This window comes from Macaca nemestrina, chromosome 3 (genome assembly GCF_043159975.1).
Source record: "Macaca nemestrina isolate mMacNem1 chromosome 3, mMacNem.hap1, whole genome shotgun sequence".
NCBI lineage: Eukaryota > Metazoa > Chordata > Mammalia > Primates > Cercopithecidae > Macaca > Macaca nemestrina.
This window is the reverse complement of record NC_092127.1, coordinates 34,833,200-34,964,648: the sequence shown is the minus strand read 5'-3', so window position 1 is coordinate 34,964,648 and position 131,449 is coordinate 34,833,200. Positions and strand designations below refer to the sequence as shown.

Here is a 131,449-nt window from a genome sequence, read left to right as displayed (position 1 = left end):
GCTTTTTTTCTTAAGCAAAACACTTAATTATGCCTCATAAATGTTAGGCGTTTTCGAAGGGCTAAAGAAACATGTCTTTTATGTAGTGTGCTGAGAGAAGATTCCTCCAAAAAGGGATTGTCTAACTTTGACAAACTAAGCTGCTCTCTGTAACTTCAATGTTAGAACAACCACACTCCATAGGACCATCTTTTTATTTTTTTGTATATGTTTTTAATTGTCTTCCATTCATAGATCTACCAAGTGGCTCACTCACACATCACTTGGAAGATCTGGCCCATGCAAGAAGCAGGACAAAGGCAACTCTGCACCAATATGTGTGCTTTTGCTTACCAAAAACACTTTTGCCCATCTCTAAACTTGATTGCAGTCATTTAGTGTTTTCATTTGTATCCAAACAATTAAATAAAATCTGTGTTTACTGTATTCAATAATATTAATTAGTCCATTGCTTCAAAGCCATTTTCTTACCAACAAAACAAACAAGAAATGTATGCTTCAGATAAGCTGGGACTCTGAATATAATTATTCATTTTGGCAAAAAAGAAATATATTAAACATATGTGAGATCAGAAAATCTACTCCTATTTCATAGTATTAATTTATTCATTCTATTGGTCTTTTATTAACAGCTCCCTTTTTCTTTTCTCTAAGTGCTCTCTAAATAGTACAGTATTTGTTCATTATCACCATATTTCTATTTTTTATTCACATATGTTTTCCTTATTTATATATACTTAAAAACTATCTTTCCCTCTTAAAATTTCTTCTTTCTTTTTCTTTCTGGAAATTGTCAGGTCCTTCCCTTATGACTTCTTCCTCCTTTTTAACTTCACTTATCTCGTTACTGAAATCCCGAGAATAATGAGGCTATCTTCTAGTAAATGCCTTTAGGTGGACTGTAAAAGCCATTTTCCTTATGTAAAATTGATATGTAAAAATCAGAGTGGACCTAAATTTCTATTGTCTAGTGAGTTTGTAATCTGAAAAGAATGAAAGTACAAATTCTTATTAAAGGTGCCCATAATTGTATTTTTATAAACAGTGGCTCCATGTACACTTTGTCTACACCTGGAAAGATATCTGGATTGCGGCCAAAGCCAGTTTGTGGACTTCAGCTTCACCAGTAGCTGCTGCCAAGTTATTTGAGGTGAGGTAACTAAAAGAATGGATTACTCAGCCATTTATTGCTGATGATAAAAGAGAAGAATTTGCATTTTCTAAAAACTTAAGATATGTATTTCTGTTATTTTTCACTCAAAAATATTTAGCCTTTACTGTTCCCTAGAACATTGCTTTGAGTGCAGTTATATCAGTGAGCATGATAGTCAAGTTTCTTGACCTCATAAAACTTGAAGTCTATTGAAATTAATATCCTAACACTATTCATTTGATTTTCTGTTAATTTTTAATCCTCTCTTTGCAAGTTGCACCTATACAGCATATGCTTAGTTTCAAAAATTAAAAGAATGAGTATGAATGTTATTAGAGTTTCATAATACCCCTTGAGATACTTAGAGTTGCCAGAAAAAAATATAGAACTCCCTGTTAAATTTGAATTTCAGATAAACAATAAGTAACTTTTTATACATAAGTATGTCTTGTACAATATTTAGGTATATCCTAAATTGGATATACCTAAATCTGGAAAGTCTAAATTAGAGAATCTCCGGATGTCATCAAAGCAAGAAGAGTGACATTCACTATCAACAGATTCACTGTAATGGCAACAGCCTGTCCAGTCTACATCCCACAACCCCCACCATTCTCATCCCCAACCCTAGCCACCCGATAAACAGTATCATCTCAGAATCAGATTGATACTGTACTTCAAACTAGCTAGTCATCTCAATCCATCTTCAGCATATGTGCTTATTACTGTGATGTTTTGTATACAGCACACCAACATGGCACATGGGCACATGTATACATATGTAACAAACCTGCACGTTGTGCACATGTACCCTAGAACTTCAAGTATAATAATAAAAAAAAAAGATATCATACACAGCATCCTCTCTACTATCCATACTTAAAAAATATATCTAACTGATCAGGTCATAGAAGATTACTTCCAAAATATTGTGCATAAAGAGCAACCTGAAGGAAAATCAATAATAAGGCATGGCTCAATTTAAGTGGCTAAATTATCACATTTATATTTTGGGTTTATAAATAGTCCTGAGTATTGATTTTGAATTAGGAGATCAAATGTTTTTATTCCAGTTCTAGGACTTTTACCTTTTGTCCACATTTTGGAGGATACAGGAAAACAGAAGACATGATCATTATCCTCCAAAATGAACTGGTGGTCTTGCTTAATTGACATTCTTTGTACACTTGTGAAATTGACAGGGTTTGCAGCATCTAGAAGTCAATAGGAGACCCTTTGGGGATAAATGCTCAATTGGATGTTTCAAATATTAAACCTAGTAGGTGGGAGAGACATGGGTTGGGAAAAACTTGGTAGAAATGGTAGGACTTGACAGGAAGAAACATGATCTACCATGTGATTAAAATACAAAGTGTGACATATTTTAAAGAAATACAAGTATAGAAAAACTAAGTTTATATTATAGGACTGAGTGTAGTAATATTGCATATGATGTTATATCACCTCTTTAGACATTGCCTCAGTGTCAGAAATCTTATTATCATTGTATCATATGCTGGAAAAATTATATTAATGAAATTGGAGTCTATTTCAGTTGCTCACAAAACAGTCTGATTTTCTTAAAATTAAAGAGTTTTAAAAAAGTATAAGAAATATATTCAAGGCCAGGCATGGTGGCTCACGCCTGTAATCCCAGCACTTTGGGCGGCTGAGGCAGTTGGATCACCAGAGGTCAGGAGTTCAAGACCAGCCTGGCCAATATGGTGAAACCCCGTCTCCACTAAAAATATAAAAATTAGCCGGGCATCATGGTGGGTGCCTGTAAGCCCAGCTACTCGGGAGGCTGAGGCAGGAGAATTGCTTGAACCCAGGAGGCAGAGGGGCAGAGGTTGTAGTGAGCTGAGATCCCACCACTGCACTCCAGCCTGGGCAACAGAGCAACACTCTGTCTCAAAAAAAAAAAAAAGAAAAAGAAAAAAAGAAAAGAAATATAGGCCAGGCGCAGTGGCTCACGCCTGTAATCCCAGAACTTTGGGAGGCCAAGGCGGGCAGATTATGAGGTCGGAAGATGGAGACCATCCTGGCTAACACAGCGAAACCCCGTCTCTACTAAAAATACAAAAAAATTAGCCGGGCATGGTGGTGGACACCTATAGTCCCAACTACTCGGGAGGCTGAGGCAGGAGAATGGTAAGAACCTGGGAGGCGGAGCTTGCAGTGAGCCAAGATCACGCCACTGCACTTCAGTCTGGGCGACAGAGTGAGACTCTGTCTCACAAAAAAAAAAAAAAAAAAAAAGGAATATATTCAAAATATGGGATATTATGTGCATGTAAAATTCTAAATTATGTATCTGTTGTTTGACATGAATATGTTATGTTTTTGTTAAAAATTAACATTTTCAATAAGTTACATAATTTTTCTTTTAATCAGTTTATTATTTTGTAATTATTTAGCTTCATTTTCTGATAGCTGACTTTAGAAATTCATATATCTTAACAGTTTGAGAACAGAAGATCAAAATAATTAAATGAATTTATTTACACTTCAAAATCAACAATTAGAACATTCAAACCTAAAGGTAGTATGGTAGATGCTACTATTTCTTTATAAATAATCTTTTCTGAATGAAGTCTTTGATTTTGGAATATGATCCTACTTAAGCACACTGCAAGTTTTCTTTTCTTTTTTTTTTTCTTTTTAGCTCATTAGCGTTTTGTACTTAACTAAAAGCAACAATTAAGCTATACTTTATTCTTGGCATTTCTTCACCTAAAATAAAGCCATGGAAAGCCCCATCTTCACATTAATGTAGGTCTTATGAAATGCCTTGGTTACTTTAGACATTTGGAAATGTCAGATCAATAGTTACGGGGGCTGGAATGTGCTACTTCACTTTAACAAACAAAAATTAGAAGGCAGGGCATTGCATTAAGAAGATCTATCCGTGAATTTTGGGAACATAGGCAGAGACCAAAACCAGAGAGATCACCATCAGTATTTTGAGTGAGAAAAGTGTTTGAAATGGACTGAGATAGCAACTGAAGAACCACTGGCAAGCTTAATTGAGGGCCATAATTCAGTACACTAGGGTCAAAATAGGGCAAAGCTATGGAGGATGAAGCCCATTGGCTTAGCTATATAGGACGAGGTCAGGGAAGGCCAATGTCATCATCGGACAAGTTAGCAAGGCATACTGAGACTTTCTTAATGAGCATAAGAAAACCAGATAAGCAGAAGCTGAGGTCTAGCTCTGAGATAATACTATCAGTCCCCATGAGTTATTTTGATAATAGGCTATCTTAAACCTTTTCTCTGCATGGGCTGGTAAAACTGTTCCATCGGCAGCTCTGTTACTATGTCAGTATTTCTAGGACTGTATTTGTTGAGGCAGGTCAGCAGCTGCATTTTCTCTGCATGGGCAGGTAGAAGTCTCCCACTGACATCTCTGTTACTATGTCAGTATTTCTAGGACTGTGTTTGTTGAGGCAGGTCAGCAGCAGCATTTTCAAACTCCCAAAACCTGACCCATGTTTGTGTTGGGTGCTAGTGCTCTGAGCTGAGACCTTAGCAGGGAATCTCCCCGAGGCTAAGTTCTCCAGTTGCCTTTTGGCCTCCTTCATGGTACTTTTACTCTGGTCCTGCCTCTACCCCGCAACATCCTGGGCTCAGGGCCAGACTTAGCATCAGGGTTCAGATGTACATTGCCTATAAAAATGTCTGAATTGGCAATAATTACTCTGTGTAACTGTATTTAGCTCTAAAATGCTATGTGTGCTTAGGGATTGTTCTTACTGGAAATAGGCCTAGAGAGATAGATTGGGAATGACATAAATATTCTCAATGAATGGAAAAGCACGTCTAGAAATATTTATTTTACTCTTTCCTTATCAAAGCTTTTAAAATGACTAAACTCTGATCTTGGGTTCTGAAGTGTCTCTGGGGAAGGTCATTTGAATCTGCTGTATTGTTAGGCTGTCTAACATCTGCAAGGTGATTCTCAACCTGGACTCTTGGAAATTAGTGTCAGTGTTTTTTGGTTATCACAATGACAAGGAAGTAATACCAGCAATTAGTGCTGATACGGTTTGGATCTTTATCACTTCTAAAACTCGTGTTGAAATGTAATCCCCAGTGTTGGAGATAGGACCTGGTGGGAGATATTTCGGTCATGTGGGTGGATCCTCCATGAATATGTTAGTACTCTCCTCCTGATAATGAGTGAATTCTTGTTCTGAGTTTATATGAGATCCTGGTTGTTAAAAAATGTAGCGCCTCTCCCACCTTGCTCTTGCCCTTACTACCTGATGCACCTGCCCCCTCTTAACCTTCTGCATGATTGTAAGCTCCCTGAGTCCTTCCCCAGAAGCTAAGCAGATGGCAGCACCATGCTTCCTGTACAGTCTGCAGAACTGTGATTCAATTAAACCTCTTTTCTTTATAAATTACCCAGTCTGAGGTATTACTTTATAGTAATACAAAATGGACTAACACAAGTGGAGAAGAGCCAGTGATGCTAAGCTTTCTATAAATGCGCAAGACAAAAATCCTGCACAACCAAGAATTCCCCTAGCACTACCATGATTGGCAATACCTGTAGTGACTTCTAGTTGACTCCCAGGGGCATTGGCACTGGCATTTGTATGAAACTATTTCTGCTCTTCCTAAATACACTGGGGATTATCTGCTGTTACAATTTCATATTTTTGTTTTCTCAGACACTTCATATCAGTCAACAAAAACTTGAATTCCCTCCCTCTTCCCTTTACTATTCTTCATCTGTGTTCACCCTGTTCTCTTTCCTCCACTCTTACAGAAGGAAATCGTTCATCTTCTTTCCAAAGATAACAACAGCTCCATTCAAAGCTTTGGTAACATCCCACTGCATCTCATCCCCAACTCTGTCTCTTACATCTTTAATGCCCTGCCTGTCCCTTCTTCTCCTTAGACAAGTGCTTAAGTATTCCTATGCCAAATACCAAGTAAAAGCAAAAACCAAAACTCTTAAACCTGCCACTTAACTCCTTAAATTAATGTTCCTTATCATTTCTTCAGCAGAAGCCTCAGAGTCTATAAACTGCTCTGTGCAATCACTGCCTCTAGTTCCTCACCATCCATTGGCTTTTAAATCTCTTGTAATCTGATTTCTACCCCTCTAATTCTGCTCTCTTGAGCAATGCCCAGTTGCCAGAACCACTCTCTCTCTCACTCTTCAAATTCCTTGGATTTATCTGCAAAATTGGATCTGTGATAAATCCCTTGTTAAAGAGCATTTATTCTTACTTTGCTTTAGTTTACCCCCTGATGCTCCTAGGAAGACTGAGACCATACCAAATGAGCCCCTTCATTTTCTTGAATTCCACTTTAATATTGCACTGTCTGCATAAATCCAAGATTCTCACTGTTCCATCTTTGGGGCTCCTATTCCTCATCCTCTTCCCATGCACTGGATACTGGGCTTGGGTCCCCTCTGCTGACTGCCTTTAGCCTTCTTCTCATCTAAGTGAGTGTTCTGAAAAATACAAACATGGCTAGCCATAACCCCTCTCTTGCACTCCAGGCCAAGCTGCCAGCTTCCTGACAGATAACTCCACTTGGATGCCCACTGCCACTCCTGAAATTCAACAGAATGACATCCAAAATATTTTGGCATATTTCTTTTATAGTATTTTGTGTTTAGTGATCATTTTTATACATGACTGTTCAACTACCAGCCTGAGAACTCCTTAAAGACAAGGATGGTTTCTTATTTTATTTCTTTTTGCCCCTAGCATCTAGCATAGTGCTTTAAAAAATGTTAATTGGATGATAAAGAAGAGTGAAGACTTGAAGTTCCTTTAGAAAATGGATTGTGTCATATCCATGGCCCAGTGCCCAGCACAGGTATAGCACAGTGCTTAGCACAACTGTACTAAACAAATATTTTTTGAGCGAATCTGTTATCTCTTCTTCCAGAGCCACCTCTGTTTTCTTTCCTATCAATGTCAATGATACCATCATTTTCCTAGTAATCAATGTTACAAACCTCAGTCTTCTCTGATTCTTCCCTGGTCCCTAAATCCAGAGTCAAGTCTGATAAGTCTTCCTCAAAAATGTTAAATATTTCTCTTTTATTTTGTTTCCACTGTTACCATCCTAGTGTGTGCTTTCACTTAGACCAGTATTTCCAATCTGCTCTCTTGCAGTCTATCGAAGGTTCATAGAGGCATACAAAGAAAATGAAAAGAGTTCTTCAGGAGCAAATATGTTTTGGAGGTAGACACTGGGTCAGATGAAAGTAACTAGGTTTTATTGCTGAGTATCCTCTCTGAATCTTTGATTTAAAAAATATAAATATCTTTTAAAGGCAATATAATATATAGGGGTTTACAAATTTATTTTACAATGGAAGCATTTTTCTGATGCTACATCAATTAACATCTCTTGAGTGTTCTACAGAACACGAGTCTAGAAAATCTAGAACTAGACTACTAAAACAGCATCCTAATTGCTCCCCCTGACTTGAGCGACTATTTTTTCCTAATCTATAATTTAAAATAGTGTTTAAACTAGACTTCCTGAAATCCAGCTCTGATTGATAGATTATTATTTTCTTGTTTATCCACACACCCAAAAAGGAAATTTGTAATGACTCTCAATGACTTAACTAATAAACTTTCCAAATGTCTAGTTATTTTCAGTTTTCTGCCTTTTACAAACACTTCTGTGCCCAAGGAAATTAATTTGTATCATAATAGAAGCATTTTGTCAAAAGAAAGCATTGGGGCTTAGGAGGCTTCACCCCAAAATGTGACTGTAGGTGACCAGAATATGCTTCTTTGGCATGTTTTGAGTGGTTATTCTGGGAAATTGCAGACACAGGAGTAGCTCTGAAAAGCTGCCCATTTTAAAAGAAACTTACACATATGAAGGAAGTCTACATTAGTAAAAGTATCTGTACCGGGAAGAGAGCTGCTGTGAGACAACTTTTATTACCTAAGAGACTTTTTATCTGCATAATAAGACAATCTTTATTAATCATACATTTGCTCCCCTCACCCTCCTGCAACCTCTCTCTACCATCCACTAGAAGCCCCATGCCCCTATTCCTTTACTGTAGCTCAAGATGCAATAGAAGCTTCAATCGTCGGTACTTCTTCAAGTCTCATATTTTGTGGGACTCCTGTGTGCACATAAGAAATTAAATATGGTTTTTCTCCTGTTAATCTATCTTCTGTCAATTTAATTTGTACCCCAGCAGAAGAACCTAGGAAGGTAGAGGAACGCTATTTTTTCCCTCCCCAACAAAAGCGAACCTTATACATTTTATTGCTCTTTAGTTTCCATTTCAGTAAGTATTCAGTATTTGAACAAAGTATATTTTCCCTAAGAATATAATAGTTCCTTAAGTATTTGGCATTGAATGATGCTTCTTCTTGTGTAAGCAGGACTCAGAGTTAGAGATTGGTGCCCACTTTTAGGTTTCTGAAGGAGATGGTTGTACAGTTCAGTAAAACATATAGTGGCCTAAAGCCTGTGTCATCTAAACCTGCCCACTTTCTAACTTGAGTATTTAAGCAGATGTGATATATTTATTTATCTCTAAGGATATTGATACATTTCCACCAGTTAGTTCTACTTTCTCACCCTGTCCCATTTGTTATTTGTAAAATGCATTTTTTGAATGTCCTGAGATTAGAGCCATTTGTACAAGGTACTGAAAAACTAATTACCCTGTGTGATTCCACTTTGTACTCATTAACAACTTTCTCTAATCAGCTGGATAACTGGCACCAACATCGTGGGATGCTGAACTGAATCATTACTCCAGAATACAATAATTTAAAAATAGAATGGCCGTTTTCAGTATCTGGATAATCTTGGAATCTCTACTTGAAAAGCCAAATCCTGGGAAATATCTAGACCTAGAAATACACTCTCTGATTTTGTCAACCAGAGAAGCATGTGGCCACCACATGGCTTACCTTCTGGTCAGCAATATCACCACCATCCACCCACCTCACCCCTCACACACACATTGCTGAAATTCTCCAGAGAACAAAGAGCATGGTTTGTTATTCTTCTTAATAAACTCACCGTAGAAAGAGTAATTCGCTCTTGATGTTTTCTATAAGTACCAGGGAACTACACACAAAGCATCTTTCTGAGTATCTTTGAATGACTCATTTCCTGGGTGTGCTCAATCATGATGCAATCAGGAAAGCTACAATACATTTAAATTTAAGATTTTTATTTTCTGGATAAGTTAAATTGGAGAAAAATCATATTCTTTTCGGAGGGGGAGCATCTGGTAACTTCACTAAGAAGGAAGGAGTAAATGTGTTTCTAGTTGCTTTGAGCAAGCCATATGGTGCCAATCAATACCAACATTGGCCAGTGAAAGAGGTGAATTTCACTTGTGTGTTTCAAGACTTAGTCTGATCCTGTATCGTTTCCATTCCTGGATTCTACAGAGATCTATTTTCTTTCTTGTATTCTCATTTAATACTTTCAAAAGATTATCTGTTATCGGTTGATATTTTCTATTTTTCTGTACATTTCATCAATAATTTAGCCAAAACTAATAAGAAATTCTCCTGAAAGTCTGATCTCTAATGAATACTGAAACCAAATTCAACACATTAAAGGAAGTAATTAAGAAGGCACCCTATTGGGTTTAGGTATGCTAGGTCAGCCAAAACAGAGGATTTTTTTTTTATCTTTATGAGATTTTGTCAAATTTAAAGTATGTCTACATTTTAAAACAAAAATTTAATGAAATTTGTTTGTAGCTATGCTACTCTATAAATATTTATTTTTAAAATTATTCTTCATGTAACTTAAAGATGATTTTTTTTTAAATAATGGCCTAGACATGCCAATAAAAGTACCTATTCAATTTGCAAAAAAAGTATTAAATACCACAGGTATTTTCTACATAATTATATATATATACACAGTGGTAAGTGTGTGTGCGTGCATGTGTGTGTGTATATACATGCTGTGTAGCATACTAGCTGTGTAAGAACTGTTAACTATGAAAGTTTGTAAGAGGTCAGTCATTTGTTTCATCATCTTACTTCAGAAAGGGCTGTTCCTGTATTAACCATGGGGCATGGCTAACTAATGTGGTTTCTTACCACTTACTCTTCCACCCCTTTTTTTCATTGAAGTCACAGTCATAACTAGCCCATATACGGTGCTTACTGTTTGCCAAGCGTGGTTGCACTTTACACATACTGACGCACTTAACTCACAGCATCTCATCAGATAGGTTTTCCATTACTCTTCACATATTACCTTTAAATTCCCTTTCTTTCCCTGGCTTCTCATTTAACCCAATTCTGACTTTAAATAAGCTCACCTCTTTTTATTCTTCTATTCTCATGTTCATACTTCTTATTTTAATTTTTTTCTGACCCATTTTCCCTACTTGTATCACACTTTATATTCCTGACATTTTGTTTTATCTCCCTCTTTCTATAACAGGTTTCAGTACTTTTGCTTCTCCTGGAAGTTTTAGCTGACAGCCATTGCTGAGCAGTGAGCTCTCAAGGTGCTCAAGACTCCTGAGACTGAGCCGCTCACTTGTTCCCATATCATTGGAGCAGGTAAGGCTGACAGGCAGGCTGGGTGCCTGGGAAGTCCAGAGGGGTCAGGCAAGCAACACTTCTAAAGAATAGAGCACTCGCTGTGTTAGATTGGGTTCAGAGATAATCACTCACTCAGTCAGATTGCTATTCAGATTAGCAATCTTGTGAAAAGAAAGGCCCAACCTTCCCTGATGAGTATTTCAAGTGCACCCTCCCCAGCAAAGATTCTTTAGCGCACTGCTTAAGAACCTTGCACTTATTAGAGTCACCTGGAGAGCTTGTTAACACAGACCTGTAGGTCTGGGGTGGGGATCACAAGTTTGCAATTCTAACTAGCTCCCAGGCTACACAGATGCTGTCTGCCCACAGACCACTGGTGGAGTAGCAGTGCTTTACAGTTTATATATTTTTCTAATTTTTGGTATAAACAATTCTGGATATAGTTTAAAGCCAATCACCTGGACCCTCCTTCCAGTGGAAATGATCTGCCAGACAACTCCTGTTGAGGGACATCCACTCATTAGATTCCGTTTTGTGGCTAAACAATACCAGTTTCTTTAGCTTTTTATAAAATCTGTTTTGTAAACCTTGCAGCACTCTTATATCTCTCTTTCATGCCTTCTACCAGTTGTCTACATCTTCCTCCAGTGTAGATATGCAAACTGAACTGAATCTCTATATATTTTAAATTGGAAAGAGGTTTGTTTGATTCAGACTTGGTTTTGCAGAATAAATTTTCTCCTATATATTTATTAAACAAAATATGTATATATTTAGCACTTACATATACAATGTAAGGGAATTGATCCTACCCACAGTTCCGTCTCTATAGCTAGAATACCGTCTCTTGCATTATTTCTTTGTGCAGAGTTGGACATTTAGCACTTACATATAAAATGGAAGTGCTAAATACCTATAATGTACTGCACAAAGTGAACTGGAGATTTTAAAAAAAAAGGAACTTAGACACAGATTCAGAACTCCAGTTGCTTTGAAATTCAGTAGGAAAATAAAACAAAACAAGACAATCACAAAACAAATCACAGAGAAACAGAATTTTGGGCTAGAGTGGACCAATTAAATACCAAGCATTGACTAATAATATAAAACCGGAACAGCAATTCCAGGAAAAATAATTGAGTCAGTCGTGTTTAACTGAAAAAAAAAATAAAGACATAGATAACAATTTTTCATTTGTATATCAGTACACATATAAATATACTTTCTATCTATGCCATGCAGTTATCGCTGGATACATAGCCCCTTTTTCGTTCTTATTTATTATGTCCTATCTCCTCCGCTACAATTTAAGGCCCTTCAAGGCAGAGACGATGTCTCACACTTCATATTATCAGCACTTAATATAGCATAAGTATATATTCCCCACTTACTATTGATTAAATATGTGAAAGTGAGTACACAGGACATAGGCTTATTGGGAACTAAAATGGTCACTCTATCATATTTTTTAAAGCTTATCAAGTAATTTTACCTCAACCATATTAAAGATCTTCATAGGAAGTAGCGTCTAAATCCAAGCACAGGACTGTACATGTAGAAAGACCTTGTTAGCATATATTGAGCTAATCATTTCATTCAGCAGGTATTATCTATTGAAAGTCTATCTGACCCAGTCATAGCTTTTCAGCACTTACCAATTCACTTATTCCTCCTGGCAACATACTTAGGACACTGGGTAGGAAGTACAGCACACAGCGATGAGATAATCTGCCTAAGGTCACAGTGGTTGGCTGGGATTCAAACCCAGGCAATGCAGCTCCCAAGTCTATGCTCTTGAGCACTGCACTGCATCACCATGCTTCTGGGAAGGAATGCCTGTTACAGTCTCTCTCCCTGCAACCAGCTGACATCCTACCTTCCATTACTTCTTTGTGCAGAGTTGGACATTGATGCTTCCCAGGTATAAGTGAGGTGGTACATGTGGGTTTTGGGCTTTGCCCTCACCTAGCACTAAGTTGAAAGTGATTCAAATTTGAATAGTGTGGATCTATTGAGCTTAGTTTGATGCTAGTTTGAATAGAATACTGGAACTTATGTACAAAGTCTCTGTTAAAATATGTTTATAGTTTCTAAATATTGGATTGGATTTCCATACTTCATTACTTGAAATTTGGTTCTGTTTTTGTAAGGGAATTGATCCTACCCACAGTTCCCTCTCTATAGCCAGAATACTGTCTCTTGCATTATTTCTTTGCGCAGAGTTGGACACTGAGGCCTCCAAGGGATAAATGGGATATGGGGTACATGTGGGTTTGGGGCTTTGCTGTGATCTAGCACTAATATGATTAAAGCAATTCAACTTTATACATATGAATCAGTCTTGGCCACATTTTATCCTTCTTTGAACTCCTAAAGGACTTTATATTATTCCTGTCACACACTGACTTGGATTGTTAGGGAAGGCTGGTATACATCCAGCACAGCAGGACTGAAATATTTGTCCAGTAAATAAGGAAATTAATGAAAAAATCTGGTAGACTTCTGTGTCACCTGAAATTCATAAGCAGACTTTTCTTTTTAAATATAATTGCAGTAATTATCAAAGTTGATTAATAACAGTTCTTATACAATTTTCAGTCTCCTCATTAAGCCCACATTCCTCTTGGTTATATGTGTGAGGAAAAAGATAGTTCAAATTTATATTAACAGCCATCAACTTACAAAGAAAATAGTAAACCTAGAAACTTACAAAGAAAATAAAAAACCTAGGTCAGGTTTTCTTATTTAAAATTAATCTCTGCTTGAAATAACATATTTAGAAATTGCTCTTAAATATAGCTTGTATTCATTTGAACAATAATGAATGTATTTAGTACTATGTAGCAAAAATTGCACAGTAAAAAGGAAAATATATAAAGTCTAGCTGTCTCAGTTCCTTGAAGGTAAAAAGGTTGACAGGAAAAAAAAATCCTTCCTGATACCAGTCTTATGATACAATATATGCTCTGTGAAAATGTGAAAAAAAGATGAAAAATGTAAAAATTTTAAAAATGTGAAAACAGTATTTGAAGAAAACGGTTTCAAAGACAGATGATGGGCCAGGCGCTGTGACTCACACCTGTAATCCCAGCACTTTAGGAGGCTGAGGCGAGTGAATCACAAGGTCAGGAGTTCGAGACCAGCCTGGCCAATATGGTGAAACTCTGTCTCTACCAAAAATACAAAAATTCACTGGGCTTGGTGGCATGTGCCTGTAATCCCAGCTACTCAGGAGGCTGACGCAGGAGAATCGCTTGAACCCAGGAGGCAGAGGTTGCAGTAAGCCAAGATCATGCCACTGCACTCCAGCCTGGTGACAGAGGGAGACTCCATCTGAAAAAAAAAAAAAAAAAAAAATACCGATGATGAAGCTGTCTTCTGCCAATCTTAATGCTAGAATAAATGTTGAATGTGTAATGTGTAAATTCTTGTTGGTGCCTGTGCAATTAATCAGGATATTTATTCTAAATCCATTTTTTGTTTCTATACATCCTTTGTATATTTTCAATTATACTCATTTACATATTCAAGAAATAACAAGAACAATGTTTAAAATATCACAAGTAAAGGAAACCATTAGGTTGGTGCAAAAGCAATTGCTTTTTTTACCATTAAATTCAATTTAATTAAATTTTACCATTAAATTCAATTTAATTAAATTAACGAATTAAATTTCATTTAATTTCCCATTTCTACCTCTCCTCCTTTCACAGTTACACATATTAATCACAATGCCCTGTTTCACACTTCCTTGGTCAGCACTGATATTCTCTGAACTATTTTTCCTGCACAAGCACATATACCCATAAACATAAATACACACGCATATTAACCAATCCATCACATGATGGATACCATGGCAGCCTGGTGACACTGTGGGGACGTGGCTGCACATGGGCTCTGACCCAGCTGGCCTTTTCTTGGTGTTGGAGGTCGCCTCTTCCGAAGTTGCAGCGCAGGCGGCTGGAGGTGGCAGAGTGTGTCGGATGGGCGGTGGTGTGCATATCCAGCCCGGGCACAGTTTCCCCAACTGACCAGATCTCAGGTGATCTAGGCTGAGGTCCTCAGTGCAACTATACGGTTCTGGATTCTCTGGTGCTTTTGTCATGACTCAGATGCTGTGCTGGGTCACTTTCTATATCCAGAGGCTTCCCAGTGGACAGAGGAAGAATTAGGTATCCTTTTTAATGATGAAGGCTGAAAGTGTAGACTCAGCTCTTTACAAGAGCCAGGTGAGAATTTCAAGAGATCACAGACTAGAAATTGAAGTTGTATGGTCAAGAATAATAATAAAGCTGGGTGTAGTGGCCCAGCACTTTGGGAGGCCAAGGCAGGAGAATTGCTTGAGCCCAGGAGTTTGAGACCAGTCTGGCAACATAGGGAGACCCTGTCCTTACAAAAATCAGCCAGGCACAGTGGCACACACCTGTGTTCCCAGCTACTCAGGAGGCTGAGTTGGGAGGATCTCTTGAGTCCGGGAGGTTGAGGCTGCCGTGAGCCATGATCATACCAACCTGGAGACAGAGTGAGACCCTGTCTCAAAAAATACAATAAATAAATAAAAATAAAACAATCCATTAGGACATACTATTAATGTGTGTGTGTGTGTATGCGTGTAAATACGCATATTTTTTTCTCACGGTGTAAGTGCAGTGAGCACTGAACAGAAGGTCTAAAATAGCTTTGTCCTGTACTCATTAGTAAATCTTCCTGTGAATACTTTCATGAACCTCTATTGAGATATGTTGACTTCTGTGCATACTTTGTGATATCCAGGCTAGTCTCTGATCAAAGGATAATACAGATTGAAGGTAAAAAATTTTGGAGGAAATAATATCCACTCTGATACCACTCTCGTGATTAATATGCTATGTGCAGACTTCTTGTTTTCTACCACCAACTTTGTGTCCTGGCAAACAACTTTGAATTCCAAGGCTGACAGCAGAATGCTAGCGATAGTGCTGCAACTGTAGCAAAGAAAAAAAAAAGATGTTTCTGTGTGTTAAAATGCAAGTTTTACCATGACTTAAAACTTCTTCAAACTGATTGTCAGTGAAACAGTGAGCAAAAATCAATTTAAGGTTGGTGGAAGCCCATTGCTGATATGAAGGGGACTAGTACCGTTGCTGACATTTGGAAGGACTGATCTCTAACTTTTAGGAAGGTGGCTGGAAGAAACTATTGCTAGACAGTAAGCAAGGCTTTATAAAGAGGAATTACCAATAGACAGTACTGGATACACATGGCCATAAGGACCATACTAATACCTGGAAAATTCTCTTCAGTCTTTTAAAATGCTCTTCAGTTAAAGCTGCCATTGTTGGGGACATGGTTTTTTGCCTACCATTCATGATGTGTATGTATACTTAAAATGCCTTTCAACTCTAGAAGGACCCCTGTGGGGTCAGATTACAGGTATTAGGATAAATTCATAGTTTATGCTAATAAACCATGACTTTCCATGAGATAGACATGGAAATAGATATAAATGTATGCATACATGTGTGCATGTATGCATGTGTGTGTCTGTATGTCATAAAGCTATTTTCTACTTCGGTTTGCTAAGATAATCTAGAAGCAATGGCACCCCACTACCAATTACACACAAAGTGTCCAGATTTGTATTTCTAAATGCCATTCTATACACTAAAAGGAACAAGGGCTACATAAAAAAATACACATTGATTGTAGAATTGGGGTTGGGAAAGAACAAGATGAACCTGGAACATTTTATGGTGGCAACAAGTAAAGAAGTGATCAAAGAATGGTAGGGGCTGGGTGCAACAGCTCATGCCTGTAATTCCAGCACTTTGGGAGGCCAGTGAGAGGATTTCTTGAAGCCAGGAGTTTGAGACCAGCCTGGGCAACAAAGCAAGACCCCCATCTCTAGAAAAATAAAAAATTAGGCAGTTGTAGCTACTTGGGAGGCAGAGGCAGGAAGATCACTTGACCCCAGGAGTTCAAGGCTGCAGTGAGCTGTGATCAGTCCACTACACTTTGGCCTTCCAGCCTGAGTGACAGAGACCCTGTCTCTAAAACAAACAAACAAGCAAACAAAGAATGGTAGGGACAAGTCAGAAGAACATACAGGCCAGCCTGAAGGAACTTTCACAGGACAAATTGGAACAACCTGATCATCAGAATAAATAAAAATATTAATGGATCTAATCCACTGAATAACATAATACAATGAAGTCCACAGCAATATTAATAGGCAGGAGATAATAGAAACCTTTTTCTTATGATGGAAATGTAACTCCTTACTATAGAAAGAATGACTAGAATAATTACCATTTGGCAATCATCATCATAATAACTGATTCAGACAAGAATTATCAATGATGCTAAAACTAATGGTAAAAACTTTGAGGGGTACCAGGATATGTACATAGTCTCAAAGTATTGCCCCAGAAGAAAGATATTAATTACAAAAGGAACATAGTAACTTTACATTGAATAAACCTGGCAGACATACTTTAACCAACTGATCAATATTATGATCACTAGTGTCAATGCCTTGTGGCCTAAGACCAACAGGAACACACCTGCAGTTGAACAAGATGAGTTATTAATTATTGTAGTGACAGAGAATGCACCTCATGAGAAATCACGGGAACATCTCAGTAAGAAGGTGTTAGACAGGAATTATAGGATTTGGGCTTGTGTTGGATAATTTGTGGAGGACTTAAAGAATTTCTGGATTGGATGTTCTTGGGAAGCAGGGGTAATTCTATGGTTGGATAACTTATTAAATCTAATATAGGAGGAAGGAAGACCAGACTGAAGCTTGAGCTGTAATTGGTTAAGAAGCCACAGGCATACATATTAGCCAGGATCGAGGGGTGATTAGTCATCTGTATGATGATGACAATGTTTATGGTTTTGTCTATGCTCAGACTTGATAATGAATGGTCTTGACACAAGATCACAGAGTGACTGTGACTGATTGCTCTGGTTCAATAAAACGGACCTTGACTGGTGTTCTGGTTAATAGTTTATGTTCAACAAAAGAACTTCAAGTCTCAGCTGTGAGTGCCAGTATATCTCCTAGCAACACCAAGGTTACTGTGGTATTCTCAGATCCCAGATGTCAGGGACAAATCAACATCACTTGCCTACTGATACGATGCATTGAAAATGAAACACCATCGCTCCTGTGAAATTCCTGTCCAAAATTCATAACCTGGATCTAATCATGAGGAAATATGACACAAATACAAATTGCTGGATATTCTACAAAATAGCATGCCTGTATTTCTCCAAATGTCAATGTCATTAAAGAAAGACAGATTAATTAATCATTCCACATCAAAGGAGACTAGCAAGACATAACAACTGACAGCAATGCATAATTTAGAATTTACTTTTGCTTAAAAGGACATTACTGGGATAGTTGGCAAATTCTGAAGAAGCCTGTAGATTGGGTAATTGTGTTCATGTTAAATGTTCTGATTTTGATAATTATACTATGATATGTAAGATAATATTTTTACTTTTAGGAAATGTATATTGAAAAATTCAAGGGTAAAGGGGCATTATATCTGACCCTTTCTCAAATAGTTCAGAAAAAACATGTATTTGTATATGTATATACACGTGTGCACATACACACAAAGGGAAGAATAAAACGAGATTTCAAAAATCTGGATAAAGAATATATGAGAATTCCTCACAAAATTGTTCCAAATGCTATGGATCATCTGTAATGATGTCAAAATTTAAAGGAAAAAGGAAAAAAAGTCTTCCTCTTCTGGTGAATTCAACCTTGCTGTATGACTCATTGCATTCTTAGGTAAAATGTCTATTTATACACATATTTACATCTAAACCTCCTAGCTTAATCTGTATGGCCATCATAAGGCTGACGACTGTGGGGTTTATTCAGATGTATATACTTCCTTTAGCAGTCCTTGTATTTGGTAAAATGTGTTGTAATTCATCTTTTCTTCTGTAGATATGAATTGCTGGCAATATATGCACTAAACTTTGTTTTGAAAAATCCCCTTGATGCCAATGCACTGCATCACTGAGAAGTGATCCACAGGTGAGCATCTAAGCACTGAACATTTTCTATTCTGTGCTTTTTTCTTTCGTGTGTTGTTGATATCAGGCTATTATCAACACATTCTATAAAACAGGACCCTAAGTATATGCATTATAACACACAACTCATTATAGCAGAGAGTAGAGAATTAGGGATAAAATAGGAGTGAAATCATTTTTGATAGCTTCTTAGTGAAACATAATTGTCTTTATTTTAATGATTGTTGTTTTAGAGGATTTGAAGATCATAGAGCACAAGAGAAAACATAGTGCCTTTACATTTAAGCTCGTGTGTGTGTGTGCGTGTGTGGTCATTAATGACGTAATCTTAAAGCTAAAGATTATTTAGTATTCTATAGATTAAGACAAGTCATTATTTGAGGCAAAGAAAGTTACTATCTTATTATTATGTGGTCCAGAATCAGCTAAAGTCAGGTACTATGGAAGTGGGTTGACATGTGCCTGGGTCATCCTAAGAAGGAAATAAAATCAGGACTTTAGCTCAGTCCATTGTATCATTGAGCCTTCACATCTGCAAATGATTTTGAAACCTTGCTATATTTAGCTCTTCTTAATCATAATTAACAATCGGCGGTGACTATATAATTTTTAATAAATGCATAGGAACAATATCTTATTTAGTAGGAGTATCTCTTAGGTTGTCATGAATATGTCAGGGGGACTGCCTTACCTTCAGGACTATACCATCGATCTCACTGGGCCCCATTACCTTGTGGCAATGACCTGAGGTTTGACAAAATTGTAAGAACCAGCCTCAGTAACAGTGTTTCTGCAAGTGTGAGGACTGCCTACCTCAGAATCAACTGGGGTGCTGATTAGAATGAAGATTCCTGGCTCCACCCCAGACCTACTCCATTGAAAACTGATTGTGACACCCAGGAATCTGCTTTTTAAATAAGCTCCCTAAAGTGATTCTTAGATGCCTAATGTATGAAAAACATTCGCAGAACTTACCTTAAATTAAATTTTAAAAAAAGAATGCACTTTATACTCCATCTCTCTCATATTTCTTTCCACATCACATACTTTATCAATACCTCAAATTAAACACATAAGAAACCACAGAAATAATTTTGTTCATTCAAGATCTTAAAGTCCAGAACTACCTAAGATATCCTCAGTTCAGCTCTTCTGTAGCTCTTCTCTCAATCTATTATTTGAATATATATAAAATCTGGGTAAAGAATATATGAGAATTCCTCACACAATTGTTCCAAACGCTATGGATCATCTGCAATGATGTCAAAATTTAAAGGAAAAAGGGAAAAAAGTCTTCCTCTTCTGGTGAATTCAACCTTGCTGTATGACTCATTGCATTCTTAGGTAAAATGTCTATTTATACACATATTTACATCTAAACCTCCTAGCTTAATTTGTATGGCCATCATAAGGCTGACGAATATATTCGAATATATATATTTGAATATATATATTTGAATGTGTGTGTGTGTGTATATATATATATCCTGTAGGCATCTGATGAAGATGTTCTTTTTTCTGTAGAGCATATACTTAAAAACTCTGATAAACTGTGATTTGTTTAATATATTCACGTTTAGAGTATCTTTCTTTTTTTTTTTTTTTTTTTTTTTTTTGAGACGGAGTCTCGCTGTGTCTCCCAGGCTGGAGTGCAGTGGCGTGATCTCGGCTCACTGCAAGCTCCGCCTCCCGGGTTCACGCCATTCTCCTGCCTCAGCCTCCCAAGTAGCTGAGACTACAGGCGCCCGCCACCACGCCCGGCTAGTTTTTTGTATTTTTAGTAGAGACGGGGTTTCACCATGTTAGCCAGGATAGTCTCGATCTCCTGACCTCGTGATCCACCCACCTCGGCCTCCCAAAGTGCTGGGATTACAGGCTTGAGCCACCACGCCCGGCCTAGAGTATCTTTCTCTGATGCTGAAATCCAAGCTGAACTATTCTTGTCCTCATTTAAGAGTATCTTACTCTTCTTTTTAAATGTATAGATATCTTGTTTACTACAAGCAATTTGCATGTATAAGCTTATATTATACATTAAGTTCACGTTCAAAGAAGCAATCTAACAATTACTTACACAATTTTAATGCTTTAATAAGATTCTTGTACTAAATTTGGAGAAATGAGGAAATCTGAATATTTTATCTTTCTCAGAGTTAAAAAAAATGAATGGTACAGTGACCTAATATTTGAGCTCAAATTAAATTCAAGGTGTGCTATAAAACTTTTTGCGTTTTGGCCCAGAGGACATTGAACCACTTTTAATTAACTACACATATTTTCTGTTCTGTAGTACGTACTATAATAATGATATTACAATTATTTTATGCAATAACAATGTGATTACAAATTTTAATAAATTACTCTGAGCCTAATTTTTCCTAGCATCTATCATTAATATGATTCACCAGCATCCTGCCACATACCTAGTTTGATACTGAAGATTGACCTACTACTGTCACGCTGTCAATTCATTACACACCAATAACTTCCATAAATTTCCTGGTTACATCAAGCTTAGAGGCATCTACGTGGGCTGGTAGATGACCTCACCAACTGGTTGGGTTTAGGATTTTACTTCTTCAGAATCTATTTTACAAACTAAAGTGGGTGGGAACAAACCCTTTTTGACTTCACTTTCACATGTTTCTGGAGCTACACTTCTTAATCTCCTTCCTCCTTTCCTGTCTCAGAGGAACAGAAGTCCTTCCTCCTCACCAGTTCTAACTTCCGTCGGTAGTTTTGAGCCCATGGCTTCCCACCTCCTCTGTACTGATTTCCATCAGTTATTTATGTATTTATTTATTTAGCTGTGTTTTTCCTCTCCATTAGTTCTCCTTTTATGTACAAATATCCTTCTGTGTTCTCCATTTAAAACAAACTTAAAAATTAAAAGCAGGCCAGGTGCAGTGGCTCACACCTGTAACACCTCCAGGCACTTTGGGAGGCCAAAGGCCAGAGAATTACTTGAGCTTAGGCATTTCTAACCAGCTGGGGCAACATAGTAAGATCCTGTCTCTACAAAAGAAAAAAAAACAAAATACCTGGTTATGCATGCCTGTAGTCCCAGCCACTTGGAAGACTGAAGTGGGAGGATCACCTGAGCCTGGGAAGTCGAGGCTACAGTGAGCCCAGATTGTGCCACTGCACTCCAGCCTGGGTAACAGAGAGAGCCCCCATCTCAAAAAAATAGTAATTAAAAAAACAAAAAATATAAAAAGTGAAAATTGAAAAAATGAATAACAATAAAAAACTTTCCATTTGATCCTCTATTTCTCATTTTCTTTATTGCAAAGCCTTTTGAAAAGCTTCTCTATTCTTTGCCTAGCCCTTCCCTTTGCCTAACTCACTCCCTCAACCCTCAGCAGTCAGGCACTTATGAAACTATTTTCACACTAGTGCCTTCCTTATTGCCTAATCAAATGGTCTCTCGACGCTCTTGCTAACTCCTCTGTGTTTGACATGACCGAACATACCTCTCCTAAGACTTCGTTTGGCCTGGCCATCTCCTACCTCTCATTCCTTCCCCAGCATCTTGGCTGACTCCTTAGTGCTGCCTTCCTTTTATGCAGGGCTCCATTCTGGCTGCCTTCTCACCACGTTCTATGTGTTATTCCTGGGCAGTTTTATCTACTCCAAAGTAGTAGCACCCACACACTTCTGACTCCCAAATCTGTATCTTATGGCCATACTTCTCTCCAGAGATCTGTTTAATCTACGTATCCACCTACTTAATATCCCAACTTGAAAAGCCATAGATTCCTGAAACTCAACATGTCCAAGAGTGAACTCATTTGTTCCTCCTGTAAAACCTGCTTTTCCTCCTACCTTCCTCATCCCTATGAAGGGTTTCACTCTTTGCCCAGAGTCATCCCTGGTTCCGTTTTATTCTTCTTCCCACTTCTGCCACCACCACTACATCCAGTTGGTCACCAAAAAAATCTAACCTTTTTCCATGCTCCTCCATCTCATTTTCCATTACCTTAATCTGGCCCTTTTCATCTTTTCCCTGGACTGCTAAGTGTCCTTCTAATTGGTCTGGGCTCCACAGTTGCCTTGGATCACATTATTCCCCTTCTTGAATGTCTCTCATGGCTATCAACTACCTGCAGAATAAAGTCTGAGCTCCCCACATGGCACAGGAGGCCCTTCACAACCTGGGCCCCACAAGCTCCCCAGTGTGGATCTGACCCCTACCCTTAGAGAGGTATAAACCTTACATTCTAGTTGAGCTGGACTACTTAAATCTCATCTTTGTTCATGCTGCTTCCTTTGCCTGGCTTCTTGGTACCCACCTGCCTACCCCTATAGATCTAACAAAGTCTGACTCCTCATGGTACTGCTTAGGAGCTACTTATTCTCTCACATTCCCTACCCCAAGTAGATGAATTGCTCACCTTTGGTGCATGATGCTTTTCCAATACATCATACAGAATTATGAAAGTTTATTCAGGTCTGTTTCCTCCTTACCAGGCTCTGTGTTCTATTAGGGAGGGGACTGCATCTAATTCACTGTTGTATTTTAGAATGTCCACATGGAACTTGAGACTAAATGTTCCATAAATACCTGTTGAAGTGGATTCAAGACTAGAATTCTCCCATCCCCATTTACAGAATTTCCTACTGCCCTATGGCTCTTTGCCACCTTTTGCAAATTTACATGAGAGTTATAGGCAATGAAAAGATTGCTCTATGTATTCCAGAAGAAAAATATTATATAGCCATCATTTCTTGCATTCTTACTAGGTGCTGCTTTTAAGTAATATATGCATATGAATTCATTTAATCCTTACAACAACCTTATGAAGTAGGCTTCATCTTTATCATCATCCTCACCTTAGAGAGGAGGTAACTGAGACAGAGTAGTGAAGTAACTTGCCCAAGGTCACAAAGCTAGGAAGTAGAAGAGCCAGGATTTGAACCCAGGCAAGTTGGCTACAGAGCAGACCTTCTTAACCATCACCCCACACTGTTTCCATTTGTAGTGTACTGTCCCAGCCTACCATTTTGTCTTCCTTATTTGGTAGCAATGACACATGTGATTTCAGGAACAGATAAATATTATGTCAGTATATTTAAATCTATTTGGCTATGTAAGTATGGGAATGTTTTATTGATATAATTTTTGTACATAATTTGTAATTTTAAAAGTTAAATAAAATATGTATTGCTTTTGACTTTCTCAAAGAAGTGTAGAATTTTTGAGTCAAAAGGGACTTTGAAGGTCACTTGGAGAGATGACTCCTTACCCAAGGTAATAAACATAAATTTTAAATAGGAATAATTTTGGAATATAAGCCAATACAGTTAAAATTCTTAACTAATCCAAATAAGTGTAACTTACAATATACCTGTTAGATAAATCGTAAGCAAAACTTTATTGAATGCCCACTGTGAACTCAGAACTCATGAATATGTTGCCTTCCTGCAGGAAGATCCATTTCTAGATAATATTGCTAAAATTAGTTATATGAAGTCACATTTTTGGTAAAGCACATTATTAAAATAGTTTCTTGACAATTAATCTTTATTTTTTAATATCAGTAATTACTCTTTATTTATTCTTCTTGAATTTGGTTTTCTGAAAAAAGAATAAACCTCTGCTAGACATTTTACATTGGAGGATTCATAAACAAGTAGAGAGAAATCTTCAAAATTTCTATCATTTCACCTATAAAGCAAAATACTTGGTTAAATTATAATTAAGCACCATGTACTTTAAAAAAAAAAAAAAAGATGAAAAATAAAAAAACTGTTATTTGGAAACCAAATGGTGCAGCCCTAAAAAACATACAAGAAAATCCAGTCCCTTTCAAAAGAAATAAAAACAAATGTAAGAGGAGACATAATTTAAGGAAACAGAAAGAGAGTTTGGACTTTGTCATCTTATATTGGACTTGGCAGTGAGATGTGAGAATGATCATCTATAACTATCACTGGATTAAATTCCAGGAAGGTTCAGAAGCTGAAGAGATGATGAGAGTCACCAGCAGGGAAGTAATGGATAGTATCTATTGCCTTTTCTGTGATGAGTGGACCAGGGTGCAAAGAGTTCAACTGATTTACTTAGAATCATGAATTAGGTTGTGCCAATATTCTGGGTGACACAGGACTAAAAGGAGGAACTCTAATAACAATCTAGAGGATGTCTCAGTCTGGCTAAACCTTTGGGCCTGGCTCCAGGGCCACCCTCTACAGATCCCTCTATTGGCAAGGACCTGTTGAGTGTGGCCTGGCACCCTGAGGTTCACAGCATTATTGGTTCAGTTACTTGCTCTTCTGTGGGAGGCAGGTCACAGTTGGATAAAACTCATGATCTAAGAGACTCCAGGTCACTCTCTCCGCTGATTGTGAGCCTGATTTCCTAGGTTCTAATGCATTTAGGGCTGATTTTTGAGATGCCATTTGGCCTCTGAGGATTAGAACCAGTCGTAATAATATCTGATATGGTTTGGCTGTGTTCCCACCCAAATCTCATCTTGAATTCCCATGTGTTGTGGGAGTGACCCAGTGGGAGATAATTGAATCATGAGGACAAGTCTTTCCCATGGTGTTCTCATGATAGTGAATAAGTCTCACAAGATCTGATGGTTTTAAAAAGAGGAGTTCCCCTGCACAAGTTCTCTCTCTTTGCCTGCTGCCATCCATGTATGACCTGACTTGCCGCTGCTTGCCTTCCACTATGATTGTGAGGCTGCCCCAGATATGTGGAACTGTAAGTCTAATTAAACCTCTTTCTTTTGTAAATTGTCCAGTCTTGGGTATATCTTTATCAAACAGTGTGAAAATGGACTAATACAATGTCCTTAGAGGATATCACAGAAAAAAACTAGAGCCCTCCCTTCCAGATTCCAACACCCTAGAAGTAAAAGAGATAAAAGAATGATAGATGAAAAGAACAAGTGTAATGTATGTTACAACATGAAATAATTATGACCAAAGGGCAAATATTCTAGATTATTCTTTGAAAGTTAAACTAACATTTAAAAGCCCTGTGATTTCTGATTTTAATTGCTATGTAGCAATTAAAACTTTTATAAAAGTTATTAAAACTTTATAGATTTTTAATTTATCTTTAAAGAAAAACATTGGGTTGGGCACAGTGGCTCACGCCTGTAATCCCAGCACTTTGGGAGGCCAAGGCAGGCAGATCACAAGGACAAGAGATTGAGGCCATCCTGGCCAACCCCGTCTCTACTAAAAATACAAAAATTAGCTGGGCATGGTGGCGTGCACCTGCAGTCCCAGCTACTCAGGAAGCTGAGGCAGGAGAATTGCTTGAACCCAGAAGACGGAGGTTGCAGTGAGCCAAGATCATGCCACTGTACTCTAGCCTGATGACAGAGTGAGACTCCGTCTCAAAAAAAAAAAAAAAAAAAAAGGAAAGGAAAAGTTACTGAACTTTTTAAAATTAATCCTATGTGATCCAATTTCAGTTCCACTCACATTCTTTATAGGTAAAGTCTGGATGTTAATAAAATGAAAGTAATTTTATGTAATCTGACTTAAAGGCAAGTCATTGTAGAGGGCAACCAGAATAAATATAAGTGTACTTAGGTCAAGCGTGCGGTTTGTGCCTACAGAGGCAAACACAGGCAGCTTGGTTCTTAAGAGAGAGCCGCCCACTTGGAGTTCTCCCAATTAAGAAGCTGGGGACAAAAATCCATTTTTTTCTATAGTTGCATTAGACTTTTAGGTATGAATCAGCTTCATTTGAACTACATTGAATTTTTAGCATGGTGTAAGATAAGAGTATATTTATAACACTATAGGATGACTATAGTTAATAATATTATGTAGTTTCAAATAGCTAGAAGGAGGATGTTGAGTGTTCTCAACACAAATGATAAATGTTTGAGATGATGGATATGCTAATTACCCTGATCTGATCACTATGCGTGATATGTATCAAAACATCACTATGTACCCCATGATACTGTACAATTGTTATTTTCAACTAAAAAAGTTTAAAACATTTGAAAAAGTAAATGTAGCTACAAAAGATCAGAATGACATGCTAACCTCCTTTCAAATTAACTTTAGATATTAGACATTATATTTTCAAAAAACATATCAATAATAAGTATTGTGACAAATCATTGATGAGATACTGTACCTATGTCACTTAAAATTTCTCTGCAATTGAAGATATGTTATCAAAGGAGCCATTGATTTTCAACACCAATTGCTGCCAAACGCTTGCTCAATCAATCTCTTCTTGTTTTCCTATGGAATTACTCCTTTACTGCAGTATGAATGACTCATTTTTTTCCTTTTAAAACAGTTATTATGGATCCTATTAGGTTTTCTAAGTACTAGACAGTGATTAATCTTCTTTTTTCTCATAATTACTCCCCTGAAAATTGACTAGCAGTTAAGACACTCTGAAGAGCCTGAGTAATTTGATTTTTGTAGGCTGGTGCTCCATGAACCCTTGGAGGAGTTTAGACAGCATCTCATTCCAGTCTAGCGCAGGCAGGACACTATACACATGAGGCCTCTGAGGCCTCAAGAGAGTCAGCAATCTCACAGAGCATCAGATGGGAGTATTTAAAGCAAAGCATGATATTGAAAGTTATTTGTCTTTTTGTCTCTAGAATGTCTACTTAGGATTTTTGAAATATAATAACAGCATTCATTGCTCCTCTGGTACTTGATAGTACTGATGCTTCTCAAGCCGTTCTGTTTGATGATAGCAATACCCAATTTCTCAGTACATTTCCTACATGAATACAGTGGCACTGCGGCTGTCTTCTGCATTTCTGAATATGTAGCCAAAGGCTATAGTCATATTTCCTTTTGTTAACAATCCTGGGTCATCCAATATTCATATCTATTATTGTCTCATAATAATAAATTAGGATCAAAAGGAAACAAGATTAACTTATAAAGTAGTTGCTATATTTCTTCCAAGTGACGAAGAAGTAACATGGCTTATTTATTGTTTATATGTGAAAGTGGAATATGCTTTATGTTTTCTGGGCATATCAAATGTTTTACTCATTTCTTGATATCATTTTATCATTTCCGAAATAGACATTTGGGGTATTTTCTGCTTTGTGAGAGGCATTTTTGAACAAATGACAGGTTTTAGTCTTTGTTTTTATGATTATAAACCACTTCATTGGTGAAGAGCCAGAGGAACAGCTCTGAGAAAGCTCCCAAATCTGTGTGCTGTGTGCTGGCTGCCTAGTGACTGTCTGTGTCCATTTTATTCAACTGCAAAACACTTTCCTGCTTCTTGCTCACCCCTGTGCCCTGTGCCAGTACTCAGAAGGGGTCTGTGAGTAAAGGCTTGTCCTTTGTCTACACTGCGTGCTTGGATGACTGTGCTGTCAAAGAAGAAATGGAAAAGCCCCTCTGCCTTACTTTGTTTCTCTGAATAATACAAATTATTACATAATGTGATCATCTGCATCACATTATGAATTTTCATAGAATGCTGCAATGTATTTGATTCTGTTTAATTCTCAAAATAGCCCTCTAGAATATTATTTCCATTTTAGAAAGATGGAATTGAGGCTCAGAGGTGGCAAGTGACTTATCTGAGTTTATTTCATTGTAAATGGCACTTCCAGGCCCTTAACTCAGAATTTCTGCCTTTCTGCTGCCTTCCTCTGATCACAGCTGCCTCAGCTTGTTGTTAATTTTATATTTAGCTGTATTAATTGGGGCTAGGAGTCTTCATAATGCTAAATGTAAATTCTTTGTTTTGTTCAATGTTCTTATTTTATGGTTGGCAAACAAAAACAACAAAACAACACTGACAACAACAGAAACAACCAACTGAAGCTGCAGCTTTTAATCTTTCTAAAGACAATAGGCTAAAGTGAGGTCCTCATAATAAGGTGCTAGTCACCAGGAAGGAAGCCAGGGAAAATCTCCTCCCAGGGGGTAATTGATCCCTATTGGCCTAACACTGCATGTAGCACTGAGTTAGGAGGCTCCATGGAGAAATGTCTGCTTATTTTCCTCTGCTGTCAGAACAAAGTTCACAAACACCTTTGTTTTCCCCACACCCTTGGTGTTAGCTAGTTAGGGCCCCTATTTATGTCCAGGGGACAGGACCTGGACATTCGTAAAAGGACTGAATATAGATGGATAGCTAAGAAAAAACCAAATGTTAAGATTACCATTATTTATAGCCCAACGATTTAGTATTCCAAAAAAAGAAATCCAAGAACAACAAAATAATCCCTAAGAAGGACAAGAATTTTAAAACATGCAGTTTAGAAAACCAAATTAATCAGGCCTAGGGCTCAAGTAAAAGAAAATCTGAGATATGAAGTCTGGAACACTGGGTCTACATTCTGCTCCTGACTCTGTGCCCTTGGGGAAGACACTGAACTTCCCCACCCCAGATTCATGTGTCTAAGGAGGGTGTAGGATTTCGTAGCCTTCCTAGTGATGGCATACTATTAATCAGAACCTTAACCAGCTCTATTCTCACTATCCCAGTAAAATGATGTTAAAAATTAGACCTCGTGACATGAGAGAAGAGGGGAAATTAATTACAGATTACAAAGAAAGTGTGGGATCTAAGTTTAGGGTGAGGTGTTTTATTGAACCTTTAGGGTTGGTCTTAACACCTGCCATATAGCAGGTATTCAATAAATGTGGTTAGACTGATGGAAAGGCAGGCTTTCCCAGTGATGGTAAAGGACCTGGGGCAAAAGAGACCTGTGGTTGAGTCCTGATCCCCACACATTAACACAGTGACTAGACAAAGTTATAAGCCTCCATTTCTTCCTATGGAAAATGGAGATAATACCTCATAGGGTTATGAGGATTAAATAAGAAAATGCTTAGCTCAGTGCCTAGTACATAGGAAGCACACTGTGAATATTAGTTATTATTATTACTAATACTGTGATCATATCTTCCATCCAAAGACTTCTCTGAGGAGCAGGGAGGATCCAAAGAAGCCTGTAGGTGGGAAATCTGTTATCCTTCTAGGACTTTAGACTTCTGCGGAACTGCACCTTCTCCCTCTCCTAGTTCTTAAGAACAGAAACTCTCCAGGGGCCTGCGGTGGGAAGATGAGGTGCAGAAGTAAGGTGGGCCCTGCGAGCCTCAATTTCAGCCTCTTCTGCGCTGAGACCCAGGCGGATCTTGCTTGGCCTGTATGCGTTACTGGGGGAAATGGACGTGGGCCTGAGTGCCGCAGGTGCGAGGGCGCTGCCCCCAGGCCGACGACCCAGCGGGGACCCTGTAGCTGTCATTACTCCTTCTACAGGCAGGTAGGAGAAGCGGTGGCCAAAGTGGGAGTCGACCGCTCAGCGCAATCTGAGTGTTGGCCGGGAAAGTCTAGGCTCTTTCTAAATCTCGCCGCCAGACCTGGAGACCCATTCGCATGTATTTAAGGCGTTTGCTCACAGAACGTTATCACAGAATGCAGCCACCTTTCTTACGATTCGGGAAACCAGAGGTCTCTCCAGCAACTCAGGGTGGAGGAATTTCTCCTATCTCCATGTGACATCTTCTGATTTAGAAGAACTAATGTTAGATTTCTCTTGGGCCTTTCCACCTACAGCGATAGTCTTCCCTTTGTTTAGCTAAAATTGAGGCAGGCAGGAAAATATGATTGGGGGCATGAGCCTATTAGCGTGTAAACGTATTTATATGAAGTGTGCCTCTAGGGAGCCATTCAGAACCGTCCTCTCAACCACAGAAATAGATGAGATTTTGAGAACATTGAGAAGCTGCCTTTTGCAAAGTAAATTTACCATGGTCCTTGACGAAAGGGGGTCGGGGGCGGGGAGAAGTCCAGCCGAGAGAGGAGCTCATTCCATGCTATATTTTTGCAGTTGAAAAGCTGCCTAATCATCGCTAACCGCTTCCCGCATAAGAGTTCTGGGAGACTCCAGAAAAAAGGCAAATGAAGCCTTTCAACTGCCTCCTTCGGGCTGCTGCTTCCGGAAGCCAAGCCCCAGCACGCAGAGCAGCAGGAGAGGGCTGCTTTCAGGCAGTTCCACTGAGCAAAACAAATTCATTTAATGGCATAACATTCTGGCTTAAAATTTGGAATTTATCAGAGGCAAAAATATCGTTCAAGAAACTATGGACACTCCGCGCCCTCATTCATTTCCATGGCAGCAGGGTATCTGCATCTTGAGCAACCTATAGAGATTCATGCCTCGTATCGCTCTCACCTCCTTTCTTTTTAAAGTAAAGCCCTTTCCAAAGAAGGCGGCCAGAAAATGGACCCCACCGGGGGAAAAAGAAAAATGAAACGCAAACGAACTTGGCACTGCTTGCGTCTTCCAAAACGCGGTGGGGACAAAGCTATTGAGTCTATAGGTAATTCTTTTATATATATAAAATGTATATATGTGTATATATTTTTATACATAAAATTATATATATATAGTTGTATGGAGCCGTGAAGCAATTATCCATGCTTTTGTCGCCTTCAAGTTCCCCAGGTGGAGGCAGTCATAATCATTATAAGCCGCCTTAGTGACCACCAGGGACGGAAACCGTTAATTACCACGTCTCCTTTGATCTCCACACAAGAGGCTTTGGTATTGGCGCTTTCCAAGAACTGGACCAGAGGAGCCAGTTCAGAGTCTGACGTCGGTTCTGCATTTAAAGTACACACCGAGGTCTGGATCAGACTCCCCCGATTTTAGCGAAGTGTGTTAACTGCTGTGCTGCTAGAGGCTAGCAAGCTCCCTGTGCGCGCTGATTAGTTTCACCAACTCGCCACCTGGGCGCTTTTCTTTAAATTTGGGGAGTAAACTGCGAAAACAAACAAAAAAATCTCCACGTCCACTGGCTCTCTCCCCTTCCCCAACTTCCTCTCTCGACTCGTTTGTGGGAGTTTTCTCCTCTTTGCTGGAACTATAATGCGATGCGCAATCGTTTGTGAATGAACAAAAGTCACCGGCAAGCAGGGCGACGGGGACAGATCGCTGACGGCAGATTAAGGGTGGGAGCAAAGGCCCGGCCTCCAAGGATAATGGGGAGCCGTCTTCCCCCACGCCTGGTCTCTATGGCCTCCTTCGTCTTCCAGGTAAGATGAATGTTCCTTCATCCATCATCCGCAGAGTACCCTCCCTCAGGCGTGTGTAGAATCTGCTGATGAAACCTATTAGCCCCTACTGGGCAGCTTTGTGGAGCCAACCGACGCTCTTCATTGTGGTCTTTGTCTGCAGAATTTAAGCATTTACATAATGCATTAGCACGGAACTCAGCACCGGGTGGGGACACCGCGTGCCGAGCCTGGCGGGGCTAACGCTTCAGCGGCTCCCTCACCCGGCAGCGCCCTAGGACCACCCTCGAGGATTCACTGGAGTTGGCTGCAGGCGCGCGGGCAAAGAACTTAGCATCTCATCCAAGTACTTCGCCTTCCTTGGCCATCTCCGGGATGTTATGCTTAAAAACATAAAAATAAAAATAAAAATAAAGGGAGGGGGGCAAAGTTTCGGTGGGTGAACTAAAGCTGGGTCCATGTGACCCTGAAGCCGGAGAAATAAACTTAACAGGAATCTTGCTTTCCTGGCGGACGTTGGACCTCGCCGTTTTTCATGCGGACGGTTGGAAGCTTCGTGCTCAACGGCCACAGGTGCCTAGGAGCGCAGAGAGGCCTCGGGTTCGAATCGCCGGCGGGCAGGGCCTGGACTCGCGGGTAGCGACCCCCGCCCCCCTCCCCCACGCGCACCGGCTGAGAGCATGGGGGATTTACGGCATTTGAAAAAAGGGGCTGGGCGCGATGGCTCACGCCTGTAATCCCAGCATTTTGGGAGGCCAAGACAGGTGGATCACTTGAAGTCAGGAGTTTGAGACCAGCCTGGCCAACATGGTGAAACCCCGTGTCTACTAAAAATACAAAAATTAGCCGGGCGTGGTGCCTGTAATCTCAGCTACTTGGGAGACTCAGGCACGAGAATCGCTTGAACCTGGGAGGCTGAGGTTGCAGTGAGCCCAGATCGCGCCACCGCACTCCTGCTCTGGGTGATAGGGCAAGGCACCGTCTCAAAACAAAACAAAATAAAACAAAACAAAATAAAACAAAAGATTCGGTCGGGAAAGAATCCGCAGGCATTCGAGGCGCTCACACTTTGCAAAGTAAATTCAATCTCTTTATTAAGCCGAAGTCCCGGATATCCATCCTTTCAGAGGGAGGTGGTCCAACTCAGAAATCTCGCCCAAGAGGATTTTCCACCGAATACGACCCCGAAGTGCCAGGAACTCGCCCCAGTAGCGACAGGTGCAGGACCTTTCGTCCCGCCACACCTTGGGACTCTACCTCTCTAAATAGAGCGCTTAGAAGCCGGTAGCGCAGCCGGGATCCGGCGTCGGGAAAGAATCACCCAGCAGAACCCTGGAGCTAGAAGGCGACCCGCCCCCCTTCCAAAGAAACCGGGATCCCGCGCCCTCCCCGCCGCGAGCGCCGCGCGCAGGCGGCGTCCAATCAGTGAGCTTTCCGGGTCTGTGACGGCCTTCGGCTCCGCCCCCTCGACGGCCATAAAAAGTCACAGCAAAGCCTGCACCTCCGAGCACCGCGCGCGGTCCTGCCCCCGGCACGGCCCACAGGAGCGCTTCTTCTCCGGCTGCTTGTAGCACCGGTCTCACTGTCCCCGCCGTCAGCCACCAGTTCCTTATCAGTCTCATTCCCCATTGTGGCTTTACTGAGCCCGTCGCCAGGCCTCGCTGTCTTCTTTGCCTTCCTCTCTCCTCCTCAGCGGCCGTACTTTGAGCCGTACCTCACCTGGCCTGCAGGTGAGCAGTAGCGCAGCGCCCCTGTCCGGCGAGCTTACCTTGCCCAGCCCGGCCCTTGCCGGAGTGGCACCGGCACCTCTCCAAGACTCCCTCTTCCCAGCAGGATGAAGAACCCCATGCTGGAGGTGGTGTCTCTACTACTGGAGAAGCTGCTCCTTATCTCCAACTTCACGCTCTTCAGTTCGGGCGCCACGGGCGAAGACAAAGGGAGGAACAGTTTTTATGAAACCAGCTCCTTCCACCGAGGCGACGTGCTGGAGGTGCCCCGGACCCACCTGACCCACTATGGCATCTACCTAGGGGACAACCGTGTTGCCCACATGATGCCTGACATCCTGTTGGCTCTGACGGACGACATGGGGCGTACGCAGAAGGTGGTCTCCAATAAGCGTCTCATCCTGGGCGTCATTGTCAGAGTGGCCAGCATTCGCGTGGACACAGTGGAGGACTTCGCCTACGGAGCTAACATCCTGGTCAATCACCTGGACGAGTCCCTCCAGAAGAAGGCACTGCTCAACGAAGAGGTGGCGCGGAGGGCTGAGAAGCTGCTGGGCTTTACCCCCTACAGCCTGCTGTGGAACAACTGCGAGCACTTCGTGACCTACTGCAGATATGGCACCCCGATCAGTCCCCAGTCCGATAAGGTATGACGTGTGACTCCCAGGGAAGTGGGCTCCGCGGGATGACCCCTCCCATCCCTGACCTTTTCTCTTTCCCGCGAGTAGGGATCTAATTCCTGGACACCTCCACCACCACTTCCATACCATTCTTCTTTCTTTTTTTTTGAGACGTAGTCTCGCTCTGTCGCCCAGGCTGGAGTGCAGTGGCGCGATCTCAGCTCACTGCAAGCTCCGCCTCCCGGGTTTACGCCATTCTCCTGCCTCAGTCTCCCGACTAGCTGAGACTACAGGCGCCCGCCACCACGCCCGGCTAATTTTTGTATTTGTAGTAGAGACGGGGTTTCACCGTGTTAGCCCAGGATGGTCTAGATCTCCTGACCTCGTGATTCGCCCGTCTCGGCCCCTCAAAGTACTGTGATTACAGGCGTAAGCCACCGCGCCCGGTCTTCCATACCATTCTTAAAGTTCTAGATTAAGTAAGGAAAGTTCTAGTGTTCCTAAGGTAGGCTAAGTAAATAAACAAATGGCAACATGCCTTGCAGGATATCTCGAAATGCACAGAGAAAGGGTGTGGCAATGCAGGACCGCTTCCAGAGATTCCAGAGCTGCCCAGTATTGCTGCAGAAGTCATCAGGTGTCCACCCACCATGTAGTTCAAATGACAAAGGGCAAGTGACTGGGGGCGGGGTATACAAGAAATCAGTCACCGCTGCTTGCAACTTTAACCAAGAATTTCACTTGAAAGGAAGAGGTCCAGAGTTTATATTTAATCCATAACACTATAAAAACAAAGTGTGTGACTTTAAAATAAGGAACCACGCAGTTTTCTCCCTTTGAAAGCTGCATAGAGGGATTTTTCATTGTTTGCTATAAGCTATCAAAATTCCCAGTAATATGGGCTCCCTGGTAGGTCCCTTATTCTTGTGTTGGTGCTTCAGAGTTGCATTTTCCTTGGTATGCTGAATTCTTTCTGGGTTGGCTTTAATCCCCATCTAGACTTCCTCATTGTTAAGCATCCTTTACCCATTAGCCCTAAAGGTAGATTAGAGTGTTTATGGATTCCCCAGAGATCAATACAATTAGTTTTCAAGAAGAAATGTTAAACATTGGAAGGTAATTTTTATGAGTATTTTGAAAAACAGTATTTTTTTTTCAAAAAAAAACCCCAGAATTTAAGATTATTAAATTAGCCACAAATCCAAAGGGAAAAATGGATTTTTATTTCCTTTTAAAACCTCTTAATTTTTAAAAATAGTTAAGATTTTAAGCCTGAAACTTTATTTACAATTGGAAACTTTCTCAGCCTTCATTGTACTTGTTAAAGAAGTCATTGTTAATGTTCAGTCTTTATAATGGAAACCTGGGCAGTAACATAATGAGCTTTAGTGTTACTCTTCATGTTTAGATATTTTTGGGACCAGAAAAATCTGAGTCAGTTTTTTTCATGTAACCAGTTCTTAATTGCTCCACATCTTGGTTAATTTTTTTGACCCATTTGGGAACATCTTTCTCTGTCCTCTGTGGGAGAACATGGAAGTATTTTGCTTTTATAGATCAGTGTATGAAACTCCTTGTAGATTTTATAGAGCCACAAAAGACTCAATCTAGGAATTCTTTTCCAAGTAAAATAAAAATACAGTTAGAGCACTGTGCAGCGATTCAAGAATCACAGCTCTAGTCCAGGCCTGTTTAGAAATGAACTCCACCACATTTACAAACACTGGCTCCCAAAGTGTACAAAAGGAAACATGTCAGATTTACTTAGGAACCAAGCAAATCATTTCTCTAAGGAAAAACAGTATTTCTATCAGGTAATTAGGAGTTACCCATTCATGGAACACATATAGTGCTGCATTATATATTTCTACAGAAAAACAGTAACTAAGGCTTTTGTAAGGTAGTAAAATATTTAATCTGCATAAATAACTAGTTGGAGTAGTTTTTCAAATTTGGAAACTTTGTCAGGGTCTACAGAAGTAGAGAAGTGTTTTAATTGCTGTTGCTGCATAGCACCTCTTGTGAAACTGAGTTTTGTCTTCACTTTGAATGGTCTAACAAACAATTTGGCCACAGAGTAGATTTCCCGGGAGAAAAAAAAGTTTTCATCCCAAATTTCCTAATTCTACAAACTGTTTTTGAACATGCGCTGAGAGAAGTAGGTCATTAATACTGAAGGAAGGACTGGTTTCTACCTTTTGGAAACATAGGAAATTATTTGATTCTGGGTCTGATTGTTGAGTTCTCCATATATGCAACTAATATTAACATGAGAGTTACAAAGTTGCCTCTTTCTTAAATTTGAGTTAATAAAAACTCTCAAGAACACACTACCCCTAAGGAAAACACTGCAATTAGTTTGCAAATGAATGAACTGGAAAAGAACATTTACTCCTTTGTGGTAATACTCTTTTTTTTTACAAGTTTATAAGTCATAAAATTATGGGATTTTTATAACGCTGTTGACAATCAGTATTTTGTAAACTAGAAATTCCTTTGGTTAATAACTATTACTATTCCTTATGCTTTTACTACTATGATTTTTTCACTTTGTTAATACTGCTCTTTCATTGCCAAAAATGATGGCAAATGCCCCTTTTAATTTGTGTGGATTGAGTGCTCACAAAAGTGTTCCTACAGACTTATTGACCCCTTCTAGAAATTTCCTACTGTTGAGCACCACTAAAGATGCCTGCTGGTCTGCTGACCAAGTGAACAGGGCATTAGACATGCAATGCTTCTTGAGAAAAATCTGTGTTTGTGGGAAATACAGTCCAAAATGATTCCGATTGACTTAATTATAAATTATCAAGGAAAAAAATAAGGATAACTGTATGTACAACTTAGTCATTTACCAAAATATATGTCTTCCATCAACCTCCTTTTCTCTCTGTCCTGAAAAACTTCAATTTGATCTTCAACACCTTAAAATAGTATACTTCTCAATACCTTGCTAGTTTATTAAAAAGAGACAAATAGAATGATAGAAAAATAGGCCAACATCTAGATAAGAGTTTCACACTTGTTTAGGTATTGTGTAAAAGTATGGATGGAGATAACCATACTGTCAGGATGGTGTATTAAAACTTATTGAACTTGTTCATTTTATCCCTTAAGAATTTGGAAACCTAGCTGCCCAGTCCCATGTAAGCCACTGTAGAAAACCTTAAAAGCACGTACAATGCCATGTCTAGAAAAAGAGCTTAAAGTTAGTATGAATAGCAAAACCCATATAGAAATGACAATCACTGCATTCTGGCATCGATGGCAATATGGTAGAGATAATTGTCAACAAAGACAGTAGTAATAATAATCATTGTAATACCTTACATTTATACAGCACGTAGAAGAATACAGAGTACTTGTGCATGAAACATCTCAGTTAACCCTCAGAACAATTTGAGTGTTCCCATGGAGGAGCAGAAGAGAGTAGCCTGGACAGGTTAAATGACTACTTGAGGTGACACAGCCAATAAGAGCTGGAGCCAGGACTCAGACATAGGCCATCACTTTCGAGTAACATTATTTTTCTAAGGAAAACATTACACATATTAGAAGGATGCATTCCTCAGGGGTAGGGACAATATTTGTCTTTTTTTCCAGCAGCCGGTTATGTGTCATATAATCGGTCCTGAATTTAGCATATTTAGTCAGGAAATGGAATTTGACAATAAAATTAGACTTTCTATACCTGTAGATTTTGAGATTTATAAAAAAGTTATTATTGGTATCATTAGATTTTAGAATGGCAAAGTGGAGGAATTGAATCTACCTTTAATTGGCCAAATTGTATTATTTTTACTCAAGATTAGAGATACCTCTTTGCTCATCTAATTTTAAAATATGCTATTGTTATTGATAAGCACTTTGTTGTTTTAAACCTTTAGTCTTGAACAACTATGTGGTTATACTTTCTATAGTTTCCTATAAATGCTGTATTTACATAGGCAACTGCCATTATTAACTTAATTGCCTAAGGGATCATTTCTACTACTATAGGGTATAGAATCAGAACTGGACTCTTAACATTGTAAAATTTTTTGTAAGTCATAAGAGAATTTCTAATTCTTCTGGTAGACAGAAAATAGCTTCAAAAACTGATTTACTGTTTGATATATTCTTGGATTTAGCCACCTTTTCTAATTTTCCAAAATTTTATTTTCCAGTTTTGTGAGACTGTGAAGATAATTATTCGTGATCAGAGAAGTGTTCTTGCTTCAGCAGTCTTGGGATTGGCGTCTATAGTCTGTACGGGCTTGGTGTCATACACTACCCTTCCTGCAATTTTTATTCCATTCTTCCTATGGATGGCTGGCTAACTTCATACCCCCATGTCAGTGTGTGTATTCTGTATGTAAATATTTTTATATTTATAGAGCATCAATCAGTATAAGCATTATTGAGAAAAATGTGACCTGTAACACTGTGTTCTGGATAAAAATGTGATTAGGAATCACGCAGAGTGCTTACTGTGTAAGCCCAAGAACAAAGGCTTTCTGAATCTTCTCAGGCAGTTCAGATTTAAAGCACCATCCAAACCTTGGAAATATGACAGGTTGTGGTAGAATTCAGCAATATGAGAAAACCAGCCCCTAAGATCATAGCCACAGGCAATTAATTGTGGTTTCTTTCTCTTGTAATCCTTGTATTGTTAAGCAGAATTTGGAGATTGGAAGACTTATATTGAGACCAGTAACTTTACTGTAAATTTACTTTGTTTCATTGAAAAAACAAATTGGTAAACTTATATTAAACTGGAAGAACTTTCCTTATTCAAATGAAAACATGTTTGATGACTGGTCAAAAAATAAGCTCATAATCTATTTTTTTCATGTAGTATATAGGTCAAGAATGTTTTATTGTCATTACATGAAACCAATATTGACAAATAGTACTTTAATGATATTGGCAAATAGTACTTTATGATAAAGTAAATGACCAGAATGATAAAGTAAATGACCAGAAAGTATAGAAATCTGTGTTTTCCTGTAAAAACAGCACCATAGTATCACTTGAATAATTGGATTTGGCTTTACTTACTAGGAAGCCTGGAATTCATCATTTTTTTCCTTTTATGTGCCACTGTGGTTACTTTAAATCACTCTCAGAGGTAAATGGATATAGGATTGAAGTTATGTGGGTATTTGGCATGTGTGTGTGAAATAAATATGTAGATAGTCACATATACACAGACTGAGAGACAAATTATTCTTGATTGCTTTATTATCATAATACTAGTGTGGTATAGAGTATCTATAGAAGTGAATGTAAAAGTAAGTCCAATCTATTTTCTTATGTCCTTGAATTTGTAGTGTTAACTTGTATATATTGGATGGGCTGTCTTTTAAAGCATTTACTAATGTACTGTGAAATTTTAAAAAGCCTTCAGATTTGTTTTCTAGTCACTTTTCTCCATATCATTTTGAATTATAGTTTATATCCTTAAAAGAAGGATGCCATAGCAGTATGTAAAATCCAAACAAGTAGAACCCAAACAAATAAAATTGTTTAAAATAATTTTAAAGTGGCTTAGTACTGCCAGTCATGTAAATTGATTTTGCTGAGGGTCTTATAAGAATTGAGATATAGCAATGGTAAAACAAGTATTCAAGCACTTTTACAAAATGACCAAATTCTTAAAATGAAGCCACAGCTAGACTTGCATTTCTTAACTGTCTAGAATCACAAAATAACAATTCAATCATATTATGAGTGAATATGGGGAGGGCGGGGCCAGTCAATGATAATCTGAACAAATTTTAAGAACAGGATTTTAGATTAAATAATGTTTTATCATCACTAATTTGCCCACAACAAACTTAGTGTTTAATTTTTCAAATTAAATATTAACTTATTTAAGTCTTATAAATAATTAAAACATTAAATGGCAACACCACAGAATATAGGTGTTCTCTGGACCTATTCCAACCACTTAAAATTATCTTAAGTATGCATATATAAAAGCAACAACTATGAGAACTACTGTCTTAGTGGTTTTTCACTTACTATGTATTACCCTTGTAGGAATAGTTTAAGTAAATTCATTTCTTAAAAAGATAGTGTCCTCAAGTAATTAATTTTTTTGCAAACTTTAGTTATTACAGGCAGCAAAAACCACTGTCTGATATTAAATCTGTGTTCAAAGACCCCTCATTAAAAGCTAAGGACGTTCTTAAGATTGGAATTGAAATAATTAGTCTTGACTTACTTCATTAAAGCAAGATTCAATTCCTTGTTCATTTGAGTGTTCATTATATGCCAGGCATTGACCAGTTGCAATTTTATGATCCAGAATTAATATTATTATTTGTAAACTAGCTATAATAGAGTATGTACAGTGCTGTGGGAACAGAGGGGAAGAAGCAATTAAATCTGCCAGAAGGGTAAGAGAAATCTATATGCAGGAGGCAATGCTAGAATTAAGCCAAGAAATAGTGTGAGGTGATCTTATCACACTGATGTGTTCAACTGTTTATGGGAAAAGGAAACTAGGATGGTTTTATTTGTGAAATGTTCTACAACACTAGAACTGTTGAACTTCTTGGGAGAAAAGGAGAGTCTTTGTTTTGTTGTGCTGAGTTTGATTAGTTGCTTAACAAAGTAGAAAGAAAAGCACATCTTCCTGATCACAGTTATAAAAGAAACCCTGAGGCCAGGCGCGGTGGCTTACACCTGTAATCACAGCACTTTGGGAGGCTGAGGTGGGCGGATCATGAGGTCAGGAGATCGAGACCATCCTGGCTAACACGGTGAATCCCCATCTGTACTAAAAATACAAAAAATTAGCCGGGTGTGGTGGCAGGTGCCTGTAGTCCCAGCTACTCTGAAGGCTGAGGCAGGCGAATGGCGTGAACCCAGGAGGCGGAGCTTGCAGTGAGTGGAGATCACACCACTGCATTCCAGCCTGGGGGACAGGGCGAGACTCCATCTCAAAAAAAAAAAAAACAAAAAAAACCCCTGAGCCATTAATGTGTCTCCTAACTTGAGGAAGTTCACGAATTTCTCTGGGCTTCATCAGTTAAGATTCATCCTTATGCTTCTGCAAGTCTCTTGTATTTATGTATTTCTATCCTGATTTCTGAATTGATAACCTAGTAGTGTCGGATGAAGTTTTTTGTGCTTATTTTATTCTTTGTCATAGATTAAGGCAGAATAGGACTAACTGGGGCTAAGATGAATTAATGTAAGTGTCAGATACTAGGCAGGTGTTAGGGATGAAATGATGAATGAGGCATGGACCTGTTCCTCAGAGTTTATGGCCTAGTAGACATAATTGTATTAAGACTTTCTGCAGTTGACATTTGCATAAAGCTGACTGACTGAAGGAACAGGAAGTGCGACGGTTGATTTTAACAGATATGACCAAATTTATACAAACCATGTACCAACACTTGAAAGATGGGTGGATATTTTCCAGGAAACAGATTTCGGGCAGGACATTCCATGCATTGGAAATAGAATGAGCAAATGCATGAACATTGCCTACAACATGCCTGGACATAGCTTTGAGGTACCCTATGAGTTGTTGACTTGAAAACATGGAACTGCACAGGGCATTCAGGCAAGTGCAAGTGGTTCAGGGGCCAGAGCAGAGCAAGAGTGATGAGTAAAGATGTCAGAAAAGGAAAGCAATGGTCTGGTACAAGTCTTGTGTAGAACAAGAAGTTTAGACTTTTGAACTGGCAATCGAGATTTGGGGTTCAGAAAGATAAATCCCAAAAGTATGGAGGACAAAGGGACTCATTTTAAAGGACTAGCTAAGATGCTGAATCTCTTAAAAAAAAAAATAAAAGGGTCTGTAATTGTGAGGGTAGAGAGAAAACTGAAGGAACAGTCAACAGACTTTAGCAAAATCCTTTTATTTGATTCATGCATAACTCTTGATGGAGTGTCAAGGAAGAGTCATTCACTTTTCTTTCCTGCCAGAAAGTTGGTTCTTACAAAATAGATGAAATTGATGACTATGTGTATATTGGATACTCCTAATTTTAGCTCTGTTAGATATGTTTCTTTCTAAGGACAAGCAAGTATGTATAGATTTGTTGTTTAATTTTTTTTCAGTATATATATGTTTCTTGTTTTTCCATTTTTCTACTTCATACTGTTAATGTCAAATATCAAAAGTGTTTTCCAGCAATATCAAGTTATGGCAATGGCAAAAGTCCTTGTTGTAGATGAGAAGCATATAAGAAATGGTTGCTAATCTTACTTTCGTATGATCTACTTAGAGTTTTAACCAACCTAGATCTGTCAGCTAAGCTAATTTTATATTTGGTATACATGTATGTCAAATAAAGTCAATTTTACATACTATCCTCTCTTGTCTTTGAATTTTAAATACATAAATGTAGATCACAAACTTTGTTTTTCAGCATGGTAGCCTGAAGAATTTTGCCTCTCCAAGCTTTCTTTACAGATTACCAAACATAGTTTTATGCATTTGAATTTAAAACTTTATGTGGATCAGTCTTCAGACTGATAAGATCTATGTTATCCATATCTTGAAGCCTACCTTGATTGTGTAGGAATAGGTTCTGTGTAATGTTAAATAACATATCACCTTTCCATTGCACAAAATTAAGTAACAATGACAACAAATAATTAGTCATAACATGAACTCTATACAGCTGACCCTTGGGCAAAACAAGTTTTGTTTGTTTGTTTGTTTTCGTTTTTGAGACAGGGTCTCTCTTTGTCTTACAGGCTGCAGTGCAGGGACACAATCCTAGCTCACTGTAACCTCAAACTCCTGATCTCAAGCGATCCTCCTGCCTTGGCCTCCGAAGTAGCTGGGACAACAGGTGCATGCCACAATGCCCAGCTAATTTTAAATTTTTTCACAGAGAGGGGGTCTTGCTATGTTGCCTGGGCTTGTCTTGAACTCCTGGCTTTAATTGACCCTCCCACCTAAGCCTCCAAAAGCAGTGGGATTATAGGTGTGAGCCACCAGGCCCAGCAACAACATGGGTTTTAACTGGGTGGGTCCACTTACACGCAAATTTTTTCAACCAAATGTGGACAGAAAATAAAGTACTCCTAGGATCTGAAACCTGCTTATATAGGGAGGACCAACTTCTGTATATGTGGGTTCCAGTTCCTGCAGGGCTGACTGCCAGACTTGACTATGTGTGGATTTGGGTGTACGTGGGGGTCCTGGGCCAATCCTCTGAAGATATCGAGGGAACACTGTAACCAGATTTATGGGTGAGGAGGGGATGGGATGTGAGTAGAAGCAAATTCCAGGGCCAGTCTTGAAATGCATTCATAGCAGTGCCAAGGACCACAGAGGTTACTGAGCTTAATGCTTAGCCATCCACTGACAGTTAAAGATGTGGAAAATCAGGCACTTAGGGGTTGAGGTACTTCAGAACAAGACCCAGAACTTTGCGCCAGATTTCATTCCATTATACCATATGGCTCCCTGAGGTCTCCCAGGGATTAGACAAACTTTTCTCCAATGAATGTATTTATTTCTTGCACACCTTCTATGTACTTTAAGCAGGATCATACAAGAATAAACTGGTTAGAATCTTAGTCCTGGAATTGCTCAGACTAATGTAAAAGAATGGCAAGATTTTAAAATAATGGTAAGCTTGTACAAGTGTCAGAAGAGCAGATATGAAACCCTTACCTGTCTGATGGGGACCAATGAAGGACAGGGGTGTCACGTCACAGAAATCTTCATTGATGCCTTAACTGACCTGTAAAGAATATGAACACTTAAGGTGAAAAAGACCTCCTTTTTCCAGGTCTTTCAGGCACAGGGAGGAGCAACTATTACACAAAGGGATGGAGTCAGGAGAACCCATATTGCAGTTGGGTTTCAACAGGGTGTTAAGAACAATCACTTGAGATTATATTGTTGCTTTGAGAGAAAGGTGCCAGTCCTGCCACAAAGAACTCACCATTCCTTTGGAGAAGAACAAATCTGACTCAGATGATGCTGGAGACAAGAGGCAAGTTCACAGAGGACTTTGCATTGTGAAAGTTTGGAGTGGAAAGAAAGCATTTCCCAAACTTTTCAACTGGGTCCGGTGAGTATTAGGAGCATGTGATTTTCTGAAACACAGAAAGAAGAGGTGTGTAGTTAGTTTGTGAGGAAAAGAAACACTTTTTTTTTTTTTTTTTGATGGGGTTTCATTTAAGGTTACATGGAGAAGTGGAAAGTAAAGAAATCACTTCCGCACTCAGCAGATGAACGGTCACTGATCCCTGCTCAGCTCACAACTGTTCCTGTGTCCTCAAACAACTCTAGTGATATCTTCTTGAGTCTAGATTCTGGTGCTGCTGTTTGTTCCCATTTAGCTTATGATGGCTACTCGCATGGCGGCCCACCTACTGCCACTAACTCACACTGCACCACTGTTTCTGCTGCCTTGTGGTTTTCATTACACTTCTACCCTGTTACTTTTAGCTTCTGCTCCATTCTACCTAGTCGCTGTCTTTCATTTAAGATTGCAAAGGGATCTAACCAAGCTGACCAGTCACTATGCAATATTTGTGGTCACAGTAAACAGTTTCTAGCCTGGCTACTGCATGGACCATTGATTCCCCTGATGGCCTTTAGGGCTGGTACCTTCAGATCAGGTGACATCCTTGAGCTTATCACTTGTTGCCAAATTGCGTGACCATGTGTTCCCAGGCATGGAGATCTACTCTTATTCTTAAGGAGCTACTCATAACTGATGTCACTTGGAGGATAGCTGTCTGCTTTAATTTAAATGGGAGAGCTTTATCTCATGATCACTTTAGAGAGCTTATTCTGTAGCAATATACAGAATGGATTGGACAAGGAGATGTAAATTAAAGAATATGAAGTCTATTACCAAGATGCAGAAGGGAAATGATGAAGACTAGATGGAAGTCAGTGTCAGTGGAGATGGAGGGGAGAGAATAGATTGATTTGAGGGGTGTGAAAGATGGAGAGTGTTTCATATAGGGTCCAACCAAGGAAACAAATACCATTCTAGGTACTGTCTGGTGGTGTGTGTGCATAAGAGATACCCTGGCTTCTCTTTTCCTTTCCTCTTACCCTCCAATCTCCTGTGAGGACTTCACATTGGGTAGCTAACGCAGAAACCAGCTAACAGGAGAGCCTGGAAAACAGCCTGCTGAGCAGGGCAAAAAACGTATCTGAGGGACAATAGGCTGAGGCAGGCACCAGATTAGTGTGACTGATTGTACTGTGGCATCATGGCTAATTTAGGGGAATTTTTAAAAAATGAGGCTTGGGAGAAGTGTGCATCTGGATTTGGATCTATGATGTCTGAGTAGCCCAGGGTCTCACAGTTCTCACAGGTAGACAATAGGAAATTGGAGTCTCGTAAGACAGAGTTCAGGGATAGGAATGTATTTAGGAGTTATTATAACAGTGGTGGTTCAGGCCAAGGATGTGAGTGAGCTAGACCATCCTGGGGAAGTTTAGGAAGAACTTTTTTTTTTTTTTTTTTTTTTTTTAAGATAAGGATGGAAGACTAGGGTTACAAATAAGGGGAAGGAAGAATGATCCAGAATAGTTCCAGGAGAAGACTGCAAAATAATGGCACAAAAAGTTAGAGCAGACCTCATACAGGAGAGATTGTATGAGGAAGCCAAGGAGGAGTGAGCTTTTGAAGGTATGGGTGTGAACAGCATCAAGATACAGAAATGAGATAAGAACTGATTAGTGCCCACATTGGATTTGGCAATAGGGAGACTGTGAGTGACCTTGATTAACGGCATTCCACTAACTTCAAGTATGGGGCTGTTAGGGATGTTGCGGTTGCGGGGAGAAGGCAGACTGTAGGTTGATATGTAAACAGAAAACAACTATGAACTTCTCTTTGTAGCAGTTTGGTGGGAGAAGGAAGAAACAGATAAAGCCCAAAGACTCAGAAAGCAGTATAACATGTGATATCTCTTACTTCAGCATGCTTTAGAACAAAATGTACTGTGACCTGTCACAAGTTAATTTTCGTAATTATTTTCTGAGGGACAAACACTCTTTTTTGTGACATTATCACAATTGTACTTTTTTCCAAGACTGATTACTATCAGAGGTTCAGTCTAATCAATGAGCATTCCCATTTCTACTGGCTTCTTTGAAAAGAACACATATTCAGATTCAGAGTCTAACAGGCTCAGAGGATCGGGAAAGGGTAGAGATTAAAACCGCACTGCATGGGACTCTCAATTCTTGGGCTCTCATTCAAACAACCTGTTGAGGAAAGTTCATTACCATTCCTTCCCTTTTACGGAATGATAGAATAGAGAGATCAAGACACAGTGCAAGACTCAAACTCTTTTGGAAACTTTTTGACCAGCATGACCTCAAAAATACTTCAGATTCTTTATTATTAAATTATTCATTGAAAAATATAATTGAAGGTTAAATAAATCCAGGTGGCTAACAGAGCCAATGACAATCGGATAAAGTAATGGTTTCTTATCCCCCCTTTGTCCTATACTAGCCCAATTCGCGGAGCATTTTGAGACCACTTTATCTGGCAATTGACTGAATCACCATCCTTTGAATAAGAATATGTTAGTATTCCTGAGAAAAACTTCTTGTTTATCATAAGCCAAACAATGATTCCAAAATGAAAAATTTATCAGATAAACAACACTTGTCTGCTAAGCCTGGCTCAGCAGCAGCTGCCCCCAAGAATCTGTTCAGGCAGAAGAATCAGAGCTTTTTAAGCTTTATCTTGGTGCAGACACCTGATCTGACCAGGTGTCTCACTGCTGGGTAGAAACCTAAAAGGCAGCAATTGCTACTTGCTTGATGAATGTCAAGATTTATTTCTTCTTCAATCCCCCCTGCCCCCAATTCTGTTCTTCACACATCACATCTCCACACACATCTTTCTCTACTTCACCTCTGACAAATCACAGAAAAATGACTGCCAGGGAATTTAACCATGGTAAATTATTTGCACACTACATGCAATTTTTCTGGATGGGAAGTTGAGGTGACAATAAACTTTACATTTAAAAATATAAAGGCATTTAAAGAATTTAAAGAATTTAAAAATATAAAGGCATTTTCAAAATGGGAGAAAATCTGAAAACGAGATTGAAGGCAGTGGATTTGCACCACCTCACTATGTTTAAGGGGCAACTCCTCTGTGAAGTGAAGCAGCAGGCAACCATCAGGGTTCCTTTCACTGCTGCAGCAGCAGCTGGTGCATCGCCATAGCTCAGCCAGATTTCTCCACTTTGCTAGTGCTCCTCCTGACCACTCTGCAAGCCAGTGCAATGGGGATCCTCCCACATCAGAGATTTCTGAGACAATGTTCTTTTTGCATTTATTCTCGATACACCTCAGCTGTAGGATTTCTGGACTTCTGAGGTGGAAAAACAGAGACTTCCTTTTAGAGCAGTGATTCTCAAAATATGGTTCTTTACTTGGTTTTCAAACCAAACTTATCCCCGCAAAAGGAAGTCCATTCTTCAGTTTATACTAGAAAGTGGGAATGAATGGCGTGGATTAGTTGCAGTCTTTTTCTTCTTCTAATAGGGCAGAAATACAAGTTTCAGTCACTATTTTGGGGTACTGTGGTTTGAATGGGCATCACTGAAAGAACTGTCATCATGGCTTCACCTGAGAGTTTGGACGTTTACCCTCGTACAGTGTAATTAATTACATAAAATTTGTCACCTTGCCGGTTTCCCCTTTATGTTTTATTATTATTTTATTTTTATTTTCTTACTTAGAGAAAGATGAATCAACCTTTATTCTCAGAACTTGGTCTTTATTTTTTCCAATGTAAAAGAAAACTTTGTGCTCATGTTCCCATCGCATCTAGGCTCAGGTGCCTTAGCTCTCAAGGACTTCACCTACTCTTCTGGGCTTTTCCATGCAAGGTGAACAGATGCAACATGCAGAATGAGCACTCTGCAAGAGACCAGAGTGTGAAAGCTTTATTAATATACTGAAACCATGGAATGTCACCACAACCTTGCCAAGCTGATTTATGATCAAAGTGCAGTGAAATGCAATGCTATCTTGTAGTTACGTGACCAATGCTGAGTATCATTCATAATAGCACAGAATGGGATCACAAGTTTCTTGAGGAGCCATGGATGCCCAAGTGTGGGGGAGAATCTTTAGATCATGAACACTCCTGAACTCCAGTAATTATCAGTCAGAAGTAGACAGCCATGGCAACCGTTGGTATGATCATCTATTGAAACAGAGATGACAACAGATTTAGAGCTCCCGGATGATAGGTCTAGAGAGGCTTAGGCCAGAGCCAATCTAATCCCTTCTCTTCATATGCAAGTTAGAGACCTATAATAACATAGGAAACTCCAGGAAATTTCGTAATAGAACCAGAGCAAAAATCTGATTTTCCTGACACTTACTCCCCATTCTGCTCTGGAGATTCTATATTGATGTATTGGTTGCAAGCTCGCCAGCTGGTAAGATTCTTATTCCACACTGGTAACATTAGTAGCTTATTTGGAGAAAAAAAAATTTGATTCCAAAGTTATTGTCCCACCTAGACAGCAGGGCAGACTCTTAGAAAAGCAGAAAAGGTCAATTTTTATCTCTTCTGCCCCTTTTTTTGGATTGCTTGATTCTCTTCCTTGCCAGGCTCAAATAACTTGTACAAATTTTGCCTGGTATGGAAGAGACCTGGTAGAATCACGGAGTTCTTCCAAGAACCCAGAGGATCTGTAGGGTTCCACATATGTAGCCTTAAAGCATTAATTTTTTCCTGGCAGGCAAGGCAGCCAGCTTATTCCCATGACAGAGAATTCACTTCCTTCACTCCTTTCATTCAGTTCAGATGTATTCACTGCCCACAATATGCTAGGCATTGAACTTGGCAGTGGGGTTACAGAGGTAAAGGACAAAAGTTTCCATTCTCATGGAAAAGGTATGTTGTGACCACAGTGTTATAATTATCTGAGTTGAAAACAGCTTCAGAAAATATATAGCATTTTAGGATTTATTATTTCATAACATACTTTCACATAAGTTTGCTCATTTAATAACTGTCACCCCATAAAGCAAAGAAGAAACTAAGCCTATAAATATCAAGTGACTTAGCTTTTCATATAGCCATTTTAACCAACAAGGTAACTGTGATTCTCATTTTACAAACAAGAAGACTGAGGCTAAACACACTAAATGTTTTATTCAAGATCCTATAGTCAGTGATGTTATATTAAGACTCATAACTCAGTATTTTCACTCAAAATTTTGTAATATATCACACTGCCCTATTTGCAGGGAAACCAAGTAAATATAGTCATTACTTTCTTTCCAAGATCACACTGTTACATTTAGCCAGTGGCCACTTGACATGATGAGAAGGCAACACATTTATTTCCAATAAATATGGAAAGATATGGCAGTGTCTGCCCCTGGAGCCTGAAATTTCAGCTGACACAATTAATGCTGGTTTTAGGTTTGTTAATGTATCTGTTACGGGCTAAATATCTGTGCATCCCCTGAATTCATATACTGAAATCCTAACACCCAATGTGATGGTATTTGGTGGTGGGACCTTTGGGAGGTGATTAGAGTTAGATGATACCATAGGGTGGTATCCCATGATGGTATTAGTGTCCTTAGAAGAAGAAAGACCAGAAATCTCTCTCTCTCCCTGCCATGTGAGGACAGTGAGAAGGTAGCCATCTGCAAGCCAGGAAGAGGGCCTCCACCAGGAATGGAATCTGCCAACACCTTCGTCTTGGACTTCTCAGAGTCCAAACAATGATAAATAAATATCTGTTAAGTCACAGAGTCTATGGTATTTTCTTATAGCAGCTTGAGCTAAAACAGTAGCCATGCAAGTTGCACCCAGTTACACCACACACTTTTCATGTTCAGCAGTCCCCAATGAGGACAGTATGGGGTTTATGAGCTGATACCATTATGAACAGTCTATATTCCACAGTGAACTGTTTGCAAAGCAACTTCCTTTTGTGAAGCAATGTTACAAAAGGTATTAAGATAAAACAAAAGCCTGTAATAGTAAGAGATGTGTCTCTGTATCTTGTTTGTTGGTATACATACAGATGTACACATAGGTTCCTAAACCGGGCATCTTGGTAACTGGGATTTACTCTCTAGGTTTATGAGGAAAAGTTATTTCTGGGCAACAAAGTTTGCATTCCAAATTAAAATACTGAAACTCACCTGGTCCAATGCTGAGAAGCTGGGATGCAGTGGTGGCAAATGGACCACCCTGGCTCTCCACCAGTGGGGAATGGTGCAATCCTTCTCAAGGCCTCCAGGCCTATTGCAATGACAGGCCTGGTTACAAATCAAAGGATATCATTTACATGTGTGATGTATGTAATGTTGATTCAGCAGAAATCTGTCTTGGCCATTTTCTAAGAGTAGACAGGCCTTAATCCTCCTATAGTTTTCCCTCAGAATCTTTAGCACTCATAAACCAAGCCCTGGAATCTTTGCTGATGTTGTTGAGAAGCCAAGAGCGAGGCTTCTGTCAGGTCAGAAGGGTGAGGTCCTGAAGAAGAAATTAGCCTAGGAGATGGGAAAGTGGGAGACAGGCAGGGTAAGTGGTTCATGACAGTGCCTGTTGGAAGGCCATGTGGTCCAGTCTATTCTTATAAAGACAGTCCTCCCAGCTTCACGTGGCCCCTCTAGGCACCTGCTAAGTGCCAACCTGAACATTTGCAGCAGTGTGGAAAAACAGACCACACCAAGTGCCTTTTGCAGATGAGGGATCAATTGGTGGATGCAGGCCCAGTACCCTTCTTCTATCAGGGATTCTAAAATGGGGGATGGGAGGTTGAGCACAAAGGCTGGTTCCTGTAATCTTAGCTACTTGGGAGGCTGAGGCAGGAGGATAACTTGAGGCCAGGAGTTTGAGACCAGCCTGGGCAACATACCAAGACATGTTCTCTAAAAAAATTAAAGTTAGCCAGGTGTGGTGGTATAGCCCTGTAATCCCAGTTGCAGGAAGCTGAGGTGGGAGGATCACTTCAGCCTGGGAAGTCAAGGCTGTAGTAAGCTATGATTGTGTCGCTGCCCTCCAGCCTGGATGACACAATGAGACCCCATCTAATAGATGATAGATAAAATGGGCAGTGGAGGGAGGCAGAGCTCAAGAGGCTAAGCCATTCCAAAACACCTCTGTGCTAAAAGTTTGAAGTTGATGAGTTTGCCTTGTTTACAGTTTGTCTTACTCCTCAACAAAATTATACACTTTTCAACGGAGTTTCTTAGTGTCTAGTAGTCACGGTGTATATAGCACTCATAAATTATAAAGTGTGAATACAATTTCATGGTCCCCCAGAGTTATTTTATTTTTTAGAAAGTTCTATAGACAGGCAATCAAGGTAAGAAACATCTTTCATTTCTAGCCACTCAGGAGACTTACGTTCAAACATCTAACCAACCATTCTTTTTCTTTTTTCTACCTTCCTCCCTGCAACAAGTTTATACTGCGTACCTGAGCACAAAGCAGGTGCTGTGCCTGTTTCTGCTCTGGTTTGGAAGAAGAAACACCAAGTCTTCCTCACAATCAGAATGCAGAGGGTAGGTCTGTGTGGTCTCAATCTTATGCCTGACAGTATTAGTGGTGATATTATTCAGGCTGTGGCTTACATGTGTGCATAAACCTTGCACTTATTTCCACGCACTGTAAATTTCCTATTTAACCATTTGCTTATCTCTACAATCTTATCCCAGAGTTTGCAATCTCTATTCTTAAGACTGGCGCTGGGTTTAAGGTACAAAGGATTTTTCCTTTCTGTCTTCTTAAATTTCTTCTGTTGCCCAGATGACTATCATATAAAAAACCATTTTTGCATGTACCAATATGAAGTGGATTTGACTGGCTCTGAGAGCACCACAGTTTGCCGGGATGTTTGCCCCCCCACTGCCTGCTTGTGGGAACCCCATCAATTCAGCATGTGAGCTTTTAGGTTGGCTACATTACCCGTTTCCATCATTATTCTCATCATTAAAAAAATAAATATATAAATAAAAAAATTTTTAAAAACCACTGTTCCTTTCTTGGATGTTCTTCTGTTTGTCTACCATCTAACTTAATGGGAGACTGTCAGAAAAATTTTCTTATTTCTAGATTTAATGGGAATATAACTAGTTAAACTGGAAGTTTTGTTATTCAATTCTCTAATTTTTCTGTGTTGTTTCACAAACATGATCACATTTATGTGCAGTTCCTCACCATAATTTCATTATTCTCTGATGAGTCTATTCAGTCTTCACGGGGAAGTCTCTGTGATAAAACACAAAGGTCTGACTTTTTTGTCTTGCTCCATTAAAATGATCCCCATCGAAAGTTATTACATCCACTGAAAATTATGTGTTTTAATTTTCTCTGGTATAAATGGGGGTATTACTACTTACCTCTCAGGATTACTGTGAAGGTTAAAGTATGTTGACCCCTTCAGTGGGCTTGGTTAACGTTAATAATGTTAATAAATGTTAACCAAGAGGCTATAGGTAGTATCACCCCCTTCATATTCTGAACAGTATTTCTTTTTTTTTTTTTTTTTTTTTGAGATGCAGTCTCGCTCTGTCGCCCAGGCTGGAGTGCAGTGGCGGAATCTCGGCTCACTGCAAGCTCCACCTCCCAGGTTCACGCCATTCTCCTGCCTCAGCCTCCTGAGTAGCTGGGACTACAAGCACCTGCCACCACGCCCAGAGACGGGATTTCACAGTGTCAGCCAGGATGGTCTCGATCTCTTGACCTCGTGATCCGCCCGCCTCGGCCTCCCAAAGTGCTGGGATTACAGGCGTGAGCCACCACGCCCGACCCTGAACAGTATTTCTAGGCTTACAGTTCCTCCTATTACCTACATATCAATTCTTTCTGCTAATGTTTATTAAAGAGATCCTTGTATCTTCTAGCTTCTGCACCACAATTGAGCTGTCAGAATCAAAGCAGCTGCTTGGCCCTCCTGCTGCCAAACTTTGGGAAGCATGTCCAGGCCCTGTGGTTTCCGGGTGGCACCATGAGTCCTAGGGTGGTTGTTAATCCCTCTAGCCACTCCATTCGACAGATCTGACCCAGCTGCTGAACTTTTGGAACTTTTGGAAATTCCAGTAGTGGCCAGACTGGCTTAGCTTGCAACTAGATGTGATGGCTCTTTTAAAGCAATGAGTTTATGAAGAGAAAGGATATGGACTGTAAGGTGTTTTTTCTTTTTTCTTTTTTTTGGCAAAGCTGCAGAACAAGAAAGTTTGTTTGTCAGGGAAAGGAGGAGGGAGGGAAAAGGGAAGTGTGGCCTTAAAAATAGAAGCCAGGAATACAAACGAAAGCATGTTTTATAAACGAACACCTCTTTTTCTGAAAACAGAACTTAGAAATGTAAAATAACTGTTCAGTTATAATTAGCAATCATACTGATAATTCTGAGGTTTTACATCGTTCAAGATTCTACCTGAAAGATTCATTTGTCTTTCCACCTGAAAGATTGCACAGATCAATCTGTGTGTGTGTACATGTGTGTGCTCAGTGTTTCTTCTAAATATTTGGAAATAATAACACACATATAATAAGGTAATACTTAATTAAAATTTTTAATTAACACTGATACCTAATTTTCCAATATTTTTTATAAAGGAGAGTATTTTCCTTGGCACTTGCCTCCATCACATAGACTTTAAAAAACCACCATAACATCAGCCAATTTCCCCCTTATTCTGATTTCCTATGGTACTGTGACTTAATGTGCATTCCATGAGCCACTTGCAACAGAATTTCTCAGGAAACTTGTTAAAATTTCAGGTTCCTGGGGCAACGTTCTACATCTACTGGAGCTTACGAGTTAGCTACCCTAACATCATAGTCCCTTTCCTCTTTAGTAAGATGAAATTGACTTAAGTGGAATTAGCCATACACTTGGCCTTCTTTTCCATGTGACAAAGTTTTGACCAATCAAATAAAAGGAGATATGCTGTGTAGGAATTCCAGGAAGCCTCCTTCAAAGGGAAAGAATATGGAGTTTTCTTCTCCCGTTTCTCTTGCTGCTAGCCTGGAAGTAGACACCACGGCCAGAGACAAGAAGCCATTCCAGATCATGAGGTGCCTCTGTGGACGGAAGCCAGGCACATGTGGTAGTAAAACAGAAAGAACCTGGGGTCCCTGTGGTGCCAGTAGGTCAGGTTTGGACTGTCTTCCTCCAGAGGAAATAAGCTGCTAACTTATTCAAACAGTTGAAGTTATTTTAGATTGTTCTCTTATATGCAGCTGACCTAATGCCACTTGCTAATTCTCCTGATTTAAAATATATGAGGGTTGTGAAATCTGCATTTTTGATAATCACCTAGGACAATTCTTGGACACAATCAAATTTGAAAAAACTGCCATGAGATACAGTATCGATATATAATTTTATAATTATATCTTAGAGACAGATCAGAGACAGGGATTGTATACATTATACCTTTACTTGTATTCTGCAGGATTTGGTACCATAACAAATAGTGGAAGATGGTCCATCAAAGTTTGCAGAATAAATAGATTGTTAAGAGAAGTCTTCTTTTCCACCCCTAATTTTTTTCTGTAAGCTACCGAGAAAGTGTTTCTTAATTGTTTACAGCCTTGAGGAACACTTGGCAGATCATTTTTCTATTACTTTGAAAGGTCTAGGTATATGACTCAACCACAAAACAATGAGCAGCAGCTTTGCAGTGACAATACGGTTTCTCAAATATGGTGGCTATTTTGCCTCTGGTGTCTCCTCCAGAGCTTGCTACCAGGACAGCGTGAGTCCAGTCGGTGTACCAAGTCCTTCAATACTACTAGTCTCATGGGGAGGAAAACAAAAACCAGTCCTACACACCAAGCAATTAAGTGCTCACTGTATTGTTTCTATGGTATCTTATTTTTTTATATATATATATATATATAAACACACACGTATATACCTATGGACAAACATATATGTATGTATGTGTATACCTGCACACACAAGACATCACTTTACAAATAAACTTCCAACTTCTCAGATATGTTTTCCAACATTATGGCAATTCATGACTGTGATAATTATGCTAATGAAATACCAGTTACTTGAAAGAGAAGTTGTTTGTGGTGCTCAGAAGTAAAGGATGATACCTGTTGGTGATCTATGGGATTCTCACTATAAATTTTGGAAACAGTCACCTGAATCCTTCAGCACATTCATTATCCAACATTTCTAAAATAGGGTTAGTCAATTTGGCTGTTTGCCTGAGTTTCCAGATTCCTTATAGAGTCTGTCAGCTTACCCAAGTTGACAGACTCTGTAAGTCAATAAACTGATTGCAGAACCAAAACAAAACAAAGAAACCTAAACTCTCTAAGCTTTAGTTTTCTTTTAGGTAAAATGGAGATAATAATAGCACTTTTCATAGAATTGCAGTGAAGAATAAATGAGATAAGATATTCAAAGTTCTGGTACAGTGTCTAACAAAGTAAGTGCTCAATAAATGATAGTTATGATTTGTATTTTCTCCTTTTTGCTTTTTTAAGATGGAGTTTCACTCTTGTTTCCCAGGCTGGAGTACAATGGTGTGATCTTGGCTCACTGCAACCTCCACCTCCCAGGTTCAGGTGATTCTCCTGCCTCAGCCTCCCAAGCAGCTGGGATTACAGGCATGCACTACCACGCTTGGCTCATATTGTATTTTTTTTTTTTTTTTTTTAGTAGAGATGGGGTTTCACCATGTTGGTCAGTCTTGAACTCCTGACCTCAGGTGATCCACCTACCTTGGCCTCCCAAAGTGCTAGGATTACAGGTGTGAGCCACCCTGCCTGGCCTGTATTTTCTCCTTTTATTAAATGTTTCATCTTCCTTGTGTGTTTCTGTCCGGAAGATAAAACATCTGTTAAACTTCATAAAATACATTATTTTAAACCTAATCTTTTAGGATTTTAATAAATGGGAAAAATAGGATCACTTTTCTGAAAATAAGCCATTTTTAATTACTTCTTCAAACATCATCAAAATTAATAACAGAATGAAAACCCAGTGCTGCCATGTTTGTCCAGTGTTTACCAGGTCAGTTTGTTGGGGCCAGGGTTATAAAACCAAATCCATAATCAGCCTTTCATCCCCCTGGACCCATCCCATCATGCCCACTTTCCAGTATTCCAGGTCACCCTAATTACATCATGGGAAAAGAGAAAGAAAGAATAGCAGAAGATGGTTATAGAGCCAAGTTCCATTTATAGGCTACTTGTACTTCTTCCATTAAACTTCCTCTAAGGAGATGGAGTGATAAAAAATGGGAAGCCTTGGAGTCTGTCCCTACAGATTGGTATGTACCATTAGCAAGAAATGACAAAATAAGTTTATCAACTGAGTACTTCTGAGGGATAATCTTCACTTACATTATGAATTGTTTATTTGTATTATATCAAAAAAGTTATCTTCCCACTTCTGTATTTATTTAACGACTGAGTTCAGGGTTTCTGGTTCCTCATTAGATGGCTACTTTGCATTGGCAGCAAGCAGTTTCCCAGGACCAAACCCTGGAGATGTCATAATTTCAAGACAGACCTCAAAGGATCTAAAAACCTATTGTTAAAAATGTGAGAAACCCTGAGAATACTAAAAATGTTTTGGCATAAAACAGCAGTCAAGATGTAGCAGGGTGGACATGATCGTGGGATAAATTTTGGGAAGAGCTTGTGTGATATAATTTCATTCCCTCAAATTCCACTGGGTGGAATACAACTTTGACACTGAGAAGCAGGAAAATGTCAGCACTAGCTATAGCACCTAGTGGGAGAGTTACATCAGGGTTGTGCTGGCTGTGGTGAAGAGTAGAAAATAGAGGCAGGTCCTGGAGTTGTCCCTTCTTCTCTATTCATTCCACGAGCACTGGGTACTATGACTAAAACACAGGCAGACCCTACTGGCTTATGGCCAGCTGCTTACTCCTTAAATAACCAAGAAGGGTACACTGTCCTTTATCACCAATTCACATTACTAATGAAGACTGCAGATGTGACTATAAACTCACAAAGAATATTAGATAACTAAATAGGGCAACACCTACACAATAAACAAACTATAGTAGATTAAGTTAATATCTTCCAAATGAAAATAAGCTAACATATATTCTCCAAGATATAAAGGAGACTAACAGTAACACGAAGCAAGACCTAGTAGTTATTTCAGGAAAAAAAAACAAAAAACAGGTGGAAACAGTTGTGTATTAAAAATATGATTTAAAATAAAAACTCAACAGGAAAGATAAATAGTAGAATAGATACAATCAATAAGTTAATTAGGAGCTGAAAGTTACAAAGTCAAAGAACTTTACCAATAGCAGCAGGGATAAATAAAAGGCCACATGGCGTAGTGGTTAAAAGTGTGAACCCTGGATCCCAAAGCCTGGGTTCAAATCTCAACTCTGCCAAATATTAGCTGAAACACTCTGAGCAATTCACTTAACTAATATGTGATGACTTATTTTTCATCTATAAAATGGGTAGATACCAATAGTACCTACACTATATGATTGTAATGAGGATTAAATGAGTTAATATATGCACAGTACATGTAAGAGTTTCTGGCAAATAGCTAATTCTGCATAAATATAAGCTATTATTATTTTAAGGAGTAGGAAATACAAAAGAGCTATTTGTGGGAGATGTAGGAGAGAAGCAAACATGTCATGTAACTCAGAGCAATCCTTGATAAGAAAAACAATTAGGTAGAAAGAAGGAAATATTCAAAGACTGACAATATTCTAGAATCAAAGAAAGATAAAATCTCTGATCCTTCAGATTTCAATCTTCAAATGGATTATCATAGAGAACTAAACAAAATAGATGAAAAAATCCCTATACCTTGACACATTGTGATAAAATTTAAGATTGGCCGGGCGCGGTGGCTCAAGCCTGTAATCCCAGCACTTTGGGAGGCCGAGACGGGCAGATCACGAGGTCAGGAGATCGAGACCATCCTGGCTAACACAATGAAACCCCGTCTCTACTAAAAAAAATACAAAAAACTAGCCGGGCGAAGTGGCGGGCGCCTGTAGTCCCAGCTACTCGGGAGGCTGAGGCAGGAAAATGGCGTGAACCCGGGAGGCGGAGCTTGCAGTGAGCTGAGATCCGGCCACTGCACTCCAGCCTGGGCAAGAGAGCCAGACTCCGCCTCAAAAAATAAAATAAAATAAAATAAAATAAAATAAAATAAAATAAAATTTAAGATCAACAAGAGAGAAATAATAAATGATTACAGAAAGGAAGAATATAAAATCTTCAAAAGAAAAAGATTAGGTTGACCTCAGACTTGTCCATAATAATACCGGAGGCAAAATGATAATGAAGTACTACTTCAAGGTACCGATGTAAAAAGAATTTATACCCAGAAAAACTAATATCTAAAAATGATGGAGCAAGAAATATGATGTCAGACATTCAAGGCTCAGAAAGTTTGTATTCAAAGCCCAATTTTGAAAAGATGATTGGAAAAAATATACTAAGAGAAATAAATCTAGGCAGTCATATGGGATTAAGTGTTGAATAAATAACTAATTTAAATAATTTGTAAGAAAAAAATGTGGGTATGTGTGTGTGTGTGTGTGTGTGTGTGACACGATCCGAAACTAAAATTCCACATAACAGCAACAAAGCAGGCGTGTGTAGTTTGACTGGGGAAGAGTGGAAGAAAAGAGGGAACTGACAGAGTTCTGAAGTCCCTGTCTTAATCAGAAAGAAATCACAAATGTTGATAGGTATAGGTTGTAGAGGGTTAGTCAAATAGAATATATAATTTTCATATCAGCAGAAAATTAATAAATCTATCATAGGAGATGGGAAAGGGAAAAAATAAAAGAACTCATACAGTATCTTCTATTGTGTTAAATTCCTACTTCCCCTATTAAGTTCTTAATCTGCAAATTGGCAACCTCAGTATCAATTAACAATTGGTAACACATTCAATTTGCTTATTCCCTTGTCACTATTAACACCGGTAACATAATGGCTTTAAATTATGTACTGATATACCTAAAGTCTCATTAATTCAGACCTCAACAATTTGTATTTTGTGACATGCCTGACAGGGATGGGCTAAGGTTTAATTCTGCAAGAGTTTTAAAAAATCAGTAGCATGCCCAAGGGTATAAGACAGAATATTTAAATTACTTTAGACAATTGTTTAAGGATCCCAAACACTTCCTAAAAAAGTCATTTATTTATACCCATTTACTTGCAAGTATGCTAACTGTAAATCACTCTTATGTATTCAATAAATCTGTTCTCAAAAGAAGCCATTTGGTCAGAATTTATTGTTCAAATTTCTGTATAAAATTGTAAATGCTTATTGTTAGTCTGGACATATAAAATACTTTAATTTTTTCTCAAGATAAAATATCTTTTCCTCCTTTTAATCTGAATTAGTGAGGTAAGTTTCTACTGTAAAGACAAATCTAGTGTTAAATCTTTACTGAGTGACTTCTTAATAACTTTACCCGACAGTGTCCACCCCACAGATGAGAAGCTGACCCCCACTGTGGTCATTCTAGTTCTCAGCCTAAACAGTATCTAGGTTTTGTGCTTTTTTTAACCTTGTGCATACATATCACACGAGGCTGTGTTTAGACATGACAACAAATGGTACATAATCAACTCACACATGCCTTATTAAAACAAAATCCAACACATACATTTATTTGGCTAATTACAACGTTATCTTTTTTCTTATGGCAAATGAAGGCCTGTTTTACTGAGTGACTGATAGATATAACTAGCCCATTTTCACATTGCTCTACTACCTGAGACTGGGTAATTTATTTTAAAAAGAGGTTTAATTGACTTGCAGTTCCCTATAGCTGAGGACACCTCAGGAAACTTACAATTATGGTAGAAGATGAAGGGGAAGAAAGCACCTTCTTCACAAAGCAGCAGGAGAAAGAGAGAGCCCAGGGGAACCTGCCACTTTTAAACCATCAGATCTTGTGAGAACTCCCTATCATGAGAACAGCATGGGGGAAACTGCCGCCATGACCCAATCACCTGCCACCAGGACCCTCCTTCGACTCACAGGGATTACAACTTGAAATGAGATTTGGGTGGGGACAGAGAGCCAAACTATATCAACCACTGTGCTTACGTAAGAGAGGGGGACCTTCACGACTTGATCTCTTCCTGCTTGGACAGAGTCTTGGTTACCTCCTTCTTGGCCTGAAGCGGCTCCTCGGGGCACTCCTGTACTTCCTTGGTCTTAATCTTGGGGGCCTATCTGGTTAGCCAGTGGCTTCCTGTAGGCCTTCTCTGCCTTCAGCCTGTGGATGTGTTCCAGGAGAATCTGCTTGATTCTCATTTATCTAAAAGATAATGTAATTTTTAAGAGAAAAAAATCAGGTATGTTATTTTTCTTTGAGTACTGTGGGCACAGCCGTGCATATTGCTCAGGAAACTGAAGAGGCTTGCCTCCAGCATCCTCTGCCATGACAAAAAAGCCTCATAGGATCCCAGTGAAACCAACCAAACAGCCAGCAGATCTGGAAGTTGATCAAAGATGGGCTGATCATCCACCAGACTATGATTGTCCATTCTCAGGTTCCATGCCAGAAAGGGGCAGGTACATGGGTACATGTAATCCTACGGGCCCTGCAGATGCTGGAATGTCCCAGAAGGTAACCTGCATGAGGGAGAGGAGGACCCTGCACCAACTTCTTAGAATATATGGTGAATCTGAAATTGACCACCACCTGTATCACAGTCTGTACCTGAAAAAGACTTGCCATTTTAGAACCTAGCACTGACTTGCCCATGCGGGATCCTGCAGAGTCTCCTTTCTCTCTGCCATGGCAACCTGCAACGTAACAACCAGTGATGCTCCATCAGTCTTGATTCCTGAGTAAAGAGCTGAAGGATAACTGCTTGGGATCAGAGCTACAGATACCACAGCTCCAGAGAGAAATACACTTTGTTGTTTTAAGCCGGATTTTGTGGAACTGTCTATTATTGCAGCATAACCTGCCCATCATGACTGACACAGTATCTTACTTATTCCAGACAACAATCAGACAAGGTAGACAATATTGCTTAAAAAAAAAAAAGTGACTGATGTAAAAGTGGAGACTCAGGAAACTAAATAATTCATGTCCGAAGTTACACTAACAGCATTTGACCTGTCTCATTCCAAAGCCCACTGTATTTCCACCTTATCACTTTTCAAAAACTGTTTTAAAGTACAACTCATTAGACTTGCTATCATGTTCAGCAATCAGAAAGTTCCAGATTTGTTGAGCAATGTTGAATACGCCCTTGAACCACTCTTCCAGTGATGAAGAAGATGAAGTCCTCTGTGCCAGTTAAGAATACTTCCAGAGGTTAAAGAGAAGGCTGGCTGAAAATTTTCCTTTGGGATCTGCAGGAATTTAAGCTTCACCATAATTTCCATCAAGGGATAAATTAATGAGAGCCGCACAGACTGTCTAAAACCTAATTTTAGAGTCACATGCCCATCGATTTCAACATACTTTAGCAAAGACTTCTCTAAATTCTCGACATTACAAATGTCATTCCACTCCTATTTTGAAAGTTAAGTATTCTAACTTTTCTGTAGAAGCAGAAAAATGGAAATGATGTCTATATATTAGTAATTTGGGAAATCACATAGGAATTAAACTTTCGTTAGGTCACTTCGAGGATTAAAATTTGGGAGGAAAATAAACTGCTCTGATTTTTCATTCCTTCATTCATTTGACAAATAATTATCAACGGAACTGTACTGGGCACTGGAGATAAAGTGATGAATAAAATAGACAAAAATCTCCACCCTCTTGGGTCCTATTTTTAGTAGGGGAGACAGATAATAAGATAAATGAAATATAGAGAGTTAGATGTGAGAAGCGCTGTGGAGAAAAATAATGCAGAGATAGACCTTGTATGTGTGATGCAGAAGAAGGATGTTATTAATATAATATGGCCATGGAAGGTCTTACTGAGGAAGTGAAATTTGAATAAAGCCTTTAAAAAAGCAAAATAGCCAGCTACTTGACTATGCAGAGGAAGCACATTCCAGGATCTTGGAAAAGCAAGAATATTAGTTCCAAAACAGAACTGTGCCTTGTATAGTGAGAAACACTCAGGAGTTGGTGTAGCTGGAGTAAAGTGAAGAGAATAATTTTTGTGTGTCTTGATCAACATAAATCCCATCCTAGCAACCAGCACAGTGCCTGGCACACAGTAGGCCCTCTGGCACATAGTAGGCACACTGTAAATACATGTTGAATAAATGAACGAATCAATGGGAAAAGGGAGTGAATGGGATTAGGGATGACAGCCAAAGGGAGAGTCTAATGTTATCATATGTGGTCTATACACTTTCTTTTAATAAAAAAAATAAGGCAAATATGACCATATGTTAACAATAGTAAATTTTGGGATATGATAAAGTATGTGGTACTTTACTTTTTAAATTTCTAAAATTATTGTAAACAAACAATTCAAGAGACACTAAAAATCTCACATGCCAACAATGAAGTGGCTAGTACAGCGCGTAGTATTTTCACCTGCTATTTCCTGTTATCCTCCACACCTGTGAGAGAACTGGTTTCTGTTCGCTTTACGACTGTAGAAACAAGATCAGAGAGGTTATGGGAGTTGACTAAGGCTATGCACAACCAGGCAAGAGAAGAGCTGAAATTTTCATATAGCTTTTCTGACTCTAATTCCAGTGTTTGTTTTTTTACATTACACTATTCTGCATGTAACATATATATGAGGCTTTTCTACACCTATAAACTATAAAATATATGTAACTATTTGCTACATTTAGTAAATAAGTAGTAAGAAAAAATAAAGCTATGTAAAATTTTAATGTAATTTTATGTCATTGATATCTGTTCTTAAACAAAGCAATCATTCTGAATTTACATCTTATAGTCATTCCACTTATCACTACCCTTCTTAACCCTTGAACCTCTACTCACCCAATCTTTACCCCACTAAACACATACTACAGAGTTATTCTATCTCATAGAATAACATTTATTAATAGAACTAAAGACCTCTATTGGCTCTACACAGAGCTACCGGACTGCACCAGAGAAGAAGTTCTAAATCATTCTGGTTAGCCTGCCCCACATACATAGGGCTACAGGATGCAGTCTTAATGAAAACCAGAATTACAGATTGTAGATGTTTCAAAAGTTTACATTTGAATTAATTATTCTCACAGCAGAACAAGATAGCTCTTTGGCCTTTTTTCTTTTTTTCCATCAGAAGGGTTTAGTAATTCAGTGTTGTTAAGACACAGGTTGAGAGAAATGCATCTAATTTAGTAAGAATCAGAATTGGAGTGGAATAAGTAAAAGGTGGTAAAACATAAAAAGCCAGTGATTTCAGGGATGCCCCAGTGACTGTGCATACAAGCTGACCAATACAAATTAAGAGAGATACAGTGATTCCTTAGAAAGAGCTGATGCTTAGTTTAGAACCCAGACCGCCTTATGGGTCATAATGGCATTCCTCCTTCCCCTTCGAGTTCCATGGACTCTCCTTCTTTCCTGCATTTGAGAAATGCAAGCAAAGTGCCCTCTTGGGCACCAAGCAGGAGTCTCTCTCTGCTTCCTCTGCAGTGATGAATGACAGAGTTAAAATGTCACAGCTAGAATCATCTAGGGAAGATGCCATCCATTGAGTGCTAAGAGAGAAATGTCATTTCTAAGAAAGTGCTTTGCCTCACACATCCTTCATGGCCAGGTGTACCTAAGTGCCTGAACCAATGCTGGCCTTGTTGTCCTCAACCAAAATAGTTTTCTTCATGGAATATATTTATGATGGCTTAAAAAAACTTAAAAAGCAATTTAAAAGTTTCTGGGAGAACCAGAGTGTCAGAATGAAAGTTAGAAGAGACGAGCTGGAGATCCAGTATTGCTGCTAACTGGCTTTTTGGTTTGGGGCAAGTTAATTTCAGCTTTCCCAGCTAAATGGTTGCTAAGGTGCCTTACAGCTCTAGTTTTCATTGTAACTTGTTACCCAGGGAAGCATGCTACCAAACTTATCCAGTGAGATGAGACAGGAAAGATTTAATCACATTCTCTCTCAACCAAAGTGGTTAAACTTTTAATCAGTCGTCACTATCAGAAACTTATTTTTTTTTATTACATATATTAGTTTCTTATGTTGTGAGTTAATCCTAGATCTCTCAGGGAAAAATAAGCATATTTCCTCTGGCATCACCTATTTCTATTATTGTGGTTTATTTATGTATTTATTTTTAATAATTAGATAAGTGTATCCTGATGTTAACTAACAACTAATACCAATCTGAAAAGGGTTAGCTTTACAAGTACTTCCTTTAGTTTGCCCCTACGTTAACTGAGGCCTTGGTCATGGGTTTGGTCCATATATAGGCCATTAGCTACATGTGAAGAAGATCTCAAGTTCTGATTTGCTGCCTTGGGAAGTGTTAATCATAGGAGGTACACTGACAGGATGTAAATATGGCTCATCACCATAACTGGAAAAAAGCAATGTTAACGCACCTGTCCCGCCACATAGAGTCATCTTGGTGCTGATGCTCACCTTCCAGTATAATGAAAAATTCAAATTCGTCTGTCAGGCAGAATGCATTAAACTAGGATAAGAAAGTAAGGGTCAGCGAATTAGAATAAACATACTTACTACACACATAAAATAAAACAAAACCCCAAATCCACACTTCCAAAACAGGTTTGAGATGATATTTCAGTTGAAGAGTCACCACATTAAAGAGTTCCTTGCTCCTGAGTGATGTGCTACAGATCATTAATTCTATAAACATGCAAGTAGTTGCCATGTTTTTGGTGGATCTGAGTCATCACTGCCACAGTGATAAAGGAAGCTGAAGAAGCTCCAACACATGGAAAATAAACCAGACCACTGCACAGGCTCGTTTCTATGGAACAGAGGACTAAGTTGGATTTGAAACATTTTAAAGATTTCCCATTGCTTCTCTTTCCTTTGTGGGGGGTTGTATTTTGCAGAATGTATATGAAAATAACTTCCAAGTAATAGAAAAGCTTGCATTTCATATGGGGAAAATACACGTATTCAGACTATTTTTAACCACTTGTATTTTGCATCTCTTCCTTTTTTTTTTTTTTTTTCTGAGACAGGGTTTCACTCTATCATCCAGGCTGGAGTGCTGTGGCACGGTCACAGCTCACTGCAGCCTCAAACTCCTGGGCTTAAGCAATCCTCTTGTCTCAGCCTAACTCAGAGTAGTTAGGACTACAGGTGTGTGCCACCACACCCGGCTCCTTCCAATTTTTTATTGATAACTTTTATTTCCCATGTCACACAGTCACTATTATTTCTCTTTCTGGTGTTTGCAGAGATCCCCTTCTATTTTCTCCCTCATATGCCAAGTATCTTTCAACTTTTCTTTTTAGTCACAAACACCTTTACATTGCTGATCTTCTTCCTTCTTACTCATTTGGATTACCTTTTCCCATAAGCTCAAATAATCTTAAAACAAAATCCTAATTTGGAATCTGTTACTGAAGAATTCTAGCTGATAAAAGTGTTTTGGATCTCTTTCTCTGGCAGCCTTGAGAAATAAAGTTAAAGGCCATTTCTTTAATTGTACACGCAGAAATTAGTTTTTATAGCATTTGAAAAGTATACCTATTAATAAACTTTTGGATAATAAAATCTTAGAAGAAATCTAACCAAAATGACATACAATGTTAAGTATGGGAAGGGTCTTTAAACAACACTGTCTCATCTATGGCAAGGTTCTATGGTCTGACTATAATGCCTGTTGAGAAGCCCTTGTCTATTTGGTTTTCTTTATACTTGAGGAAAAAAAAAAAAAAAAAAAGAAAAAAGGGAAACAAGAAAACCAGCAATGTTCAACAATCCTTCAGGCTATTTCCAAGAGCAATCTTTGTACCTCACAACATCTCCACCTAGTGACTCCTTAAGGATCTTACAGCAATTCCTAGAAATTACTCGTTTTAAATTTACAGTAATATGCCTAACCTCATTTCAGCTAGTTTCACCTTAAACACACGTATTTAGAATTAATTACTGGGAACTGAGAAGGTGCCGACATGAAAATGAAGAATGCGGAGAATCTTTTTCTGGAGAAATAAAAGAGCAGCAACAAATAGTAATCAATATAACAATCACAGTTTCCGAGGTAGAGAATTGGTGACAGTCAAACAAAGCCAACCAGGTCTATCAGTCTAGGTTTCCTAGTTGCTTTATTTTGAATGCACACATCTTGTATAAAATGACATTTGTATTCATTGACTAAAGGGCAGACAGTTTACAAAAAATATTTGTTGAGCTTCCAGTGTGCATCTAGTATTATGCCAAGTTTTCCACTTGTTTCTGGACATATTTTGAGACAGTATAGTATAGTAATTATGTCTGTAGGTTTCAAACTGGAGCCACTTACTTGCTATACGACTTTGTCCAAACTACTTACAGTTTCTGCATGTTTCCCCATCTGCAAAGTAGGGCTAGTAACTTTACCAAAGTTATTGTGAGAATTAAATGAAAATACGAAAAGCCCTTAGGATTGTTTCTGGCATCTAAAAGTGCTCAATATTTGTTAATATCATTTATTATTTTATCCTCACAATCCCCACTTTAAACAGGGTCTGTCTGGCTCCAAAGTCCCTGCTAATTCCTCGCTGTTGTAGTATATTTAAAAATTAAAAATAAACTTTGTCAACAAAATTTAAATCGGTAGACATTCATTAGTTCCTTGAACATATGGAGAAAATACACTAGTAGTTAATGTGGAAGAAATAACCTTGAGGTTGGGAATAAGGAGACCTGTGTTACTCGGTGATTATTCTGCGCAAGAAGTTCCTTGTTAGCGAATCTACATGAGCTAGGTTCTTTATTGTCTAATATTCCATGAATCTAATATTATCTATAAATAGTTGGTTCCTGAAGGTGGTTTTTTCTTTCCTTGTCTGCATTCAATCTCGAGCTGTCTTCAAAGGAAGCAAAATTGAAGTTATGCATACAGAATGCCAAACAACCCTATCTGTGAAAGTTGGTTTTACAGGAGCATAGAACCCAGTTCGGCAGTTTGCCTCTGCCAAATATGTCTGCAAGCTGATTAGTGGCAGCATCAGGCCTATTGCTAGGTCTCCTAATTTAACCCATTTTCTTAGTCATTTAAATCACTTATACTTTATACTTTTAGTCCTATTTGCAAATCCATCTTTTAGCTTTATAACCCACCTCCCCCCAGCCCCTAATTTCAAAGGTCTACCGGATATACGTGGTTGTTTTGCGTCAAACTAGCAGTTTAAGACAAGAAAACTACATCAAACAAGAAAAAGAACCATTACGATGCATGTATGTTTTCTCTTAACTACGGAATTTCACATTATAGCCCTTGTCTTCAAACACCTAAACAATGCAAGCAGGACCTTCATTTATTATTCCGTGCCCACCCACACCCTAAAAACCGCTCTCTTCACCCCAATTGCTCGAATTGCCTGTCACTCCAAGCACTTCTACTAGCCCAAGAGCCTCATTTAAACTTTACCCCCACTCTCCCCTCCTCGCCCCGCCCCGAAGCTAATTCCTGATTGGCCGAGGCACCACTCCTCGTGGGGCTGCTTAGGCCACTGCGCGCGGTGCGCGCCGGGAAACGAGTGGAGACACGAGGACTAGCGCGAGCGCTCCTGGTGGGCCCCCCTCCCCCTGCGGCGACCCCCCGCTCTGACCGACTGGTCCCCTAAACGGTGGCGGCAGTTTTTGGTCGTTGGTCCCCGAGATTTAGGACCAACATTTGGAGACCCCAAGGGGTGAGGAGGGGAAAGGGGAAACGGGGTCACTACCAAACCACTGCTAACGGCTGGAGACAGTGCCCGGCTCATTCTCAGGGCAAATACACAGTGGGGGCTGGAGGCGGTGGCTGCGGGCTTCACCCCGCGTCCTTCCCCAGCCCCGTCGAGCAGTGGGAGAGCAAGTGTCCGAGACGCTGCCTCCCGCCCCGGCAGCATCCTGCCGGAAGGCGCCCTCGCAGTCACCCAGGCGCTGCATGGTGAGGGCCCAGCGGCCAGTCTCTTTGGCGCGTCTGGCGGCTTCTTCCGCCCCGCGGCGCAGTGCGCTCTCCGCCTTATTTCCGCTCTCCCCCGCTGCCTTCCGGCCGCTTCCCACCTATGCTGCCTTCCGTGTTCTCCTGACACGCTCCAGCCGACGACCAACGACCGCTGCAGGCCCGGGCCGCCGCCTAGCTGTTGGGCCCGCGCGTCCCCTGGAGGCTTTGGGACGCCGTCTGGGGCGTCCCGACGGCTGGGTGAGATTAAGCAGTCTGGTTTCAGAATTGAATTCAGGTTGGGTGAGCTTTAGCAGGTTCCTCGTCGTTTTCATGGCGTTCTAGACGGGGCTTAGCCTCGAACTTTCCTCTGCCGTTGTCTCTTTTCTGTCTCTTCCCCGAGTACCTTCTGTGTGCTGGGCTGTGGGCAGTGGAAGGCCGCGGGTGTTCAGGGAAGATAGCTCGCCAGCCTCCCGACATACGGACGGCAGTACGCGTCGTGGCACCACCTTTGTTTCCTGACATCTGGTAGTTTTTAAACCACTAATTTAAAAATGTTTCTTTTGAGCTACTGGAAAAATCGCAGAACCCGGAGTCAGAAGGCGCGGGATTTAATAATCCTGGCGTTAATATTCTGAGACGTTGCGAAACTCCTTGATTTATATGGGCACCAATTTTCTCCTGTGTAAATTTAGCTTAGGTAATATTTAAGTTCTTTAAGCTTTAACTGTCTTTACATTCTTGATAAATTTCCCGTAACCTTTACGTTATATGGTAATCCTAATATAGGCAGATATCAAAGAGAAATATCATAAGGAGTTTTTTAGATTTCTTTGTTTTTTTTTTTTTTTTTTTGAGACAAGAGTCTTCGCTCTGTCGCCCAGGCGGGAGAGCAGTGGCAGGATCTCGGCTCACTGCAACCTTCGCCTCCCGGGTTCAAGTGATTCTCCTGCCTCAGCCTCCGGCAGTAGCTGGGACTACAGGCGCGCGCCACCACGCCCAGCTAATTTTTGTATTCTTAGTAGAGACTATGTTGGCCAGGATGGTCTCGCTCTCAGGACCTCATGATCCACCCGCCTCGAGATCCCAAAGTGCTGGGATTACAGGCGTGGGAGTTTTTTTCTAAGTCTTGGCCTCTAAAATTGGCCTGATTTTGTGTTTGAGAATGGCGTTATAACCAGGAAGCAGGATATGTTGCATGTATAAGGAGAATAACATATAAAGGTCATGTTCAAGTGTCGGTAGAATTTTGCTTATTTAAATAGTGGGAAGATATTTTCATTGCAAGAATCACCATAATGTATATACAGTTTGACAGACTTCCGTTTGGATCTCCTTATGGGGGTCTAATGATAGATTTGTTTTCAGGGCACACATTTAAAACATTCTACTTTGTTTGCATCTGTCTGCATCTGTTTGCATTGTTAATAAAATTTGTTTGCATCTTTATAGACAAAGATGACTATTAGTGCTGCAGTCACTAAATATTAATGCTTTCTGCTTAAGGCACTGCTTTGATTGCTAATTTTCACTTAGATTGGAGTAATGGACTTGAATATTATTGCCAAATATACATATCAACACTTAAAACGTGCATTACTGGATATATCATGAAATAAGAATTATTGATAACGAGAGCAAAGCCAGTTTATGGACTGAAATTAAGCCTCAGGTTTAATGGTGTTATTTTATTGTTAGAAGGAAGACATGTCAGTTTAAGTAGAGTTTGTGAATACAAAGCAAGTAATTGCTGTAAAAATTGCCCAGATTTGCATATTAATGCCGAATATCATTTCTCATTTTACTACCCGAAGGTTGATGAGGCAAGAAAATAAGATCTCTGTGTTCAGATTGGTAACAGATTTAAAATAACAGATTATGAAAGACCTTGTGTGAAGAATGGTGCACTTAATTTGGACAAGAATATGTAGATATCTTTATCCTGAATTCAAAGAGCATGTACACCTTCGTGTTCAAAGCAATATTTTTTAAAAGTATTAGTTACAGTTTTTTAAAGTAGCTCAAGTTTTAAGTCATTCCAAATTTAAACTTAATATTAAAACTTATCCATTATATATTTAACTTCTAGCAATAAAATGTACTCTCATTCTTTAATAAAAACAACTTAAGATGGAATTCAACTGATCCATCTACATTTATTTCAAAATAACTTTAGACTTCCATATCCACACAATTTTGATGAACTCTTCTCATTTTCCAACCATGTTGGCTGTAGTGCAGTCTGTCAGTAAAACGAATTGCTGCTTAAAAACAAACGGAAAACCTCCATTGACCTGGCAACCGTGGTTTCCATGTACTATACTCAATGACAACTGAACAAACAAATGAGGAGTTTAGTACCATGTAATTCAAGGAATGTCATAAAGATTTAATGTGCCTCTATAAAGGCACATTTTGATCTTCTTTTTTTTTTTTTTCATTATTACATTGAGTTTTTAAAACCAGCAGTAAGATTATATAATGTTCACTTTCACAGCTTTCTGAATTTTTACAGTAACTTGGAAGATGAAGTTTCAATTGTAGTTTTAATACAGCTGACACAGTTCCTTTAAATAATTTTCATTAATATTTTCCTAAATTGTGCTTGTCATTTTTTTATTAATATTCTTTCTATTTTTGAAAGGCAGTACAAATTTGAAAATGCGTATTTTTGATAATTATTAAGAAGGTTAAAATTAAAGGAGATTTGGTGAGCACTTAAAGACAAAGGCTTGATTCGGATTGTTACTTCAGTAACTTATGATTTGCTATCCTGTCTTGGCATTTTGCTTCATACCTTAGAGAGGTGTTTTTTCCTTTCTTCTATTTTTTTTCTTTTGAAAGTGAGCTAGAGAGGAATCTTTGAAAGTCCACAGTTTAGGGAAAAAAATACATATCTGAAAGCTGGAGTTAAATATGGCACAACTTTTAATTTCTCATTCCCACTTTGTCTGCAAAACCATTTTTGTCATTCTCCTACTCAGGATCCCTCCTTACTTGGATTACTTGGGTCAACAGGGAAAGGAAACAAGTTTTTTAGAATGCTTTGGAGTGCGACTCCACACCTGAAAGTGGCAGAGGACAAATTGAGTCTGGAAGCCTCAATTGATATGTCAGTTTTGCTCTAATGTATAGGACAGATATGCTTTGTTGGATATTTAGGTAACTCTCAGATTGATTCTGGAGTATTTTAGAATGAATGTATTGTATGCTTGTTTTAGATTTGATTGTATTTCTCTGGCTATTCTTGAATTTTGCCTCTTTCAGAAATATACTTTTGTTAAATTAATACGATAAAGTTAGGTAATTTTGAACTTGTGAATTATACACATGCATATGTTTGTTTTGGAGGCTTTGAGATAACACTTTTTTATTCTAAAGAGTATAGGATTGGTGACTCTTGAGTGTGTCTTTTACTTCTGTAATTTCAAGCTTTTATAATATTTTGATTGAGATTTCTTGAGATGTACAAAGTCTAGCATATGTTTCTAGTCATTCTCTAGTATAAGGAGTCTTTAATGTGTATAGATTGGCTTGTTATTTCAACATAAGAACCTAGATAATCTCTTTAAAAATATAACTTTAGAGACATGAATTAACCCCCAAAATAGGCCTGTAAGGTAATTGTAGGGATGGGTTGGATTGCAGAAATCAGCCATTTGGAGCTAGCCATGAATTGTAGTTTAAAAAAAAAAAAAAAAAAAAAGTCTTGTTTATTAAGTTAAATTCTACATTTTGGATAAAATGGGAGCATATATTGCTTCTATAACCAGTAAGTAGCATATGTAAAGAACCATATTAAGGCTGGTGCAAAAGTAATCGCTGCTTTTGCCATTAAAAGTAATGGCAAAAACAGCGATTACTTTTGCAACAGCCTTTTAAGTAGATTCTTGTTTTTTCTCTCGCTGTTTTTCCTGTAGCCTGTTTAAAAAATCTCACAATTCCCTATTCACATTGTGTCAACATGATCTTTAGTGTAGTGGGCCAGTATGATGTCCTGTGGGATGTCGAGGCCATTGAAGACTCTCTAAACTAAATTATGGAAGAGAGTTCAGAGTTACGAATTTCTGAGGCTCCATGGTTTTGGGCCCTTGGTCTTTTCGATTACTAATTTTGTGACTTTAAGCAGGACTCTTCATATTTGCTTTTGGTTTTCTTGTCTACAGTATTGGAGGTCATCTAAGGTCCACTTGCAGTTCTAATATTTTCTTACTACAAAATCTTCAGTAATGGTATATGGCAAAACCTAGAGTGAAATAGTGTTAAATTGAGAAAGGTAGTTATATCATTTAAAATGCTCTTACTTTTAAAGGAATAGTGACAGAAAACATTGAATTTTTTAAAAGACAAAAGACTGAAAGTTGGTTGCTCAGTCAGTCCTTATCTTTTTTTTTTTGAGATGGAGTCTCGTTCTGTCCCCCAGACTGGAGTGCGGTGGCACGATCTCAGCTCACTGCAGTCTCCACCTCCTTGGTTCAAGGAATTCCCTGCCTCAGCCTCCCGAGTAGCTGGGATTACAGGCACATGCCACCACACCTGGCTAAATTTTTTGTTTTTAATAGAGATGGGTTTCACCACGTTGGCCAGACTGGTCTTAAACTCTTGCCGTCAGGCAATCTGCTCACCTCAGCCTCCCAAAGTGCTGGGATTACAGGCATGGGTTACCGTACCTGGCCAGTCTTTATCTTTTTGATGGTTCTGATTACAAAAAATAACATTTCTTTTATCTGAATCTATTAATAGTACATTGTTTTATTTGTTGCATTTGGTGTCACATAAATCTTCCATGAAGTGTAGTGTAAGATACACAGCTGATAATACAGACATAAGACTTTTCCCTTGATAAAAATTATTTTCTACTTTATATTTCTGCCATTTAATAAATGTGTGAGGATATTCATCTTAAATCTTCACTTAAAAAAAAAAAAACAGTAGGCCGGGCATGATGACTCACACCTTTAATCCCAGCACTTTGGGAGGCCAAGGTGGGTGGATCACGAGGTCAGGAGTTCAAGCCTGGCCAACATAGTGAAACCCCATCTCTACTAAAAATACAAAAATTAGCCAGGCATGGTGGTGCGTGCCTGTAGTCCCAGCTACTTGGGAGGCTGAGGAAGGAGAGTCACTGTACTCCAACCTGGGTGACAGAGCGAGACTCCTTCTTGGAAGACAAAAACAAAAACAAAACAATAAATGTGTGAGGTTGGTAAATTATGAGAACCTAAAAACAATATAAAGATAAATGAGATAGTACTTATCATATTGAAAGGAACAAGAAAGGAGGAAAGCTGAATAGCATTTTTTCCTTCTCCAGAGATAGAACTTTATAATACAGCTTTATTATTTTTTAATATTTATTATTTTTTAATAAGTGAGTTTCTATCGCTTCTTGGCCTTTTGGCCAAGATCAAGTATAGTATGTGTTATTACCAGTTTAATATCTGATATGTCTTCTGAGGACAAATCTTTTTGTTTTTTTATTACACTTTCAGTTCTAGGGTACTTGTGCACAATGTGCAGGTTTGTTACATATGTATACATGTGCCATTTTGGTGTGCTGCACCCATTAACTCCTCATGTACATTAGGTATATCTCCTAATGCTATCCCTCCCTGCTCCCCCCACCCCAAGACAGGCCCCAGTGTGTGATGTTCCCCACCCTGTGTCCAGATGTTCTCATTGTTCAGTTTCCACCTGTGAGTGAGAACATGCAGTGTTTGGTTTTCTGTCCTCGTGATAGTTTGCTCAGAATGATGGTTTCTAGCTTCATCTGTTGCCTACAAAAGACATGAACTCATCCTTTTTTATGGCTGCATAGTATTCCATGGTGGATATGTGCCATATTTTCTTTTTTATTATTATTATACTTCTAGGGTACATGTACACAACATGCAGGTTTATTACATATGTATACATGTGCCATGTTGGTGTGCTGCACCCATTAACTGGTCATGTACATTAGGTATATCTCCTAATGCTATCCCTCTGCCCTCCCCCCACCCCACGAGAGGCCCCGGTGTGTGATGTTCCCCACCCTGTGTCCAAGTGTTCTCATTGTTCAATTCCAACTATGAGTGAGAACATGTGGTGTTTGGTTTTCTGTCTTTGTGATAGTTTGCTCAGAATGATGGTTTCCAGCTTCATCCATGTCCCTGCAAAGGACATGAACTCATCCTTTTTTATGGCTGCATAATATTCCATGGTGTATATGTGCCACATTTTCTTAATCCAGTCTATCGTTGATCGACATTTGGGTTGGTTCCAAGTCTTTGCTATTGTGAATAGTGCTGCTATAAACATACGTGTGCATGTGTCTTTATAGCAGCATTATTTATAATCCTTTGGGTATATACCCAGTAATGGGATGGCTGAGTCAAATGGTATTGCTAGTTTTAGATCCTTGAGGAATCGCCACACTGTCTTCCACAGTGGTTGAACCAGTTTAGTTTATGATCCCACCAGCAGTGTAAAAGTGTTCCTGTTTCTCCAAATCCTCTCCAGCACCTGTTGTTTTCTGACTTTTTAATGATTGCCATTCTAACTGGTGTGAGATGGTATCTCATTGTGGTTTTGATTTGCATTTCTCTGATGGCCAGTGATGATGAGCATTTTTTCATGTGTCTGTTGGCTGCATAAATGTCTTCTTTTGAGAAATGTCTGTTCATATCCTTTGCCCACTTTTTGATGGGGTTGTTTGGTTTTTTCTTGTAAATTTGTTTAAGTTCTTTGGAGATTCTGGATGTTAGCCCTTTGTCAGAGGGGTAGATTGCAAAAATTTTCTCCCATTCTGCAGGTTGCCTGTTCACTCTGATGGTGGTTTCTTTTGCTGTGCAGAAGCTCTTTAGTTTAATTAGATCCCATTTGTCAATTTCGGCTTGTGTTCCCATTGCTTTTGGTATTTTAGTCATGAAGTCCTTTCCCATGCCTATGTCCTGAATGGTATTGCCTAGGTTTTCTTCTAGGATTTTTCTGGTTTTAGGTCTAACATTTAAGTCTTTAATCCATCTTGAATTAATTATTGTATAAGGTGTAAGGAAGGGATCCAGTTTCAGCTTTCTACGTATGGCTGCCGCATTTTCTTAATCCAGTCTATCATTGATGGACATTTGGGTTGGTTCCAAGTCTTTGCTATTCTGAATAGTGCCACAATAAACAAACGTGTGCATGTGTCCTTATAGCAGCATGATTTATAATCCTTTGGGTATATACCCAGTGATGGGATGGCTGGGTCAAATGGTATTTCTAGTTCTAGGTCCTTGAGGAATCGCCACACTGTCTTCCACAATGGTTGAATCTATAAATTACCTTGGGCAGTATGGCCGTTTTCATGCTATTGATTCTTCCTATCCATGAGCATGGAATGTTCTTCCATTTGTTTGTGTCCTCTTTTATTTCGTTAAGCAGTGGTTTGTAGTTCTTGTTGAAGAGGTCCTTCACATCCCTTGTAAGTTGGATTCCTAGGTATTTTATTCTCTTTGAAGCAATTGTGAATGAGAATTCACTCATGATTTGACTCCCTGTTATTGGTGTATAAGAATGCTTGTGATTTTTGCACATTGATTTTGTATCCTGAGACTTTGCTGAAGTTGCATATCAACTTAAGGAGATTTGGGGCTGAGATGATGGGGTTTTCTAAATATACAATCATGTGGTCTGCAAACGGGGACAATTTGACTTCCTCTTTTCCTAATTGAATACCCTTTCTTTCTTTCTCTTGCCTGATTGCCCTCGCCAGAACTTCCAACACTATGTTGAATAGGAGTGGTGAGAGAGGGCATCCCTGTCTTGTGCCAGTTTTCAAAGGGAACGCTTCCAGTTTTTGCCCATTCAGTATGATATTCGCTGTGGGTTTCTTATAAATAGCTCTTATTACTTTGAGATACATCCCATCAATACCTAGTTTATTGAGAGTTTTTAGCATGAAGGGCTCTTGAATTTTGTCAAAGGCCTTTTCTGCATCTATTGAGATAATCATGTGGTTTTTGTCTTTGGTTCTGTTTGTATCCTGGATTACGTTTATTGATTTGCGTATGTTGAACCAGCCTTGCATCCTAGGGATGAAGCCCACTTGATCATGGTGGATAAGCTTTTTGATGTGCTGCTGGATTCGATTTGCCAGTATTTTATTGAGGATTTTTGCATTGATGTTCGTCAGACATACTGGTCTAAAATTCTTTTTTGTTGTTGTTGTGTCTCTGCCAGGCTTTGGTATCAGGATGATGCTGGCCTCATAAAATGAGTTAGGGAGGATTCCCTCTTTTTCTGTTGATGGGAATAGTTTCAGAAGGAATGATACCAGCTCCTCTTTGTACTTCTGGTAGAATTCGGCTGTGAATCTGTCTGGCCCTGGACTTTTTTTGATTGGTAGGCTATTAATTATTGCCTCGATTTCAGAGCCTGTTATTGGTCTATGCAGGGATTCAGCTTCTTCCTGGTTTAGTCTTGGGAGGGTGTATGTGTCCAGGAATTTTCCATTTCTTCTAGATTTTCTAGTTTTTTTTGCATAGAGGTGTTTATAGTATTCTCTGATGGTAGTTTGTATTTCTGTGGGATTGGTGGTGATATCCCCTTTATCATTTTTTGTTGCATCTATTTGATTCTTCTCTCTTTTCTTTTTTATTAGTCTTGCTAGCGGTCTGTCAATTTTGTTGATCTTTTCAAAAAACCAGTTCTTGGATTCATTGAATTTTTGAAGGGTTTTTTTGTGTCTCTGTCTCCTTCAGTTCTGCTCTGATCTTAGTTATTTCTTGCCTTCTGCTAGCTTTTGAATGTGGTTGCTCTTCTCTAGCTCTTTTAATTGCAGTGTTGGCTAGTCAATTTTGATCTTTCCTGCTTTCTCTTGTGGGCATTTAGTGCTATAAATTTCCCTCAACATACTGCTTTAAATGTGTCCCAGAGATTCTGGTATGTTGTGCTGAGGACAAATCTTAAATGGATTTTTCGAGCAAGGAGAGGCTTGCTGCATCCACTCCACTCATCAACTTGATATTGCAGTACCTCCAGGAACAGTGCATTCCCCTCAGGGAAATAAATTAAAAAAAAAAAAAAGCAAAATGAGTTTCTTCAGAATATCACATATACCCGTTTTTCAAATGTAAATATATGTTAAAATGAACTCTTAGGGCCCAGATTGTATTCATGGGTAGATATTGTATGATATTACAATTATGACACAATGTTGACTAAGACAATGCAGAATTCTATTACTGGTCAGACTAGGGAAGTTTTAAGAAGTTTTCTATTTATATTTGGACAGGTTGCTCTTAATGTTTGCTAACATGAAAAGTTTTATCATGGAAAAGGGGGAGAAGTTAGCCATTTCATTGATGGGACAAGTGACTAAAAAGATCAGACGGGAGGTAGGAAGAACTGGCAGGTTGAATCTAATAAAATGAGATTAAGTTGATTCTAAAATCTGGTTACTTGATATAGGGCAGGGCAGATTTGAGGTTTTTGTTGACAGCATGCTGAATTTTAGCTGACAATAGCATGCAGCTGTGTAGAACACCATTGTGCTGTTTCTCTGTACTGCTGGAGTTTTCGATTTTGGCCAACCACACTTTTGAAGGAAGAAGAGATAGGATAATGAGAGAACATAAACTATGTCATATAAGAAACAGTTAAGTAGCATTTTCCTGTGGTTCTGTAGAAAATAGATAGGCCGGGCGCGGTGGCTCAAGCCTGTAATCCCAGCACTTTGGGAGGCCGAGACAGGCGGATCACGAGGTCAGGAGATCGAGACCATGCTGGCTAACACGGTGAAACTCCGTCTCTACTAAAAATACAAAAAACTAGCCGGGCGAGGTGGGGGGTGCCTGTAGTCCCAGCTACTCGGGAGGCTGAGGCAGGAGAATGGCGTAAACCTGGGAGGCGGAGCTTGCAGTGAGCTGAGATCCGGCCACTGCACTCCAGTCTGGGCGACCGAGCGAGACTCCGTCTCAAAAAAAAAAAAAAAGAAACGTAATAGATAGGCCAAGGACAATTAGGGTATCATGCCAAAACACTTGAATTAAAGCTGAAAAGTTCTTTTTAACTGAAACTTTTCTTGGCCTTAAATACAGAGATGATCATTATGATCCTTTTAAGAGGGATGTGTAGTGATTTCTCAGATATGTTTAGACATGGAACATATTTTGGAGACCTGTTAATCACCTCTGGAACAATGTTTTAAGGGATGCCAGTTTAGGAAGTGTCTGGTTAAAATAGCTGATAATGAGGTCAGGTGCCGTGACTCACGCCTGTAATTCCAGCACTTTGGGAGGCCAAGGTGGTGGATCACTTGAGCCCAAGAGTTCGAGACCAGCCTGGACAACATGTTGAAACACCATCTCTATAAAAAATTAGCTGGGTGTGGTGGTGCATGACTGTAGTCCCAGGTACTTGGAATTGAATCATCTTTTGAATGCCATTATGTGAAAGAAGCAGGTTCTCTGTGGCCAGAAGGTGAAAATCAGGATTGATATGTGAAAGTTACCAGGAAAGAGATTATGATACATTATAAGAAATAACTTTTTAAAATAGTTATTCAAAGTTTAGTTGCTCTAGAGGATGAGTTCTTTGTAAGAATCAAAAATAAGATGAATATCTTCTTTGTGGAAATATTATAAAGAGGATACACATATCAGGTGGATGGTTGAATTAGATGATTTTTAATATCTCTTAATAAATCTGAAATTATTTTTATTAAGGGTTTTCCAAAAAGTTTTGTTGCTGAACTTTTCCATCTAAGTTAATACAGTGTTTGGGTTGTTTTAAAAAGCATGCAATAGTTTTTCAAAGAAGGTATGAATAATTGATTTGATGTTATAATCTAAAAAAAATTATGAAAAATATCTGGATTCAGGTACTTGCATTGCTATTTGTAAGTTTTATGACCTCAAGTAAATCACATAGCTTTTCAGAGATGTGAATTTTAAATATCTAAAATTACGGTAATACAAGTAGGGGTTAGGAGCCCAGCATTTGGGCAAACAGATTTCTAATTTGAATACCATGTTTACCTTATCAATTTAATAGCAGTATGACTCTCTCTTGGTCTCGATTTGTGTATTTTTAAAATGGAAAAGAAAAATACATACAGGATTACTAAAAGAATAAATGAGATAATGTATATAAAGTGCCTGTCATTATATGTGGTATTTAATATGCCAAATCATTAAATGTAGAAATAAAATGGAATTTCGTAGATTAGGAAAGTGAAGGTCTCCTGACCAACAACTGTAATTCAGGTCGTCTCCCACACAGTTGCATTATTTTTAGTTAAATCATGATGTCTCTCCTTCTCTGTCTCATTCATTGAATGAACATTCATCATATGCCAGGAAGTCTGCATGGTGCTTGGGATTCAGAAATGAAAGGCTAGACCCTTCTCAATGTCTGGTAGCAGGAGGGAGGTAGAGGGAATTGACAGTCATAGCATCTGAAATGGATTCTGTGATATAAGGATATAAGTATATATAAGGGAATACTCGATTTAGAGTTGAGAGGGAAGGTCAGGGAGGGCTTTCCTGGAGAATATTAGGGGTAGGAAAGGCCAAGAAATTACAGAAGGACTATAGGAACAATTTATGTAAAGGAACATATGAGCACCTTTGAGTGGCATATTTGAGAATTTGCAGATAGGTCAGCATTGTTGTTGGCATATCATAAGAAATGAAGCTGGAGGGAGAGATGATTAAGAGATCCTTATGGCTTTCTAAAGAATTTAGATTTTATTTTTAACGAACTGGAAAACCCCTGAAAGGGCCTTTTAATTTTAACTAAGTAGCATATGCTCTTGATAATCACAGAAAAATGAGAAGTAAAGGTTACTTGACTCCTTATTCCTACTCACCAATGATAACTACCAGTAAAGTTCCTTGTAAATTGTTTCAAATTTTTTTTTTTTTTTGAGACGGAGTCTGGCTTTGTCGCCCAGGCTGGAGTGCAGTGGTGCAATCTTGGCTTACTGCAAGCTCCGCCTCCCAGGTTCATGACATTCTCCTGCCTCAGCCTCCGGAGTAGCTGGGACTACAGGCGCCTGCCACCACGCCCGGCTAATTTTTTGTATTTTTTAGTAGAGACGAGGTTTCACCGTGTTAGCCAGGGTGGTCTCGATCTCCTGACCTTGTGATCTGCACGCCTCGGCCTCCCAAAATGCTGGGATTACAGGCGTGAGCCACCGCGCCTGGCCTGTTTTAACATTTTTATATTCCTACACAGCCATCTATGAATGTGTACATGTGTATCTTTAAAACAACACATAGACAGTTGATATGAAAGTAAATGTATTTTCCTACTTGCTCTTTCTCACATACTTCTTGAATATTTTTCCATATCAGTACACGCAAATCTATGATATTCTTTAACAGCTGCATAACGTTCCTTGTGTAGTCGTATCCTGATTTTTGATGCATCCTCTACTGAAGAACAGCTAGATATTTTCTAGACTGTTATTTCTATATACAGTGTTTCAGTGAACATTCTTACGCTTATATCTTTGTATACTCTTGCAGTTATATCTGTAGGTTAAATTTTTAGTAATTATGAAGTATATGTGCATTTTAGATTTTGATAACTGTTACCAAATTTCCCTCTAAAAGGATAATTTCAGTAATGCATACGCGCTAGCAGTGTATGAAGTCTTAAGTTTTCCCTTCTGGTGGACTTCCCAGTGGATAATTATTGAGTACCTTCTGTGTGCCAAGGCTATGGTGGGTACTAGAGTACTAGAGAAAGTGTTCAAGGCTGAAGTGGTCTTTGCCCTCATGCAGCCCAGAGTTTGAACCATAGGAAGCCTGCAGGTGTTTTGTTTGGTCTGTGCACTTTTGTTACTGTTTTACAATTAAATTAATTTTCAGTTTTTAAATATTGAGAGATTTTGAAAAATTGGAAAATTTGGTATAACTGGAGGCAAGCTGGATTCTCTTGTATTAGTTTGCTGGAGTTTAATAGCCACTGCCCTTTTCAGATGTTGCATTGTACTTTCTAGGAGCACGGTCCATTCCATTTCTTATGGCCTCATTTCTTGATCTCTTAACATTTATTGCCAGAGTCTTATAAAAGCATTTGAGTGATTGATTGATACTCAAATTTAAAATTCCTAAAACTGAACTCTGATCTTAGCCCTAAAACCAGTTCTACTTAGTCTTCATCTCCTTGTTGCTTAGGCCAGAACTGTGGTATCATCCTTTACTTGCCTATTTATCTCACAGTATGTCAGAAAATTCTATTGGATGTACTTAAAAATATATCTCAAGTCAGACCACTTATCCTTTCCACCCCTTACCTCTCTGGCCCATGCCACCATCATCTCTTGCCTGGATTTTAGTAGTAATCATCTAAGTGGTCTCGCTGCTTCCACCTTTGCCCTTCTACTGACTTCCCCTTGTAACAGCCAGATGATCCTTTTACAGTGAAAGAACCTATTACTCGTATGTTCAAAATCTATAGTAGCCCCTCATTTAACTCATAGTAAAAGCTGAAGTTTATAAGAAGTTACCTAACTTACAAGGTATACCTTGTAAATGCCAAGTACACCTTTATATAAGGGCTTTGTCTTGGTTTCTCCATTTGTATGGGATGTTCTTCCCAGATAGCTGAATGGGTAGGCTCCTTAATTCTTTGCTGGAAGGTTACCTTTTTGGTGAAGTCTGCACTAGCTTTCTTGTTTAAATTTGCATGTTCTCTTCCCTTGTCAGCCTTCCACTGACCCATGTGCCCTATTACTGTTCCTTTTTTCCCTAAGTATTCTTACCTCTTATTATTTGCTTATTTTTTTTATCGTCTGCTATTTTTTTCCCCATTAGAGTGTAAGCTATGCAAGGGAGAAACTTTGGCCTTTTATTTACTAATAATATCCCAGATGTAAGGTATAGTACATAGAATATAGTTGGTGCTTAATAAATATTTGTTGAACAAATGAATAAATTTTGAATTTGCAGGCTCTGCTGTGCAGTTTGTTTTTCTTACTGTTAGGTAATAATAATAGGAAATACATGTATAATGCTTATATCCTAAGACCTATTTTAAACCCTTTATTTTGAATCCCCTGAATCCTTCTACCCTGAGGTAGAAACTAATATTATCTACTTATTATAGACAGGTAGACATAGGCATTGAGAGGCTAAATAATCTGTCCAAAGTCAGAGCTTAGTAAACGAAGAACCAGGGTTCAGAGTTTTTAGCCAGTCTTTAACCCGAGTCTGCACTTTATAACACCATGCCAGTCTTTTTATTTTAGGAAATTAGCTCTTTATGATGTGTTGCAGATCATTTTTTATGTGTAATTTTTTTGACTTAGTTTTTGTGAACTTTTCTTTTTTGCCTTCTAAAGTATTTTTATGTAGTAAAAAAAAATCTATTAATGTATTTTTTTGGGGGATTTGTTTATTTCAGACAGGATCTTGCCCTGTTGCCCAGACCAGAGTGCAGTGGTGTGTAATCACGGCTCACTGCAGCCTCAAACTCTCAGGTACCTTTGAAGCTTTTAAACTTATTTTTTAGAATGATCTCCCTGAGTTAAAAAATTAATAATTTAGTCATTTTCTTCCTTATTTTTGATTTGAAATAGAAGTTTAAATTAAGCAGATACATATTTTATATCACCCTGACAGCATTATGGAGATTTTGTTTGACGGCAACAAAATTAAAAGTTGGAACAACATTTAGGAACCTAGCACTAATTGAAGAAAGAAATAATTGAGAACAGGCTGTAGGGATGAACAGGAATAGACTGATTTCAAGAAATATTTAGGGCCGGGTGCAGTGGCTCACACTTATAACCTCAACACTTTGGGAGGCCTAGGTGGGTGGATTGGTTGAGCTCAGTAGTTTGAGACCATCCTGGGCAACGTGGTGAAACCCAGTCTCTACACACAACAATAAATACAAATTTAGCTGGGCATGTTGTGCCTGTAGTCCCAGCTACTTGGGGGACTGAGGTGGGAGAATCACTTGAGACCAGGAGGCCAAGGCTGCAGGAGCCACCTTCACACCACTGCACTCTAGCCTGGGTGACAAAGTGAGACTTTTGTCTCAAAAAATGAAATAAATATTTGATAAAGTCTTCAAGTCTTAGTGACTGATGAGCTGTGCATCAAAGGACTCTGGATAATACCCAGATTTCTGGTTGTGAGAGTTTGGAAGAGAGGAAATAATGTTTGTTGGGGTGCCATTTATTGGTTGAATGGATGAATCATTGAAATGAGGTAAAACAGAAAGGAACAGGTTTGGAAGATAAAATTATACTCAGTTTTTCATATGTTGAATTTGAGGTGCTTTATGAATATCTCATTTTCAACACTTAGGTTCATTGGGCAATTTGATAAATGAGAGTCTTAGCTTAGGAAAGAAAATTGGGCTTAGAGAAGTTTTAGGGAAGTACTAAACTCTGTGAGTGCATGAGCTACTTTCTTGCCTTTTTTTTTCCCCCGGGATTAATACATTGGATATAATATAAAAATAGCTTGGAAACAGCTTTAAAGACTGTAAAAAGACTGTATGTTTGTAGTGTGTATTATAGGTTGTTTTTGTAGCTATATTCATTATCACTCAGAAGAGAGTATTAGTGTCTCTACAGTGGAGTCTGTCATGAAGGTGGGAGTGGAAAGGATATGTCACCAACAATCACTACTCTAGAGCAAAAATTCAGATATTTTAAAACTAGGAAGGACTTAAAGGCTACCTAATTTAGCAATGAGAGTTTATAGTTTCTGAATATTCCATTTTCATAAAGCCAACTTGAGGGGACTTCCTGTTCTTCCTGTTCTTTAGGAGACTCTCAGGTAAAGTTGTGACAGAAGATATGCCGTATAATTTTGTTTTTCCATTCTTTGTTCCTTTCTCTTTTTCACTGTTTGTATCCCTTTCTTATAGCTTAGGCGTTCTAAAGATACTGCATATGCATAATTGGTCAGTGACATCGAAAGAAGTTTCCAAGTTTCCACTGTAGGGAAGAGCTTTGGGGCAGAACCTCAGAGGACAGTGAAGGCTAATCAAACATGCCAGCCACAACTGTCTTTGTTTTGCTGCAACCCAAAGAAATGCCATATAGATTCTTGGTATTCTGTTGTAAACTTAACCAGTGTTATTAAACTTTATTTTAGGAACTGCAACCATGAATGAAGAAAATATAGATGGAACAAATGGATGCAGTAAAGTTCGAACTGGTACTCAGAATGAAGCAGCATTACTTGCTTTGATGGAAAAGACTGGTTACAACATGGTTCAGGAAAATGGACAAAGGAAATTTGGTGGTCCTCCTCCAGGTGTGGATTTGTTAACAGTCTTTTAAATTTAATCTTTAACCTCGTCATGTAGATTCGATGTGTATCCCCACAAGTATTCCAAAAAATAGCTCTCTCCTTGTAACTGCTTAAAGACACTTGTTTTTACTGTTGAGGAGAAAGAGTTAGATTATAGATGTTATTCATGTCTTACCCTTAAATTTTTTCAGCCCTGCTCTTCATCTAAGAAGCAGTTGAGAAAGAAGCTGGGCTAGGTTGAGACAGAAGTCAGGATTGGGAAAGTAGGGAAAAGGGTGCTACTCTAGGTGTTAAAGAGGAGATCATCTGGGAAGGAATTTGAAACAGCACTTAGTAGGCAAGTGGTGTTTAAACTAGAAAACCAAATGAAAACAGGTAAATAGAATGTTTGACTTTTCTACCAATAGCCAGTACAATTCCTTTGCTCAAAACCCTTCAGTTTATCACACTTAAAATAAAAATCTGTCTTCTGGTTACCTCAATGGCTGCAGCACTTACCACTTTCTTCCTTTCTCAAGTACATGTTAACTGTACAGGCTTCCATAATCTATGTTGCTCTGACATGTAAAGCACTTGCTTTTTCTTCTTTCCGAATGCCCTTTTCCCAGATAATCCTCATGGCTCACTCCCTCATTCTATTCAGGTCTGTGCTTAAATCTCATGTACCCAGAGATTTGCCTGACTACTCCCTTGATTTTCTTCATAGCACTTATCACTCACTTGTTATCTCCCTGCTGTATTGAATATTAGCTTCATAAGGGAAGGGGCTTTATTTTGTCCACTGTTGTATCACCAATACCTAGAATTGTGAGTGGCACATAGCACAGCAAATTTGTTGAATGAATATATGATTGAATAGTGAGTAGAAATATCTAATTCGAATTTATGTGTCTATTCCTATTCATTTTTGTTGTTCAGGTTGGGAAGGTCCACCTCCACCTAGAGGCTGTGAAGTTTTTGTAGGAAAAATACCTCGTGATATGTATGAAGATGAGTTAGTTCCTGTATTTGAAAGAGCTGGGAAGATATATGAATTTCGACTTATGATGGAATTTAGTGGTGAAAATCGAGGTTATGCTTTTGTGATGTACACTACAAAAGAAGAAGCCCAGTTAGCCATCAGAATTCTTAATAATTATGAAATTCGACCAGGGAAGTTTATTGGTGTGTGTGTAAGCTTGGATAATTGTAGGTTATTTATTGGAGCTATTCCCAAGGAAAAGAAGAAAGAAGAAATTTTAGATGAAATGAAGAAAGTTACAGAAGGAGTTGTAGATGTCATTGTTTATCCAAGTGCAACTGATAAGACCAAAAATCGTGGTTTTGCATTTGTGGAATATGAATCTCACAGAGCTGCTGCTATGGCAAGGAGGAAACTAATTCCAGGTAAACTGATTCTTTTAAAGGTTGTTTTTCAGTATTAACCTTTTTACAAATATGGAGAAATGATAGTACATCACGGATCAATATTATCGAAATAAATAATGCCACTTAAAGAGGAGTAAAGAATTGTTTGAGTAATGAAGTAAAATAAATCACATAATTCTAAAAGACAAGAAATCGTTCCTGTAAAATGAGTCCTATTTATGATATTTTTGCTGGATGTATACACTTTGAGCTATTAATTGTTTAATAAAAATCCAAAGGGCAACACTTAATTCTTCTGATAAAGTCTATCTTTGAAGTATATTTGTTCTATTGACTCTTAAATTACATAGTAAGTTTTAGTTGTTTAGTAAAAATTTTTGTGTGAATAGGAAACAAATGCTTAACCAAATTTATTGACGTGTGGTTGAGTTTCTGCTTCTCTGGGGAAACAGTTTTACTGAACATCTTTAACTTTTATTCTTTATTTTAATTCTCTTCAAATTATTTTTTTTTTTTTACAGGAACATTCCAACTATGGGGCCACACCATTCAGGTAGATTGGGCTGACCCAGAGAAAGAAGTGGATGAGGAAACCATGCAGAGAGTTAAAGTTCTTTATGTAAGAAATTTAATGATCTCAACTACAGAGGAAACAATTAAAGCAGAATTCAATAAATTTAAGCCTGGTGCAGTTGAACGAGTAAAGAAACTTAGAGATTATGCTTTTGTTCACTTTTTCAACCGAGAAGATGCAGTGGCAGCCATGTCTGTTATGAATGGAAAATGCATTGATGGAGCAAGTATTGAGGTAACACTAGCTAAACCAGTAAATAAAGAAAACACTTGGAGACAGCATCTTAATGGTCAGATTAGTCCAAATTCTGAAAATCTGATTGTGTTTGCTAACAAAGAAGAGAGCCACCCAAAAACTCTAGGCAAGCTGCCAACTCTTCCTGCTCGTCTTAATGGTCAACATAGCCCAAGTCCGCCTGAAGTTGAAAGATGCACTTACCCTTTTTATCCTGGAACAAAGCTTACTCCGATTAGTATGTATTCTTTAAAATCCAATCATTTTAATTCTGCAGTAATGCATTTGGATTATTACTGCAACAAAAATAATTGGGCACCACCAGAATATTATTTATATTCAACAACAAGTCAAGATGGGAAAGTACTCTTGGTCTATAAGATAGTTATTCCTGCTATTGCAAATGGATCCCAGAGTTACTTCATGCCAGACAAACTCTGTACTACGTTAGAAGATGCAAAGGAACTGGCAGCCCAGTTTACATTACTTCATTTGGGTAAGTTTTAAAATATTTTAAACAGTGTAAAATATGAAATTAGGAAATACTGTAGATTGTTTTCAATTCATGTATTTTGAACTCAACATTAGTGGTAAGTATGTAACATAAATTTTATCTCAATTTTATAAAGTCATAACTTACTTGAAATTTGTGCCCTGTAAAATCTTCCTACATTTAGCTTTTTTTTTGTTTTTTTTTGAGAGATGGAGTCTCGTTCTGTCACCTAGGCTGTAGTGCAGTGGCACGATCTTGGCTCACTGCAACCTCTGCCTCCTAGGTTCAAGCGATTCTCCTGCCTCAGCCTCCCGCATAGCTGGGACTACAGGCGCGTGCCACCAGGCCCAGCTAATTTTTTGTATTTTTAGTAGAGACGGGGTTTCACGGTGTTAGCCGGGATGGTCTCAATCTCCTGACCTTGTGATCTGCCTGCCTCAGCCTCCCAAAGTGCTGGGATTACAGGTGTGAGCCACCGCGCATGACCTACGTTTAGTTTTTTAAGCATTACCTAACCTGCGCGAAAATTTGCTTTTGACTTACTACAGTGTTCATAATCCTGTTTTATTAATTTATTGTTTTTTTAATGACTAATTCTCAGTTGAAATAAAGATTTTTTTGTGTAAGTTACAGGATATGTTAATTAAACCAATTTATAATAGAGTGTCCCTGTATCTTTGGTGAAGTCTACATAATGATCTTTTTGAGGGGCAGGGGTAGGGAGTTAGTAAAATCAGTGGGATTTCAGATGGGTAGTGTGCAGACACAGCTTTATGCTCACCAATCTGGAAATTTATATTATCACTCATGAAAGACAAAAAGCATCAGTAAGAGATGTTTGTGACCATTCTCTTTTTTAGCTTCATGTTTTTCAAACAGTAAATTTTCTTTAAAACGTTTGAAGGATAATTATGAAAGGTTTTGCAAAAGCATAAAAAGATATGCTAACTAAGTATTTGACATTGTAAAGGAAGAGACATAATATCACTATGGTGTTTTCCTGCTTGCTGTTTTTTACTGTTAGGTTAGCCTCCCCTGCCCCCGCAACCTGTTTATTTTTTTTAATGCAGCTATAGATTTTAGTTGATGATTACTTTGTGTCCCAAATAATATTTATTGGAAGAGTAGTGGTTTCCTGAGAATCAGAAATAAAAGAGAAAGATCTTTTGAGGGTTCTCATTGTTTCTTGATTATAATTGTGAAACTCTTCCCTGAAAATTATTTTTTATATGGTTGCAGAACCACAGTACAGAAGCTTATGTGTATTTAAAATTCATACTCTCAAGTTTAAGAGAAAACAATCAAAAGAGAAAAACATTCTCAGAAAGGAGAATAATTTTTATATATTGTTTAAGCTTGCTTAACTGCCATAGTATTATGATTTGTTTGTTTTTGGGACAGAGTCTTGCTTTGTCACCCAGGCTTGAGTGCGGTGGCGTGATCTCGGCTCACTGCAACCTCCGCCTCCTGGATTCAAGCAATTCTCCTGCCTCAGCCTGCCAAGTAGCTAGGATTACATGTGCCTGCCACCACACCCAGCCGATTTTTGTATTTTTAGTAGAGACATGGTTTCACCATGTTGGCCAGGCTTGTCTCGAACTCCTGATCTCAGGTGATCCACCCTCCTTGGCCTCCCGAAGTATATTACCAATATTTTTAGGAGATTCTGTTTTGGAGATATCAACAAAACTTGTGGGACTAAAGGTAGGGTTCCGCTTGAAGACACATTTAAGTAGTGTCCTCAATTATTAGTTTGGAGATATTTGGGGATTTAGCATCATTGAAGCTAATAAATTCTTAGTTCTTATTTCTATTGATGTACAAAATAGAAGTGTTCAATTTACTTTTAATAAAGACCATCTAAGTTAAAGATAAAATTATTAGGTAGATAGCAAATAATTCAAATTAAGTTTCTTAGAGAAAAATGAGTCAAAATATTATTTTGGAGTGGGACGTAGTTAATTAGTTGCTGATCAAGTTTCTCCCAAGGATACTTGTGTCTGATCTACCATGCTAATACTGAAAGATTTTAAAAATTTCTAGCCCCCCTCATTCCCTTACACATTTAACTGAAACTTCTAAAATTCTTACAACATAGCCATGTTAGTTTAATTTATGGCAAACTTGTATGTAAACTTTGTTTGCCCTTTTTTTTTTTTTTTTTTTTGAGACGGAGTCTTGCTCTGTTGCCCGGGCTGGAGTGCAGTGGCGCGATCTCGGCTCACTGGAAGCTCCGCCTCCCGGGTTCCCGCCATTCTCCTGCCTCAGCCTCCCGAGTAGCTGGGACTACAGGCGCCTGCTACCTTGCCCAGCTAATTTTTTTGTATTTTTTTTAGTAGAGACGGGGTTTCACGGTGTTAGCTAGGATGGTCTCGATCTCCTGACCTCGTGATCCACCTGTCTCAGCCTCCCAAAGTGCTGGGATTACAGGCTTGAGCCACCGCGCCCGGCCTGTTTGCCCATTTTATAAAGATTCAGATTCTAGATGGAAACAGAGCTTTTAACTCCCTTATTACCATAGTTAACTAGATAACATAAACCTGTAGTTCCCTAAGAAAACACCTAATCAGGTACAATATTTTCAACTTAATTATGGTTAATTAGTGATCAAGGTAGCATCAATAAATGAAGTCCTTAGTGGGCACATGCAGATTGCTTTAGTGGTCTAGTCCAGATTTTATCAACCTTGTTGTATCAAAGCTAATTTTAATAAAAAGTCGAACAATTTGTATTTTATATATTTCCTCAATCTGTATTCAGTATCAGAACAGTTAATATAATGTAAGCAAAATTCACATATAAAAAAAAGATTAAACAAAACCCTAGGTCCTATTTCAGTGGAGTACACAAAGCCTGAGGTCTTGTCTATGGACAGTAACACAGAAATCCTTATGGTGCTTGACTACCTATGTAAGTGAAGGTTGTTGAGTTAGAGGCAGGAAAATACATTTAGGCAGCTGAAAAGGAGCAAGAGAATTCAAGGAAGCAAAAGAGCCAGAGATCTGGGGTCTAGGAAACTTTGATCAGAAAACAAATATCAGCCCTTCAGAGATCATTAAAGTAGGACCAGGAGCTGTAGACAGGGAGAAGTTTCCATGTTGCCACATGGCAGGTTAAGAGTAGATTGAGTGTTGCTAAGCAGTTTTCTGGATCACTTTTTCCCTTCTGTTAATGTTGGAGCCTCTGGGTTTTAAAAGGTTAATGCCTTTTTAGTTACATCATCATTTAGTTAAAGGTCATAGGGTTTCATCAAATAGCTCAGAGTTGAAATCAATTGGTGGTAGTGGTGTATTCTTGACATCCTGGTAAATGCTTACTTAGTCCAAGGATTGAATTGTTTTGAAGTCTTGAGAGGTTATTAGTTCCTAGAGTCTCTCAAACGAAGTTCCTTACCTATTAAGTAATCTTTTGGCTCTATTTTCTTAAATAATTTGATAAGTCAAATTTTCTAGAGAATGCATTTAACTACTGTTTTTAAGGTATTTTCTTTGGGGATAGTAATTTTTTTTTAAGAATTTGCCTCAGTATCCTTATTTTAACCCTTTCAGTTTGATGCTATTTTGAGAATTATTATCCAATCTTAACCTTGATGTTTTACTATTATATGTGATATAAACAGTCATTTTTAAAATTAATATTTCAGATCTCTTTAAGAGTGTACTTTTAGTAGCCACACAGTTTTGGTGTTACCACTTCTGTTTCCCAAGCTTGAAAAATAAAAGAAAATAATTAGGCTTCATTTGCTTAAATGGCCATCATTGCTGTTATGGAAAAAAAAAAAAGTATGTCTTTTTAGGGATAACAGGCATCTACATGAGAACTAGAAGTCATGGAGTTTACTTCTGGTGAGCATTTAGTGATCTTATTAGCATCTCAAAAGTTCTTGGTTTACAGGTCTTTGAAATCAATTTTTAAAATATTTGGTCCTATCTAAAGCATGCTCTATGTTAAGCATAATACCCTTAATAAAAGAAAAGCTGGAAGTTGGGGTTAATGCCAGAATAGAACCTTCCTTATCCTTTTCACTTACTTCAAAATTAGAGACTATCTTCATCTTCATAATGGCAAAGAATGACCTCTCTTATCTCACTGGAAACTCATTACCTAACCAGCAGGATAAGAATGTATTTACTGGGTTATTTTTAGGGATCTGTATCTGTAGGATAGTCAATGAGTTTAATGAGTAGAATCCTGATATAGTTTGGACATATGTCCCTGCCAAATCTCATGTTGAAATGTAATCCCCAGTGTTGGAGGTGCAGTCTGGTGGGAGGTGATTGGATCATGGGGGTGGATATCTCATGAACAGTTTAGTACCTTTCCGTTGGTGCTGTCTTCACAATAGTGAATGATTCCTCGCCACATCTGGTTGTTTAAAAGTGTGTAGCAACTTCTTCCTTTCTGTTTCTTGCTCCTGCTCTTGCCATGGGATGTGCCTGCCTCTACTTCGCCCTCAGCCATGAGTAGAAGTTCCCTGAGGCCTTCCCAGTAGCCTAGCGGATTCTGGCACCATGCTTGTAAAGCTTACAGAACTGTGAGCCAATTAAACCTATTTTCTTTATAAATTACCCAGTCTCAGGTATTCCTTTATAGCAGTGCAAGAATGATCTAAACCAAATACAGACTTGAGGGTTAGGATAGATAGGTTCTATATTAAATATTTGCTATATGGAGATACCTTGGGTCATTCAGTATCACTTACTTTTAAATAAGTCTTTTCTGTTTTCACAATCTCGTTATCTGTTAGTAATAAAGCAAACCATCAAGGCAAATAGTACTGCTCTTTCTAGAAGTCAACTCTGTTTTGAATCTGGGTCTTTCAGTATTGCCACTGCTTTTCTTTGGAGGATTCTTTGCATTGTGGAAGTGGAATAAACAAAATCAAGGAGATCAAGGAACGTCCTGGAGAGTTAGAGTTTTGAAGAAGAAAGTCCTGGAGAATACTTAGTGGAAAGAGGAAGGTAGTCTTACCTGTATTGATAATTCACCTTGTTATATAATTTGTTAGCAAATAATTTTAAGCAGGGCATCTCTTCTCTGTTTGTGTAATACTGATACAAGTGGTATTTTTTTCTTACTTGTATGGCTATCTGAAACTTTTTAAAACAGGGATGAAGAACCTGTCACAAACTAACTTGTGCCACTGATTTAATTTCATCTGATTTGTATACTGTCGTTCTGACCATAAATGATTACGGTTGTTTTTTGTTTTTTACAGGTCTTTTTTGAAAGCCTCTTACATGCTAAGTGTTCTTTGCTAAGCATTCTGGAGCTAAAGATAAATAAAACATTTTGTTGTTGTTGTTGTTTAAGGAGTCACAATCTAGTGATGAAGGCAGATACACAAATTCTTTGCATAGGTTATTTTGGGAGTACAAGAGGAAAAAGGTATGCTTCCCTGACCTCAGTTGTAGAGTTTGTGGTCAGAGAGGGACACAACGTGAGCAAACTACTCTTAGAAAAATAGCATGGTGGTGGTTTAATGGCAAGTAGTTCTGTATATTGTTTGCTTTGATGATTTCAGTGAGATTTTAGGAAGAATTAAAGGAGTTGAAAAGATGTAAACATTAGTTAATTAAAATTTCATTAGTCTTGTTTCTTAAAACTTTGCATTTTTTTTTTTTTAGTGCAACTATGTTGGATATGTCTGCTTTTTCTCTGAGCAAATATTTTTTCCTAGATGAATCCATCTTGATGTGCGTGGACCATTTTTTGTGTGAATATTCATTCTTACAATATCTTTTGTATTTTTTTCAATATTCATTTTGTAATGGACTTGTATATTGCTTCTTATATTTGACTTTGAAATGACGTACATCAGTAGAATCTTGCATTTTTTTCTAGTAGTTGAATAGTATTTAGTATATATATATTCTAAACATGATAGTCACTGTTAGCTTATCCTTTTATTCAAATGAATCTTTTATTTCTGTTATCACTTGTAAATTTGTTGAAAATTATACTTTTGTGAAAGTATACTATTGTGAGAAGTTTTAATCTGAAAAATATTTGGTGCTTTTTTTCTTATGAGCTATTATTTCCAGATTGATGGGCAGAAATGCAAAAATAAAAGAATTTCAGATAAAAATATTCCAAACCATTTCTTTGAAATAAAGAGAAACTTTATCCAGGTTTTTTTTTTAACTTAAGAAATAATTCTAAGAGGCACTTAAGCCAAACATGATATAGTGATTCTATGATATTATAATGGAGTTATAGATTATACATAGAAGAAAAATAATACTTTTCAGAAGAGTATCTTTTTCCAATTTTAACTACAGCTCTAACTTTGATGATACTATTCAAACTGGTATTTTAAAGAACAAAGGTAATTTGCAAAATTTCTTTTAAAATTCACCTACTTAAATGAGAAATAGGTATCAGGATCAACATTTTACATATTTGTTTTCATATGACCAAGTGGTGAGACCAAAATTCCATTAACTCAACTATGTGTCTTTGACCCTCTGAGAGGGCTTAGTCCTCATGAAAATGTATTTGTATTGCTCTTGAAATTTACTTTTTTTTTTCTGAAAGACCATTTGAATGAACATCTAGTATTACTTATAGTTCTCATCTTACGAACACTTGTATTAATGCATCATAAATATTATGGAGTTAGTACAGTGAGAGAAGCAGCTTACTAGAATAATAATTACTAGAATAAAAGTATAAGAATTAAGAATCCTTTCTCAGCCATCGAGAAACTGTGTGACCTTAGAATGGCAAATGAATTGTTTCGTCATTGGACTTCAATGTCCTCAGATCTAAAATATCAGCATTTTATTTAGTAAGTTTTAAGGAATCTTTTTTCTAAGAAGATTATGGTTTCATTTAAAATATGGTCAAAAATCGTATGTAGAACCAAAAGTAATACTTTAAAATATTTTATGTCTGCAGAGATACATATTTGAGTTCAAATAGTTTAAAACCAAGAGCTGCTTTTGCAAGAAATAATCCATCAGTTTAATATCCCTTCCTTTATAGAATTCAAAGCTCATGCCTGCCTATTTCACAGCAGAACAGCTGGCCAAAAAAAAAAAGATTCAGTCAGTCAACTGTTTTATTTGCATGAGGACATGTAATTGTTTTTCGGTTATTTTCTTCTCTGAATTTGCTAACCAATTACTACAGCCAAAAGCAAGGTTTTTATAAAACAAGGCAACTACTTAAAAGTTTGGAAATAGTTTTCTTTTTGTAACAGAGGATCTAGGAAAATAATGATATGTATCAAAACATGCCATGTGGGGAGTATCTGTCCCATAGTTAGGTTTATTAACTGTTGAAAGTGATCCTTTGTATTTTATTTACTTCATAAATCTATATAATCATGCTTGATTCTTTACCCTATAACTTCTTAATGTCTTTGGTTAATACAGTCCTAAAATACTCCTTCTAATCAACTAGTTTTAATAGCAGCTACTGCTTTATTAATCTGTCTGATTTTATTTAATTCATATTTTAAAAAATGGTTTTAAAAATTTCCCTTTATATCAGATGACATTAGAAATTGTGTGTATATGTTCCATTCTTAAATGTTAGTAGCAGTTCATAATTTTGCCACATGATGTCCCTAAATGCAGATTTTTTTAATGTGGCTTTAAAAGAGATTTTAATGTTACATTGATTTTTAGCTCCTCTTTTTCTTACTTTTCTTTTTTTTTAGAATCAGAAAAATCTTTGTGAAACGCTCTACTTAGTCTTCTTCAGCCTATCATGCCCTTATCTCTGCTTCTTGTTTAATATTTAGTAGACAATAATTTTTTATGCTATAGCAGTGTAATTAAGTGAATGGACTCGTGAATAAGGAGACAGAAAATGTAGAATGATGGTTTCACTGTGACGAATTTATTTTGTGCTTTAAACTACTTTAAAATTCAGTGTTTCTTCCAGGCCTTTTAGGTAAAATCAAAAATAGTATCTACCCTTACTAGTTAATATCTAATAGTTCATCAATCTCAGAGCATTTCGTCCTCTTTCCAAGACCTGGTAGTACATTACCTCCAAGAATGGTTCCCTTTCCTGTGAAACCTCAAAATAGTAGGACAAAAATTAAAAATCTTAGTATCCCCAAATAATTAGAAGCTTTAAATCACCAGAATATTAATAACTCCTTGGATTTTCATGCTCCTTAAAGTGATAGTATTTGGTCAGAGATGTATTAATGACATGTGGGTTCTTATTTGTCTTATATATAGCAAGTAACATTTGAGCTCTAAGAATGGATTGCATATGAAATTTTATGTACACAGTAGTTCATAGTTTAAGAAAATAATTTGGGTAACTAAATAAATTTAGTTTGCCTATGTATTGCTTTGATTCAGTAAATATAATCGTTATACTACACTAATAGTGTTATCAGCTCTACTATAATTCTGTTTATAACTTTGGATTAAAAAGTATATAGGAGCACAATCATCAGAAAACATCAATCTCTTACAGTTGTATTGCTTGGTAATTTGGTGTGTGTACTTTGTTACTATTCTTCCGTGTTTAAACAGTATACCTTGATTTCTGTACACAAATTCAAGGGATTGGCACTTATTTAAATAAAAATGTAAACCATGATGTAAAACTCCAGCTTCTTTTAATAGAGTAGATAAATCTTTGTTGACCTATGCTTTGCTTTTTCTTTTGTGCAGTTTGATTGTCCTTCCATTCATTGTGTGGTCTAAGTATGTTTTTATTAGTTACTTTTCTTTTTTGCACTTTTCTTTAATCCTGTTTTGTATGTGGATTTTTGTAAGACTGAAGCCCATTTACCTAATTTTTTTCTCGTTAACTTTGTTTCAGCAATACATAGTTCCAGTCTGCTTGTTTACTGCCCAGATTATGGGGTAAATGAATATTCACAAAATTTGAAGCATGTGTGCCATATATATAGATGGCTTTTTTTTATCCTGCTGTTGCCCAGTTAATTTTTGGTCCAAGGGTGACCAAATCTGTAGCTACGAATTTATGAAAGTATTGGAAAATTTGGGGCACAGAATTTATAAGGTTCCAGGTGAGCCATTATCAATCTTTGCAAGACAGGTTAAGGTTGTATTCAGAGCTATAAATAATTCAAGCAATGAAATGCTGGTTCATTTAAAGGCGTTTCATCTGCATGTATGTGTGTACATGTGTTTCCTTGAGAGAATAAGAATCGCTTAAGGGATTCCTTGGTGTGAACTTAGGTGTGTGTATCAAGTATAGAAACAGTGATTATACCAGAACATTGAAAGATTATTTCTTTTCGCTTAAGAATTGAAGGGAAAGAGGCGATACTAAGCAAAATATGATTGCTTTCACTGTGTATGCACTCACTTAGTTTCAGAGAGGGATTTGCAAATGAGATAGTAATGATTTTCTCTTTATTGCTTAATATTTTCCCTACTTTACTTAGTAGACTTAAGATTTTTAAGTTATTGAAATACCTGTATGTATGTGTGACTCTGCTATTTCTCACTAATACACTGGTGTTCTAAAACTCACTTTTATTGATTTTTAAAAATCTTTACATTTTATTTTCTTATTTATGTATTATTTTTATTGTGATTTATGCTCCAAGCAGGGAGTTGCTACATTAGCTAATGTGGCTTGGGAGAAGGATGGACGGGGTTTTCATCAATCCTCTGAGGCCTTGGAAAGCAGTTTCATGATGTCACATGCTCTCATTAGAATTAATACATTGGAGAATTATTTCATTGCCTTTAGATTTAATCAGTATTTTTCTGTAATGATTATTAATTGTATTTTTTTATTCTGAAATTCTTTATAATGAATTTTCTATGACAAAAACTTCTATAATCAACTCCCAAATATTTAGATAGCAGGCATGAATAAATGGAAATGAAATCTGAATTTAGTTAGCTTATTTAATTGTTTATCCTAGAATGCTCTTTAAATATATGGTATATTGATTCTAGAAATTTACACAAATTCAATACAAAACCCAGCTTAGGAAAAGTTGGAAAGATGTTCAGTTTCTCCTCCACTCAATTTCTTATCCTGCAGAGATGACATTGTTTCATACTGATGCAGTGCACTTACCTAAGTATTATATTAGTCGCCCTCTGTCTTTTCTTCATCCTTTTTACTGGTAAGGGTAGGTTATTCACTTTCATTCCTGCCTTATTCCACAGAAGATTTGAGGTGGCTCCTTAAAAATATGTAAAATACAAAAAGATTCAGATTTTAAATTGAAGACATTGAGACAATTGGAAATTATGATTGGGAAAATAAAGCCAGGCAAAACCAAACAATAGGTTGTTTAGGGATAGACGATTATGAGGTAAAACCATAAAAATGCCAGGGAATTACTAACATTTAAAAGTTACTACTTGGAGGGAGAAATTGGAAAGGATTCAAAGGGACTTCTGAGGTATTGATAATTTCCTTTTTCTAAACCTGGGTGATGAGTACATGTTTTCATTTTTTTAAATTATGTAAGGCATACACATCTATATTGTTTATATATTTCTCTGTTTGTATATTTCATTATTAAATTGGGAAAGAATGAAAGCCAGCCAAGGGTGAGAACTTGTGTTATTTTGTCAAAATTTGATTAAGAGTCTTTCTACTCTAGAGATTCTCAAATTAATATAACTCAAGGTAAAATAGGAAAGTTACATAGTATCAAGACTAAATAATTTTATTCTACTCAGACTGTTTGGAATGTTTTGTTTGCTTATGGCACCACAATTTAATTCAACCTTGACAACTAGGGTGAGCTTGAAAACTCCCTAATATGTAATAGGACAGTGAACAACTGAAATATTTGGAGCTGTTTAGTGTGTAAATACTAATACTCACAGAGGAAATGTGATTGCAGTTTTCAAATGTTTGAAGTGCTCACACGTGGAAAAAAGACTTTAGTCTTTATCTTTGGAGCTCTAGGAAGTGGTATTAAGTCTAAAAGAGCAAAGTTTTAAGGAGGTAGATTATGGCTTAACGTAAGTCAGAACTGTCTGAGTCTTTCAGCTACTAAAAATTCTGTATTCCTCTCAGTACAAAATAACAAAAATAATTTTTTAAACATTTATTTTAAATCTGTGAAATATATGGCAGAAGGAAAGAGTCTTTACTAGACTATATTAGCTCAGAATTATGTTCCCTAATACCACTTGGAATATAATGACCTTGCCATTTTCAAGCCCTCTGAGAAATTTACCTTTTGCAAACTGTGATTTAAGAAAGTTTGATTTGGGAATTTTTATTCTCATAAGAATATCCCTTTTGCTTATTCATTCCTTTAGGCTTCTATACTCGTGTTTAGTTTATTAACTGGCAGATGGCTGATTGTTAAACCTTGTTAAAATGTGTTCCTTCAACAAATACTTACCCAATGCTGTTTTGTGTAAAGTTATAAGGATCACTAGTGAATTAGACACAGTTGCTACTTTCATAGACCTTACATTCTATTGAGACCAATATTCAGTTAGAGTTCTGATAAATGCGCTGAAGTAGTACAGGGTGTTATGAGAACATACAATTGGGTGACCTGACCTAAACTGGTATGGGGGGTCAGGAAATGGTACATTGCACTTTCTTTCAGGAAAAGGAAATTAAGTAATGTGGTATAGCATATAGGCAACATAGGAAAAAAGATTATGGCATTTGGAGCCAGATTTCCTGGGTTCACAGTCTAGCTTCACTTCTTACTTGGAAAAGTTACTTCTCTGTCCTTCAGTTCCATCATTGTAAAATAGGAATGATGATAACAGTATTTACCTCATAGGGTAATTACATGTATTAAATGAGTTAAAATTGTAAAGGGCCCAGAACATTCGCTTTTATATATATTAAGTACCATGTAAATGATGAAGAATAATTATTCAGAAAACAAATCCAAGACACCACTTTCCAATCATATATAATATAAATATTAGAAATAATAATAGTTAAGATTCTTTGAACACTTATTATGTGTGAGATTTTGTGCTAAATGCCTTTACATGATGTATTCTCACAGTTCTTTGTGGTAGATAGGGTGTGTGTGTGTGTGTGTGTGTGTGTGTGTGTGTGTGAGTGACAGAGTCTCGCTCTGTCACCCTGGCTGGAGTGCAGTGGTGCGATCTTGGCTCATTGCAACCTCTGCCTCCCGAGTTCAAGCAATTCTCCTGCTTCAGCCTCCCGAGTAGCTGGGATTACCAGCATGTACCACGATGCCTGGCTAATTTTTGTATTTTTAGTAGAAATGGAGTTTCCCTGTGTTGGCCAGGCTGGTTACGAATTCCTGACCTCAAGTGATCCACCTGCCTCAGCCTCCCAAAGTGCTAGGATTACAGGCGTGAGCCAACATGTCTGGCCTGTGGTAGATAGGATTTTAATGTTGACAATTCTTATTTTTTTTAACAAACAGGCTTCAGTATGTTAAATAATTTGCCCAAGATCCTAGTTAGCTTAAGAGGCTGTGCTCTTCTATCCTTTGTAAATTCACATGATTCCAATGGAAAACTAGTTTTTGCCTAATATTAAACATTGGATAACAGACAGCGGACTTGTGAAATATTATTGGCAAATTATGTTTCTGTAAGTTAAAATACAATGAGATGGGCTTTCGGTCTCACCTTACCTTTTTTCCAGAGACTATTTTGGCTTTAGGAAACCTACAGGCCCATGTACCAGACCCCACTCCATTGTAGTGTTGACCTGAGACATCTGGTTGAACTCTGAGTTATTCTGAGTTAGAAAAATCTTGTAAACATATCTTGTTTACAAGGTAGCTTCATGATTTTTAAATGTACCCTAGGATCAGCATTGCCAACCAATGAATGGCATGTGCAAGGTGGCAGATGATATATGTCTTTCCCCCATTCAGATTCTAGACAGAACATCAAACAGGCAAAGTTTGTTTGTATCTATTTCCTGGTCCCCTGTTACTTGGTACTCATTTTACTCTGATTATATTCAAAATATCCCAATATGTAGTTTAGCCATATAATTTATCAGTCCAATATGTTTATACTTTTTCATTGTTACTTCCTTGGTCAGGAACTTATCGTGGCTCTTATTGAAGTATAATCAAATACTCTGAGCTCCACATTCTCCTGTTCAGAATGCCCTACTGTTTAGCCCCACTTAACCTAACCATAGCTTCCATTTCCTGCTGTGATCGTCTGAATTTGCCATGCTCATTGGTAGGTCTAGGCCCTTCCTATTGCTGTGCACTGTGCTTAGAGTATTCTGCTTATCCTCATCTACTTTTATATTAAGCTTTTATTGGACACAGTAACCCAAAATGACTTTTTCTTTATGATATTACTCAATAATTTTTATATTTTTATTTACTCTTAACATTGTTCATCCATCAGTATATATAAAGCCAGTGGACTTTGTACATGTATGATTTGTTGTTATTCCCTGCATTATGTGGGGGAGTACTGTCTCCTTTAGTACTCAGCATATGGTGCTTTTCAAATAAGTTTAAGCAATCTACATAAAAGATAAAGTTTCCAAGGAAAGATACATTTGGGCTGTGCTTTGAGCAAAAAGAAGAAAAGATTGGTAAAGAAATAATATGAGATAGGAAGTTGACAGGTATAAACACGGGCACGGTTAAATTATGAATGGTGGTTAATGGGCTGAAATACCTGTATATACGTCACCAAAGTAAAAATTATCAGTATATAATTTTTAACATGCTCATGTTGGAGGTTTCAAAATAGTAGAAACCCTTAAACAAATGATAATACAAATAAAACATATCAAAATGTATGGAATGCAAGGCCAGGCGCAGTGGCTCACACCTGTAATCCCAGCACTTTGATAGGCCAAGGTGGGCAGATCACCTGAGGTCTGGAGTTGGAGACGAGCCTGGGCAACATGGTGAAACCCTGTCTCTACTAAAAATACAAAAATCAGCTGGGTGTGGTGGTGCGCACCTGTAATCCCAGCTACTTGGGAGGCTGAGGCAGGAGAATTGCTTGAACCCAGGAGGTGGAGGTTGCAGTGAGCTGAGATCACGCCACTGCACTCCAGTGTTACTTTACTTCTCTGTCCTTCAGTTCCATCATTTGTAAAATAGGAATGATGATAACAGTATTTATCTCATAGGATAATTACATGTATTAAATGAGTTAAAATTGTAAAAGGCCCAGAATATTCCCTTTTCAATAAACCCTTGAAATATAGACTGGGTTTGGATGATTTTATATTGGATATGTGTATATTTTATATATATATATATATATAAAAAATATATATGTATATAAATTTGTATAGTGGAATAGGAGATTTAGGTTGTAATTGTTATTTTTAAACCCTCTGAGAAAATCTTTGTCTTTATATCAACCAAATATAGTATAGAATATAATGATTTATGTTATGTGCAATTTTTAAATTTCTTTTAAAATTCATTATATAATCCACAGTTATATCTAGCATAATCTATTACGTTTGATCAAGGCTTCACAAATAGGAAATGTCAATCACTTATTGTATGTTATTTCTAATTTTTTATTACTAGCTTTATACTTTTATATTCTTCCACACAGGTGTAGACTGAGAAGATGGTGGTGTTCCTTTCAGTTTAGTTTCCTAAAGACAGGAAAAAACCTTGAAAATTCGGGGTGCTAATATAGTAGGCTTATTTGGAATACATTGGAATCCTGTGCACTCAGTTATTTTCTGTCTTCAAAGAAGAAATAGTATGACATATCTGAGAGTCTGAAACTAATTTTTATCTTTCATATCATTTACTTTAAAATTTTCTCTCAAACTAAAGACCAGTAAAGTCTTCTTTAAAGATATAGAATATGCTTTTGTAATTAGTTTTCATTGACTTTTAAAACTTCGTCACATCTTTGTAGAACAAGTCATCTATCTGCAATGTTGTTTTCTTGAAAATAATGAAAATTAAGAGCCTACTTAGATTTTTACTTAGTTTTCACTTATTTTGGCCCTTATTCCTACATAACTTCTAGAAAACTAAATATAAAACATTTAATGAGTCCCATTTTACAGAGAGGTGGTAAAGATGTTGACTCTGATCTTTGAAGTTTAATGTATCCTATTCTTATTCTCCACTTTTTGACATGCCTTTTCTTTCCCCTAGTCTGTTTCTTATTGTCTTGCTTACTAAATAATCACTTCTGAAATAATTTCTCAGAATATATTCATTAACAGTTGTTGCTTTTTAAAAAGGGATGACACAAATAAGATGGTAAATTAAATTGGGTGAAAGTACCAGTAAGTAGCAACCTTGCATTTGACACTAAATTGAGACTCTGCTGATAGTTTTTGCTTTTGTTTTGGGAATTATCACCATCTCTTCTATATTCTGACAGAGATTTAATTCTTATACACTGGTAATTTAAATCCCAGCATTTTTCCTGTTAAATTTGATTTCATTCAAACCAAAGATTAACAAAGCTAATTCTAAAACTCCAGGTGGTAGGTAGTGAAGGCATTACGAAGAAAAGAATTATTCTGTATTTAATAATATTTCTATGTAGCATCTGTACTGAGAATCATTATAGTTTTTAAATTTGTCTGAATCATATGTGCTCTAGTTTGGTAGTAACTATAAAGTGATTTTATATTTTATCATAATTATACATTATCAACTTCTCCTTTATGTATATCACTGGCAGGCTTTTATATCCCCCCCTTTTTAAAAAGAAAACTCCTTAAGCTGTAACATTACATACTACAAACAGAAAAGTGCACAGATAATGAGTGTAAATTCAGTAAATTACCATGAGGGACTATGTCTGTATAACTCACCACCGAGGTAAAGATATAAAATACCAACACTCCAAAAGACTCTATTTTTTTTTTTTTGAGACAGAGTCTTGCTCTGTCGCCCAGACTGGAGTGTAGTGGCGCTATCTCAGCTCACTGCAAGCTCCACCTCCCGGATTCGTGCCATTTCCTGCCTCAGCATCCTGAGTAGCTGTGACTACAGGTGACTGCCACCACGCCTGGCTAATTTATTTATTTATTTATTTATTTTTGTATTTTTGGTAGAGATGGGGTTTTACCGTGTTAGCCAGGATGGTCTCGATCTCTGGACCTCGTGATCCGCCTGCCTCAGCCTCCCAAAGTGCTGGAATTACTTAAGCCACTGTGCCCGGTCCCGAAAAGACTCTTGTATGTTCTCCAGACATTACTTTCCTTCCTGCTCAAAGGAGGCCACTCCTCTGACTTATTCTATGTATTTTTGAAACTTATAATTTTATATCATCTTGTCTGGCTTCTTTTTAACATGTTTGTGAGATCGATTCATTCTGTTTCATGTAGCAGTACTGTTCATTTGCTCTCATTGATGCCAGTGTTTCATCGGAATGTTATATATAACTTGCTGTCTTTGTTAGTGAAAATATAAAGAGCTATCAGTTTGGGGCTGTTTGAATAATGACACTCTAAAGATTCTTGAACATAGTGTTTTTGGTGCTCATTTGCACACATTCCTATTGAGTATATAGGAGTGAAAGTGGTGTGGGTGATGTTTTTTAAACTGTAGTAAATAGGGCCAAATAGTTTTCCAAAGTAAGTATACTGATTTACACTTTACTAGCAGTAAATGGGAGTTCCAGTTGTTTCACATTCTTGCCAACACTTATGGTATCAGTCTTCTACATTTTGGATATTCTGATTAGTGTATATTTCTTATTGAGACTGTAATTTTTACATAATGATAACTTACGATATTGATCATCTTAGGAGGGTTATAGGGCATTACACTATTGTATTGGTGAAGTATCTTTCTTGTTCAAGTCTTCCTCATTCTATTGGTTTGTCTGTTTTTTACTTTATTACTTAATATACAAGTCCTTTATTGAATATATTTTTAAAATATCTTGTTCTACTCTATGACTTACCTGTTTATTCAGGTATGTTTTGAAACATAGAAGTTTTTAATTTTAATATGATTCAATTGATCAATCTTACTAGTGCCATTTGCATCCTGCTTAGAAAACCTTTACTCACCACAGGGTCATGAAATATTTTCTGTATTATCTTTTAGAAACTTTCTATCATCTAAATTTAGTGACAATATGAAGTATCACTCCCCCCCCGCATATGAATATTCACTTAACACCATTTTTTGAAGACTTGCCATTTTCCCATGACTCTGCAGTGCCACCTTAACATAAATCAAGTGTGTATATATACACTGCCTTCTAATACACACATACATATATGACTTATTCTGGATATTAACATTCTGTTTCATTGATCTGTTTGTTTTTGCACCAATACCATATTGTCTTAATTCTGTAACTTTATATTTTGTAAATAATATTTTCTCACTTATTTTTTCTTCTTCACAATTATCTTGACTTTTCTCAGCCCTTGAATTTCCATATGAATTTTAGAATCAGCTTGTAACTTTATACCCCAAATCAAAATCCTAATGGGATTTTGATTGGAACAGAATTGAATCTGTAGATCAATTTGGGAACAATAACATTTTTATAGTATTGGGTCTTCTGATGCATGAACATGATACTTGTCTTCATTTACCTAGGCTTTTAAAAAATTTGCTCTTTCAGTAGTTTACTGTTTAAATGTCTTCTACATCTTTCTCCAGACTTGTACCTAGTTTTAGTTTTTCATAATGTCATCATAAAAAATAACTTATCTTAATTTCAGTTTCTAATTGTTCCTGCTTTATGTGAAAATGTATTTTTAATATAGTGGATAAAACTACTTGTTTGTGTCAAATAGTTTGACTCTACAGTAATTTTTCTGCATACACTTTTATCAACTAAATGTAAAGATCTTTTTGTTCCTTTCCATCCTTTATACGTTTCTTTTTTTCTCTTGCCTTACTGCACTGGCTAGAACTACTTTTTCAACATTGAATACAAATGATGATAGGAACCATCCTTATAAACTTTCAATATTTCTCCATTAAGATATGGCGTGTGTTGTAGCTTTTATTGTAGAAGCCCTTTATCACTTAAGATATTCTCTTTTATTCCTGCTTTGTATGTGTTTTTATCATGAATGGGTAATGAATTTTGTCAAATACTTTTTTGCATCTAGTTAATTACATCATTTTTGTCTTTTATTCTTTTAATGCAACACGTTGCATTGATTGATATTTGAATGTTACATCAATCTTATTTCTGAAGTAAACTCAATTTGGTCATGGCACATTATACTTTTTATATATTGCTAAAATTTATTCGGTATTTCCTTTAGGATTTTTACATCTGTGTTCATTAATGAGATTGGCTCGTTCTTTTCCTCATAAAAATAGTTGGGAAATGTTTTAAATTTCACTGTTCTCTGTAAGAATTTATGTAAGATTGGTGTTAATCTTTTTTTTGAATATGTGGAATATTATTTACGAGACCATCTTAGAGTTTTTAGCCCCTCTTTTATTAAGGCTACCAATATCCTAAGTATGGTTAGAGCTGCATCCCATACATTTTCTTTTTCTTTTTCTTTTTTTGGCACTGGGTCTCACTCTGTCACCCAGGCTAGAGTACAGTGGCGTGATCGTGGCTAACTGCAACCTCCGCCTCCTGGGTTCAAGCAATTCTCCTGCCTCAGCCTCTCAAGTAGCTGGGATTACAGGTGTGCACCACCACACCCAGCTGATTTTTGTATTTTTAGTAGAGACAGGTTTTACCATGTTGCCCAGGCTTGTCTCCAACTCCAGACCTCAGGTGATCTGCCCACCTTGACCTCCCAAAGTGCTGGGATTACAGGTGTGAGCCACTGCACCTGGCCTTGCGTTCCATACATTTTGATATATTTTATTTGTATTATCATTTGTTTAAAAATATTTTCTCTTTTATATTTTGATTTATTCTTGAACCTTCAATATTAATTTCTAAATATACATTTAATGTCCTTACCAACATGCTAGGGATTAAGTCTCTCATTTTTCCATTTGCATTCTGTTTTCTTTGCTTGTTCTGTATTACTTTTCTTATTTTTTGCCTTTTTTTAAACATAGTGTTTATTTTGACTTTCTTTCCTTTAGCTGTATTAATTATACAGTCTTTAATCTCTTAGTCATTACTCTATAGATGCCAACATGCATTCCTAACTTACTGAAGTCTAATATTAATTAGTATTTTATCACATCCCAGACAATACAAGGAACTTAGTACACTTTGACTTTTTTCATTTCTTTTACAATTTATGTAGTGTCATTGGTACTTACATATATTTTGAACCTTATACATTTAAAACCCCACAATACCTAATATAATAAAAATACCTAGCTATAACTGTTTTTAGACTTAATATACATTGATATTGATTTACACATTTATCATTTCCTTTACCCTCTGTTTCTTCCATCTCTTAAGCTTCCACTAGAATTGTATGTTTATTCTACCTAAAGAATACTTATTCATATTTTCTTTTGTGTGGATATGCTCATGACAGATTATCTCAATTTTTGTTTGTCTGAATGTATTCTTAGTTCACCTGCCGTTTGAAAGGGTATTTTTGCTAGGCCAGCAGTTATTTTACTTCAGCCCTTTGCAGTTATTTTACTTCAGCCCTTTGCAGTTATGATTCCACTGTCCTTTAGCTTCTATTATTTCTCTTGGGAAATCTGTTGTTGATCAGCTTGTTGCTCCTTTGAACATAAATTGTGCCATCATTCCCTGTACCCAGCTACTTTTAGTATTTTCTCTTTATGATTTTCAGAAGTTTTATATTATGGATGTGACTTTTGTATAGTCTTCTTAGTTTTCATCTTGCTTGGTACTTCTGGAGTCTAGGTTAATGTATTAGTAAGTTCTATGTTACTGTGTTTTCAAATACTGCATTTGTTCATTTTCTCTCTTCTTTCTTTATGGTAATCCAACTCTACTTATGTTAAACCTTTTTATTGTAACCTGTATATTGATTATATTTCTTCTGTATTGTCCATCCTTTTGTATGTTCAGTCTGTATGTTTTCTTACCTGTTTTCTGGTTTGTAATTTTTTCATCTGTAAAGAATTTAAAAGGTTTATCATAAGAACCAGTCATTTAGATTCATTTCTCAGTTCTAGAATTCCATTTGAGTCTCTTTTATGATTTCTACTTTCTTCCAAAAATGTTAGTCTTTTATTTTCTTGAGTGTATTAGACATTGTTATTTCAATACTCAGTTCTGATCTAAATACCCTGTGGATCTGTTACTGTTGTCTGCTGTTTCTGTTGGTTTTAGGTGATACTGATTTACCTCCTTGTATGACTAGTTATTTTTTATTCAATACCAGATACTGTGTATGAAAATTGTAGAGACAATTTGAAGGCTAGCATGATGTTATATTTATTCATAGAAGATTTATTTTGGCTTCAGAAAGGTGGCCAAAGGACTGACAAACCCAGATTACTTTAATCTAGGCAGGGATTGAAGTTAAATTCAGTCTCTGTTAAAGTTTGTCTGTTTCTGGTTCATTTTTCCTCAGTTCCAGTCATTCCTTGTTAGTAGCTCTTTAGTTCTAATTTTAGTCTTCCTAGCTTCATTTGTCTCTTGGCATCCAAAAGGGAGCTTTTGGGGATTGGCCAACCCTTCCAGGGGTAATGCACCTCCCAAAGAGGTGCACATACCTTTGGGTTTTCTACTTGTCTGAGATCACAGCCCCATAATTCGTCACTGTCTTGGTTCTCAGTGACTTCAAACAGATGTTTTTGATTTTAATAGTTTCTTACATTTTCTAGTTCTTACCAAGAGGTTTGATTAATATTATCTAGTTCATCATGTAGAAACAGAAGAAATTGTGACTGTTTTTATACTGAATTATAATCTTTAGATGGTTATTTTAAAATCTAGTTTTCTATAGATTATCAGACATTTTTCATTTGTTTATACTTTTATACACAATTTCTTAGCATAGATTTGGATATACATCCATAACAGAAAGCTTTAAGGCATATGAAGAGATAACCACTAAAATAGATGGATGCCCACAGTTGTACTGTATATGACCAAATTAGATTTCAAGTAGATAAAATTTAGCTATTAGGAAGAAAGATTTAAGTTTAGTATTATTTTGGCCATCTATCTTTTTTAAGACAGCAAGGAAATGCTGTTTCATATGTAAAATAACTACACCTTATACAACATTTCTATTTCCCAAACTTGCTTAGATTCTTGGGCTTTCTACTTATCAGAAATTGGGTGATCTCGTTTATTTTTAAAGTCTCTTCTTTATCTTAGCAGGGTAGTAATATTTAGAAAGATAAACGATAATTTGTTTAGAAAGATAAATTTTTTTCCGATAATGTATTACTCATAATTTTCATTCAAATATCAAAATATTCTTCTCTTTGTTCATCTTTGTAGAACTCCAGAAATAACTATTTGCCCCTTACTTCTTTTTCTGTAAACTTGTTTTTTTATTTACTGATCAAAAGGTTTTTAACTAAAATCAAGGATTCCATGCACTTCCAAGATAAGGATAACATCAATCTAAAGACTCAATTATTTTCTGTCTTCACTGCTTACAGACAGGGAACACAATCTCTTCAGCCTGGACCTGTGTAGAAGAATTTGGAGAAAATAAACAGGTAAGAGTTTATTAGGTAAAAGTCTCTTAGGAATATTATGTAATATAGTTAGTTGTCAGAAAACCAGTTGTAAATTGTTCTTTATAATGAAACTAATGAAACTTTATGAAGTATTTTGTGTAATAGCCTTGTTAATTACAGACTCATTAAGCATATGTTTTAAAAAGCTAAAGTGATTTCTGTATTTCAGGTCTTCTCAAAACATTTAACATGCTAGTATACCTTGAACCACTAAGATGGTAAACAGTATTATAAATTAGATACATTTGGAGTTAGTGTGTTATTTATAGATTATCCAAGTATTTCTCAAAAGTATCTGAAAATAGGACTCTCTTGTTTTTCAACCTTAAACCCAAATCTTATTGCAACAATTTGGAATAAAAGTTGTTTTACTAAGACTTAGTGTTTAGTTTATTCAACAAGGTACTTCTTGAGGAAGACGAGTTTTAGTAAGAAGTTAAAAGATAGCTTGTTATTTGAGTCAGGATTATTACTTTACCAAGTCTTTTTTTACATGTAGAGGGAAAAGAATGTGGTGTGTTCTAGGATATAATTCATGTACTACTACATCTGTGTCCTTGAGTTAAGTTAACTTGACCTTTTTGTGCTTCACTTCCTCATTAACAAAGGGGATAATAATAGTACTTACATGTCTGTTATGTGGATTCAGTTGTACTAATTTTGTGTGATTATTTTTATCACTTAATAAGTGATAAATAGTGGCCATTACAATTAATATAATCTGTTCTCAGACTCAGAGAAATGCTTGTTATACTGGAGACTTAAAATTTTATTTTTAAAAGATCTTAATCTTACCATAAAAATTCAAATAAGTGATGCCAGTCTTAGAGGTCCTTACAACTTTTTATAGTTCAAAATTTGAATTACAAGGACTGATTTTACTCATACAAATAAAACTTGAAAAGAATTGTTGCATTTTCTAAGGCTTTTCTTTTTTGCCCACATGGTTTATTTAGTGAGCTACAACTTTTTTTTTTTATACTGAAGCCTACCTGGATTGCTGCAGCTCTGATGGTAATTTTTTCTCTCATAAGGCTGCTGTTCTATTACTCACTTTCCAAATGGCTTAGAAAGTAGCATTAAAAGGAGTTGGACATAATTATCTCTTAATACAAAGGTAGCAAACTAGAAGCTCTAAATGTGGTTTTTTTTTTTTTTAATGGAAAGCAACTAGGCTTATTTTCAGTACAAATAAGTATCTGTTGTTTCATTCTTGACGCTCTTTGTGTTCTTTTTGTGTGTTGCCTTGCCTGAAGGCATTTGAGCTTTTAATTGCTGCATTTAATATATTTGAAGATTTTGTTCTGTTTTGTTTTTAATGTTTTCCCGTTATGTATTAACTCTATTAAGATTTCTTCCCTGATACTCAAAGTTCAGTGAAATAACTGCCTCTAAGGTCAAACAGGTTTGGGAAAAACTATACTAAATACTTCCTTTGGAAAATCATAGTGCATACTAACATCCTAGGTAATTGAGGTAGCAACCTGTTTAATGTATAAGCCTATCTGTTCTGAATTTTTCTTGAGATTATTTGGCTATAGGATGCTTGTTTTGAGAAATTCTTGCACTTTAATTGTATGGGATGTAGTTTGGAAAACGCTGAAGCTAACCCAAAGACACACTTGAGTTTTGTTTTTGTTTAATATGTTTCTGACTTTATTGAGGTATAAATAAAATACAACAAAATGCCCGTATTTAAACTGTACAATTTGTTTCATTTTGATTTATGTATGCATCTGTGAAATGACACCACAATTAAGAAAACAAACATTTCTTTCACTCCTAAAAGATGCCCTATGCCCCATTGTAATCCATTCTTCCATTCTCTCTCAGGCAACCACTGTAGGTTAGTTTGTATTTTCTAGAATTTCAAACCCTTGCTTTCGAAGGTTTAAATTGTAATCTTTAGATAATTTAGAATTTCATTTTAAAGAAATTTCATTTCTTTAAATATTTTCTCTGCTTATTTAGCTCTTGATTTTCTATACTAGAATAGAAAGTACAAAATAAATGATAGATATTATTTATACTTATATGATATTTTAATCTCTGTGTTTGAACCCAGCCATATTTTATGTTCTGGGAATGGATAGTAGTACAGCTTAAAAAAAAAAAAAAAAAAAGGTTTTTTTTTTTGCAGATAAAATTTAGTGTTTCAGTGAAAGTAAGTTATTGAGATAGTTATTTCAGTTGTGGTTATTGAACATTAGAAATTGAAATAATAATAAAATGGTACAATAAGGATTTTTTTAAAAAAAAATTTCAATACAGATCCCATAGGAATCTAAAGAAATGCTTAAAATATGTGTTAAAGGTCTGATAAACGTACTTCATAGGTGAAAAGATAAGGTGTTTCATCCTTAACAATGGTGGGAATGTAAAGTAGTATAGTCTTAACTACCTTGAAAACAGTTGAGCAATTTCTCAAAAAGTTATACTGGGAATTACTGTATGACTCAGCAGTTTCATTCCTAGATACTTACTAAAGAGAATTGAAAACATATGTTCACACAGACACTTGTACATATTATTCCTTAGCAGCAGCATTAATAATAGCCAAAAGATTGAAACAACCCAAATACCTATCAACTGATGAATGAATAAACAATGTATAATCTAGCTGTATGATGATATATTATTCAGCCATTAAAAGGGATGAAGTTCTGATACATGCTACAACATGTATGAGCCTTGAAAGCATTATGTTATGAAGTCAGTTCCAAAAGACCACATAAATTTATATAAAAAGTCCAGAATAGGCAAGTCTATAGAAATAGAAAGGCTTGTAGTTGCTGGGGCTGAGGAAGGAGAGAATGGGTGTGACTGCTAATAGATAGAGTTTCTTTTTAGGATGATGAATATGTTCTGGAATTTTATAGTGGTGTTGTACATGTGATAAAAATCACTAAGTTGCACACTTAAAGATGTATCAGAAAGTGGATGGGTGTGGTGGTAGAACTCGCATAGCTAACAGAGAAGAAAAACCAATTGTGAGGAATATGTTTTTTTAATGAAAAATTAGTCTAAAGAATAGTCAGAAACAAAAGAAAAAGGGAGTCAAAATTAATATGAGAAGACACTTTTATCTCACTTTAAAGTCTCTATTAAGGGTTTTCTTCATCTTTAAGACAGAAAAGCAGCTAAGAATTAGTGATGTTTGGTCAAGATGTGTAAGACGAATTAGAAACAAAACAAGAAATACATTGAAGCAATATATCTATCCATGGTTTACATTTTCACTGAGAAACATACTGGTGTTATTTGCTACCAGACTGTCTTTGTGTTGAATACAGAAAGGTGGTAGACCAAATTACAATAGCTGCATAAACAGGCCTGACAAGTGTGTGGTATATGTACTGCCAGTCTCTACTCTTGCTCCTGTGTCAGATGTGGCATAAGTCATCACTCACTTTCCTGTTTATTCCAGACACACCACCAGAATCTTTCTGAATCTAAAATTCCTATTAGCCATTACTGCTTAATTGGAATTGCCACTTAAGGTTAAGTTTATTTGCTATTCTTTGTATATATCAAATTTGTTCGATGAAAATATTTGTATTCCATATATAAATATGAAATTAAAGATAACATTTGATCAGGTTTTCTGTAATAATCCACTATGTCAGAGCAGTTGTTCTCTCTTTTTTTTCCCACAAAACAGCCTTTTCTTCAAGTGAAAGTTTAGCATATAAAACAAGGGAGTTGAAATAAGAAGTATGGGAATGGGCGGTGCAAGTGAAAACCAGGTAGTTTAGAGACCAGCACTGTGTGCTTTAGTTCTGTCACCCCCATAATAACCTCTTCAGACAGTTTCTCTCAACCATGTTTAAGAAGATTGCCAGAGTAAAAAAAGCTTAAGGAAGTGGAAATAATACTTTCCTAGGAATCAGGAGGTGTGAATTTAACTTGTTCTTTGTCTATTCAGCTTTTGTCTCTGTCATTCATCAGTGAAAAAGGTCATTTGATTTAGAGTTTAATAAGGTCTGAACCTATTCCTGGTTTGTGATTTTGAATGAGTGAATTTGACTCATCAAAAACTATCAGTATCAACAAGAAAAAAGACAAAGCCAATAAAAATAAACAAGGGGCTTAAACAGATACTTTACCAAAGATATTTAAATGGGCAGTAAACATGTTGTTAGTCATAAGGGAAATCAGAATTAAAACCACTGGGAGATACAATAATTCACTAGAATAGGTATGATTAAAATCTCTGGCAGTGCCAAATGTTAAGATGTGGAGCAACTGGAAGTGTCTCATATTTTACTGGTGTGAATATAAAACAGTCATACTGGAGAACTCTTAAGCAGTATGGGTCATCTGTCCTATGACCTAGCAATCCCATTCCCAGATATTAAAACATATAACCCAAAAGAAATTAAAGAAATTTAATTAAAGAAATTAAAACATATAACCAACAAAAGATTTGTATAAAAGTGTTCCTAGCAGTTTTATTCATAATAAAACTTAGAAACAACCCAGATATTCATCAGTAGGCAAACAGATAATGAAATTGAAGTATATTCATACAATGAAATAATACTCAACCATAAAAAGGAAGAAACTACTGAAATATACAATGTGAATGAATGTTAGAAATTATATTAGGAGATTGTCTGGATCAGCTTTCTGGAATAATTTTACCAAAACAAGCTATTTGAGTTTTGACTTAGCAAGGCAAGATACGTCAGTGGATTCTCTTTGAATGGAAAAAAGCATTCTTACTTTGTATAGAAGCCTCCTCTTTTTGTAACTAATTTTTTACTGGTAAAAATTAATTCAAATGTACTTAAAATTATGTTGAGAGAAAAGGTAGACATAAAAATGCTTAATACATATTTTATGAAGTCTAAGAACAGGCAAAACTAATCTATTGGAGTAGAAATCAAAAGGTGGTTGCTTCCAAGTGAAGGTCTGTTGGCTGGAAAAGGGCACAGGAAATTTCTGGATTGGGGATATGTTTTATATCTTGTTTTGAATATCCATTACATAGATTTATACAATTATCAAAACTCATTGAAATAAACATATGATGTATGCATTTTATGTGAATTGTATATCAATGTTCAAAGTGTTAAGGCAATTTAATAACACTTAGCGTATAACTTAGACATTCTGAAATTGGCTCTGTGTCATTCCTTAAGAAGGGATCGGAAGTACAGATCCTTGTCTGAGGCAGAAACAGTGGGATTGAAGAGCTAAGGATGTTCATTGGGAAGAAAAACTAGGGCTGGGCAAATAAGTATATGCTAGGAATTTTAACTAATTTAGTTATGTATTATTTTCTTAAAATTAGAATTTCTTTTTATTTCCTATGATATGAAAATTATATGTTATAGTAGAGCTGAGGAAAACATGATTGTACTTTTAGGTTCATTCCACTAAGCATTTTCAGCTTACATTTCATTCATTTAAGTTTGGTTTGTATTGTATTTTCTAAACAGCTAGATGTCTTCCTGAATATATTTAGATTCTTAGTGATTTTAGTAATAAAATTTATTTTTGAAATGCTTGTAAAATCTTACAAACTTCTGAAACCTTTTGTTTCCTAATCTTTGTTATTTGTGAGGGTTTTTTTTCCTTTGGATTTATGCTACATGAATAAAGTCATAATCAACTTTTAATTTTGTATTTTTGTCTCCTTGAAAATACACAATATAACAATTGATCATTGTATATATTTAAGGGCTTAAGTTCAAGGTTTACAGTGGGGACTATCAGGAATGCGGATAAGCTAAGCATTTTGCTAATAGCCAACTGCTTGGCTATCCACTTTCTGAAATTTTTCCCTGAAGATACCTTCAGTATCCACATTTCATGAATAGGCTGCATTAGGTCTTGAGTGGATGTAAATGCAAAACAGAAGTTATTTCTCTTCGAAAACTACATTTCTCTGTTTGCAGTAGCCTGCTCTTCTAAATTGAATTGTTGATAACCACATTGTTAAAATTTGAAGAGCTAGGTGTATTACAGATAAATGGCTAATAAGGAATTGACTGTATTTGCATAATAATTTTCAGGAGGAAAGAATCAGACTTTTTTAAATAAAGCAATTATTTGGGAATACATGGAGCCAGTAATGGTCGCGTTTACACTTAATACCAAACCCTTCAGGTGAAGTGGATCCTTTAAAAAAAAAGGGGAAAAAAAAGCACCAGGCACGGTGGCTCACACCTGTAATCCCAGCACTTTGGGAGGCTGAGGCAGGTGGATCACCTGAAGTCAGTAGTTCTAGACCAGCCTGACCAACATGGTGAAACCCCGTGTCTACTAAAAATACAAAAATTAACTGGGTGTAGTGGTGGGCGCCTGTAATCCCAGCTACTTGGGAGGCTGAGGCAAGAGAATCTCTTGAACCCAGGAGGCAGAGGTTGCAGTGAGCTGAGACTGCACCATTGCACTCCAGCCTTGGCAATGAGTGAAACTCTGTCTCAAATAAATAAAAATAAAGAAAAAAATTGTATGGTATATAGAGTCATCCTACTTTGGATGTTAGAAAAGTAAATGGTATCAAAGTAATTTCTCATTCATTTTCAAAATACTGAAAATATTTGGAACTGGTTACTCTAAATGTATTTATGTGTTCCTGGAACAGATCACTTTGTTGATCTTATGGTACCATTCATAAAAAGGTTATAAAATTTGTCTAATTAGAATTTTATAATGCTGGAAATTAAACGTATATTTAACTGATTTTCATTTTTCCTTTTTTTTTTTTTTTTTTCCCTGAACTAGGTCCTTTCTGATGTTGCTTGAGCTTACTCTCCTGCAGTTGATCTCATTCCTGTTGGCTAAACATTAAGTCCCATGACAACATTAAGTTAATGCACCTATGGTGTAGGCATCATTTATAGTACCAGGACAGTATTATAGAAAAAAACCTTACCTGTACATTAGATGACCTAATTTCTTTTCTTCCATTCCTAGAAACACCATAATGTTTCTAAATAATGATTTTATAGTCATTGTCACACCCTTGGCTTATTTTACAGTAAAGAACATAGTTGAGTTTTTGGAAGGTACAGGATTTAAAAATTTGGTCTGTAACATATACACACATAAATGTTGCAGTTAATGAAACAGGAAATTATTGATGCATAAGATGAATGTTCATTGTGAAACAGCAGTATTTCAAATATAATTATTTTTTAATAATTTGGTTTAATTTTGGATATTTTTCTATACTATAAGTTGATAATGGTTTTTTGAAGTAACTATAAGTTGATAATGGTTTTTTGAAGTTTATTTAATAAAGATGATTCATTTTACTGTTTTATCATACCAGTAGGACTTTTAATGTTAGTATGTTGAGTTAGATAAATGTTTATATTAGTGTTTAAATAATGAAATATTGGCCAGCTAGTTTATACCAAATGTTTTTGCAGTCCAGGGGTGAATGTTTCTGCTGGTTTGATGCCTAATACAACTTCAAAGAAAAAAAAAAGCAAATATGAATTCACTGTTTTTTATCTTTTCTTCATGGACTACCCCTTAAAACCAAATTTAAAAGAAGCTTCTTTGTAGAGCAAGAGAAATGAGATGTCTCTTTTTCTATAATCAAAACCCCAAGAAATAGTAGATATCCAAGAATTCATTCTGGTAAGATCTCTGAAACATTGTGTGACTAAAGGAAAGGTAATACTGACAAAACTCTGAGGATTTATAGTGCAGTGAATGCTGAAATAAAATTTAACCAGCAATATAGTATCATCAAGATTTCCAATGTTAGAACATTATGTTAAAATGTGATTATTATTTTAATGCTTTGTCTCTTTAAATTAAATTTGTGTCCATAAAGATGTGCAGCATAATTGTTCATGTATTTATTTACAGACTACAATTTCCGTCGCAGCTCAATAAATAGTCTTTCCCCTGTTAGTGCTACCCTCTCTTCTGGGACTCCCAGCGTGCTTCCTTATACTTCAAGGCCTTATTCTTATCCAGGCTATCCCTTGTCACCAACAATATCACTTGCTAATGGCAGCCATGTTGGACAGCGACTATATATCTCCAATCAGGCCTCATTCTTCTGAAGAAAATACTAACATTAGTATGAAAATTTGTGTAAATTTGTAGTAGTAAACTTGCAAATTAAAATACTGTTTTATTTTAGAATCGGGTTTGCACATTTGGTTTTAGAAAGATATTCTAAAGTACTAAACATCAGCTATAATTCAGAATAACATGGAGTTGCAGAATTTATAAAAATGCAGAGTTTAAAAAGTTATTCAGTGGTTTCTCTTGATAAAGGTACAGCAAACTACTATTCTTTTTAAACTTTTGGGATTTTCTTCTAATTCCTGAGTGGGCAATAGAACCTAGTCATTTATGTTAATTTTTTGCATAATTTTACTAAATAGCATTTCACAAAAAGCACTTGAAGACAATGGTTATAGTTGATTTGATTACCAAGGATCACTATCTGTACTGGAGATTAGAACAATTATATGACCAGAAGCATCTAACCATTATGTAGAAAGAAATGAAGAGACAAAAAGATTAAGATACAAATTTTCTGCAGTACTAAAGAAAAAGCAGTCTTACCATTGTGGTCCTTGAAAATAACTATAGATATTTTTGTTATTTGTTATACACAAATTATAATTTTGCTGTTAATGTATTTAAGGAGTTTATAGTTATGCTTCATTTGTGTTTTTGATATTCTTTGTATTGTTTTAATAACAAGTGTTATGGGTTTTTAATGTTGAAATCATGTGTTAATTTTTGTACTTGAATTCAAATTTTTTGACATTAAATATGTGATGCTTCTAATATGTGTGTTTTCTTTTTACTAGAATGACAAAACCTTTAGCTCTCACAATCACTTTGAGCTTTTCTTGAGAACATTTTCACTTGTTACACAGTCATAGGCTCAGTGCTTTCATGAGACTCAAGTGAAGGATGTTGAAGAAAGAAAATTGTTTTTATATACTCAAAGGAATATAAATCATTCTATAAAGACACACATGTATGTTTATTGCAGCACTCTTTACAAAAGCAAATACATGAAATCAATCCAAATGCCTATCAATAATAGACTGGATAAAGAAAATATGGTGCATATACACCATGGAATACTGTGCAGCCATAAAAAGGAATGAGATCATGTCCTTTGCAGGGACATGGATGAAGCTGGAGGCCATCATCCTCAGCAAACTAACACAGGAACAGGAAACCACCACATATTCTTGTTCATAAGTGGGAGCTGAACGTTGAGAACACATGGACAAAGGGAAACAACCACACCAGGGCCTTTTGGGTGCTAGGGATGAGGGGAGGGCATTTAGCAGACAGGTCAAAAGGTGCAGCAAACCATCGCACATGTATATCTGTGTAACCTGCATGTTTTGCACATGTATCCCTTTTTTTTTTTTTTTTTTTTTTTTTTTTGGAAATAATAGTTTTGCAAAATAGTAAATTATTTTCAGGGACTAATAGAAATACTTTGTTAATAGACCCACTGAAGTTTCTGCCCTTCAGTTACAAATTAATGAATTCAAGTCATTTTGACTTAAATATTGTAGTATACATTTATAATGATTTCTAATGATAGTTTTTATAATTGATGTCTGAGAAATCAGATAACAAACTTTACCTTTTTTAATCAACTCATTGTGCAGCTGTATGGGACATAGGATTTGTAAACAGAATTTGAAATAGTTGCAAATATCTTTTTCTGCCCAAGTTTCAAGCAGAAGTTACGTGGACATTAATCTCAGTTTTTTCAACCTTTAAATGTTCATTCCATATAAATCATATATAATACTTCCAGTTTACTGCCTTATATTTTCTAATTTAAATGAGCATAGACACTGGTTAACAAATACTGTATTTCTCTTTACTCAACTGTTTGAATTGCATAGATTTTGCTCTTTAATTGCCAGGTATATGTGGCTCACAGGTGCATATCACTCAGCATACAGTGAGTATTTTGTTGGTGATTGTGGTAATACCCTTGGAATACAGAGGTTACTCAGACTCCAAGCCGGAAGAAAAAGTGACACTTAGTTTTTCATAGAAATGCTTGAAATAGCGCATCATAACAATTGCAAGTTTCCACATAGCTTTTTCACTTTCAAAAAAAAACAATTGAGCTTACGAACCACACATTGTATTTGGAGATCCGTGGTGATTGGATGAGAAGCATATAAGCTGTGTTAGATCCCACTCCATTAAGTAACAGCTCTTTGAACTTGGACACATTTTTAAATCTTAGCCATACTTTTCACTTCTATAAAGTGGTGGTACACGTAAGTAAAACACCTGGCAAATGGATGACATTCAGATGGTGGGTGGTATTATATGGGTATAGTTGTATGAAGAGCATAGTAGTTTTTCATCCCAACTCCCTTTAACTGGAAGTATGGAAATTAGTACATTCACGTCAAACACTGTCCCTTTCTGTGATGTTCTGAATGAGCAGTTAATCTTGTTTGTACTGAATAAAATTTTGAATTGTGAACATAGCTACTAATTATTTGCTGCTGTGATTCTTACAGAATAAGCTGTATAAGGCATTTGCTTCAAATGAGGGTTTCCTTAGGTGATCACAAACTATTGATAAGTCTTAGCCATATGATGTGTCTCATTAGTCAGGGAAACAGTTCTAAAGACACTTCAAATTTTGTGTGCAACATTATACAAAGAACCATGGTTGAAATGTGGAAGTTTGGCCGGGCGCAGTGGCTCAAGCCTGTAATCCCAGCACTTTGGGAGGCCGAGACGGGTGGATCACGAGGTCAGGAGATCGAGACCATCCTGGCTAACACGGTGAAACCCCGTCTCTACTAAAAAATACAAAAAACTAGCCGGGTGAGTTGGCGGGCGCCTGTAGTCCCAGCTACTCGGGAGGCTGAGGCGGGAGAATGGCATAAACCCGGGAGGCGGAGCTTGCAGTGAGCTGAGATCCGACCACTGCACTCCAGCCTGGGCGACAGAGCAAGACTCTGTCTCAAAAAAAAAAAAAAAAAAAAAAAAAAATTTCATGATTCTTCTCTTGCCCAGTGTGCCATCAAGTGTAAGTGATAATATATTTTAGACTAACATAAAAATTTTAAAAACTATATAAGCTAAGCCTCGCTTCACATTTAAACATTCCTCACTGTCCCCTATTATACTATGATAGTGACATTCTAAAATAAGCGATAGGAGCAATTCTCAAGAAAGATAGGAGCAGCAGGTTGTAAGTTACCTCTTACCCCTAATTTGAAAGGTTTCATCCTTGAACATCTTATATGTTCAATTTGTAAACCTCTTATATTCAGATACTCAGCAGATATTTAATTTATGCCTACTACGTGCCTGTGGTAATTAGTGTTGGATATACAATGATGAGAGCACACTGTCCCTCTTCTCATAGGGACAGCACTGACTAATCAATATATAAAAGCCCTCTTGAGTCAAAGCTTCTGTATTTCTCGATGACAGGGATATTCCTGAGAACAAGTGTCTGCATCAATATCCAGTCCTCAATAAATAAGGTAAACATCAGGATTGCATGAAATCCTATAGTTCAGGTAAATTACCTCTGCTCTGATTATGTACCTATGTACCTGTTCCAAAAGGGCTCTGTAGAATCTTTTCCAACAATAGGTAATGCTTAAAAATGATATTCAGAGAACATTTAAGAGAGGAATGCAAACCAAATTGTCATCCACTGAAGGATCTTTGACCCTTGAACTGGATGTTTACTCTATCTTATGTCAATTCTACTTGCGAACCAGTTTCCTGGCCTTTTAAATTCCTCAACATGCCACTGAAATAGTACAAGTAATTAACTATCTGGGGTGTCAGTAAGCAATTCTGGATAATATGCTCTGTAAAGTAGGGAAAGTAGTTTTCTAAGCTGAGAAGGAGGCATGGTTTTTCAGTTAGAAAAAATAATATATGCAAACATGGCATTGTGAGACAGCATAGCACTTACAGAGAATTAGAAGAAATTTGGAATAAAGGAAGCCTAAATTGCAGAATTAGAAGAAGATGAGAATGAGATAATCAAACATAAGCCTGGAGAGGAAGGCAGAGATCAAGTCAGGAGGAAATTTGTGAGCTTGTGCTTTGTTCTGTAGTTCATGGGAAACTAGATAACAGCCTTAAATAAAGAAAAGAAGTAATACTTGAATTTCTGCAAGTCACTTTAGTTGCCAAGACAAGTTCTGGAAGACTTGCAGAAGGCAAGTTGGTAATCAGTGAGGTCTTGAGGAAGAGATTCCTGTTAGAAAGCTTGTTTTAGTAATCCAGGTGATAGATGGATAGCCTGAACTGGGACATGGCAACTGAGGTAGAAAGGAAAGGATGGGTTTGAAAGGTTTGGAAAGGGATTAGTTATAGACACTGGGGATGAGAAAAGAAATCAGGGGAAGCTTTAGTTTTCCTACTAGTAGAATTAGGTGGTATGCAGGGTATGATATATTGGCAATGAGTTTTATTTATGCTCTTCTTTATTCCCTCCTGTATTGTAAGGGCAGAAAGGCTAAAAACCACATTTTCCAGATTCCTTTGCAGTGGTAGTTCTGGGATTGATTCAGGTAGTACGAATAACATGCACTCACAGGACCCCTGGAGTTTGAAGGTGAGACAGAGGCCCTCTTTCTATTGCTGGGCTGGTTGGTGACAATAGTTAGATATATATGTTTTCAGTAGCAGATGGCAATTCTAGTGTCTAGCCATGAGCTTTGTGGGTGTGAGGCAGTTGTGGTGGCAGTAGTTGTGGTGGCAGCAACACCAGCAACTAACTGATTAAATTGCTGCTGGGGGTAAGGGGGTGTGATCTTGAAATCCAAATTGTCCAGGGGTGGACTCCTTACTTACAATTCTGTCTAGCAATTTTTTAAGCAGCCAGTTTCCTGTGCTAAGTCCCCTTCTGTGTGAAATATCTAGAATGGTTTCTGTTTCTTGTGCTGAAGCTTGACTGGCATGGTTGGGAGTCAATCTCTTGCTATATTTGGTATGTGGCAACCATCTCTACTAAGTTGCTGGTTATGTTCATCAGTCACTGAGTATCTGAAATTTTAATCTTTGCAGAGAAGTAAGCTGAGACATTGAAACCTATGTAGGTCAATATAGGTGAAATGTCAATTAAATCAGAAAAAATACTTAAAAATTTAGAAAATACCATGAGATACTTGTCTTGCAATGTATTACACACTGCTAATAAAGATATACCCAAGACTGGATAATTTATAAAGGAAAAGGTTTAATTTACTCACAGTTCCACATGGCTATGGAGGCCGCAGTCATGGAGGAAGGCAAATGAGAAGCATCTTACATGGTAGCAGGTGAGAGAGTGTGTGCAGGGAAACTCCCCTTTATCAAACCATCAGATCTCATGAGACTGGTTTGCTATCATGAGAACAGCATGACAATGACCCACCACCATGATTCAATTACGTTCCACCAGATCCCTTCCATGACATGTGGAAATTATAGGAACTACAGTTCAAGATAAGATTTGGGTGGGGACACTGCCAAACCATATAATTCCACCCCTGGTCTCTCCCAAATCTCATGTCCTCACATTTCAAAACCAATCATGATTTCCTAACAGTTCCCCAAAGTCTTAACTCATTTCAGCCTTAACTCAAAAGTCCATAGTCCAAAGTCTTATCTGAGTCAAGGAAGTCCATTCCATCTATGGGCCTGTAAAATCACAAGCAAGTTAGGTACTTTCGAGATACAAGGGGGGTACAGGCATTGGGTAAATAGCTGTTCACAATGGGAGAAATTGGCCAAAACGAAGGGGCTACAGGTCCCATGCAAGTCCAAAATCCAGGGGAGCAGTTAAATCTTAAAGCTCCAAAATGATCTCCTTTGACTTCATGTCTCACATCTAGGTCACACTGATGTAAGAGGTGGGTTCCCATGGTCTTGGACAGCTCCACCCCTGTGGTTTTGCAAGTTACACCCCCCCTCTTCTGGCTGCTTTCACAGGCTGGTGTTGAGTGTCTGCAGCTTTTCCAGTTGCACAGTGCAAGCCGTTGGTGGATCTTGCATTCTGGGGTCTGGAGGATGGTGGCCCTCTTCTCATAGCTCCGGTAGGCAGTGCCCTAATGGGGACTCTGTGAGGAGGCTGCAACCCCACATTTCCCTTATGTACTGCCCTAGCAGAGGTTCTCTATGAGGGTTCTGCCCCTGCATCTCGCCTCTACCTGGATATTCATGCATTGCCATACATCCTCTGAAGTCTAGGTGGAGGTTCCCAAACCTCAGTTCTTGACTTCAGTGCACCCACAGGCCCAACACCATGTGTAAGCTTCCAAGGCTTGGGGCTTGCACTCTGTGAAGCAGTGACCTGAGGTATACATTGGCCCCTTTTAGCCACGGCTGGGACACAGAGCACCAAGTCCCTAGACTGCACAAAGCAGGAAGGCCCTGGGTCTGGCCCAGGAAACCAGTTTTTCCTCCAAGGCCTCCTGACTTGTAATGGAAGGGGCTGCCATGAAGACCTCTGAAATGCCCTGGAGACATTTTCCTCATTGTCTTGGCAATTAACATTTGGTTACTCATTACTCTTGAAAATTTATGCAGCTGGTTTGAATTTCTCCTCAGAAAGTGGGTTTTTCTTTTCTATTGCATAGTCAGGCTGCAAATTTTGTGAACTTTTGTGCTCTGCTTCCTTTTTAAGTTCTAATTCCAAACCATATCTTTGTGAATACATAAAAATGAGTGCTTTTTAACAGTACCCAAGTCACCTCTTGAACACTTTGCTGCTTAGAAATTTCTTCTACTAGATACCCTGAATCATCTCTCTCAAGTTCAAAGTTCCACAAATCTCTAGGATAGGAGCAAAATGCCACCAGTCTCTTTGCTAAAACGTAGCAAGCATCACCTTTGCTCCAGTTCCCAACAAGTTCCTCATCTCCATCTGAGACCACCTCAGCCTAGACTTTATTGTCCACTTCACTATCAGCATTTGGGTCAAAGCCATTCAATAAGTCTCTAGGAAGTTCCAAACTTTCCCACATTTTGCTGTCTTCTTCTGAGCCTGCCAAACTGTTTCAACCTCTGCCTGTTAACGCAGTTCCACAGTTGCTTCCACATTTTTGGGTATCTTTACAGCAGTGCCCCACTACCCAGTACCAATTTACTGTATTAGTGTGTTCTCATGCTGCTAATAAAGACATATCCGAGACTGGATAATTTATAAAGGAAAGGAGTTTAATTGACTCACAGTTCCATGTGGCTGGGGTGGGGGGTGGGGCGCTCACAATCGTGGTGGAAGATGAAGGAAAAGCAAAGACATATCTTACATTGCAGCAGGCAAGTGTGTGTGCGCAAGGGATCTTCCCTTTACAAAACCATCAGATCTTGTGAGACTTATTCACTGTCATAAGAACAGTACAGGAAAGACCTGCCCCCATGATTCAATTACCTCCCAGCAAATTTCTCCCATAACACTTGGAAATTACAGGAGCTACAATTCAAGATAAGATTTGGGTGGGGACACAGCCAAACCATATTATGTATGATCCACCAAAACAAAAACCCTGGTGGATGAACAAATAAAATATTAAAAATTGAACACATAATCATGTGCACTCCACAATAAGAGAATAATCCCAGACATAAAATGAGTCTCAAATTGTCAACCCATTTTAGGCAACAGTCACAAGACAGCCTACCTTCTCAACCACCTCCTTAGATATTCCTGCCCTATAACTCTATATGATCAGAGAACCCATAGCTATTCTAAGGGCAGACCAGAAGGAGGAAATTTCATACATCAGGCTTCTTTTTGTTTGAGGTTTATGGGGAGGAGAAAACAATGAGTATGTCCTCTGCACCTAGATTTGCCAAAATTTATGCAAAAGAATGCACCTCAGTGGCTACTTTTTCCAAACTGCCTTCTCTCAGAAGCCCTGAAAAGAGATGGGGTCAATGTTTTTTCCTTTCCCTGGCAAGAATAATGAATATTCCAGAAGCTTTTAAAGGTTATGAAGTTACCTGATTTTTCCTGCAGGGGGAAACATCCTCCAGTTTATGAGGAATAAAATATATATCAAACCCTACAGCATCAGCAATCTGGCTTAAGAAAGATTGTATGTGCTTTTCAAAAATAAAAGTTGTATGTGCTTGATTCCTATACTATTTTTATTTAGTGAAGGATAATTCTGTGCCTTGTTTTTAATAAAAAGGAGGAACTTTAAAAGGATATGTGCTATCTTAGATAACTCCTAGTTGACTCTTGTGTAATATTTATTGCATGTACAGTTCTTGATGGCCTGCATCATCTGTGAGCATCACTGGCCACCTACTATAATTTGTTTTTATAATTGCAGAGCTAGAAAGAGCGACTAGAATCACAGGTAAAGGCTAAAGGAATGAGTGAGATATTTAGAAAAGAATAGGGTAAGAATTGCTATTCCTTCATGCATTTACTCAATCAAATTTATTGACTGCGTCTCATGTGTAAGACACTGTGCTACGTGCTAGAGATACAAAAGTGAATAATGTTTTTGACTTTGAACTCAAAGTGAAAAAAATTAATGTTTATCAATAAGCATTATAAACATTTCTATTCAATTTGATTTTTACAATTTTATTTTTCAGAAAGGTAAATGGGTCATATTGTTGTCATCTGACTTTGCCTTTGAGCCTAGAAAGGAGATGTCACTTTTACTTTCTTTATGGTATTTTACCTGGTCCTCAACCAGTTAATGGCAGTACTCAGAGGCCTTTGCCAGATCTTCACTTTCTTTAACTTTTCTGCATCATTTAGTGCCATTTCTTAGAAGGCTTTACTTGTATGCAATTTGCAAAGTGATTACACAAGTGCTATTTTTTAATCCTTCTTTCAAGTTCTCTGATGTTAACAGTTCAGTGGAGCTGAGTTACAGTGAAATTATATGAAATGACAAGTATCACTTCTCCCACACCTAAGCATGTTACCAAAGATGATATTATTACTACATAGATCTTCTTCATGGGACCTCTAGCTATCTGATGGGTATCTAAAACTCAACATATCTATAACTTGACTAAACACGACTCTTATCTCTTAAGTCAATTATTCTTTTTCCAAATGTGTATAAGCACTAAAGTACCTTCATTCTTCAGGTCTCTGAGGTTTAAAATCCTGATCCTCTTACTTCCATCAGTCACAAAATCTTCCCTTTTCACTTCCAAATGTATTTTACTTTATTTCCATTTAGTTTACTTTCTGCTGACACTCCCCAGAACCTGAAACAATGGTTCAGGTTAGTTCTTGCCTGGACAATTGTAGTAGCTTTCAAATTGAGCTTGATATTAAAGTCTTTTTTTCTTTAATAAACATAACTTATAATTACATATTGTTGGTGAGTGTATTTTTTATTGCCTATTTCCTTGAAGGCAAGGAAGGACCCATGTATATACAGCACTTAGGATAATACATAAAAGTTTCACAATAACTGTTAGTTGAATGAAAGTTGGACTGATGAATGCTGCTGTAATCTTCCTGGATGGGCGCAGTGGCCATGCCTGTAATTCCAACGCTTTGGGAGGTTGAGGCAGGTGGATTGTTTATGCTCAGGAGTTTGAGACCAGCCTGGGCAAAATGGCAAAACTCCATCTCTACAAACAAATAAACAAAAAGAATTAGCTGAGCATGGTGGCACATGCCTGTGGTCTTAGCTACCTGGGAGGCTGAGGTGGTGGGATCACCTGAGCCTGGGTAGTTGCGGCTGCAGTGAGCCAAAATCGCACCACTATACTCCAGCTTGGGTGACAGAGTGAGACCCTGTCTTAAAAAAAAAAAATCTTCCCAAAGCCTAGTTCTGATTATATCAACCTTGCCCCAAAGCTTCCACAGCCCACCCAGGTCTCAACTCCATTGTCATTTTCTGCCCTACACCTATTTTTCCAGTTGTTTTTGACAGGGATCTTTGTTTATAAGACACTTAAATTAATGGAAACTAGTTTAAATAAAAACAGGCATCTATTTTGGAAAGTTGCAGATGCATGTATCTCACAGAACATGATATGTAAGAGCATATAATGCAGGCTAGTCTCATGAGGGATTATAAACAGCTGTAAAGAACTCATTCAAAGTCAAGATTCCATCTCTCCTTCACCTAGTCTCTTATCTGTTCTTTTCTTTTGGTGTCTGCTTCTTTCTTCACCTTTTCTGTGGACTGGCTTTCATTTATTCACTAATTCAATAAATTCTTATAGAGTAATACTATGTGCTGGGTACTGTTCTACACTGTTCTAGATATAGGTAAACAGCACAAATCCCTGCCCTCATGGAGCTTATGATCTAGTTGGAGAGAAACCTAATTAATAACCATAGAAATATACTGTCAGGCAGGTGCTTTGAAGAAAACAGGGATAAGGAAAAGTGGGTGAAGAGTCATATAGGAGGAAGGGTGACATTTAGGAAGATAATTGGATAAGGAAGTACTGAGCTCCAGTGACGGATCAAGGTGGGAGTCTAAAGGCACAACCATTTTAGCCCAGTGAAAGATAATAATGAGGTGCCATTCAGTGCCAGAGCTTCCTGTGGTGTTGGCATAAGATGTCAGGCTTGCACAGACAACATCTGCCTCCATTCCTTTCCCCACTTCCCTTCCTTACATAGGTATTGATCCCAAGGTCACTCCTTACTGACCATTCTAAGCACTAACCTCTACCCCAGAGTCTGCTTTCTAGAGCCTACTACCTACTCTTGGTTAGTACCAAGAGTCTGCAGAGAAAGTAAGTGATAAGATTGAGTTCTGGAGTTAGACCACGCCCTGCTGAGCTGGCAACAAAGGCCCCATCTCTGGTAGGTAGAGTGAGAATAGCTCCTGGTATCAGCATATGCTGCAACTGTTAAAAACTAACACTGTAGGTGAATTGGGATGGTATGCTGGTAAAAAAGGAATATGGTCACTGGTGCAATGTATCAACTATCTGAAAGTAGGAGGGAAATGTAAACTTTAAGAACAACGGAATTTGATGGCTGCAGGTGAATTTGATGGATGCGCTAAAAATTATGAAAAGCTGAAAGCATTTAACAGGCAATTGAAAATCAAATGTGAAAGCCAGAGGGCCTAAATAGCTTACAAAGAGGCTCTCAGCTTTTGGAGAGGGAGATCAGATAAAGTTGTGGACCCACCCAGGACTTAATTGTCAGAGTAGCTCAGCTCCAGAAAGGGTTAAACTACTAACCTAGGCAGGCGGGCTATACAAAGTTAAGAGCCCCCTGGTTGAGACAGAATGGAACCCTGACATATAGACTGGTGACATCTCAGGGGATTCCCTTCATCTCCAAATCTTTAACACCCAGATTCCCCTGAATTAACCCCTCTCCATGCCTGGAGACAATGCAAAGGCCCCTCTCCTCAAAGTCATTGTGTTCCCCACCCCCACCCCTCGACCTACCCAGGATCTTCCCGTGTCTCCTCCTGGCCTTGAGGCCTAGACAGACCTAGACTTAAGTCTCAGCAGAACCCAGCTGGGAAGGTCTGGGCCTGATGAGGGAGGAAAGGGAATATACCTCAAAGGCGTTGCAAGACTGAGTCACCGCGTACCAGCAAAAGATAAGATCCTATAAATGGGAAAGTATTCTAAGGGTGCTTGGTCAGTCAAGGAGGCTAGCATATAAAATTGATGAATGTAGAATTTATTGATTTGTGAGCATTCTCCTACGATACAAAATTTGCTAAACCAGAAAGGATCCCAGAAGGTGGTGTGAACTCATTATCAGGATGGTTGCTACCAGGATGGATGCCAGGGTGGTGATGCACAAGCTGAAATGTGAAAAAGTGATGGCAAGTAGCCAAGTCAAGGGAGGTTGTGGGTGGCTGGCATTGGGACAGGGCAGTGTTAGGAGGCTCCTCCTGGGTTGTTGGCCAGGGCTCACTGCTGTTGATGCTGCTCAATCACTGTTGCAGATGGTCCTGTGCTCTTCAAAGAGTCCACTTCTCAAACTCCTGCTCCCCAAGGCACAGCATTTAAGCTTCTAAGAACTTTCTACCTCCAGAAAATCTCATTCTTGCCTTATATGCAAGTGGGAAGTAAACATAAATCTGCTTTAAGTTTGTTTCTAAATAAGAAACTTAAGAATGCCCCAGTGATTTTCTCTAAGCAGCAGATGTCCTGGTAGCAATTCAGACCTGAGCATCCAAAGCTTATCTTAAAAATCGTGGTCTATTGCCTCATTGTCCTCTATCTGCTCACCTTCAAATGAATATTCTAAAACTTAATCTCTTACCATATCTCCTTTAATATATTATATGTGAGAGAACAGAAGAAGGCTTTAGGCTAGATACTCATTTATTTGGAGATTTCAATATGAATAGTCTTTGAAAAAAAACGGGGGGGCGGGTGCCTAGAAATAAAAGATACGCTCGAAGAGCTCTGTGGCTGGAGCATAGCATGTGATGATTGCAATGGCAAGGTATGAAGCAGGAGAGCTAAGCAGAGGCAGATGATGCCAGGTTTTATAAACCAGGCCAAAAATCATAACCTAGGGTAGTAATGAACAAAAGGAAGGCTTTATTCGGAGCTGCATCATCGTCAAGTTACACCTTTTTATAGTCTGAAGCATAACTTTGAAAGGGGGGGATTTTACTGAGTACATTTTACTTGGTAACTTAAAATATTTATTGAAATAAACATATATACAATATTTATAAAAGTAAAATATTTATGAAATTAAAAATACATGTTTAATAATCATAAATTTTATTTTATAAGTGAAAATAAATAATATTTATTAAGTCCCCTTTAAATATAAAACATATGTTAAGGCATTGAAGATGAGGATGTCAATAGCAGAGCAGGTCCCTGCCTTCCACGTTAGGATGCTTCCTGGCTCCAGCTAGGCCAGTGCTAAAGCTGAGCATACCGCCTACATTTTTTGCTAACAAAACAAAGGCAGTAACATGTGTAATGACCTAGAGGTTGCACAGGAGGTTGAAGGATTCAACTCCTCTATTTTGGCTAAATTTCCTAACATGTTATCCTTAGTTTTGTTTTTCTTAGAGCTATGGATGGGAAAGAAGTTCATGAATGGGACAGAATGTGCAGTGAAAGAATTAAACCACACAGATTTCCATAATAAGTAAAACCAAAGTCAATATAAGCAAAAGGGATAGATATTTAAGGAGGTTCAAGTTTATATTTAAATTTAGTGATACTATTGGGCTGCAGTGGACAGTAAACAAAAAATTTCACTGATTTGATATTTGATTATTATGAGTTTCTTCTTACATCTTCATAAGTAGAGTATTTTCATCAAGAAAGGAGAAATCCTGAAAGTTGGGCTGAATTGCAAAGCAACAGCCATTTTTCATAGATGTGAGTGAAGATTTAATTATCTAATGGTAATTAGTAATTATGTCACCACAAGGAGATGCTCTGCTTCAGTGAAAATAGTGCTCTTGTTCACCCATGTCTGTGCATACATAATTTCAAAAATAAATTTTATGTTTTTTAAAGTAAAATCCGTGTTGGTGAATTTCTCACTGAAAAATTTAATGTGTAAAAATATAGATGCATTGGTTTTCTTTTTATTGAAGGCAGTAAAGAGTGTATAAGAAGATCTCCAAACCACAATGTATACAAAATATGACTATAAAGTCATGAATGAATAGTATAAATAAATATTTCAAATCTGTATTCAGATCTACTATATGGACCGTATAAGAAAAATTAATCTCATTATCTTAGTATCTTCTTAAAGCCTCAAACAAGATTATTAAAGTTTATTCAACTCATTTACCCCATTACTTCCAAATGACTTTTGGATTTTTCAAAAATCAATCTATTCTTAGTGAATGAATGCTCTCACTAAGACTACCTTGAATACAGGATCTGTTTTTGAATCATTTTATCACATAACATATTGTCTGGCTCACAGTAGATGCTCAACAAGTGAATACCTGTGCAACTAAGGAAATTCCTCAGGAATTCCTAAACCTTTTCAGTGCAGAGGACATATCTCCTACTTCAATTCCTGAGATGTCAGATCACTCAGCAGTTATGACCCACAACTTTGAGATGGAAATGGAAACTTATTGATGGAAGTCTGTACCATGTGTGGAAGTTTTTGGTAAAAATGAGTCATAGTAAAAGTAATATATAATACCAACACTTTTCAGTACTGTATTTCTTTTACTTTTTCAAGTTATTTAAAATGCATTTTAAAAATTTACCCTCATAACAATCACATAATATGAGTATAAAGTACAGGCAAAGGAGGTTTTATGGTGGAGGCTAAAGTTTAACTTTGGAGGTGCTCTATAAGAAAAATAATATAAAATTAAGTAAGAAAATATATTTATTTAGAATGAGAAAAGAAATCATAGCAAATTTAAAATTTGAAATAATAATACCATAATCATTACAAAATCCAGAAAAATAACATTTTATATATGTATACTTAATACATATATACATAAATATTTATAAATATGTGTATATATTTTTAGAGACAGGGTCTTTCTCAGCTGCCTGGGATGGAGTTCAGTGGTGCTATCACAGTTCATATCAGCCTTGAAATCCTAGGCTCAAGCAATCTTCCCACCTTAGCCTCCTGAGTGGGACTACAGGTGCACACCACCGCACCCAGCTAATTTTTAAATTTTCTGTAGAGATGGGGTCTTGCATGCCAAGCTGCTCTCAAACCCCAGGCTTCAAGTGTTCCTTCTGCCTCAACTTCCCAAAATACTGGGATTACAAGCGTGAGCCACCTGACACATATTTGGACATTTTCCCTATATCTTTGGCAACATAATTTTTTATTGCCTATTCGTATGACAATAATTAATATAATTTTATGGCAAAGTCAGAAAGATAGTGTAGTCTTTCTTTTAGCTTGGCTTTTATAGTTTTCATTATTGGTAGTTGAGATACATAAAATATGTGACTTCATACATAGTTGGATTTGTGGTTTGTAGGCTGCTACAAATTTGTGCCCTTTTGGAAAATTCTATGTTGCATGATTCTTAATATAAAGGAAATATTTATGGCTCGTTGATAATTGTGTATATTAGATTACAAAGTAAATTCCTAACAGGAGAAAATTTCCATTTGGACTTGATCAGTGTCCTCCAAAAAGTTAAGAAGTATTACAATATTTTTATAGAA

At 37.5% G+C, this 131,449-nt stretch overlaps 2 protein-coding genes, 1 long non-coding RNA gene and 1 other non-coding gene across 14 annotated transcripts; 3 read left to right on the top strand and 1 right to left on the bottom strand.

Moving 5' to 3' along the window:
* Positions 1–14,280: 14,280 nt before the first annotated feature.
* Positions 14,281–66,559, bottom strand: LOC105463515 (uncharacterized). 3 transcript variants are annotated; one of them, XR_011620886.1, is made up of 8 exons: positions 64,504–66,559; positions 62,527–62,585; positions 60,117–60,330; positions 55,754–55,849; positions 50,200–50,316; positions 43,973–44,126; positions 43,699–43,768; positions 14,281–15,653 (listed from the first exon to the last, which is right to left on the bottom strand). It is a non-coding gene; the product is annotated as an uncharacterized lncRNA (long non-coding RNA). The 3 variants fall into 3 exon arrangements; XR_011620887.1 differs by lacking the exons at positions 14,281–15,653; positions 43,699–43,768; positions 43,973–44,126 and adding an exon at positions 47,072–47,943; XR_011620888.1 differs by lacking the exons at positions 14,281–15,653; positions 43,699–43,768; positions 43,973–44,126 and adding an exon at positions 48,065–48,232.
* On the top strand, positions 33,318–42,372 carry LOC105463514 (lecithin retinol acyltransferase). Its single transcript, XM_011710663.3, has 3 exons — positions 33,318–33,450; positions 33,554–34,094; positions 38,234–42,372. The coding sequence occupies exons 2-3, from the start codon at positions 33,555–33,557 to the stop codon at positions 38,384–38,386; spliced, it is 693 nt and encodes a 230-aa protein (XP_011708965.1). The 5' UTR covers positions 33,318–33,450; position 33,554; the 3' UTR covers positions 38,387–42,372.
* Positions 66,560–67,602: 1,043 nt separating the features above from the next.
* On the top strand, positions 67,603–117,169 carry LOC105463513 (RNA binding motif protein 46). 9 transcript variants are annotated; one of them, XM_011710661.3, is made up of 6 exons: positions 67,615–67,776; positions 84,095–84,256; positions 85,172–85,639; positions 86,143–86,925; positions 108,317–108,376; positions 115,133–117,169. In XM_011710661.3, the coding sequence occupies exons 2-5, from the start codon at positions 84,106–84,108 to the stop codon at positions 108,370–108,372; spliced, it is 1,458 nt and encodes a 485-aa protein (XP_011708963.1). In that variant the 5' UTR covers positions 67,615–67,776; positions 84,095–84,105; the 3' UTR covers positions 108,373–108,376; positions 115,133–117,169. The 9 variants fall into 9 exon arrangements, with proteins under 9 accessions (XP_011708960.1, XP_011708963.1, XP_011708956.1 ...); XM_071092906.1 differs by lacking the exon at positions 108,317–108,376 and adding an exon at positions 82,386–82,461 and having other exon boundaries at positions 67,664–67,776; positions 116,231–117,169; XM_071092907.1 differs by lacking the exons at positions 67,615–67,776; positions 108,317–108,376 and adding exons at positions 68,522–68,537; positions 82,386–82,461 and having other exon boundaries at positions 116,231–117,169.
* LOC112423440 (U2 spliceosomal RNA) lies at positions 73,391–73,576 on the top strand. Its single transcript, XR_003013925.1, has one exon. It is a non-coding gene; the product is annotated as a U2 spliceosomal RNA (small nuclear RNA).
* Positions 117,170–131,449: the final 14,280 nt, after the last annotated feature.

What these genes read in the sequence shown, in the direction of transcription:
- LOC105463513 (XM_011710658.3), top strand. Translation starts at nt 84,106, where the DNA reads ATGAATGAAGAAAATATAGATGGAACAAATGGATGCAGTAAAGTTCGA. An exon ending in ATTTGGTGGTCCTCCTCCAG is followed by an intron (nt 84,257 to 85,171) that starts GTGTGGATTTGT and finishes TTTGTTGTTCAG; the next exon opens with GTTGGGAAGGTCCACCTCCA. An exon ending in AAGGAGGAAACTAATTCCAG is followed by an intron (nt 85,640 to 86,142) that starts GTAAACTGATTC and finishes TTTTTTTTACAG; the next exon opens with GAACATTCCAACTATGGGGC.
- LOC105463514 (XM_011710663.3), top strand. Translation starts at nt 33,555, where the DNA reads ATGAAGAACCCCATGCTGGAGGTGGTGTCTCTACTACTGGAGAAGCTG. An exon ending in TCAGTCCCCAGTCCGATAAG is followed by an intron (nt 34,095 to 38,233) that starts GTATGACGTGTG and finishes TTTATTTTCCAG; the next exon opens with TTTTGTGAGACTGTGAAGAT.